This window comes from Lepidochelys olivacea (assembly GCF_965140295.1).
Source record: "Lepidochelys olivacea isolate rLepOli2 genome assembly, chromosome: 3".
Classification (NCBI taxonomy): domain Eukaryota; kingdom Metazoa; phylum Chordata; order Testudines; family Cheloniidae; genus Lepidochelys; species Lepidochelys olivacea.
In genome coordinates, this window is record NC_140413.1 from 114,406,434 (window position 1) to 114,544,636 (window position 138,203).

General features: G+C 42.7%; 2 protein-coding genes and 1 long non-coding RNA gene across 8 annotated transcripts; 1 reads left to right on the forward strand and 2 right to left on the reverse strand.

The window, feature by feature from the left end:
* Positions 1-314: 314 nt before the first annotated feature.
* Positions 315-12,175, reverse strand: LOC311517644. Its single transcript, XR_014710748.1, has 3 exons — positions 11,318-12,175; positions 9,593-9,732; positions 315-905 (listed from the first exon to the last, which is right to left on the reverse strand). It is a non-coding gene; the product is annotated as an uncharacterized lncRNA (long non-coding RNA).
* A 122-nt stretch (positions 12,176-12,297) lies between these two features.
* On the forward strand, positions 12,298-62,532 carry PCMT1 (protein-L-isoaspartate (D-aspartate) O-methyltransferase). 3 transcript variants are annotated; one of them, XR_014710805.1, is made up of 8 exons: positions 12,298-12,541; positions 30,754-30,858; positions 32,107-32,138; positions 41,848-41,952; positions 50,830-50,950; positions 54,245-54,330; positions 56,461-61,432; positions 61,733-62,532. XR_014710805.1 is itself a non-coding variant. In XM_084622989.1 (8 exons), exons 1-7 carry the CDS (start codon positions 12,313-12,315, stop codon positions 56,638-56,640), a joined length of 858 nt encoding a protein of 285 aa, XP_084479115.1. In that variant the 5' UTR covers positions 12,298-12,312; the 3' UTR covers positions 56,641-56,683; positions 61,733-62,532. The 3 variants fall into 3 exon arrangements, 2 of the variants coding, with proteins under 2 accessions (XP_084479115.1, XP_084479114.1); XM_084622989.1 differs by having other exon boundaries at positions 56,461-56,683; XM_084622988.1 differs by having other exon boundaries at positions 12,373-12,541; positions 56,461-56,630.
* A 4,017-nt stretch (positions 62,533-66,549) lies between these two features.
* LRP11 (LDL receptor related protein 11) lies at positions 66,550-102,261 on the reverse strand. 4 transcript variants are annotated; one of them, XM_084624678.1, is made up of 9 exons: positions 101,499-102,257; positions 94,735-94,892; positions 82,117-82,258; positions 79,593-79,718; positions 77,766-77,972; positions 76,492-76,662; positions 74,517-74,573; positions 68,543-68,641; positions 66,550-68,209 (listed from the first exon to the last, which is right to left on the reverse strand). In XM_084624678.1, the coding sequence occupies exons 1-9, from the start codon at positions 102,028-102,030 to the stop codon at positions 68,055-68,057; spliced, it is 1,647 nt and encodes a 548-aa protein (XP_084480804.1). In that variant the 5' UTR covers positions 102,031-102,257; the 3' UTR covers positions 66,550-68,054. The 4 variants fall into 4 exon arrangements, with proteins under 4 accessions (XP_084480804.1, XP_084480806.1, XP_084480805.1 ...); XM_084624680.1 differs by lacking the exon at positions 76,492-76,662 and having other exon boundaries at positions 101,499-102,259; XM_084624679.1 differs by lacking the exon at positions 74,517-74,573 and having other exon boundaries at positions 101,499-102,258.
* Between the last annotated feature and the right edge of the window lie 35,942 nt (positions 102,262-138,203).

Here is a 138,203-nt window from a genome sequence, read left to right on the forward strand (position 1 = left end):
GACCATGAATTATATCTCACTCTCCTGAGGATAACACAGAGAGATAAAGAACGGATTTTGGTTGAATGCCAGCAAACATACACTGCAATGCTTTGTTCTACAGTGATTCCCGAGTACGTGTTACTGGCCTGGAGTGGTAAAGTGTCCTACCATGAAGGACGAAATAAGGCTGCCCTCCCCAGAAACCTTTTGCAAAGGCTTTAGGACTACATCTAGGAGAACCGCAAATGCCAGGGCAAAGTAATCCTTTCACATGCTTGCTTTTAAACCATGTATAGCATTTTAAAAGGTACACTCACCAGAGGTCCCTTCTCCGCCTGCTGGGTCCAGGAGGCAGCCTTGGGTGGGTTCGGGGGGTACTGGCTCCAGGTCTAGGGTGAGAAACAGTTCCTGGCTGTCGGGAAAACCGGTTTCTCCGCTTGCTTGCTGTGAGCTATCTACAACCTCCTCCTCCTCCTCCTCATCTTCTTCGTCCCCAAAACCTGCTTCTGTATTGCCTCCATCTCCATTGAAGGAGTCGAACAACACGGCGGGGTAGTGGTGGCTGAACCCCCTAAAATGGCATGCAGCTCATCATAGAAGCGGCATGTTTGGGGCTCTGACCCAGAGCGGCTGTTCGCCTCTCTGGTTTTCTGGTAGGCTTGCCTCAGCTCCTTCAGTTTCACGCGGCACTGCTTCGGGTCCCTGTTATGGCCTCTGTCCTTCATGCCCTGGGAGATTTTCACAAAGGTTTTGGCATTTCGAAAACTGGAACGGAGTTCTGATAGCACGGATTCCTCTCCCCATACAGCGATCAGATCCCGTACCTCCCGTTCGGTCCATGCTGGAGCTCTTTTGCGATTCTGGGACTCCATCATGGTCACCTGTGCTGATGAGCTCTGCATGGTCACCTGCAGCTTGCCACGCTGGCCAAACAGGAAATGAGATTCAAAAGTTCGCGGTTCTTTTCCTGTCTACCTGGCCAGTGCATCTGAGTTGAGAGTGCTGTCCAGAGCGGTCAGAATGGAGCACTCTGGGATAGCTCCCGGAGGCCAATACCATCGAATTGTGTCCACAGTACCCCAAATTCGAGCCGGGAACATCGATTTAAGCGCTAATCCACTTGTCAGGGGTGGAGTAAGGAAATCGATTTTAAGAGCCCTTTAAGTCAAAATAAAGGGCTTCACTGTGTGGACGGGTGCAGGTTTAAATCGATTTAACGCTGCTAAATTCGACCTAAAGTCCTAGTGTAGACCAGGGCTTAGAAGGAGAAATCTTGTGTTGCCCTAGTTTAGCTCTCAGTAAGCTTCCTCTAAGGTACACCAAGTAAATTCCACATCATAACCTTCACTCACAAAAGCCTCTGACAATGGATGGAGCTTTATACTACACTCTATTATAATGTTTTCTAAATGAAAAATCTTTGATGTTATAATTAATGGAATGAATTGATATGCTGATGGATGCAATCACCCTCATAGCCCCTCATTTCCCTTCTACTATTCACTATTGTCACCCTCCCAGTTTCCAACACATTTTTGGTGTGGTGAATTTTAGGGCACTTCCACACTGGCAGAGTTACAGCACTGGCAGTTACAGTGCCGCTCAGAGAGTGCAGAAGGAAAATCGCTGTTGTGTGTTCACTATGATAGCTGTCTGCACAATCGTGTGTTCACACTTGTGGCACTTGCAGAGCTATTTGAAGTGGTGCACTCTGGGCAGCTATCCCACAGAGTACCTCTTTCTCTAGTGCTGCTAAGACTGTGGGAAGGCGGAGGGGGTAATGGGGCATCCTGGGTCCAGTCCCAATACCCCATGATGCATTGCTTTGCATCCCAGCAAACCCTGTGCTTCCACCCACATTTGGTGCCATCTTTCAACGGTTTGTGTACTGCTCTCCCTGCCTCTTTTAGGCTGCAGGAATGGTTCCCGAACTGCTGACCAGTATGCTGCTCACTCTGACTAACACGTCACAAGGGGCAGTGGTGTTATTCCTTAAACTACAAAGGCAAGAGGAGTGCGATATTGATCTCGCCACGCATAGTAAGACACACGATTTTTTTGTGGCTTTCACGGAGGTGCTGACCACAGTGGAACGCCACTTTTGGGCTTGGGAAACAAGCACTGAGTGGTGGGATCACATCGTGATGGGATGACGAGCAGTGGCTGCAGAACTTTCGCATGAGGAAAGCCACATTCATGGGACTGTGATGAGCTTGTACCAGCCCTGCGGCTCAAGGACACAAGAATGAGAGCTGCCCTGTCATTGGAGAAGCACGTGGTGATTGCACTGTGGAAGCTGGCTACTCCAGACTGCTACTGATCGGTCGCTAACCCGTTTAGAGCGGGAAAGTCAACCGCTGGACTTGTGTTGATGGAGGTGTGCAGGGCCATTAATCGGATCCTGCTTCGAAAGACCATGCCTCTGGGCAATGTGTGTGACATTGTGGATGGCTTTGCACAAACAGGCTTCCCTAACTGCGGAGGGGCGATTGATGGCACGCACATTCCAATTCTGGCACCAGACCACCAAGCCACTGAGTACATTAATTGCAAGGGATATTTCTCAATGGTTCTCCAGGCACTTGTGGATCACTGTGGACGTTTCATGGACATTAACACAGGCTGGTCTGGAAAGGTGCATGACACACACATCTTTCGGAACACTGGCCTGTTCAAGAAACTACAAGCAGAGACTTTCTTCACGGACCAGAAGATCACCGTAGGGGAAGTTGAAATGCCCATTGTGATCCTTGGAGACCCCGCCTACTCCTAAATGCCGTGGCTTATGAAGCCGTACACGGGGCAACTTGACAGCAGCAAGGAGCGGTTCAACAACAGGCTGAGCCAGTGCAGAATGACTGTGGAGTGTGCATTCGGCCATTTAAAAGCTCACTGGCGATGCCTGTATGGGAAGCTGGACTTGGCCGATGACAATATTCCTATGCTTATAGCCGTGTGCTGTATACTCCATAATATTTGTGAAGGGACAGGTGAAAGCTTCACTCAGGGCTAGACCAGGCTCAGTACCTGGAGGCTGAGTTTGAACAGCCAGAGACCAGGGCTATCAGAGGAGCAGGGATGCCTTGAGGCAGCAATTTGAGGCTGAAAGCCACTAAGGTTTGTTGCTATGCTCAGGATTGCAGTGCTTGTAATGCTCGGAGGTGATTGGTGCACATGATACAAGAATGGGCCTTAACATAATTGTATGTTGCCTTGCAGTGCTTTTTGCTTTCACTTAATAGAATAAAGATTGCTTTCAAACAAACACAATTCTTTTATTAAAAGACAACAACCGGAGCAGAGAGTCAAACGAAAAAATTCATCAGCAGGGAGGAGGATGTAGGAATAGAAGGTCTCAAGAGGAGGAGGGGTTCTGGGACAGCTACAGATTTATGTATGTCCAGGGATCATACCCAACCTTCTCCTTTGGAGTACAATGCAGTGGGTGGTGTACTTCAGCAGGGCCAAACTGCAGAGGGATGGGTGTTGAGGGCAGTGGGTATTGGGAGTCCACAGTGCTGGACTGTGAGGTGGCAGGAGTGGAATGCTGCGGGTAGAAAGCGGAGCCAGGAGGTTGATAACAGTGTGTTGGTGGTAGGGGGTGTGGGAAAGAGTTTTATGACAGCGGCTACAGGGGAGGGCGGACGCGGAGCTGCTCACTTTGAAGAGCTAGTATCGCCTGGAGCGTGTCTGCTTGGTGCTCCATAACGTTTAAGAGCCGCTCCGTGGCTTCTTTCTGGTGTGTCACATTCTCCTTTCAGTCCTTTCAGTCTTCTCGCGGTTCTGCCAGTCCTTCAATTTCTGCAGCAGTGGATTGCCCAGTATCTCCATGAGAGTTTCCTGGAGATCTCTGAGGGAGATTCCAGTGAAGTGAGGGAGTCTATCAATAGCCTGTGCCGCAGTTCAAAATAGGCATTTGGTGGGAGACAAGCCTGATTTGTGCAAGCCTCCTGCCTGCAACAAATTGCTTCAGCAATTCCCAAAATCAGATCCACTTACCAAGGATCTCCTCTCCTGTTTGCACTTCGCCAAAATCCGACTTGCTAGGCTCTTCCAGGGTAAAGAGCTCTTGACTGCATGCATCTCTGGCCTCCAAGCCATCCTCTGTCTTTGGGTCCCCCGCCCCACTTCGTCCAAGATTTTCTCCTCCTGACTTGGTCCACTCTTGACTGGCACGTGAGCAGGGCTGTCCTTACCCATACGCAAAGTATGCAGCTGTGTAAGGCATCAGGAAACTTGGGGCACCAAACTGCGTGCTGCTCCAGCCCCTGCACCGCCTCTTCCCCAGACCCCCCCAGCCCTGCCTCTCCCGCCTCTGCTCCACCCCAGTCCCGCCCCCACTCCACCCCTACCCCAAAGCCCCCGCACTGCTCTGCCCCCACCCCTGCCCCGCCTCTTTCCACCCTTGAGGATTGCAGCAAGGCCAGGCCTGCATTCACCGGCAGCAGGAAGTGCAGGGACCTGGCCCCAGCCGTGCTGTTGTTGAGTGCTGGAGGGTGGTTTCCCCGGCCCCGCCGGAGGCCTGGGGCCAGCTCCCCCGAGCCCTGCCATAGGGCCCCAGAATAGCTAGGGACGGCCCTGTGTGTGAGCCAATGAAGTATCCACAGGGGCGTTCGCAGGGAGGTGGGGTCGCCACCAAGTATCGCGTCCAGCTCTTTGTAGAGGCAGCAGCTCGTGGGTGAGGCACTGGAGCGGCAGTTTGCCTCCTGCACCTTGTGGTAGGCATTCCACAGCTCCTTCACTTTTACCCTACACTGCAGTGTGTCTTGGTCATGGCCCCTTTCTATCATGCATCATGAAATCTGTCCATAGGTATCATAATTTCTATGGCTGGAGCGCAGCTGGGACTGCACAGCTTCCTCTCCCCAAATGCCGATGAGGTCCAGCAGCTCGGCATTGCTCCAAGCGGGGGATTGCCTGGTGCGTGGAGCAGGTATGGCTACCTGGAAAGATGCGTGCATCACCTAGCAAGCAGGAAGGGGACTTTCAAATTCGCAAAGGAATTTACGGGGTGGGGATGACAGTTGGTCACCTGAGGGCAGGGCAGTAGAGTTGAAACCGATGACCAGAGAGGCAAGAACAGGCATTGTGTGACACCTCCCGGAGGCCAATCACAGCGCTGTAATCACCATGGTGTCTACACTGGCATGGCAACGCTGTAGCCCCGGTGCAGAAAGCTCTACACCTCTCATTGGGGTGTTTTTTTTTTTGTTAAGAGCGCTACAACTGTGCAGTTTTTGTGCACTAAGTGGCTTGGCAATGTGTACACCTCGGGAGTAACAGCGCAGAAAGCTGCTTTACTGTACAGAAACTTGCCAGTGTAGACGGGGCCTATGATTGTAAACTCCTTGGAACAAGGGGTGTAGACCTTAATCCAGTGCATACCGGTATAAATTCTCAGACAAAAAGTACATTAAGGTGCGGAAGCTACTAGATCGCATGCCCTGGTTCTCATGGGTGACTTTAATTTTCCTGATATCTGCTGGGTGAGCACTACAGCGGTGCATAGACAATCCAGGAAGTTTTTGGAAAGCGTAGGGGACAATTTCCTGGTGCAAGTGCTAGAGGAGCCAACTAGGGGGGGGAGCTTTTCTTGACCTGCTGCTCACAAACCGGGAAGAATAAGTAGGGGAAGCAAAAGTGGATAGGAATCTGGGACGCAGTGACCATGAGTTGGTTGAGTTCAGGATCCTGACACAGGGAAGAAAGGTAAGCAGCAGAATACGGACCCTGGACTTCAGGAAAGCAGACTTCGACTTCCTCAGGGAACGGATGGGTAGGATCCCCTGGGGGACTAACATGAAGGGGAAAGGAGTCCAGGAGAGCTGGCTGTATTTCAAGGAATCCCTGTTGAGGTTACAGGGACAAACCATCCCGATGTGTCGAAAGAATAGTAAGTATGGCAGGTGACCAGCATGGCTTAACGGTGAAATCCTAGCAGATCTTAAGCATAAAAAAGAAGCTTACAAGAAGTGGAAGGTTGGACATATGACCAGGGAAGAGTATAAAAATATTGCTCGGGCATGTAGGAATGAAATTAGGAGGGCCAAATCGCACCTGGAGCTGCAGCTAGCGAGAGATGTTAAGAGTAACAAGAAGGGTTTCTTCAGGTATGTTGGCAACAAGAAGAAAGCCAAGGAAAGTGTGGGCCCCTTAATGAATGAGGGAGGCAACCTAGTGATGGAGGATGTGGAAAAAGCTAATGTACTCAATGCTTTTTTTGCCTCTGTCTTCTCGAACAAGGTCAGCTCCCAGACTGCTGTACTGGGCATCACAACATGGGGAATAGATGGCCAGCCCTCTGTGGAGAAAGAGGTGGTTAGGGACTATTTAGAAAAACTGGACGTGCACAAGTCCATGGGGCCGGACGAGTTGCATCCGAGAGTGCTAAAGGAACTGGCGGCTGTGATTGCAGAGCCATTGGCCATTATCTTTGAAAACTCGTGGCGAACGGGGGAAGTCCTGGATGACTGGAAAAAGGCTAATGTAGTGCCAATCTTTAAAAAAGGGAAGAAGGAGGATCTTGGGAACTACAGGCCAGTAAGCCTCACTTCAGTCCCCAGAAAAATCATGGAGCAGGTCCTCAAAGAATCAATCCTGAAGCACTTACATGAGAGGAAAGTGATCAGGAACAGTCAGCATGGATTCACCAAGGGAAGGTCATGCCTGACTAATCTAATCGCCTTCTATGATGAGATTACTGGTTCTGTGGATGAAGGGAAAGCAGTGGATGTATTGTACCTTGACTTTAGCAAAGCTTTTGACACAGTCTCCCACAGTATTCTTGTCAGCAAGTTAAGGAAGTATGGGCTGGATGAATGCACTATAAGGTGGATAGAAAGTTGGCTAGATTGTCGGGCTCAACGGGTAGTGATCAATGGCTCCATGTCTAGTTGGCAGCCGGTGTCAAGTGGAGTGCCCCAGGGGTCGGTCCTGGGGCCGGTTTTGTTCAATATCTTCATAAATGATCTGGAGGATGGTGTGGATTGCACTCTCAGCAAATTTGCGGATGATACTAAACTGGGAGGAGTGGTAGATACGCTGGAGGGCAGGGATAGGATACAGAGGGACCTAGACAAATTGGAGGATTGGGCCAAAAGAAGTCTGATGAGGTTCAATAAGGATAAGTACAGGGTTCTGCACTTAGGACGGAAGAACCCAATGCACAGCTACAGACTAGGGACCGAATGGCTAGGCAGCAGTTCTGCGGAAAAGGACCTAGGGGTGACAGCGGACGAGAAGCTGGATATGAGCCAGCAGTGTGCCCTTGTTGCCAAGAAGGCCAATGGCATTTTGGGATGTATAAGTAGGGGCATAGCGAGCAGATCGAGGGACGTGATCGTCCCCCTCTATTCGACATTGGTGAGGCCTCATCTGGAGTACTGTGTCCAGTTTTGGGCCCCACACTACAAGAAGGATGTGGATAAATTGGAGAGAGTCCAGCGAAGGGCAACAAAAATGATTAGGGGTCTGGAACACATGACTTGTGAGGAGAGGCTGAGGGAACTGGGATTGTTTAGTCTGCAGAAGAGAAGAATGAGGGGGGATTTGATAGCTGCTTTCAACTACCTGAGAGGTAGTTCCAGAGAGGATGGTTCTAGACTATTCTCAGTGGTGGAAGAGGACAGGACAAGGAGTAATGGTCTCAAGTTGCAGTGGGGGAGGTTTAGGTTGGATATTAGGAAAAACTTTTCCACTAGGAAAGTGGTGAAACACTGGAATGCGTTGCCTAGGGAGGTGGTGGAATCTCCTTCCTTAGAAGTTTTTAAGGTCAGGCTTGACAAAGCCCTGGCTGGGATGATTTAATTGGGTATGGGTCCTACTTTTGAGCAGGGGGTTGGACTAGATGACCTCCTGAGGTCCCTTCCAACCCTGATATTCTATGATTCTAGTTAAGGCTCGGAGTATGTATCAGTAATATAAGAATGAAAAAAAAAATCTTGGATTATTACAATATTCCTGTGAAACAAGCATTATAAACTCTGGAAATTCAGAGTTAAGTTTATAAGAAGAAATCCAAACATGTTAAAGTAAAAAACTGCTGTTAGGCACCCAACCAACCTTAACTTTGCCCTGTACTGACATCATGCAATAATCATATGGTTATGAAGGTATTTGAGGTCCCAGATTAGATGCAACTGAGTTCTGTTGACATATGAGTTTGTTTTCTTTTACATATTTTTCCCCTTGTAGTATCGCCACAAGGCAGCCTTAATGCTATATTCTGAGAATTTCCTTAGTTTTAAAAATATTAAAATTTTCATAAATAAACACTAAACTTTCCACTGATAAGGGATACTGGTTATTCTGACACAATTTGCAATTGAATTATTTGTTTAGAGGACTGTGTTATGTGAAGGAGGAGCAGGGAGAGCCTATTCCCTAAAGCCCATTTTGTGTGTGAGTGGGGTGGGCACACATGCTTTAAGATATCCCCCATGCACCTGCCTCAGTGTGTGATGGGGGCGACGGCAATGCCATAGGGAGCCTTTTAAGTACTGATGTCCAAACTAGCATGCAGCCACAGAACCTTTAAAGGGCAGTGACAGGCAGACCAAATGATCTGTCAATGAGAGAATCTGTCACGTATTTAACCTTCCTCATACCACTCACTCATTACAACCAGTAGAATTGTGGCACGCACATTAGCTATAGAGGATAGATGGTGATTGATTGAATTACCTCTGATGTCATACTGACTGAATTTCTTCAAAAATAGCATATGCAAAATATTTCAGTTAATTTTAACAATATGGAACATTTAAAGTGTCTGTTATTTCATTGTAAAGATCATTTGGGACAAAGAGCAGATGTACAAAGATGTTAAGTTTTTCAAATAACCATTTAAACTTATGGGTTAATTAATAAAATTACTTAAATTCTTTCTATACTCTAAAAGTAAGCACTGTACATTTAGGGAGGATATATTTTTCAGACAACACAAATAAGTTGAATCCTGCTTTAAATGCAAAATGGAACTTAACCTTGACTATGGAGTTGCAAAGAGCATTTCCATAATCATGTCAGTAATAACTCTACTGAAGTCAGTTGAGTTATTTGGGCATAAAACTGGACAGAGGAAAAGAATCAGACCCAGTAGGTATATAAAACAAGTCAGGCTCAGGAAACCGGGTTTCTTCTGCATTTCTGCTAGTGACACACTCTGTGACCTTAGGCAAGTCATGTAATCTCTGTGCCGCAGTTCTTGTGAGGGACAACTTTTTAGGGGTGTTGTGAAGAAATACATGAACAGGAGGTGCTCAGTGTCACAATTTAGTGGCACCTGTATTTCCCCCTCCATGGTCCCTCAAGGGCACCCACTCTAGGCTTCTGGCTCCTCAGCTGTAACCTGTTTTGGGTAGAGACCTGCATCTCTCTCCCTTTTGACTGATGTTTTTTCCAGGCTGCCAGTTCTCTGCCTATGCTGTGATAGCTTAAGCAAGCCAGAATGCCTAAACAGGCCCGTGTCTGCAATTTGTTTCTCTCTCAAGGCTACAAAGAGCTGTAATTGCTAGCTGTTACAAGCTCCCACCTAGGTCTTTCTCAGCAAGCATTACAGAGACAATATTAATAAAAATAAAATAACCTACATGCATGCTAATAAACTTACCAGATATCACCCCTAGCTCCAACATGGGCTCTGGTGTCAGTCCTTCAAACCCCACCAAGGGATATTTCTGTGGTTACATGTTCGTAACAGGCTCAGCTCAGAACTAGCATTCCCATGCATAGGCACTGACTCCGTGGGTGCTCCAGGCCATGGAAAAAAAAAATTAGTTGGTGCTTAGCACCCACCTGCAGTCAGCTCTTCCCCCTCCCCCTCCAGCTGCCATGCTGATCAACTCTTCCTCCTCCCACCCAGCAACTCCTGCCTGCCTCCGAACAGCTGATTGTGGCAGGCAGGAGGTGCTGGGTGGGAGGAGGAGAAGCGGGGATGGGGCGCACATGGGGGAGGGGGAAGAACTGGGCAGGAAGAGGCGGGGGTGAGGGCTTGGGGGAGGGTGTGTAGTGGGGCAGGACCTGGGGCAGAATGGGGGTTGAGTACCCCCTGGGGCAAGGAGGAAGCCGGTGCCTGTGCTCCCATGGATGGGTTGGGCTCTCCTTCTGTGATGCATGGCCAGAAAGGATTAAACATCCTGCAAAATACATAACCCTCAAAAGATATGTGGGAAGGTAATGGTTGTGTTTTTGAGTATTTACATATGTATGAGTAGGGTCCACAATATAATCAACAGTCCCTGTCTATGCTGTATTCCGATAATTCAGAGATCAAAAGAACATCCTCACATTGAAATTAATTGTAAACATGGGATCTCTCTGTATACATCCCTCTTTGAAATGTATAGCAAATAATCTGTGAATGGTGGAGGAACAAGCAAACTGCCTTATGTTAATTCTATAGCTAAGTACGGGTGATGAACCTCCTTCAAAGTCATCCTAATTGCCTTTTGTTCCCGGAGGAAGTCCCAACTTGTCAAAGAGGGCATGAAATTGTACACAAGATCCTTGGTCCTGATTCTGTCATCTCAGATCTGCTTAGGCTTCATCAGGGGAAGTTTGAGTCACAAGACTGAGGTCCAAGTTATGCTAGTATGCCCTGAATATGATATTTGGACATTGGACTATAACCAATGAACTATTTCTAAAAGAACTCTTTGCAACTACAAAGCTCACCATCTCTACTATGAATCTGCATCTAAATGAATTCAACTCATGTCTGTATGTATATTGATCTTTTAACTATTCTCTCTTTTGTTTTTAAATAAAGTTTAGTTTAGGTAATAAGAATTGGCTGAAGCGTGTATTTGGGTAAGATCTGAAACATTCATTAACCTGGGAGGTAATGTGTCCAATCCTGTGGGACAGAATCTTTTGTGTTATATAATGAAATAAGATTTACAGAAAATTTCTTCGTATTTGACATGGGTACCCGGATGGAGGCCTGAGGCTGGATCACTTTAAGGGAACTGTGTTGTTTGGACTTCTGAGGAACCAGTAAGGTAATAAAGAAGCTGTTTTATTCTAGCTTGGTATATCTAAGTATTGGAATATCCACCATCTTTATGGGGATTGTCTGCCTCCTTCTTTGCAGTTCACCCTAATTGAGTGACCATAGCTGGTTCCCTACTAGGACTTTGGTCACACCTTCATACAGCTTAGTTCTCTGACATTAATGCTATGTCTACACTATGTCTACACTACTGCGATAAGTTGACCTACACTATGCAACTCTAGCTACGTGAATAATGTAGCTGGAGTCGACGTACCTTAGGTCGAGTTACCATGGGGTCTACACCGCGGTGGGTCGATGGGAGAAAATCTCCCGTTGACTCACCTTACTCTTCTTGTCGGGGTAGAGTACAGTGGTTGACCGGAGAGTGATCCACTGTCGATCTGGCAGGTCTTTAGTAGACCCGGTAAATCGACTGCCGATGGATCTACCTCAGAGCGTGGATCCCTGCCATAGCGTAGGCCTTCCCTCACAGTCAGGGAACAGGTAATCAGCAGATAATAGTTCTCTCCTTAGGGTGCAGCTTCAAAAGGCTGGAAGTGAAGAATTTGCATTCACCTCCTGCTAGAGATTCCCGGGAAAACCACTTAACATTGTATGTCCCTTAAATCCATTCTTGTTTGGCACATTGTCAGCAGTCCTTTGAAGTTCATAACACTTCCCAGAGTTCACATCTGCCCCCCAGGCATGGTATATACAATACTGACCTACAAACATACATAACTTTTGTATTTAGTACAATGGACTCCAAAGATACTAAAACTTAATTTAACCAGGTTTTTCAAGGACATTGCACGAAATCGCCATATTAGTCACTCAGCTACTGCCACGATGGAAGCCATAGAAAAAGCTCCTGTGAACTCCATCCTTGCTGTTAAAGTGCCCCACGTTTAATAACGAGAGATAGGCGAGAACTGGGACCACAGCACTCTGGGGAAGCCTGGCTTTAGGTTCAAACTTCACATCTGCCCTTTTCTTTAAAACGGACCTGAACCAACCCTCCCACACGCCCCCAAAATCCCAAACACTCCAGCCTTTGCCGAGGTGTGGCTGTGCAGCGGCATGCTGCTTGTGGCTCTCACTGCCTCTGACAGCTCCAACCGACTGCATGTAGCCTCTCCCCACACAGATCCCACATATCCCCTCCTATAGATATAATTTTATATGTGGGCAACAGCTACAGTGACGCAGCTAGAACGTTGCGACTTCTACTGCCCCCGGTCCCCCCCAGCACCCAAACGAAGATATTCGACCCCTCCCAGCTCTTCCCTGCCTTTCTATGGACGCGCGTGCGCAGATCTAGCTGGCGGCCGTTGAGAATGTCGGGCGCGCGGGGCGGCGGGCGCGCGGCCCCTCCCCCCGGCGGGCGCGCGGCTGGGGAGGAGGCGGTGCCTGAGTCGGCGCTAGAGGTTGTGTCGTTCCTTGGCAAGCTTTTCTGCGCAGTCGCGGCGCTGAAGGCGGCTCTCTACCTCCTCCGCAGAGTGTGTCTAGCGATGGCCTGGAAGTCAGGAGGCTCCAGCCACTCCGAGCTCATCCACAACCTGCGCAGTGAGTCCGGGGCCGGCCAGGCGAGGGAGGGGCCCCGGCGCGCACAGCCCCAACCCCATTTCCCGGCCGTTACCGGCCCATCGGCAAGACGCGCGTCACATTCCGTCCTCGGCTGGGGAGAGACCAACTGTCACTGAGCGGGCCGGGGGCGGGGAGCGCCGGGGAGGAACCCGGCTCCGGGGGTGGGTTGTCCGCGGAGGGCGCGGGGCCGTCGCCGCCTCTGGGTATGGGTGTTGCGGGGCACCAGCACCGCCCCGCCCTTGCGGGTGGGTTCCCGCGCAGCCAGCCTGAGGGCGGCGGCGGCTCCTGGGGATGCAGCGGCGGCTCCTCTCCCACTCCAGGCTCGGCCTAGGCTGCAGCCGCCAGGGGTGGGGGCGTGCGGTGCGGCGGCGGCGGCTGTCACCCTGCCTGCCGGTGCTGCCCGCCTCGTGTCTCCTCCGCTCTGCCCCGTGCTGGCAGCCGGGGTGGGCTGTGGCTCCGGACCCAGCCCCGGCGGGGGGCGGGAGGCGCTGCCAGCGCGGGGAGCCGTTGGGTCCGAGTGACAGCGGGGGAGAGGCTGGCTGGGAGCGTTGAACGGCCTGAGGCCATTGCGGGGGGCGGTTACTTCACCGTGTCACGGTCCCTTTGTATCGGTGTCGCTGGACGCTCTCTGGCGCGTGGCTCTTAGTGGCCCTTGGTTAAATCCCGGGGGCACGGGCCGGGTTGGAGAGAAGCGGAGGCGGCGGGGGGGGGGAGTGGTTGTGGCCGCGATGCACAAGTGAAATCTAGGGCAGCGCGTTGGTAGGATTCCAGTCCCCATCTCCTCGGGGAGCGCGGGGCTCAGCTGGTGCCGCTGGGCCGTCCAGGTTATAGGCTCCTCTGGAAAGTGCTATGTGGCTGTTGGTGTCACCCCACCTCCCCGTGCCCATCTGAGGTGCAGTTTCCCTCCCACTTTTCCCAGGACTCGCACTGCTCCTGTGTTGGGTGCGGCAAGGTTGGGACTGATGCCCACAGCTGGGTTCTGTTTTAATGACCTGCAGCCCGAGGGCGGTCTGGTTTGTGTGTGTGATCCAAATTGAGAGGAGGCAGGGAGTTAAGTTCCTGATAGGCTTAAGTTCGATCGTCTTTCATGTTAGCCTTTGATTGATACATTTGTAGTGGCCCTCTCCTAGCACCTGGAAGGGGAAAGGATTTTTTCCCTCCCAGAGTCCCCTAAACATTGGGAGGTGAGGGGTGGCCCCAAGAAAGACAGTTTTTCTGTAAACTGCATTAGTAGTTTGCCTCCATTGTTTTACTTCTGCAATTCTGGTTTCTGCAGGGGTGGTTGTTTTTCAATCACTCTGTTTCATGGGGAGGGAAGAATGTAGTTTTTGGTAATATCTCCTAGCTCCTTTATTTCAGAGCCCCTTTCCTTTCTCTAGTGTTTACCTTTGTCATTGCTCATAGTTAGGCTTGGCAGAATTTGATTTTTATTTATAATTTTGATGGATACATTTATTTTTAAACACTGTTTCAATTTCATCAAGGTAAACGTTCACAGTTGTGGGAAATGATGGGGGTTGTCAGGCAATAATTATTTAATGGTGATAGAAGTTGAGATTCAAAAGTTAAAGCTTCATAACATTAAAACACAAATTTGCAATGTCATGTGTCAAAATATCTAAAGTAAATATCCTTAAATCAAACTCTAATAAGTTGTTAAGCAGCATTTCTCTTCCTTTCCTTCTTTGCAAACTTCAATGATTATTGCTGGAAATATTTTTTTTGTCCATTAGTAAACGTCAGTTTCACCATACACACACTGACATTTACTGATAAAAATCTAATCCTTCCAAACCTACTCATACCTTACCGGTACTGCATTCAGCGCAGTGTAGTGCTGAGATTATTTTCAGTTTCATACTGAGTACTGAGCTCTGGATAAAGCCTGTGAAACTGGCTACATTAGGAAGGCTATGAGAAGTTACAGAGGCACTGGCGCTGTCTCTTCTGCTGATGCAGTAAGCTAACACTAGGTTTGGTTATCATTTGGAAGGTTATCTTTGCAATTCTAAATGCTAAAAATGTTTTTAAATGAGTTTTGGCTCTCCAAGCGCTGATAGTCTCCTCGCTTGTCTGGGAAGCGTTTCAAAGGTAGACATGGATTTTTCAAGCCTTAAAAACAGTTCAAAAACATATCCTCCTGCAGGGTTTACTGCTTTGAGAACCTAAAGGTGAAATGGACTTCATTGCCTTGCTTTGTCTAAGGTGAGAGAAATGCAAAAATGTCAACCAGTGTAAAAAATAAATTGGATTTTGAAACTTAGACTTTGAAGAAGTTGAAATAATAGTAATATAAAAGTACATATGCTGTAAAGAGATTTAAGCTGTACTTCTATTTTCAGTGCTTTTATTAAGATATCTATTTAACACCACATAAATAGTATTTTTGTAGAGAATCTGAATTATAGAGTTGATGATTTATTCAAAGCTATTATGTGCAATGAGACCTGTGCCATTGACTTTATTGTTCTCTGTGCTTGTGCAGAGATCTAAGTGGAGCCAACTTCAGGATTGCGGCCAGACATTCTAAATAGGAAACAGCAATTAAAATAAGTCTTAATATTGTATTGACCTAGCATAGATAAAACAGACTTTAAAAAAAATCTGCAGAGTCACATACAGTTTAATTCCATTATACACATTTTATTAATAGAAATAACTTTGGTGTATTTTCTGATTTGCAGTGAAGGAAAATGCAAGCAGGCTACACAAGAAAGGGTTCTAGACATTGCTTCAAAATTAATATTTGTGAAGGAATTCAGCTGTGTATTGTATTTATTTAAACTTTATTCTTCTATTTTTATAGCTTTGTAATCAATACAATGATGTACCTTTTAAAACACAAATGATCCAATAAACTTGATGTTGAGTTAATTTGTGGGTTTATGCATGTATATAATGCTAGGATAAATAAAAAGAAAAATATTTTTCTATCAGGCTAGTGTGTAGTAGCTGAGCTGGTTCTTAAATCATTTTTTAAAGAGTTAAATGTTAGAACATGCTGTTAGCATGAGAAAACGTGACATGTTAGTATAACTTTATTCAATTATGCGCTTGCTCGCTCAGTTGTGACCTTAACTATAGAACTGTCATTGTCCCATAATGATATTAATCATTTATAGTAGGAGATCAGTCCTTGGGTTTTTGCTTTATGTGCTTGCACACTGAATCTGGCTAGAATTTTTTCTGAGGCCTGTCTTACTGGGTATGTCTTCAGAGTAGCTTGGAGGTGGGATTTCTAGTGAAGGTAGACATTCATGTGCAAGCTCCGCTTGAGCTAGCGCACCAATGCGATATATGCCATCATGTGCCAGCAGTGCCACTCTGCCACGTACATTGGCCAAACCGGACACTCTCCAGGCAAAAGAATAAGTGCACACAAATGTGACATCAGGAATTACAACGTTCAAAAACCAGTAGGAGAACACTTCAGCCTCTGTGGTCACTCAATAACAGACTTACAAGTGGCAGTTCTTCAACAAAAAAACTTCAGAATCAGACTCCAATGTGAAACTGCAGAACGGGAAATAATTTGCAAACTGGACACCATCAAATTAGGCCTGAATAAAGACTGGGAGTGGATGAGTCATTACAAAACCTAATTTAACCATACTAATTTCCCCCTGCTGTTACTCACACCTTCTTGTTAACTGTTTGAAATGGGCCACCCTCAGTACCACTACAAAAATGATTTTTCCTCCCTTGGTATTCTACTGTTAATTGAATTGTCTTGTTAGACTGACCCCCAATTGGTAAGGCAACTCCCATCTTTTCATGTACTATGTGCGTGTATATATATACCTGCTACTGTATTTTCCAATCCATGCATCTGATGAAGTGGGTTCTAGCCCACGAAAGCTTATGCCCAAATAAATGTTGGTCTCTAAGGTGCCACAAGGACTCCTCGTTGTTTTTGCTAAAAACGCAGTGTGGCCATGGTGGCTTGAGCTAGTTGCCCAAGTATATAGACAAGGGATCAGGCAGGATGATACATGAGTGGCTAGCCTGAGCCACTTCAGCCGCACTGTTTTTAGGGCACAAGAGCAGAGCTAGTGTATGTGTTTACCCACACTGGAAATCCTGCTTCCCAGCTGGTTTGTAGACATAACCACTGGTTTCATACCTTTTAGAAGGTGCAGACTAAATGGGGAGGGCCCCAGAACCCTCTTTCATATTCAGTGCTCAACAGTACATCTAAAGATGCTCACCAATTGAACACGAGACTTCGTAGAGACCAGTGCCTTATGCACTGTAAACCTTCTGTAAATTTTTATCCAGCTAACTTATTACGGTGCCATGGATACATGGACAGCTTGCTGTACCTTTTGCTTAAAATGTTATTCATATTTTCTTTAAAAGCAAACAACAGAAATACTGGTTGTGAACAAACTGATTTCAGCTCTACTAAATGAGAATAATTTTTGCTGGAACATTCAAAGGCATTTATCATTGAAAGCTGTTTTTTCCCCATTGTTTGAATCCCAGCTCCAATACTAGAACCAACTTAAGAAATGCATTTTTTAACCATTTAGAATTTTTTTTAATAATTTGTTTTTTCTCACTTGAAAGTAGCTGAAAATTCTTTCCCCAAATTTTCAGAAAGCAATTTCGTCTTTGATCAGAGATCAGTCCTGGACAACTTAAGGCCAGTAAGTGTAATTTACTGAAAAGTTATAGTAAACGGAAAATATTTTTGAAATAGACAGTTAGTTAAAGTTATTTAAGATTGACTGACTAGCATTTCATTTGCTGGTGTATTAAGCGTGTAGTGATCCTAGAAAAAGGGAGAGGAGTTGCATATTAGTTCATAGTTCATTGATCGCTGCTTGGGTGAAGTGCTCCTTGTAGGATTCTGAACTAGTTCTCTTCCACTTTTCTCAGTCTGTTAAGAAGTCCGCTATCCTCTCAATCGCTCAAGCTTACAATGTTGGGGTCATCCTAATTTCCTTCCTGTCTTTCCTACCCAGGATCTTGCCAAATCATATTGCTTCACAATATACAACACTTCCAAAATTTGCCACCTCTTCACCATTTCCACAGCTAAAAATTGGTCCCTGCCCTAGTCATGTCTCACCTAGGTTATTGCAATTTCCTTTTCAACTTTCTTCCTCTTCTGTCCTCTCCAAGCAATACAATATGTTGCTGCAAAAATAATATTCCTTGTTTGCTTCTCTTTGCCACATTATGCCCCTGCCGTGCTTGCTGTTCAGGCCATAACCCACCCCACACATTCTCAGATCCCCACCACTAGCTTCCCATCTGATCTCTCATCAAGCTGCATCATCCCTGCGTTCAGGGTTCTGCCCAATACTGAACTCTATAACTTTGCTTGCTTGCTTCTTGTTACTTTCCCTCCTGGTTCACATTTGGAAGGTTTTCTTCATAACCCTATGAGATATCAACATAATTTAATAAATATACAATTGAAATGAAAGCTCAGATTCTGGAGTAGCTGATGACACTTGAGAGATTTCTGCTTTCCCTGAATGAGTGGATTTTTCAGCCCATGCTTTTACCAGTAACATAGGCAGGCTGTTCACAAATAATTGTCATTCTGCTCTCAGGTAAGCTAAAGATAACTTATCTGAAGATTTTGTTTCTCACTTAAAATCATTTCAGTGTCTTTTGAGAGCAGCAATTTCATCATTGTAGGGATTGTTCAGCAAAGAACCTTCCATCTTCTTAGTTGCTGGCAGATTTCTGAACATATTTCCTGACTTCTATGGTAATCTCTTTTGTCATATTTACACTCATAAGCATATTTATGTAAAGCATTATGGGGTGCAATGTCACACCCTATGTGTAGGAGCTGGAGGGGGGATATGCCACTGCTTCCGTGAGCCGCGTGGAGCCACAGCACACGGGGAGCAGGGCAAACCCCCAACCCTGGTCCCTGGTGGGAGCTTGAGGACTGGATTAAAATGTCTGCAGGGCTGGATGCGGCCGCAGACTGTAGTTTGCCCACCCCTGGGATAGATAAGACAGAAAATATCTTATTGCCTCTAGATAAATCCATGGTACGCCCACATCTTGAATACTGCATGTAGATCTGGTTGCCCCATCTCAAAAAAGATATATTAGAATTGAAAAAGGTACAGAAAAGGGCCACAAAAATGGTGAGGGGTATAAAACAGCTTCCATATGAGGAAAGATTAATAAGACTGGGACTCTTCAGCTGGGAAAAGAGATGACTAAGGGGGGATATGGTAGAGGTCTATAAAATCATGACTGCTGTGGAGAAAGTAAATAATTAAGTATTATTTGCTCCTCATAACACAAGAACAAAGAGTCACCAAATGAAAATAATAGGCAGCAGGTTTAAAACAAACAAAAGGAAGGATTTCTTCACACAATGCATGGTCAACCTGTAGAATTCTTTTGCCAGAGGATGTTTTGAAGGCCAAGACTATAACAGGGTTCAAAAAAGAATTAGATACGTTCATGGAGGATAGTTCCATCAATGACTATTAGCCAGGATGGACAGAGATAGTGTGTAAAACCAAAGAGAATTCTCCCTTCTTTTTTGTGAAAAATCTTTGACTATATTTGTAGATAAATTAAATTAACATAAACCCAGTTTTTTCCCTTTGTTGGTTCCCTCACGTAAAAATTATTAGCTCAGACTATCAGTAAACTAGAATGAAATGAATGTCTGTCTTTGTAGTCAGATCAAGTCAATGAAATAATGCTTATTTTTTGTGTTAGTCTGTAGATCCACTTTAATCCATAATATAATCTGATAAATGGAAATAATTTTGCAAATGCCTCCATGGCAGGTGACTTACCCGTGATAATGGGTATATAAAAACAGTGTGAACCTGGTGTGTTAATCTTAAAACTTGGTGAAAATTCCAAACACCAAATTAATGGTTCTATCAGCCATTGACAGGGTGGATTTGATTTAAATCACTAGTCAGGAAGACTCGATTTAATAATGGATTTCTACATTAAAAGTGCATTCTTGTTGGTTGTTATAACCTTAATACATATTCTTCACAACTCAGAGATAGATGTAGGTTTCATATTTAGAAGGTACACACTATGCATTTTTAAGCGATTTATTTTGAAAACTTTTCAGATTAGTTTTACAGCTATATCAGAAAATGAATGATTGGTTATTTCATTTACCAAAGGTAATTGAAGCAGATATTTATGAAGTCACTGAGAGGTGAACTATCTCCAATTCAACAGGTTAATAATTAATATTTGGAGGATTTTCTTGCCATGCTCTATTAAGAGGAGAAGATCACCAGACAGACATTTAAATTGTTTTATTTAACTAAAACAACAACGTTATGTATTCTGGATTTTTTTCTTCAACAGCAAATGTATAATATTTTAACAAATGAAGCATATGAATTTTTGAATTTAGTTAAACATTCAAGTTTTTTAAAATCAGGTTTGTTTTTGTTAAAATTGTTTTTAACTAAAATAGTTAAATGAAAGTAAAAAAAAAAAAATTAAATAGACTGTCAGCCAGGTCAACATGAGAAACTTAAAATACTGGCTTCTGCAGCTAACTCAGTCTTCACCTTCATTTTCCTGTTTGTTCATAATCTGGAAAAGGAAAGCAAGCTTTCCTGTTTTTTTTCAGGTCCCAAACGATTTCTCAATTTGGAATGAATTAGTCCAAAGGAAGAGAATATTCTTTCTACACCGGCAGAAGAAGCTGCTGCTGTTAAAAGTGAGTGTATCACTTCAGCAGTCTCTGAATCCAAGTGCTTAAGTGACTTCCACCAGTTCACTGGTGTGGCTTTCTTTAAAACATCATCAGCAAAGATATAATTCTTGAATGGTTCACCCTTAGCTCTGAAGTTTATTATAGTTGGCATATGGAGGGATGATTGCTAGATGTCTATGTCATAGCCAACTGCTTTTCTTCAGCAGTTAAGGTTTGACCTTGGTACCAAGTATTGAGAATATTTGCAAGAAAATAAGCTGGAGATAGTGCTTGTCCTATTTGTTTTTTTAATGTTTGTAATTTAATTCTGTCATTGCATGTTTCTCTTTTTAAGATCTCACTCAGTTCCTTCCAAATTTCAACAGCCTGAGTAATAAAACAGCTATTTCCCTGCATTTTGTTCAGGGTTACAGCAATAGGCTTCAGGGTACTCAGCATGTGTTCAACATTTCTCTTAAGCCCAATGTTGAGATCTTTGGCTGTGTGTGCATTTCCTGATGTATCAATTGTTTCTCTAGGGAAGACATTCCCTTCTTGTTGTCACACAAGCACTTACAACAGGATCATTGTGGACATTGCTCCACCCATCAAGACTCAGGTTAACAATGTCATCCTCTAGACCCTTTGCACACTGCTCTATTTCTGTTTCATACACTTTATCCAACAATTTTCCTGCGACATCTGCTCTGTTGGGTGGACTGTATCCTGGTCTTAATGACTGAACCATGTTAATGACGTGTGGGTTCTGAAAGGAAAGGAGAGTTTGTTGCATAAACAAACTGGGCAATTTTTTCATCGATTCTTATCACAAATGTATCTATGGTTGTTTCTGGATGATGGAGATCTTGTATTTATTTATTTATTTTTGCTACAGGTGATATACTGTGGCTATGTGACATACGTGATGTGACTGAAATACTGTCATTGGCAGATAACTCAAACTATAGAAAATGATGGTGATCTTGAAGGTGGATAGTCTTAAGGATAGATTCTCCTAAACAAAACAAGTCAATGCAGTTATTTAATTATTATTACCATACTGCTCATGTAGTATTACTCATTGCATTCACTGACACTCAATACTACTTTAAAGGTAAAATTGTAAAAGGAAGATCTACCTATTTCAGCTATTTATTTTTTATCACAACTGCATCTAAAATGATAGTACCATAGAGTTACAACTATATTTTTTGCTCAAACATGAGAATTCAGGAATAGTCCAGAAGGAAGACAGGCAGAAAGAAGTATGAAATAAAAAAGTTTACCAACCTGAAGCTCCTGCATGTTCAGACATGTTCCTTTCATCATCTTCAATGCAGTTTCTTCCTGAGAAGGAACACTTCTCATGATGTTTCATTCAGGCAGCCAAGCCTTGAATTTTGTTGCACTGTTTGCATTTTGCACGTATGCCTGTCTTACCCACAGGCAGAGGAACTTCATTAAAATATTCCCAAACTGAGTCTATTTTATGGCCTGCTGCCATTATAGGTTTTCCCTTCTAGTGAGAGAAGTGTATGGTTGATCTCAAATCAATGAAGGCTACACTCAGAAAGACGTCAAGACTTCTGGAATATGCTGCTCAAACAGTTTCACTTTTGTTTCTACTGCCTGTCCCTCCCTTCTCACATTTATCTCCAGACTTCTCCTTGTCCAGAACTGCAAAACTAAGCATCTCTGATGGTATCTTCTTGACTGAGCACTGAGTCCCATTGGGTAGATAGACAGATTAACCTAAATAATCTACACAGAAGCCCCTAGAACCTCATAAGATTGGGTCCCTAATCCATGAACTATTGGAACTCATTTACAAAACTTTTCTTAAACATTACATGAGTGTATTGTCTCATACTATAGAATTAGAATTTATAATCCCTATTCCACGATGAGATTTTTTTTTGAGCTATAATGTATCCTAATTAAAACTATCTTTAGGTTTTTTTCCTCAAAAAGCATTTTATCAAAAAAATCCTATTTAAATAAAAAAAATCCATTTTTTTTTTTAAATCCTTGATTTTTATCCACGCTGGCCATTGATGAAAGACAAGTTAAAGTAACATCAGGCCAATTTAAAATGAACATGTTTTTCCCCTTAGTAAGGAGTTCTTCATAATTTTCATTGAAATCCAAAGTAAAATTTTTCTCCAAACAGCTACATCCTCCAAAATATACATCCAGTGATGGCAAATGGATAAATTCACTGTCTTTTTGTGTGGGGAAAAAATAAACAATGTTATGTAAACCATAATACAGGTCTTAAATTTATCAAAGTCCTGTTTGAATTATTGTCAAATATTCTAATACTTTCAAGTGGTCTATACAGGATAATATTGCGGCAAAACACCTTAAATAGATGTTCAGTTCCCTGCTCTCACTGTTGATCATCAGTTCAGATGCTTTGTTTGCTCGTTAAATTGCTTCTCTAGTACAGTTTTCACATATTGGTTTTTCTTAAAATGAAGACCAATTCTTTACCTGACATTTAGCCCAGGGACTAAGCCTGCTAACATGAGTGAAAAATGTTTGTGCTGCCACAAACAGATTACACTCCTCCAATTTAATGGAATGAAAAAGTTGTGCTCTGCATTTCATGTCATCGTCTTACTTACACGTTTTTAAAATGTGTTAACTTACTACTTGGAATGGCCTAATAGGAAGAAAAAAAAGGTTAATATCTTGTTTATCACCTGTGAAATTCATTAAATACATTAATCAAATAAGCTCCTAATGCATCTTGTGCTCTTGTTATATCTTCTTTCCTCTTCTTGGCTTCACTTCACTTTTTTTTCTTTATCTGAGTAATCTGTTTTATTTGTCCAGTTCTTTTGTTGGTTCAATATAATTTAGTGAATATTTGCTAAATACCAGTTAAATTAATAATATATAAAATATTTGATTAATTCATGAATATAGTCAAAATTTTTCTGCTATTCAACCAGCCTTAGTAATTGCACTTTTCAAAGAAAAAATAATAAATGCAATACATAACACTCTAAATACTATACATTTCAGAATTATGGATTTGAGGGTGTGTGGCAGCACAGGCAGTTTTTCACCCAGACTAGCAGGCTTCATTCTTGGGATACTCCATATGAGGAAGCCTGGGGATCAGTTTGGCATACTCTCTTCCCCTGCTCCACTACATATTTTCATCTCCCATTTCTTTCTTCCGCCTCCTCATTTCTCTCTATTGTACTTACATTTTCTAATTAATTCCATCAGTATCTCACTTGCTTTTATTGAGGCATGGGTTGCAACAGTTTTGATACCCATTGCTGGAGGGAAAAAATTACTAATCACAGATCTATATGAAAGCTAGAGAGGGTAGTAGGTAGAAACTGTTTAGGGATCTGGAAGAGATGCCAAACCTTTTCCTTCCCTGTTGTATCAGGCTTTGCTTAGGAGGTGTCTGAAACTGAAGCTCCCCAGCACCCCACTTACAGCTACAAAGCAGCATTTTTCTCCACTTCCTGTCTTTTTTGGCTTTTATGAGGATGCTGTGTGTCTTTGTTACTTTGCCCCTCTGCCAGCCTCCTGGCTGTCATATTTGGGGGATATCTACATTACTCTCCTTTGGTTTTCTGGGTGCTCTGAGGATATTTTTACTACCTTTCTAAACCCCTCTAGCTAGTCTTTCTTTTGGTTGTTCCTCCTCAGTGAGCAATTACAATGTCTTCTGCTTCTGCTTCCAGCTTTCCTAAGTAGGAGTAGAGTGAAACTGACTTGATTCTTGTCAGTTTTGTGGCTGCTCACAGGATTCTGTACATAATTAAAAATGACAATATTCTGATCAATTTTCTGCATCTTGCAGTTTGAAAAAGTTATGAACAACAACAGACACATGGGAGCTGTCTGCACAGACAGAGGAAGACAGCACTGCATTAGCGAATACTTCTGGTTAGAAGTCTTTTTTTCATAACTGTAAGAGCTAGGATACTTTTTTGAAATAAAGCTTAGATTCAGTACAAATTGAAGAGACTTGTCTGGAAAACTTTATTGCTCTCCTTGGGGAAAATTGATTTTAAAAAAAAAGTCTGTATCTGTACGAGTTTTTTCATGAAGTTGATAGTTTTCCACTCCATACGGCTAAATTCAGTGCCTTGCATAATGACAGGTTTCAGAATAGCGGCTGTGTAACTCGTACAAATACAGACAGACATCTTCCTCTCCAAATGCAAACAGATGGACATCATACCAAAGGGACTGAAGGTAAAAAATCCACTACAATCTACGTACCACACAGACTATGCTGACAGCTTGTGCCACACGCTCTCAAAGAAACTGCGGAACCACCTGATCAACATCCTCTACAGCAAATAGGGAACGATTAAGAATGAGTTCTCAAAACTGGATACTCTCAAAAAAAAAACAACACCCTTCCACACAAACTTCCTCGTGGCTGTACTTTACAAAAACTAGACAAGCCATTTACAACACACACTTTGCTTCTCTACAAAAGAAAAAGGACACTAAACTATCTAAACTACTACATGCCACAAGGGGCCACAGCAGTGGTTCCCTTAACCCACTCAGCAATAACCCACTCAGTTAATCTATCCAACCATACTCTTAAGACAGATTCTTCTGCTGGGCTACCTCTCCTTCTGCCCCTCCACCCCCACGAACACGATACAGTTCTGTGGTGACCTAGAATCCTATTTTCATAGTCTCCGACTCAAGGAATATTTCCAACACACCTCTGAACAACATACTAATCCACAGAGACCTTCCTACCAACACTATAAAAAGAAGGATTCTAGGTGGACTCCTCCTGAAGGTCGAAACAACAGACTGGACTTCTACATAGAATGCTTCCGCCAACACGCATGGGCTGAAATTGTGGAAAAGCAGCATCACTTGCCCCATAACCTCAGCCATGCAGAACACAATGCCATCCACAGCCTCAGAAACAACTCTGACATCATAATCAAAAAGGCTGACAAAGGAGGTGCTGTCGTCATCATGAATAGGTTGGAATATGAACAAGAGGCTGCTCAGCAGCTCTCCAGCACCACTTTCTGCAAGCCATTACCCTCTGATCCCACTGAGGGTTACCAAAAGAAACTACAGCAGTTGCTCAACAAACTCCCTGAAAAAGCACAAGAACAAATCCGCACAGACACACCCCTGGAACCCCGACCTGGGGTATTCTATCTGCTACCCAAGATCCATAAACCTGTAAATCCTGCCCCATCGTCTTAGGCATTGACACCCTGACAGCAGGATTGTCTGGCTATGTAGACTCCCCCCTCAGGCCCTATGCTATCAGCACTCCCAGCTATCTTCGAGACACCACTGACTTCCTGAGGAAACTACAGTCCATCGGTGATCTTCCTGAAAACACCACCCTGGCCACTATATGGATGTAGAAGCCCTCTACACCAACATTCCACACAAAAATGGACTACAAGCCGTCAGGAACAGTATCCCCGATAATGTCACGGCAAACCGGGTGGTTGAACTTTGTGACTTTGTCCTCACCCATAACTATTTCACATTTGGGGACAATGTATACCTTCAAATCAGCGGCACTGCTATGGGTACCCGCATGGCTCCACAGTATGCCAACATTTTTATGGCTGACTTAGAACAACGCTTCCTCAGCTCTCGTCCCCTAACGCCCCTACTCTTCTTGCGCTACATTGATGACATCTTCATCATCTGGACTCATGGAAAAGAAGCCCTTGAGGAATTCCACCATGATTTCAACAATTTCCATCCCACCATCAACCTCAGCCTGGACCAGTCCACGCAAGAGATCCACTTCCTGGAACTACGGTGCTAATAAGCGGTGGTCACATAAACACCACCCTATACTGGAAACCTACTGACCCCTATTCCTACCTACATGCCTCCAGCTTTCATCCAGATCACACCACACGATCCATTCTCTACAGCCAAGCTCTACAATACAACCACATTTGTCTCTGTCTGAGGGATTGGAGCAAACACTTACAAGATCTCTATCAAGCATTCTTAGAACGACAGTACCCACTTGCGGAAGTGAAGAAACAGATTGACAGAGCCAGAAGAGTTCCCAGAAGTCACCTACTACAGGACAGGCCCAACAAAGAAAATAACAGAACACCACTAGCCATCACCTTCAGGCCCAACTAAGACCTCTCCAACGCATCATCAAGGTTTTACAACCTATCCTGAAGGACAGCCCATCACTCTCTCAGATCTCAGGAGACAGGCCAGTCCTTGCTTACAGACAGCCCCCCAACCTGAAGCAAATACTCACCAGCAACCACACACCACACAACAGAACCACTAATCCAGGAACCTATCCTTGCAACAAAGCCCGTTGCCAATTGTGTCCACATATCTATTCAGGGGACACCATCATAGGGCCTAATCACATCAGCCACACTATCAGAGGCTCGTTCACCTGCACATCCACCAATGTGATATATGCCATCATGTGCCAGCAATGCCCCTCTGTCATGTACATTGGTCAAACTGGACAGTCTCTACGTAAAAGAATAAATGGACACAAATCAGACGTCAAGAATTATAACATTCAAAAACCAGTCGGAGAACACTTCAGTCTCTCTGGTCACTCAATTAGAGACCTAAAAGTGGCAATTCTTCAACAAAAAAACTTCAAAAACCAGACTCCAACGAGAGACTGCTGAATTGGAATTAATTTGCAAACTGGATACAATTAACTTAGGCTTGAATAGAGACTGGGAGTGGATGGGTCATTACACAAAGTAAAACTTTTCCCCCATGTTTGTTCCCCCCCCCCCACATGTTCTTGTCAAGTGCTGGAAATGGCCCACCTTGATTATCACTACAAAAGGTTTTCTCTCCCCCCGCTCTCCTGCTGGTATTAGCTCATCTTAAGTGATCACTCTCCTTACAGTGTGTATGGTAACACCCATTGTTTCGTGTTCTCTGTGTATATAAATCTCCCCACTGTATTTTCCACTGAATGCATCCAATGAAGTGAGCTGTAGCTCACGAAAGCTTATGCTCAGATAAATTGGTTAGTCTCTAAAGTGCCACAAGTACTCCTTTTCTTTTTGCAAATACAGACTAACACGGCTGCTACTCTGAAATCTGAATTGCTTTGTGCCTGTTTGACTCTCCTGGCATCTCACTAGTTCACCAAAGATCCAAATCTATTTTACATCAGAGTATCTTTTTCTGTCTCTAGTGTTTTCACTACTAGTGTTCTTAACTCTTTTTTAATTCTCATCTCTTAACTCTTCAGGAGCTGAAATCCTGTGTGTGGTATCTTTAAATAGGAGAGTTACTTTGAATATATTTTCATGCAGCATTTATTTCCCTGTCATCTATCTACCAGTTTGCCCTCAAGATTTGGATGTTTTGTTTTGGGTTGATATTTTTGGCCTTAGTGGCCTTGCTTGTTTGTACTTGGGAATAACTTGTCTTGGAAAAAGTGTTCTTATTGTATATGCTTTTACTAATAGATTTTATGGGAGTTCTTTGCTTCCTGAGTGATTCAGGAACTGGCAGGGATTGTTCTAGACAGAACTAAGGTACCGGGAGTTGGTCACCTTGTGGGTGAACGATGGGTGCTTGAGTTGACGTTTCAGTATTTCAGAGATACTGCAACTGGGAGCATGCCTCCTAGCCCGAGTAGACAGACTTGAGGTCTCTTTGCTCAAATTTCTGAGCTAAAAATAGCAGGTGGATGTTGCAGCTCAGGCTAGGCACCTGTGCTCTGACTCAGACGGATGGGCAGGCTTGAAGTCTGATGGCTAGTCCAAGTTGTGGCCAGGATGGCCATGTCTACACTGTTTTTAGCTCACTACGTTGATCAAAGTCAGCACAAGTCTGTCTGCCGGGGCTGGGAGGCATGCTCTATACAGCAGTGTCGGCACACCTTGAAAGGGCCAAAAACGTTAGAGCTTCTGCCTTTCTCTTACTGTGAGCCTAGAGCCTCAAGAAAGGGAAATCTGTGATACCTTCAAAAACTCAAGATTGTTATAAAACCAAAACTTGTTTTTTCTTAATTATTAATACTGTGGTATATTTCTCCCCAAATCTCCTGCTACTATTACCTGGTGATTAATAAAATCTTTTGACATGTTAGCCTGGGCTAATTAATACTGTACAGTGGATACCATTTGAAAAATGGAGTAGCATTCTGTTGAGGAATTGCAGGCCATTATATAAATCAGTGTTCCTTTTTATAATTCAGATAAAAATATTTATCAAGAGGGAGCATTATCTAGTAGTTAAATCAAGCAGTTTGTGTTAAGGAGATCAAATTGCTATTCCTGGTTCTCCTGCATACTGTCTGAATTTGGGCATGTCACTTACGAAAGGTCAGATTTTCCATTTATAAATTGAGAATAAAATAATCAGGCTTCACATAACTAACATTCATAAAGCATTTTTGAGATTCCCCTGAATGGAAGGTGCTGAAGAAATGTAGAATATATTTCTAGTTTGTAGCAGTTAACCCTTTGAGTGCATGTGCATATCCGTGTAGGTGGCTGTAGCAAACTTGCTAACATTCCATCATTTTTTAATTAAAATAGTTTTATTTAACTGGTGATCTTAGCCCTACTTTCTCTAAATTGGAGGCTTCATGCTCAACATTACAATCTCAAACAAGAAATCAATATTTGGGATTTTTCCTGTGCACTCATGTACCTTATATCTCAGAAGCTCCTCAATACCCATGCAGTGATGCTGTAGTCTTGCCATGGAGCCCTCTTGGTTATTTTTCTTCTGTCTTGCCGTTTAAACAATACCTGAGCTGGTGGCAGTCAATAACAAAGGTGTTAATGAGCTTTCAAGACAGGATCTCAGAAGGGACTTGAGTGGTGGCAACCTTTTTGTGGTCTCTAATGGAAAGGTCAAAGTACAAATTTAGGAATATTTTTCCTAGTTGGCCACTCCTAAATATTTACTGGATTTCAGTTGTCTAATTCAATGGGAATATGGATATTTCTCACCCCTTACCTGTCAGTCATACACTAGTGTTTTGTGTTTTAGGTTTAGTTATAACTGATCTGTGGAACTAACAGTTTGTTGTGATAGCAGGATAATGGCAGCTCAGCAAATATATGAACCTCCCTGTCAATATGGATATTTGGCAGTAATATTCCCAGAATAGAAAGTTGTGTGCAGGTTTGGTAGCACTTTGAGTCTTACTTTAATACAGAATCAATGAAGTATACAGTTCATAATGAAGTCCAAGTGCATTATATGTGTAATGTGATGGAGGAAAGAATTTTAGCTAGGAAGCCATCTGAAACATAGAAGTATTCTAAATAAAGAATAAAATTGTATAAGACATTGCTTTTGGGATCTTTGCCACCATGCTTTGATGGTATATTTTCCGTTTGCTGCCTTACTTGTGCTTTCACATCTACAGAAAAACTTTTTTTGTTGGGCAAGTTTTGTTTTGCTGTTTAGGTGGTTCCTTATAAGGACGTTTTGCTCTTGATTTGAAAAACTGAAGTAACTTTAATAAGAACAGTCCCATTATAAGCTTAAGAATTTGGGTTTAGATTACTAGATCTTGGGTATAATTTTCAAAAGCGCCTAAGTCCCATTTTCAAAAATGGCTTAGGTGCTTTTTAAATTTTTACCCCGTGTTTAATGTGAATAGCTTCATAGAGCATTTCATTTTAAAAAACATTTGTTTTTGGTTTAAACTGTATATCTTTTTGTTATGTAAGTGACTGACTGTGAAGTATGCTGTTTATTCCAGTTGTTTGTAAGTTACTTTTATGATTACATGAATACTTTTTCAGAACACTAAACAAAACAAGGCTAAATAATCATTTAGCAATAAAGAACTTGATCACAAGTTAAACAAATTTTTTTGAGTGAACTGGTAATGTACATGAATGTAAAATGGCAAAAGCATTTACAGTTCAGTTGGGAGAGCAACAAAGATATAACTGTTCTGATGTGAATACTCGTGTGGGCTGGCTAAGACCAAATGTCAGAATCCTAATGATGTAGGAGTTTCTTTTAAGGGGAACATTTTTCTGAAGACAAATAGTGAAACAGCACTTGAAAATAAATTACAGTTTGTCAAATAGGCAAATATATTGTAGTTTACCACTTGTAAGTGGTCTTATTCCTTCCTGTGTATGTAGAGGAACCATAAATTGTTTGTTAGCAGAACATTGTACTTTATGTTCAGTATTAGAGAGATTTACAGTATTCTTTCGGGAATGGTAAAAATATGCAACAAGTTCCATTTTTCCAGGGGGATGGTGGGGGGAAGGAGAGGGAGGCAGATCTTTGAAAAATGAATATATAATATTTAACATATTACAAAATTGAAAGCATTTTATTATAATTAGAAAAACTTGTGGTGTAGCTCAAAATTCAAAGTGTTACATACTTTAACCTGTACTATGCTTCATTTTAAGCTTTGACCAGTATGCATAACTTATGATTTCTTGCAATTTATGAATTCATTTATTTTACATTTTGTGTCCTTGCACAGACATATCATTATAAAAAAGAAATCATGCTTTCAGTTTTTTGTAAATAAAACTCTCCTTTTTTTTAGAAAATGGAATAATCAAATCAGATAAAGTATATGAAGTAATGTTGGCTACAGACCGTTGCCACTATGCAAAATGCAACCCTTATATGGACTCTCCTCAATCAATAGGTAAGAGAGCATCTATCTAAAATGTCTATCCTCACTTTTATAACAGAGAGTATGAGTTCAGCATGTGTGATAAGAATATGAAAGTATTTTATTTTAAAGAACTGCCTGAAAAGTTTATATGGGAGCATTTTTAGTTCCTCACAATTAGCTGATCCAGCCTCTTTTAGTTTGAAGATTTGGCTAGTGCAGACTTCAGTAGCTCATTTACTTAGTGACGCCTCTCAGAAAGTTTGCAGTTTAAAGTGTTGACATTACTGTATAAAACTCTAAATAATTTGGATCTGGTTACATTAGAGATGTTCTTTCTCTTTGTATGACACTGCAGTTGAGATCGGCGGATGTGACTCTGACCTAAACTTGACTTAAAAGGGAATTAAAAAAAAAAAAAAGAAGGGACTGCTGGCAGGGCATTTTTCAGTGCAGGATCGTGAATTCTGGAACTTGCTTGTTCCCACCCAGACCCTTTAATTTTTTTTCCTTTTGGTAAATGAATCAAAGTGTATCTATTTTTTCCTCTCTTTTTCAGCTTTTATATTGGTTGATGGTGGGAGTTCTTAGTTGTACTTATTATTGATTAGTCCATATTGAGCTTTCTTTATATTTGTACATAAACCAACTTCATTTTGTGTGAATCTTAAAAATCAAATTAAAAATTGACTTGATGTTCCCTAAGTGTTAATACATGCAATACAATTCTCCCTCATTCATTCCCCTTATATATACGCATGCTGATTTACAGGCAAACAGATACGGTCCCTACGTCAGGGAGTTTGTAATCTGGTGCAAAAACACATACAAAAAATTATGAACCAGGATTGGCACATGGGGAGTAACAGTGGAAAGGGAAAACGCTGCTCTTCGGATGTAAATGTTGCATAGGCCGCTTTCATGCAATATAGCTTTACAAAAGTAAAGGTTTGTACTAAACTAAAAATAAGATGCTAAATGAAATAGAGTTTGGAAAGATAGAAACTTTCATCTTTCTCAGTACCCCTCATTGCTGTATGTATTGACCAGTTGAGGAAAGTAGCAGAACTTTTTTCTTCAGTTTAGAATTGGGCATGTCAGACCTTCTTATATATTAGTACTGTATTCAAAATCACAATACAACTACATAGCTAGAGCAGCTGTAGTGTCTCATTTGAAGGCTTGCATATGCGATGGTTCATACATAAGTCGGATAGGAATGTTCTAACACTGTTAGCTCAACTCTTACATCAGAAGGTTTACCCCTTTCTTGTTTTACAGGTTTCCAAGCAACTATCAGTGCCCCACACATGGTAAGCATTAGATTTATAACACAGAATGGTTAGTGAAGATGATTAGCAATCTAGTCACTCTCCAGAATAAAAGTATACTTATTCTAACAACTTACACTATCTATTGGTAATAATGTTGTAAACTACTGTAATATTGCCTGTACTTCTGCCTGGTTGAATTTACATATAATGATAGACAGAATTGTTGTAATTTATCTTTTCTTTTGTCAAGAGAAGTTGTACTGAGATGTGAGAATTTTGCCTAGTGATTTGAGACCCAGACAGTTCATGGCTGAGTCTTAACAAGTAAACACTAGGAGATACTTCAGTGCAGTGACGTTGTATCACAGATACTAAAGTATTCTCAGATAATTTATTTCATTATTTGAAATTAAGAATTAATGTGGGTATATTTAGCCCTTATAGTATTTTATTTGAGAAATAAAGTTTGTGGGAAAGAACAGTAAACATTTTCATAGCTTATGCTCCATTTGTCTTTCCCTAAAGTTACCTATTAGAATTCAAAGGGTAGGGACTAATTCAAACTATCTATTTTGAAACTTTGGCTTTTTTTATATCTGAAAAAGTTAACATTTTTTTCAGAGGTATACACCAAGAAGTGAAGAAATCACAACAATAGTAGCTATGTTGTTGTTCTTCTTCGAGTGCTTGTTCATGTCAATTCCAATCAGGTGTGCGCGCGCAGCATGCATGGTCATCAGAAAGTTTTCCCTTAGCAGCTCCTGTCAGGTCAGCTGTGGATCCCCCTGAAGTGGCGCCTTCATGGCACTCAGTATACGACTCTGCCTACCCGGCCCCCCTTCAGTTCCTTCTTACCGTCCATGACGGCTGTTGGAACAGTGCTCACTTGCTCAGCAAGTGCTCCCTTAGCGTTCTTCTGTTAGTCATTACAATTTATAGTTAGAGTTAGTTAATAGTAGGTTGGGAGCAGGATCTCTCCCCAGTCCCTAACCCCCCTCGGGCTCTGGGGCATCCCATGAGCCCAAGGCATTAAACGCTGCAGTGCTTGTAATAAACCTATGCCCATCAGTGACTCCCCTGACTCTTGTCTAAAGTGTCTGGAGGGAGTGAACCAAACGGAAAGGTGCAAAATCTGCAGGGCTTTTCAGCCAAGAACCAAAAAGGAGCATGATTTCTGATTAAAATAACTGTTAATGGTATGTTCCAGCATCCGTATGCGACATGGTACTGAGGAAGGACTCACCACAAGAGACACTCAGCACCGGCGCTCCCTAGCACCGCACCCAGGGATAGCAGCCTGGCACTGCTCGACTTCCCTGGTGCCGCACAAGAGACACAAGAAGGCCAAAAGAGGGCGCTTGCCAGCCTCGATGTCTGCGGGATTGTCGGGATGCATGGTGCACCCCAGAAAGGACCTGGCACCAAGTCAGCACGAGTCAGTGCCATTGACTTCAGGGCCCCACAAGGGACCATTGAGTCAGGCACTTAGTGACTCTCTGGCAGGGCAGTGCCAGGTGGAGGTGTTAGAGCCACCCTCCACTCCGGACGCTTTTGAAGCCACCAGAGACCTTATTGTGATGATGGCTGCACAGGCCCCAGCTCTGAGGGACAAGGCTCCGGTGCTGATAAGACTGGTACTGTCTACAGGCAAGCCTGATACGATGCAGCGCTCACAGTCCCCAGCTCGGCAGCGTACCTGGCACCGCTCTCAGTTGCCTTCACTGTGGCACTGCTTCCTGGCACTGAGCCCCACGAGAGAGTCTCTGGTGATGCGGCGCTCCCCCTCCTCGGCACTGAGGCCAGACCGGCACAGATCCCCAGCACCAGCAGAGGACCGGCACAGACCTGCAGTGATGGCAGAGGACCGGCACCGATCTGTGGCACCAGGCCTTCATCCTCAATTGCTGGCACTGGATACCTGCTATCGATTCCCATCACCAGATCCCAGGCACCAGTTCCCCACCTTATCACGGCACTGGTCATCGGTGCATGGGCCCTCAGCATTGCCGTGGCCCTCACAATCGGGATCCGCTTCCTCGGAGTCTGATGCCGATTCGTACTATTTGAGACGTAGTCCCAGAGGCAACGAAAGAGGGTGCCACCGGCCTGGCAGCTGCAGCCCCAGCGCAGTGGCCCTTTTGGACCCCCTGGGCTTACCATCAGGCCCAAGGTACCTTTTCAAGGGGGTCGAGATTGGTAGCATCAGAACACCGGCCACCCCACTCTTCTAGGGACAGACCTACATCTCAGGGATCTGAGGCTACTCTGTCCTAACCACCCTTCAGGCACCAGTCGTGGAAGAGGTGACCCCCAGTACAGGACCAGCTGCAGAGTCAAGCTACAGCATTCCACAAGGGCGTGCACTGATGAAGAGGAGGTCAAGGAGCCAGAGGGGCAGGAGGACCCAGTACCCCCTCTGGCCACCTCGTCCTCTTCCCCTGATGAATCTGTGGCAAGGGTGTCCGCTTTGGGCCCTCCTCTGATTGACCATAGGGCACATCAGGACCTCCTTAGGTGGATTGCCCGCAACATGGGGTTGCAAGCGGTGGAGGTGGTCGAGGCCGAGGACCCCATGGTGGACATTCTCACTCCCAAAGTCCATCACTGGTAGCTCTGCCTTTGATCAAAACCGTTCAAAACAATATAAAGACCTGTGGCCGACCCTAGCCTCAAGTCCGCCGACTGCCAGGGGTGTGGAGCACAAATACTTTGTCCCTTCTAAGAACTATTAATACTTATTCTCACACCCGCAGCCATGCTCTCTGGTCGTGTCTGTGGCTAACGAGAAAGAGTGTCAGGAACAGCAAGGACCAGCCCCCAAATCTAAGGAGGCAAAAAGGATGGACCTATTTGGTAGAAAGGTCTATGACACTGGGAACCTCCAGCTGAAGATAGCTGACCAGCAAGCTATCCTGAGTAGGTATAACTTCAATTCATGGTCCTCCATGTTTAAGTTCAAAGAGCTGATCCCTGTGGACTCTAGGGCTGAATTATCCGCCATCATAGAGGAAGGGAAGGCAGTAGCTCGGACCTCTCTGCAGGCGTCCCTAGTCTTGGCAGATTCTGCTGCCGTACCTTCTCTTCAGGCATAGCCATGAGGAGAACATCATGGCTTTAAGCATCCCAGAAGTGCAGCAAACCCTGGAGGACCTTCCTTTTGAGGGCACGGGGCTCTTTTCAGAGCAGACAGACTCCAAACTGCACAGCTTGAAAGACTCTAGGGTGACCATGAAGTCTTTGGGAATGCATATGCTGGCAACCCAGCAACAACAACGCTCATATCCTCCTCGGCCAAGGCAGGATTTTTATAGACGAGGGGGCAGGAACAGCAGGCAGAAACCTTCCTGATCCCCTTCAGAGCAAGATATTAGCTAGTCTAAGCCTTCATCAGGCTCTAAACAGGCCTTTTGAAGATGGACCCGAGGATGGCACATTTGCCACAACACCTGATCCTTACCCATGTTTTCTGAATCATCTATCCCACTTCTACTGTGTTTGGTCCCAAATAACATCGGACCGCTGGGTTCTTCTGGTAGAAGTGGGATATTCTCTCCAATTTTGCTCTTCCCCTACGTCCCACCCCTCCTTCCCTGTCCCTCTTCAGGGACCCCTCTCACAAGCAATTGCTTATTCAGGAGGTGCAATCGCTCCTCACCATAGGGGGAGTGGAGGAGGTTCCTCAGGAGCAAAAGGGCAAGGGTTTTCTACTCCCATTATTTCCTGATCCACGAGGCAAAGGTGGGGGTCTTGGACCCATTTTAGACCTGCGAGTACTCCACCAGTTTATGCTGAAGTTGAAGTTCTGCATGGTCTCCCTGAGCATGATCAGACCTTCCCTGGATCTTTGAGGTTGGAACACTGCCCTCAACATGAAAGACGTGTACTTTCACATAGCCATTCGACCTGTGCACAGACATTTTCTCTGGTTTGCGCTCAACCACAAACACTATCAGTTCACGGTCCTCCCATTCGGTCTGTCAACAGCCCCCCAAGTATTCACCAAGTGCATGTCAGTTGTAGCAGTCTTCCTCTGGAGGAGGCAGGTGCAGGTATAGCCATACCTGAATGACTAGCTGCTCAGGGGCCGTACCAGGGAGCAGGTAGAGTCTCATGTATGATTGGTCAGGTCCATTTTCCAGAGTTTGGGATTCCTCTTCAACGTGAACAAGTCAACCTTATCACCGATCCAAAGAATAGAATTCATCGGAGCGGTGCTGGACTTGTACAGGCAAGGGTGTTCCTGCCAGAGACTCGTTTCCAGGCCATGACAGACATTATTCAAAGCCTCAGGCGGTACCCAACCACTACCACAAGGGAATGCCTGAGTGTCCTGGAACACATGGCGGCTTGCATGTATGTAGTCAGGCATTCCAGAATGAGGCTCGCCCAGATATACCGACCAGGGAGCTACAGGCTGGACTCTGTAGTGATGGTGCCAGGACACATACTTGAGTCCCTACAGTGGTGGCTTAACCCTCAGATGGTATGTGAAGGTGTCCCCTTCAACAGTGCACTGCCCTCCTTGTCCTTACTAACGGACGTGTCAGATCTGGGTTGGGGGGCACACCTGGGAGATCTCCGAACACAGGGCCTTTGGTCGCGGGATGAGCTCTTCCTTCATATCAATATCGGGGAGCACAGAGCAGTGCAACTGGCATGCCAAACTTTCCAGTCCCAGCTACAAGGCCAAAGCGTGGCCATGATGATGGACAACACCGCTACTATGTTATACATCAACAAACAGGGTGGAACCCGTTCTTCCCCCAATGTCGAGAAGCCCTCCCAACTATGGGAGTTCTGCATATCCCACTCCATTCACCTGGAGGCATCCTGTCTCCCAGGAGCACAGAATGAGCTAGCAGATCACCTCAGCAGATCGTTCTGCAACCACGAATGGTCCATCTGTACAGATGTTCTTCATCCCATCTTCCAAAGATGGGGATTTCCACCTCATGTATGTCCACCCCCTCCACCCCCCGCCCGGTCCCACTCATACACAAGGTGCTGCTCAAGATCTGCAGGGACAAAGCAGAGGTGACTCTTCTGGCCCCAGCATGGCCCTGTCAACATTGGTACACCATGCTTCTGGAGCTGTCAGTGGACACTGATCGTGCCCTGATCTGATCACTCAGGATCATGGTCGCCTCCACTACCCAGACCTCCAGTCCCTCCTCCCTATGGTCTGGAAGCTTCCTGGTTAAACCCCATGGAACTCCTATGTTCGGAGTCGGTAAGGGAGGTTCTACTTGGCAGCAGGAAACCTTCCATTGGGGCTACTTATCTAGCCAAGTTGAAGAGATTCACTTGCTGGTGTGCTCAGCAATACACACCTCAACTCCAGGCATCTATACCATTCATCCTAGAGTACCTTCTGCATCTCAAACAGCAGGGCTTAGCTGCGGCATCCGTCAAGGTCAGCCTTCCACCCAGGAACGTCTGGACGCTCCGTGTTCACTAACCCCATGGTAGGACGTTTCCTCAAGGGCTTGGAACGTCTATAGCCACAGATTAGGCAACCGGTTCCTGCATGGGGACCTTAACCTGGTCCTCACCTTTTGAACCACTGGCTACTTGCTCCCTGCTCTATTTGTTGTGGAAGGTGTCCTTCCTGGTAGCCATCACATCAGCCAGGCAGGTGTCTGAATTAAAGGCTCTGACCTCCGGCCTACCCTACACGGTCTTTCACAAGGACAAGGTGCAGCTCAGGCCTTACCCAGCCTTCTTCTCCAAAGTAGTGTCACAATTCCACGCAGGTCAAAACATTTTTCTACCCATCTTCTATCCTAAGCGTCACATCAGTACCCAAGAACAGAGGCTGCACTCACTGGATGTTCGGAGAGCGCTAGCATTCTACATCGAGCACACAAAACTGTTCAGGAAGTCAAACCAACCGTTCGTGGCAGTAGCAGACTGGATGAAAGGACTCCCGGTCTCATCTCAAAGAATGTCTTCCTGGATCACATCCCACATCCGCATATGTTATGAGTTAGCCAAGATCCCAGTCCTAACTCTCTTACAGCACATTCCACAAGGGCCCAAGCCTCGTCAGCTGTGTTCCTGGGCCAGGTCCTGACACAAGAGATCTGCAGGGCAGCAACTTGGTCATCGGTGTATACGTTTACCTCTCACTATGCCATCACCCAACACACCAGAGACGATGCAGCATTCGGCAGGGCGGTGCTCCAGTCAGCGGTTTCCTTTATCCCGGAGGTGAGGTCGGAGTTGAGCTTGGGAGTCACCTGATTGGAATCAACGTGAACAAGCACTCGAAGAAAATATGGTTGTTCACCATAACACCTTCTTCGAGATGTGTTATTCACGTCCATTTCAATACCCACCCTCTTTCCCCTCTGTCGGAATAGCTGGCAAGAAGGAACTAAAGGGGGGGTCGGGTTGGCAGGGTCATATATTGAGTGCCATGAAGGCGCCACTCCAGGGGGCTCCACAGCTAACCAGATGGGAGCTGCTAAGGGAAAACTTTCCGACGACTGTGCGTGTGGCACGCGCACACCTGATTGGAGTATATGTGAACAACACATCTTGAAAAACAACAGTTATGAGAAGGTGAGTAACTGTTTTTTCCAGAATCTTAATGTAGATTTGTGTTTCTCACACTGTACTAAACTTACCACTGGTGGCACATGTCCCACAAACAGAGGATATGCAAGTTTCTTTAAACAGAAAGGTAAATATAATATCAGAATAAGAATTTATTATAACTACGCTGATTAGAATTATGTAAGTAGTGCACCAAGTATTTCTGAATTCTTAGTGGAACATTAAGCTTTTAAAAGTTTGACAACAGCTAGTCTGCGTAACAGTAAATCAATATCAATAATTGTCCTTAGTGTTCAGCCTAAATTCACTGAGTCCATATTGCCACTCTAGTCTGTCACGTAAGCAAGGTAGAAAGTAAAAATATGCATAAAGTGTTTATGTGCAAACTGTTCCTTTTTTAGCAGTCGTACACCTGAAGACCTCTGATGGATTAAAACACACACACACACACACACACACACACACACACACACACACTATCCATATTTTTAAGAAGTTACACATTCATTGACAACTTACAGTTTATTAAACTGACTTTTTTCCAAACTTACTAACGGCGCTACTCACATATTTGGGTTCTGATTATAAACTTCAGCTGTTTTCAGCATTGCAGTATTGAGTTGTGATTAGAATACACCTCTACCCCTATATAACGCTGTCCTTGGGAGCCAGAAAATCTTACTGCGTTATAGGTGAAACTGCGTTATATCGAACTTGCTTTGATCCACCGGAGTGCTGCTTTACTGTGTTATATCCGAATTCATATTATATCGGGTCGCGTTATATCAGGGTAGAGGTGTACTTTTGTTCTTGCCTAACTCAATAGGCTGATGAGATTTTTGTTCTAAAAAATGAAGTCTCCTTTCAAAGGTGATTGGAAAAAGGAACATGTATATATAGGAAAGCAGGGTAGGTTTTTAACAGCCGATACTCTAAGCTACATTGCTGTTGGTACCTGCTACAAATCAACAGAATCATGAAGCTACTTAGAGCTACAAAATAACAGTAGTTAAAATTTTTTCCTATGTTCCATATCTTCCCATTTTTTGTTCTCCTCCTTTCTAAATAAATGCTACTTCTGTTTTAGGTAATCAGTTTACTATTAAGACTAATTAATTAGTTTTCTTCAATGAAAAGATCAACACTGCTATTGTGACTGAGCTCTAAAACTAGTTTCATAATTTTCCTAGGAGTCTGACAGTCTAGGTGAGACATAGCAATTGCCAAGACTAAATTCAGAGTTGGGTTTTGTGGCCTGAAAAATATATAGGTCTTTATATATTACATTGTTCAGAAATTTACTTGGGGAATGGGAAGGAGTATTCCTTCACTATCAGTATTCCTGTGATGGGGTAGAGAAGTGAAAGGACTAGACAGCAATGGATCCTCCCACCCTGCTCCTAAGCTCCTGTGCTGCACATGGAATCCCTACTATGGGGTGAGGGTGGGGATAAAACTGTGGTCTCCTGAAAATCCTGCCCCTCATGCAGAAGAACCACCCTAGTTCTGCTTCAAGAAGGCTTTTTACACACACGGAGGAAGTGGGAGAGTTTGCCCCTTATTGCACAAAACAGACATTTGACTTGTGAAAAGATTGATTAGTCTTGAAAGAATCTTATACACGAGGGCTGTTCAATTAGATTGCTGATGCATTAGAACCATAACTTAAACGGAGAACATGCTAGTGTAAATATAAAAATTATAGTCATCTGGAGAAATCTGAAGTTCTAAATATTTGACATGTTGTTATTGTGACAATATCTTCAGCAAAAAGATTGTTCACTTTCCATGTTGATGGGTAATCTCAAATTAAATTTATACAGTATTGAAATCTTATTCCATACCAGTTATAGTATAAATACCTAGATGCAGATTTTTATAACAAGAGTATATATGTTGGTCATGTTAATGATTGCTGAAGTAGAGCCTTAATCTCTTCTACTTTCAGAGGCTTTTCAGGTCACCTTTACTTGTGGGCTTAAAATAAAAGAATGGGTAGCCTTCAAATTCTTTCTTGTATTTGATCAAATTGCATGTGGCCAACTTTAAATATGGCTTTGTGGAATTGCATGTGGCCCCAGATTCTTGCATCTGCTTAGTTCAGTGCAAAGTGAACTGAAACTAATTGATTGGAGAAACCCTCTGGAGAATTCCCTTCTGTAGCGGGAATCTCTGGTTACTGTAAAACTATGCTGTCTTCTGTGCCTGCTCTGTCGTCTTCCACAGGGCTGAGCTGCTTAGTATGAGGGGGAAAAAGGGGTAGTAGAGGGGGTGGCAGAACAAGGCTCCACTTTTCCTAATTTGCTGCAGTTAACATTAGGAACATTATGCCAGAAGTATGAATAAAAGCTGCCCCTTTTGCTTTAATTAGGGCTGGTCCAAAGAAAATCAGGGAGCAGCGGTTGGCTTCCTGCCAGCCCCTTCTCTGCTGTACCTGAGCTGTGTACCAATGCAGCAGAGAACTCAGCTCATAAAATATGGCATTATATGGACCTCTTAATTATGGATTTAAAAACCAATGATAGGATAACATTGATCATCCTGTAATAATCCAAAAATGAATGATTTTTTGGTCCCATATGCTTTGCTTTATAAGTTTTTGGTTGATACAAGGTGGCATGTTAGGTGTGTGGCAGCCGTCAGGGGGCTCTTTATGGCTTCTTTATTCTGACTCTGTGTGGGTGATGTATAGGCTAGAGCAACCTATGGGCTGCTTCTCTCGTATTCCAACTGTCAAATAATTTCCAAGAGACTCTGCAAGCTTAGGATAGCTGGAGCATAGCTGACTTCAACCACCACCTGTGCCAGCACACTTCCTTTGTGTGTTGCAGAATTCTCAACTGACTACATCTTTCTGGCCTTTATCATCAGAGTGTTACAAAGGGTCTGGAATGCAGTGCAGAATCTGTACCAATGATTTTATTTAAAAGACCATATGCTACAGACCTAAAAATAGTGAGATGGCATAGTCTGTTTTGTTGTTAGAGGAAACAGTTGGGAACAATATGTGTTAAAGTTAGATGGAAAAGCATCAAAATAATTTTCTTGCTGTCGTGCAGAAGAACACTGATATTAGTTTCCTATAACAACACTAGGTTGTCCTGTATAACCTGAAATCTCTGAAAAAGTGAATATGCAGTGGGTAAAATGAAGTTTTTAAAATACATGCCCTTTTGTTTTTCTTTGTCAGCATGCGTATGCTCTAGAACTGCTATCTGAACAGTTACATGAAGGAGCCAAAGCCCTTGATGTAGGATCTGGAAGTGGAATTCTTACAGCATGTTTTTCGCGGATGGTGAGCAAACTGTTTTAACCACTTGAACCAACAGAAATTTTTCAGTCTGGATAAATATTTCATGTTATTCTGGTTAAATTTTTAAAAGAAAAAACAACAGTATAAATGTACATTCTCTTGATTTCTAGCAGCTGAATCTTTCTTTAGGAAACTGGAACCATTTAGGAACCGTTGAAATTTCCCTACCATATCAGACAACTGAACATGTAGTTTAGTATCCCATTCTGATGATGGTTAATACCAAATATTTCAGAATAAGGCACAGTAAATCTCATAGTGGACAACCAAGGAATAACCTGAAGGGAAGTTTCTTCCTAACCCCAGTCAGTTAGCAGTTGTCTTATTGTCTGAAGTATGAGGGTTTACTCTTGGGGGAATTCTGTGCCACTGTGCATGCACAGAATTTGTGTCCCGCACAGATTTCTTTGCTTCCCTGCAGAAAAATGACTTTCTGATGGGGATGCAAAGGGAAGCCACAAGAGCGGTCACATATCCCTTCTCAGCAGCGTGGGCGCGTCATTTTGGGTGCCTGGAGCACCTGGTGGAGAGGTAAATCACTGCAGGAAGGAGGGGGGACCAGAGGATGCCCCATCCACCCAACCCCCATGCATCCGGGCCCCCCCATACCTGGACCCTCTGTCCTTAACACCCCTGCACCTGGCCCTCCCCAGCCCCACCCTGGCTGATGGCTACTACCCTGCGCCAGTCTCAGCTGCTAGTCCTGGCTGGGCTGGGGCTGAGGGAGGAGCACACTTCCCCTGCATGAAGCGGCCTGGGCCAGCTCAGACTCACCCCCAGAAACCTCCCCTGGCTCTGTACTGCCCCCCCTGACCCCGCTTCCTGCTGCCACTGCTCCTCAGTCACTGGGGGAAGGGTTACGTAAGGGGAGCTGTTCCCCGTTCCGACCAACCCCCATGCATCCAGACTTTCCCCATGCCTGACCCCAAGCTCAGACCCGCCCTCCTGCATTTGGACACCCCCCCCACCCTGATGAGTCCCACCCCCTATGCACCTGGATCACCCCACGAGCCCCCCACATGCAGACTGTCACCCCATGAGCCCCAATCAGCTGCATCAGGATCCTCCTGCTGAGCCACCAAGACCCCCCCCCGCCATGCCCCAGACCCCCACACCCTCCTGCTTCCTCCCGCTGAGGCTCAACCACCCTCACCTGGACCCCCCTTGCAGAGTCCCATAGACCCTGCACCTGGACTCCTTCACTGAGCTGCCCGCATCTATTTTGCCCCACACAGAACCCTATCGCCACACACCTGGATCCTCCACACTAAGCCCCTCCACACTTGGATCGTGCCGGACAGGGCTGGCCCTAGACCAAATGGTGCCCCAGGCGAGGAGCATCTTCAGCCCCCGCCTCCATTTATTAAACTTTAAAATACCTTATTTTTTATTGCATTTGTAGCCCATTTCATGTCTTTGCACGATTTGCATGCATGATTTATCTGTTATATAAGATGATAAATTTGTGCATTAGGATATGTAATTCTGTATTTATTTATGTCATATATAAGCAAATAAAAACTTTGTTTTCTCTAAGCTTATACAAACTTTTAAATTTCAGAATAACTGAAATGTACTAACATGAAGAAATTGAACTGTGTATCAACATTGGGTGTACCAGTATTAGTGTTACAGTAGGTGACAGCCTTAGAATGTTATCCCTAGTTCTTTAGTTCAAAAGGTCGCTTTTCTCACCTTTGCCCTCGTGAAGTGAAGCACAGCATCAGAGAGATCCAAAGACTGGCCAGTGGAATTTTTAAGCGATAAAATAGCAAGCTATGTCAGTCTCTCGTCAGCCATTGTTGATCGAAGATTTGTTTTAAAGAGACTGAGCTTTGTAAAGCTGCGCTCATCACTCACGGCTGTGGCTGGCAGCATGAGCAGAATATCAAAGCTATCTATGCATTTGGAAAAGTGTCCTTCAGCTCTGCATCATGAGTGAATTGGAAAACTTGGAGTGGAGAGTGCTTCCTATGTGGCAAAATGTGATGGATGTTGTCCAGTTTGACCGAGGTCTTTGTCATTGACGTCCAAACATTCCCCATGTGTTAGTGTCCAGTGAAGGTCTATATAATTGTTCGAGTATGTTCCTGTCTGCTGTTGGTAAGCTCCTGTTGGTAGCTTACTAAGGTTATACAAAAAATCCCAGGTCTTTTTGTGGTACTTCATTTGTCCAAATCTTTCTTCAGTAGACATTTGAGTAATGTCAAGCATCGAGCAAAAAAACTTCCTCTTGAATTTTTCTTCTGCGCTTCTCATCAGCTCACCTATGTAACATCCAGTTTACCTTCTTTATACTGTTCATTAATGTACATACTACTCTTGTGTCTCCTCTTATTAATCTCCTCTCTAAACGAGGTAGTGTCTTCATATGGAAGTCTTTCTGTGCTTCTAATAACCTGTTTCAAACCCCTCTATTTCATCTATATCCTTTTTTGAGATAAAGTGACTAGAACTAAACACACTATTACCTGGTGGGGGCATGTCTGTGACTCATGTAATAGTATATTATCAGTTCCACTCCCTCTGTATCCTAACATTTTTGTTTGCTTTTTTGATTGCTGCTGTGTTTAAGTTCTTCACTCACCTCTCTCTGATGACACTTTTGTCTTTGCGAAGTAAGTTAGTTTGGAATCCAGCAGTCTGTAAGAGTACAAGGAATAATTTGCATTAATGCACATAGTCTTTGTTTCCCATCACCAAGTCATCTTTGGTTAATCTGCTATTCTTCTACTTCATAGTTAAACTGGGTGCAAGTGTTATGCTGTGATTGGGTAATAAGTTGTACTAGGTTTTTATCTTTAAGTTAAATTAAAAAAAACCCTTAGCTTCTATTAACAATTTCTATTTCCTGTCGTCCACTAATGGCTAATTAAGTTGTTTACTCCCAGTCAACCAAAACCAGACTTTGTTGGTCTGTACAACTCAGTAGTTAAGAATTTAAAACTACAATGCCCAAGTGATCATTTTTTGTGTTCGGAAGGAACAAGACTTGTGAACCAAATCTTCAAAAGAGATGACATGAAAAAGAAGTCAAATTATGGCTTGTCTTGAAGATGTGTGGAATCTTTATGCCTAACATTGCTTTTTCCTCTCCTGTTACACTGATGTGCTGTTAAGATTTTTTTGTTCTGTACAATGTTAACAGATTAATGTTGTTTTTTTTTGGTTGGTGTTAAATCCTGAAGAGTGTGTAAAAATAGTATCCATTCCATAGCTGTGGCCCTAACTTCTCCTTCAAGTGTTGGCGGCAACAACAACAAAAAAGACTTCCTGAGATGGCCTTCTTGTGAGGGAACTGTATCTGCTAATGATAGGCATATCAAATGTGTCTACTGACTCAGGGAGTCTCTCACCCCTAGAAAATATGATTTGCAAATTTACATCCTGGACCCACAAGGACAGAGAAACAAAGTTGTCAGTCTTTCTGTTAAATAAATCTATGGAGCTGGCATTGGATCCTGGCTTTCTGAATCCCCCTGTACACTCCTCTCCAAAAAGTGCAAATGTGGACTTACTGCATGGAACATTGTTTTCCAGTCAAAGTTGATGAAAATGGAGAAGAGGCACTGCATAGGCAGTGCATGGAGTTCTAGTTGAAGATCACTTTCTAACTCTCTGGTGAAGCAATCTCCTCCCCTCCACCATTCTTCTGAGACTTTGTGCACCATGTGGCTACCACATAAGCTTTGAATGGCCTGCAGCACTGAGGACCCGGTGCTGTCTCAGAACCCTGAGGAGACACTGAGGCTTGCACCATCAAAATCCTCACCAGTGCAGGATACAGCACTGACTGCTTCCCGACCAGTACCAATGAAGTCACATGCAGCACTAGTACACCCTGCATCCCATACTGTGCCACTAGCGCTGATGGTAGAATCAGGAGTCTGACAAGAGTTGGTACTGTGGGGGGGGGCCTGACATGTAGTGGCACTGAGAGACTTCCTGGTTCTATGGGAACTGGAGTTGCTGCTCCTTTCAAATTCATTCTCCCTGGCAGTACCAGGACTCTTCGATGTGGCACTGAGCACCTCATCCTTCGCAGGTACGCTGGTTCCCAGTCCATACCCCTCCATGCCCATATGGCCCTACTGGGTTTGGTTGCCTCATGGGAGGCAATACTTCCTAGAATAGGCCACATGTGCCTGAGGCTCATTCATTCAAGATGAGTGCTACTCAGGTGGTACCTGAACCCCCAACAGCTCAGGTCTGCATCAATAAAAACAGGAGGAAACTCTTCTTCCCCCATTAACACCCATAGGACCAGTCACCTTGTCATTCTCCTTTCTGGATGAAGCAGAAGTTCTCTCTGTCAGGCTGTCTGGAGCAGCTCACAAGTGTGAGTGCCAGCCTCAGGGCAAACTGTCCAGCAACAGAGCACAAACTCCGAACGGGTTGTATGTTCTGTAATTAGATTTCACCAACCAAATAACAATTGTGAACTTCTAAAGCACTATATAAGCCTTAACATGGAGTCACAGACAGTCCCCTTGGGTACTCTGGTCTGTCTTGCCACACAGGCAAGCTTGCCTTTATGATTGGTGGTCCCTTACACCAAAAATCACAACAATATCACGTTACTCTCAGTCCCAAAGGACCAGTTACATAGCTCAAGTCAAGTGCACTCTAGCTCTCTTATCATAGACAGTGCTTGTAGCCTGTCCTACAATAAACTATCTAAAGGTTTATAACTGTGAAAAGAAATAAGTTATTTACACACAAATGAGATCCAGTCTTAGCAGCTATCATCTTTAGGAAGCTATAATATGCAAGCTTTATATGTCCTTTGCGCTAACCCAAGCCAGACAGCTGGGGACCCCTTCTTTATGCTTAGAAATCTTTGCTCTTCAGAGTTCAAGCAGCATAGGGATAACAGTTCCTTCTTAACAGGCATTTTTATTCCCTTTCCCCAGCATTCAAGCTGTGATGGGGTGGGATGAGGGCTTATGTTTGTATCCTCTTCAGGGGCGTAGGGGAAGCAATGACTGAAGTCTTTTGTACACAGTGGCTTGTTTGATGTCTGTAGACCTTTCGTTGGGGAGGAGATAACCTCTTGTGGTGAACTAGTATTTCATACTTGGTAATGCTTTTCCCCTGACTTGGTGGATTTACAGTTTTAGTGAACATTTTTATAGTTAGAGCAAATATTTAAACATTACTTTATAACATGGGATATAGATATCATAAGTAGGATTAATAGATGCAGCATCATACAAGCATTCCATAAAGTCAAAATACTAAGCACATTCTTAACTCTAATATCTAACTCTAATTTTAATAATACTAACACAGGTGATCCAGATTGATATCCAGCTATACATTCGTCAGTGTTCAGTGAAGCCTGGGGCCTTGACTTGAGCTGGCACCAGGTCTGCCAGCATCAATGTGAAGACAGATGAAGCCCTTCATGCTTTAAAGGATTGGAGGGTGATTTGAGGGTGCAATTCCTTGGGATCTGTACTCTGTGGGCTTGTCTACACCGGCATGCTAAATCAGCGCTGCTGCGGTTGATGCAGTGGTGTTGATTTAACGGGTCTGGTAAAGACACAATAAGTCGATGGCAGAGCGCTCTCCCATTGACTTCAGTACTCCATCTTCCCGAGAGGCAGAAGGTAAGACAGCGGGAAAGCGTCTCTTGCCGACATAGCACAGTATAGACACCGCACTAGGTCAATGTAAGCTATGTTGCTTGGGGTGTGTGATTTTTTTCACACCCCCCTAAAGCGACTTGACTTAAGTGGTAGTGTAGACCAGGCCTGTCTCTTAGTAGGAAGCACTTCAGACAGCAGCTCCCCAAAGAACAGTCTCACTGTTCTTCTACTAGAGGTCCTCAGAGCCACTCAGGAAGACACAACTCTTCCACAGGAGGAGAGTGTCTTCCTCAGTGACCCAACTGTTTCACGCTTTCTCAAAACACCAATTTTGATCAGTTGTTTGGGAGATATGGACCCATTTCTCCAGAACCACAGCCAACTCTCCCCTTTGGGAATCACCTTTCTCTTTTTTTTTTTTTTGCTACCTTGGACCAGTGACTGGATACCATTGCCGTAATGTTGGGTTACTGTACACAACTTCTTCTGGTGCCTATCCGCTAAACACCTCTTCCCCATTGCTCTTCAGGGACCACTCTCATGAGGATCTTCTGCAATAAGAGATCCCCTCCTTTCTCCTGGAGCACTAAAGCATTTCCTGCCTTAGTATTGGGGAAAGGGTTTCTCCAGCCTATACATCCTCATCCAAAGAAGACTGATTGTGACCCATCTTGATGTGAGACAGCTGAACAAATTTATTTGCAAGCTAAAGTCCAGGATGGTAACCCTTGCCTTGATTATTCTCACTCTGGATCTCGGAGACTTGTTTGCATCTCTCCAACTACACCTTGCTGCTTGCAGGGATGGCTGAGGTTGGTATACTTCCCAGGCAAATATCACCTGGCTATGATCCTGTCCATGTCCCCCTCCTGGCCCAGTAATCTCTATCATGATAGAAAGACCTAATGTCTGTCTACAGGGCAATTCCCTTCACACCTCCCCTTTCATCCTGAACAGTAGTGACAGAGGTATTCCACTTGGGCTGGAGAGCACATGTTGAAGGACCTGCTTGCACAAGGTCAGTGGACATCCTAAGAGAGACAAATGCACATCAACCTCATAGAGCTTAGGGCAGTCTGAAAGGCTTGTGAATCTTCCCTGATTCTCATTAGAGGTCAAGACATTCAAATATTGATGGACAATACCTACACCATGTGCCAGATCAACAAGTGAGGGAAGGGCCAAGTCTTCCCCATTGTGTCAGGAAGCTGTCCAGTTTTGGAACTGGTGAATCAGAAATCAAATTTCTCGCTTGTCCACTTGCTTGGTCTGCAGAACACAGTAGTGGACGCTTATCAAATTGAAAAGTTGAACACCTCATTCTCCATGACATCTTCTCAGAGGAGCGCCATTCTCAAATAGACCTGTTTGTGAGACAAGATGACAAAGTGCCACAGCTTCTATTTACAAGGAGAACTGAGCCTGGGCTCCCTGCCGGGTGCCTTTCTGATCCTGTAGATAGGGAGGCTTATTGTAGACTTTGCCTGTGTCGCTCTATTTCCAGTTTGCTCTGCAAGATCAAACAGATCTCAGTGAGACTGATTTTAATTTCCCAACCTGGCCCAGACAGTTCTGGTTCCTGGCTGTTCAGAGGCACTACTGCTGGTAACTGTTGTCGCAGGCCTAGGGAAAGATCCTACACCCAGTCCTCTATCCCATGGCCTGGCTACTGGATGGATATTAAGCATAGAACATTGTTACTTCTCTCCTACTGGAGGCATCTTAGTTTAATAGTAGCAAGGTCTCTAGAGGACAGATTTACTGGATGAAGTGGAAATCTCTGAAGCCTTGGTACTGATTGTTTCAATTTTAACAGATAATTCTAGACTGTCTAAACCTATCTCTAAGTTCAATGAAAGTACACTTGGCAGTGATCTCAGTGCATCATGCACCTTTAGAGGGTCAGTCTTCCGTGTGGTACCTGACTGTCATAAAATTTCTGAAGGACTTAGCAAGAGTGTTTCCACCTATCAAGGAACCAGTCTCTCCATGGGATCACAACCTCATTATGACCTTGCCTATGCCTAAACTATTATTTTAAGACATTACATTAGCACATGTAAACAAACATGTTTAAAGGTCTAGTGTAAGCCTTGATCAGTTTAGCACATATTAAAGTCTGTATCCTTTTACACTAACATATGTTAATGTTTTAAGTCCGTGTGCTAATATTATACCTTTTTAAGGACTTGTCTACATGGGGAAATGGGCATATCTATAGAGCTATGCTGGTATAACTTCCACCCTCTACTCTGGAATAAAATAAAATAAAAATAAAATGATTCCAGAATAATTACTCTACTTTAGGAAGACACCTTTATTCAGGAATAGTGTCCACACAGGGAAATTATACTGCCATGGCTATAGCAGAATAATTATTCCACTGTAGCTATGCCGCTCAGTTTCCCCATGTTGACAAGTCCTAATTCCTCAACAGCTACATGTCACTGGATCAATGGAACTCCAAATCTCAAGAGTGAGACTTAACGAGTGCAGGTGACAAAGCTTTAGGCCCATGACTGTCATCCTGGTCTCTTTCAGAAGCAAGCTCAATAAAGAATCTTGGGACTTTAGAGAAAAATGCAAAACCTATTGCTTCAACATGGCTTTTCTGCAATAACCCTACAAAAAAGAGAAACATTCTTTCAACTGGGGGAGTAGAGAAACTAGTATATGTTAAACTTAATAAATTTGTGGGATGATCAGATACCATGGTTACTGTCTCGGTTGGTAAATTTTAGATAATAGTAGAACCACAAAATCAGATTTAACCAACTCTTGTAGCTTTTGGTTTTGAATTAAAATTGTTCTCTAGAAAGTCTTAATCTTCCAGGAAAGATACTGGACATAGCAAAATGAGGTTAGAAATTAAACCTTGTTCTTGAAATTCTTGCTGCCAGTAGTAGATGATATAGTTGTGTATGGTAGGACTTTAGCTGTTTAATAGTGAAGGGAAAAATCTGTATTAATGCTCTAAGATACCAAACTTAAACAAAACCACCTTTAAAAAAATCTTTTTTTAAAAAAAAAAAAAAAAGTAGCTACAACAAAGAAATTAACTGATAAAACTATTGGCACACTTCTTATATTGTGCACTGGTTCTAGAAAACAGAACTTAGTGGTTCTGAGCAGTAGCTTTATTAGGATTGGGGTAATGCTTTACTAACTGAGCAGACTTACTTAAAGAAGTGAACTCAGAAAATGGAAATCATGACATTTAAAATAAAACAAAACTAGCAAACTATTCAACTGTATGATTTTCTTCCAGGTTGGTCTCCAAGGACGAGTTGTAGGAATTGATCATATCAAAGAGTTAGTAGATGACTCAATAAATAATGTCAAAAAGGATGATCCTACATTACTGTCTTCAGGAAGAGTGAAACTGATTGGTGAGCATCAAAGACTATGGTATACTTATTAATTAAATTAATATTCTGACTAAAAGCTGACTGCAAATTACCTGCATTTGGAAACCTGATTGGTTTAATTTCTTTGAGGAAGATTTTCAGACACAAAGGGCGTTAGGTGTCCGACTCCAGTTGAAAATTTGAAGATTTAACTCGCTTTTTAGGCCTTTGAAAATCCTTCCCTTTGTATGATTTTGATTTTTCTAGCATTTTAAAAAACAAAAAACAGTCAGTGCACTAAATGCACTTTTCTGACATAATAGTGTATTCCTATAGTAAAACAAAAACTGAACAAGAATTCACTTAAGTGTAATGCTTTTTAAAACCAGGCCTGTATTTACCACTTCTTTGTATGTGTGAATGAGCTTGCTTACAAAATTAGAGCATTATAGTGCAGCACTCTGTGCTTGTGCAGTCATAGTTGAAAGACTTACTGGCCAAAAATAAAAAAGTACTAGAATAGTAATCAGCTCAACTAGTTCTAAAATGTACTGTCAGTGTCTGTATTTTGTAGGGATTGGTAATATAAATTGATACCAAGGCAGTATAATTAAATCAGTGTAAATGAGGGCCGAATGCCCAATCATAATGTTTACTAGACTACAAATCTGAATTTAACTATTGCGATGGAAATATAGCAAGGAAAAAGCAGTCTCGATTATAAAAAAAATATAGTATTATATGTGTGTTAAATGGTTTGGTGCTGGGTCACTAGGTGCTTCTGTAAGAAAATTGCTAGTAAACTATACACCTTACACTTACTATTTCTACTCAGCCCCTGTAGCTGAAGTACTCTCCAAAAATTCTGACTTTTGTTTCTCTTCTCCAAAAAGTGGAGGCATTCCAGATTTTTTCCAAACTAGAGAAATTATGTGCTAACCACCATGTGGTTGCCCTATGACAGCATGCCTATAGATTCACCTTGCTTCCATATACAAATGCTCCCCGTGGTGCATCACCAATTCATTTAGATGTTCTTCAACCAAGGTTAGCTGTGGTATTAACTTTCACCATGGTAATCTCCATTGATACAGTGCCAGAGTGCACAGATATCACGTTTGTAATAGCCTTAAGAGTGCAAATAGTTTTCCCATTATTGTCATACAGTGCATCAGTTGCTGCTTAGGTGGCCTGTCTGGTCTGTTTTTTGCACTCCACTGCACAGGTGTCGAGTTCCTTGGAATTCACTTAACTATGTGAATATAGTGATGTACCACCCGATGCAGCTCAGCTATATGTTTTCATGGCATCCAACATCTTTTGTTTCTGCACCTCACTGGTTCTGTCACCAAAATATCTCCTAAGAAGACTATCCTACTAATGTGCTGCCAGCTATGCCAAAGCCAGTTTGCAGGCTCTGGGGTCCATTACTGGAGATCTAAGGCCATCTAACTGTCATACGTAACTGCATGACTAGTGGTCAAATGACTGGTAGTGATGAATGGTGCTATGAGATAGTTAAAGGACTGTTGGCTTATAATGATCCCCAGGACAACAATCAATCACTCAGGGTAGAAAATGTGCCCATTGTATGATAATCTGGACCTGCTATTTTGGCTTCTACCAACTACCTAGTCCTTTTTTTTTTTTTTTGTGCTATAGATAGTATAGCAAGTCTTGGCAGTCAAATTATGAGGGACATGGGGAAACAGACTCTATGAAATGGGTGTACTTTAAATAAATTAAATAAAAAACCAAGTCAGCAGATGTTTGATACAATGCTGGGATTTTGGGATCTCTTTGGGAGAGACCCAGGACTCCAAGGCCATGGATACAGTAGAGAAGATGGTGGTTGGTGGTGGTTACATTGTAATGAATTCAGAAAACTGGACAGTTAGTGCTAGTGGAGAGTCAGTCTTCTGGAATATACTCCACTGCTACATCATAGCTGCCTTAAGTATTTCATGACTGCTTATCAAAAGTGCCAAAATAAATGTTTCTTGCCAAGCAAGGAACAAGAGCTAAGTGTTTACGTTGGCCTCAGAATGACTTATAAATGGTGTCAGCATTGCCAGTGGACTTGTAGGATTGTCTCACATTATTTGAATTTGACTTTGACCCACCACGATTTCCACAGGACTTCCAGAAGGCCTTTTCGAAATCTCAAAGGTCTGTGCTGATAATTATGGGATAGGTAGTCAGAGGGCATTGCAACTACAGTGCAAAAAGCATATAGTTTTAGTGTGGAAACAGGGCAGAATTACTACTTTCATGTACCCAAAACAGAATGGCTACTGTGGACATGGTGTAGTTATTTGTAACAGTTCAAGTCTCTAATGTAGACAGGGCCCCAAATAGCTAACCTAAATTGGATATTCGAGTAGGAGCCTGGGCAAGGTAGAGGTTGGTATGAGTTAACTTTTTTGTTTTGTTTTTTTTGTTTTGTAAAATGTGTGTGGTGAAAGGCATGTTTCATCCCTCAGTAACTTTTAATATTCTCCCTTTAGTAGGCTTCACATTGCCAGAGCTCCAGATTGACTGATAGCGAACTGAGCACACTGCGTCTACAGAGCTTTCAGGTGCTCCAGCCCAGAGACTGAGCCCAAACTCAAATGTGAACTCTTGTTTCCCACTGGGCATTGAATTAGGGAGTCAGGCCAGCCCTGGTTAACTTCTGTACTCATATTAAATACACAGTGAGATGCTGACTGCAGAAATCCAAATGTTTCTAAATTTCTTTGGAAATAAAATTTACAGATGCTCTATTGTGTTGCTTAAATAAAAAAAAAAACTGTATTAAAAATACCAGTTGCAGTTCCAAATACCAATATTTGAAATATTAGTTATTCTCAAGGAAAATGTTATAACCTTTGATTAGAAGGTGCAAAAATGATTCATAAAATGATGGTACTCCACTCTTAAATAGTAGAAAATATAAAACCTGTATCTGATGTGGTGGCATCCATATTCTCTGTAGTCTGGATGCGCCTTATTTCTATTTTTGTATTATATCACAACCAGTTAACTTCTTTTAGCAAATGGATTACTTTCTTAATTTATATTAAACATCCTGTGGTTTCTAGTGCTCCAACAGTTCTTCAGATACTGTGGTGTGTGTGTATTCTTCATTGATTGAAGATACTACGTACATAATGCAGTTAAATACGACATTAAAAAGTGACTTGTCACACATTCGTATGACAACTCAGTTTTGTCCAGAACTTCAGTTTAAAATGGAGTTTAGCCCCTTATTTGCAGCTGAATATAACTTGAAAATTTTCAGCTCAGCTGTTGCGCATCCCTGTGAAAGGGTTAAAAGGTTTTGCTTTCTTGCAGTGGGGGATGGAAGAATGGGATATCCAGAAGAAGCTCCCTATGATGCTATTCATGTTGGAGCTGCAGCCCCGGTTGTGCCCCAAGCAGTAAGCCTTTTATGTTTTGTGTGTGATTCATTAATCTCTCTATATTAGCTTCTTAATTAAAATGCTGGTAGATTTATATAGTTGGGATATCCACAGGCATAGTGACTCTTAAAAAAAAAAATCCCTTTCATTAAACTTCCAATCAACATGAAGATGTTGCATGTTGTAATACTTTTTCCCTAAACAAGAATATTTTAAAAATGGGTTTTCCATGTATTGGATTTTTGTTGTTTTTGTTTTGAAATTTTTTGGCTTGATAAACTAATAGAGCCCCTTGGTTTTTATTAGCTATTAGAGTGTAAAGTTTAAATACTTGTCTGGTTCCTTGCTTCCTGGGTTGGAAAGGATTGAGAGTGTTGTGGAGGGTAACGTGCTCTGCCCTTGTTGGGAAAGGGGAGTGACTAAGGAGTGACGTTTATGGCCTTAAAAAGAAGTCCACCATCATTTCTGGCAAGAACTGAATGAGACAATACACAGACTTGAGTGAGTATAAATGGTGGGAATTAGGGTTCTAAAAAGGAAACTTTTTTCTCCCTTTTCTCCAAGAGAGTGGTGAGAAGTGGCAAAGTTAAACACTGATCTAATATGAGCTTCGTAAAGGTAGTGGTATATTAAGTGCTAGTTAAGACTTTCAATTTTAAATTATTATTGAAAATCCCTGTAAACTGCAGTGAATGATGCTGTGGAACTTTGAGTTTTAGGGTGTTGTGGGGAAGTTAGCCATCACGAGATGTTGATTGATACTTTTGCAATGGAATGCTATGTGTTGGCAGTTGGAAATCTTAAATTTTTTAACGTTTATGCAACAATGGAATTGTCCAAAAATGTGTAGTTTACTATTTTAGTAAAATGCTTCCATTCAAACTTTGTAAGAAACTTCTTCGTTCCATAATGTTACAGTGGAAATTAGACACTTCATCCCTGTTGCCATTTCTGCTAGAAACCTGTTGTGCTCAGAAAAATAGCACATTCCCTCAACATTGAAAGAGGTGATATTTTATAGAAGAAAGGCTGTTGTGCAAGAATTGCCAAGTAGTTAAATAGTGAGACTATCCTCCTGTAATTTACCGTTTTATTTAAATATTTTGCTTTCTGGGATAACTTTGTAAGTCGAGATCAAATGGTCATGACGGCTCAGCGAGGTCAGCAGCCCTACAGAGTTAGGCTATTGCTACATTACAGAGCTTACAGCGGTGCAGCTACATTGATGCAGCCCCTGCAAGCGGCAGTGACTATGTTGGCGGGAAAATCTCTCCTGCCGACATAGTGCTGTCCACACTGGCGATTAGGTCAGTGTAACTTGCGTATCTCAAGGGGGAGGCTTACTCACGCCCCTGAGTGACATAACTTATACTGACTTACGCTATAGTATGTACATAGTCTTAGACTGTACCTTGTTCTGACTCAACCGCAAATAATGAGCTGTTAAGTTTAGAAAATTAGGCTATGTCTACACTGGAACTTTTGTCGGTATACTTAAGTCACTCAGGGATGTGGGAAAAAAAGTGACAGAAGCACCAGTGTGGACCAACGCTATGTCAGTGGGAGATGCTGTCCCGCCGACATAGCTACTGCTGCTCATTGGGAGTGGTTTAATTATGTTGATGGGAAAGCTCTGTCCTGTTGGCACAGAGTGGCTACATGGGAGATCTTACAGCGGTGCAGCTGCATCGGTACATCTGTGATGTTGTAAGCTCTCTAGTGTAGACATGGCCTTAGTAATGAGTCTGCTACAGATTACCATTAAACTTAGTTGTTCAAATAAATTTTCTGCTCTTATGAAGAAACCAAAATTACAAAAACACAACAAACTACAAGTGATTATTTTATTTGCAGCCTGGATAACTGATCAGTTAATTACATTTCAGGCAATTATTATAAATGGTCTAAAATATCAGTAGTTGTATCATCCCATTCAAATACAGTTTGATTAAAAAATAGATTTTGGCTGTGTAACTCAGGCCATTATCTATTGCATAACAGTTGAAATAGTTTTTTATGTATGCAGTTTGATTAGCCATGATAAAATATTGTAGAACTGTTTACTTGGAGAAGCCAGACTTTATTCACTGCACAAAGATGGATTGCTATACATATATACTCTAATAATCTTTGTATGTTGTGTTGTAGCTCATAGACCAATTAAAACCTGGTGGAAGATTGATATTACCAGTCGGCCCTGCAGGTGGAAACCAGATGCTGGAACAATATGATAAACTAGAAGATGGCAGTGTCAAAATGAAGCCTCTGATGGGAGTGATATATGTGCCTTTAACAGATAAAGAGAAGCAATGGTCCAGGTGGAAGTGATTTTCTGTTCCACTTTCTTCTTCCACAGATACACGCATACAAGGTGAAAGGGTGTGGATTTTAAGCAGATAGACTGCAAGGGCTGCCTTTGCTGCTGTCACTGCTTTCTGCTCTTCCATACCATGGAAAGTGACCTTCTCTGTATTGTTACATCACTATGAGGAGGTTCTGCTAAGTTTCTGAGTAAAGTTAAAAGCAGAAAAAAATGTTGCATGGGTTGTGCTTTGTTTCATTTGAACTCATGGCTTCTTGAGATTTTTTGTCGGTGCTGAAGAGTGTTATTGACATTGTTTTGAACACAACACTTCCTAAAATTTAAACATCTCATCAGTTATAACTTTTTTTTTGCTAGATTTACAGAGGTAGCTAAGATAAAATATAAAAGGATACTTGAGATGAACTGTGAGTTTGTTTGCACTATGCTTCATAGAGCTACTATGTTTTTATCGAGTAGATCTACTTGTAATAGGTCAGGAAATAACTGAGAAACTTACACTTTTACTGCAAATTTATTCAAGACTCCATAAGTAAGGAAAGTCCTTCAGGATCCTTATTAGGAAGCAGTATAGCTAATCTTCTAAATGAATACCTAATTTCCTGGGCCTAAAAATAATAGAGAGGGAAGAGACTATAACCCCCTTCTTTCTCAAACAATCAAACAACCAAATGGTTGTTTTAACGGTGTTCAAAAGATCCTGTTTTAAACATACCCGACTAAAGTTTGTCATGTCACTTGGGCATATTATATTCTCTAATTCAGCAAGCTGCCAATTTCGCATCAGTTCTAAATAAGTCTTTTTTAGGAGAAGACAAACGAATGTTTGTTGGCTCCCTGATCCAGCAAAGACACAACACAGCTGTCATCTTGAAAAACATACCAGGCATTAGTATGCAAATGAATAAACCAGCAGTCCCCCTTTGCCTCCTGAGTAGAAACACTTGTGACTGTGTTAGCTTCATTAACTGAAGTGCACACATGCACACTGAGCTCTGCAAATAACTTTCAAGCTGTTTGACTTTTTAATTGTGTTCGATAAACAATTTTTTTCGTTACAGTACATGCTGTAGATACTTGAGAGTAAGTGCTTTGACATCTAGCATTTAAGTTTTAGAAATGTCTAAATTAGGATCTCCCTTTTGTTTTATCTTCAGAGGACTTCAGTTACTAGTAGTATGTTTATATGAAGAGATAATTTAGAAGGATTTAGGGGATAATAAGGCCATAAGCACTAAATGGTTCGAGTCTGTATAGCAGGCTTGGCTTTGTTTTGTAGTTAATGTATTTTGATGGAAATAAGCATTCTAGACTTTTAAAGAATTCACATTCAAAACTGAGTAACTTCATAAATGAGAAATAAAACCATGAGACAGTTTAATTTCCTGCTAACTGAGTGACAGCAAAAGTGACTTCAGTGGAGTCAGGATTTCACCCCAATTGTGCAATGTGTTTAATTACCTTTTCTGAAAAGGTTAATAATTTTACATCTGTCTCTGGTTAGGGAAAGATGTTGATGATTGTCAATGCCTCAGTAAGCCTAAGGGAATTAGGTGCCCAATTTCCATTGAAATTCAGTGAGATGTGTGTGTTTGATTCCCATAGGCTCTATACACTTGTGAGTGAGGTTAGGATTTTCAATCGAGAGGAAGGGGAATCTCCACGGTCAAAATACAGATTTTTTCAGTTTAATAAAAAAATCAGTGTCTTAAGCAAGCATACACATACTATATCTTGACAGGTCTAGTAGATGAAAACTGATTTTATAAAATACTGCATTTTTGGGCCAATTCAAATTGGCTTGGATATGAGCACTGTCACATGGATTGAACACTGGTTGAAGAGCTACAGACAAAGGGCAGTGATAAAAGGTAATGTTTTGGCCTGTGCGATGCTTCTAGGATGCTGCAAGTATGTGTGTTGGGTCCAGTATTATTTATCATAAATAATCAAGAAGGGGGAAGTAATGACAATTTAATGAAATTTGCTCAGGATACTAAATTGGAAGGTGTTGTAAACATCAATGAGGACAGAAATGCAAAGGGGTTTGAAAGGTTAGAAATAGGGCAGAAAAGAGTAATATTCAACTAAGAAAAATGCAAGATATCTAGGGGAAAATAGTTAAACGTTCGGTGGTACGAAGAACGGGAAAGCACTAGTATTAAATCATCAAAAGGTCTGAACTGCAGATTTGAAAGAGAAAATGTATACCTTTGAAGCTTAATTTAGTTAAAATTCCTCCTAGCACATGAAGACAGATCATTAAATCCTCTGATTTCTCTTCCCGTAGACATCAAGGCTAGCTGCATCTCAGATTTCAGTTGTTTCAGGTCATTGTTGCCAACTGTCATGATAATTTATGCTTTCCTTAAATCCCCAGCTGGAAGAATCGGGTTATTTCCTGATCATCTCAGTTTTCATTTAAAAAAAAATGTTTTTGGCCCTTATGGATGCAGACAAAAACTTGAAAACATGAACCATAAATACGCCTTTTTAGTGTTGGCAAGCAAGAAGAAACCAACATTTATTTATTTTAAAATTTCAGGATTTTTAGCCAACATCATTGCTACTTTTTGAGGCCCTGATCAGGTCTTTTGAATGCTTGGGGATTGGCAGTACTGGTTTCAGTATGTGCTGATTCTCCAGTCTCCTCAAAAATGCCAACACTGCCAGTACCCAGGGGTTGAAGGAGGAGACTGTTTTAAAGTCTAAAAACTAAATATGTATACCTTTGCTAAGCAGTAACTAGTGGGGGAGATTGGGAGAAGTGTAAATGCCAAAGATGGAGAGGATTTATCAGCACTGTACAAGGCTTTCATAGTCAGTAGTAATGTGTAAGGAAGAGAGAGGTTTCTCTAATTCACTTAAATTTCCCTTTCTAACAGATCTAGAAGACTCTAGAATAGTTTATCAAGGAAAGTTGGGAAAAGTCTCCTTCCTTGCAGGGATAAAAACTAGACCTAAAAAGATTCAAAAAAGCTCTGTTACAGTACCAATCTGGGCACTGTTCAGGGGGGTATACTAAAGAATTAGTTCTTCAATTTCAGAACTTCAGTTGAAACTTGATACTCTGCAAAGTCCTTTTTACACTTGAAGTTTAGACCAACTAATGCTGTTTTGATTATGTGCAGTTAAGTGCACAGCTTTAAGTTTACTTTAAATGGAAAGTTAAAAACTAGTGAATTTTTACCTGGTTAAACAGACCTTAGTTTTATAATTTTTGAAATACTTAATTCAACAGCACATTATATAGCCTACTCATTACCTTCTTGTAATATTGGAAAATAACTAACACAAGTCAAATGCATAAAATATATCATGTCTTACTATGAACTAGCATGGACATTCTTTGATTTCGACATTGAAGATCAAGTAAAACTCTGTAGATACCAGCTGCTTCACTTTATTCAGTTAATGTAGATTTTAATATGCAGAGATATGAATAATAGTACTAATTTTAAAGGGTGTTTTCATGCTAAAATTTACTTGTATTTACAGGTAGTTACATTTACCTTTTTTCAGGATTTGCTTAACATAGCACAAAACAAAAATAAAATGGCAAATTATTTATACTGCAGTATTCCATTTGTCATGAATTTGAGTACTAAGAACACATTAGTATTGTGAAGCAAAATAACTTCAAATTAAATATGCTCAATGCATTAATAATAGTACACAAAATCGTGCCAAATTACATTGATGTGGGCCGGGGGAAATTGTCTGCCACTGTCAGTGTTTCAAGACAGAACTTTTTTTTTTAAATTAAAAAAAAAAATCATCTTGCCACAGTTAATGTCAAATCTTAATATGTTGTAATACTGCCTTTGTGCTTTGATATTGCAGATCTTTCAGTGTTGAAATCCCATCAACTACTAGGCACATGAGGCTTTGCCAGAATAGTAGAATTATCTACTTTTTTTCCGTTGTAAATATTAAACCAAGTAGCAGAGTTTAGCCATTTGATCAACATTGTCTATAATTGTACCACTAAATCCATCTGCATTGCACTTAAAATGTTTCTCTGAGACCCAAAACTAACCAGCCAATTACTGTAAGGATTGAAGCTGCCTGACTGCTTTAGGAATTAGTAACAACTTCAGGAGAAAACTCAAACTTTAAACTCTAGTCTTGCTAGGTAAAAGCCTTTCAGTTGACTTTAAGAAGTTGTGTATGCTGTCATTCCATGCTATGACTCCAAATGCATCCTCTTTGGGATCTGAACACTCTTGCTTGTATGCATGTAGCTATATATTTTGTGGGCTGGCTTGCATTAGTAGATTGATTGAAATACTATTGTATTCTTCCAAGAATCACATTAGTGAAGTTGCTCTTAATAAAACAATGTGTGCCTTTTCTAGTATTAATGAGGTAGACTACTCATAACTGGAGCAAATGTTTTGCCATTATATGAAGCATTTATTCTCTGAAGGCGAAGGCAAAGGCAAACTTACTGCTCTGTTACAGTAATCAAACTTCCTCATGATAATGGAATTGTTCATTTGCTGAAGGCATTCATTAGGTAGCCCTGGCGTGAGTAGTTTCTTCAGGAGCTGATAAAGTTGCTCTGTGACATAGAGACATAGCATATGGATAGTGCCAAGTTCTCTCCACTTCTTCTTCAGAGTGAGATGTGCCCAGTACTGACCAGACATTGCAACTAAAATTTAACTTTGAACTCAGGTTTCACATTTTGCAGCCTTTTGTGCAGGTACCGAGAATAATTGGACCATAATTTCAAACAAGTCTCTCTCCAGTAAATGGCCCAATGTGTAAGACAGTCACTTCTTCAGACAACAGGTAGTCATGTATTTTTTTTTAAGCTGTTGATATTGTAATTGACTTGTTTGTGAAAGCAAATGATATATTTTACAGAGAAGGAACAGGGACCCATGTTGCACAGTAGAGCTGTATTTTACTGAGTAGTATAAGGTGCTATGGATTGCTGTTGATTTTCCTTGTGGCTTAAATGCTTGAAGAGATTTCTGAAGTTTTGCTGCTGTATTTGAGTACTGCTGCACATTCATTGATTTAATATCAAAACTGCAAAGTGAACTCCTTGGGGAAAAGAATATAACTGCATTTATTTTCTTTCTGCAGGGATGAATTGTAAAAGCTACATCATCTTGACCCAAACATAGTGTTACAGTGGACTTCCCATCTCCAGTTCTAAAAGCTTTTTGAAAACCAACAGCATTGCAGCTTGTTTTGGATTTTGTTATACTGTTATCAGCATGGAAAAGTGTGGTGTTTTTATTTCATTTTTTTAGAGGCTTAAGGCAAATCTGGCAAAGAATTGATGGAAAGTTTAAATTTGGGCTGTTTCTTTTAACATGCCTTTTTAAATTTCATCTTGTTAAAGAAATGAATTTCTGCAAAAATGCAAAGACCTACAGTTTGTGAACTCTTTAATTTTGATGGCTGATACTTTTTGAACACTTTATTTCAGCTCCATTGTTCCTTGGTAAAATTGCTTCTGTGCACCTTATAACACTACATACACAATGGCAGGTTCTCTATGTTCAGATGTCTGCTAAATGTTACTAAGAAAATGAGATGAACTTCCTTTTCAAAGCTTGTGACACGGTGTCATAGACTAGCATGTAGTAGATACAGTCAGCTGCGTTATTATCTTAAAAGTGGGCATTTGTATATATTAAACTTCAAGACATCAGAGGTGACAGCTCTTGTTATAAACTCTATGGTTCAGGTTGGACATAACTGACATAGTTTTTTCCTTCCTTGTCAAGAAATTAGAGGAAACTTGTAGCTCAGTATTGTTTTGTAGCTCACTGCTGATATGTATATGAATTTAGCATAACAAATGCTGTGTAAGCTATGTCCTAATCACTGAACAGTTTATGCAGTGCTGCTTTGCCAAATAAAGTTAAAAGCAAAAAGGGTATTGTGTGCTTCTTGTATGGGAGATCAGGATCAGTATGTTAAATGTAACTGCTTGAAATGCAGAACACTACTCCAATAAAATTAACATCCATATTTAAAAATTAGTTGCTTTTGACACCAAATTTCTGCAGTATAATCTACATTCTTCTTCCAGCTACAGGTAGTGATGGAAAAAATTGGATTAATGTTTTAGGGGAACTTACATTTTTATAGAAGAGAAAAAAAGCTGATAAATAGTGAAGAACTGATGGATCGCCAAACCCTGACCAAATAAATATATACTACACTACAAACTCTACAAATATCCATTTTAAAGAGTAATTGAAAGGCTTTTTTTTAACATTCTCAAGACCCAGGTTTTATGTTCTGTGTTTGCTGCAGTTAATGACATCAGGAAAACCCAAAGCACATTAAAAACTGTATAGCTCTTGGATTGCTTTAGGGATGCATATGTTCTTCCTAAAAAGGAGTACTTGTGGCACCTTAGAGACTAACCAGTTTATTTGAGCGTAAGCTTTCGTGAGCATAAGCATCCGATGAAGTGAGCTGTAGCTCACGAAAGCTTATGCTCAAATAAATTGGTTAGTCTCTAAGGTGCCACAAGTACTCCTTTTCTTTTTGCGAATACAGACTAACACGGCTGTTACTCTGAAACCTATGTTCTTCCTGCAACTCCTGATCATTAGCGTTTGAGTGGTAAAATACATTTTAAGCTCTTTGTGTTTTATATTACAAAGAAGCAGAGCTAAATTAATAAGAACCTACATAATTTGGTTCAAAGAGGCCACTGTTTCTTTTTGAAAAATATTCAGCCTGCTTTTGTTCGAACAGACATATTTTCTGTGATAGAATTAATCATTGAAAGTATGAAGGGTATTATTGAAAGGGCTCTGAAATGTGAAAGAACAAGTAAATTACCTTCATGTGAATGTCAGTCCCTCCTATTCCCATGTAAAATATGTCATATAATTTAATATAGATATTTAGAAGTCTAACATACGACCTCCCCCATATCTTTTAATTGAAGCTTGGGAGCACATACACAATATTAATCCTACAAGGGAGACTAATTTCAAATTAAGGAAGTTACTTGATCACTTAGTGCTTGTTCTAGAAAATACAGTGAAGAAAAATGGGTTTGCATCTGATGTCAAAGTTGTGCTAATTGACAATCAACTGTGAATATATTTTTAGTATTGAAGTGAAATATCTGAAATGATGCATGCAGCAGCATAAAATCTCTCAGCAGATAACACCATCTTAATCCTAATTTTTAGCCTTTTGGTCACTGTCATTCTAATTTACTGAATTCTCAACTTTCCCTCTTCTCACTAATTTAATGTTCAGAATAAGAAGTCAAATGTATCCAAATTCTTCTCTCTAGACAAAGTGTAACAAGCTAGCCTACGTTGGGTGAGGTGGTAGACATAATCCAAAATTTTCTGTGTAAAAGACCCACATTGCAGGAGCTATAAGACTTCTGGGACTAAGGCAGTTGGGGGTTAATATGCCTGTTCCACTGGAAGGAGTAATGCTTGCCACATTACTTTCATCTGAATCTAGGGGTAGCATTGAGAGAGTCTGGAAGTTGAGATTCCTCCATGGTGAAGGAAGCAATGGTTCTGGTTTAAAGGCTTGGAGAAGAGAAGTTGAAATGCAGAGGATTTAAAGAGCTTGAATAAATGCAGTATAAACTATCTGAATTGCTACTTTGCCAAATAAAATTAAAAGTGAGAGGAACCCATATGAGTATTTTTTTAAATTTTCTCTTCAAAGAATTTTGCATCAAGTCTCACTGTCACTTTCTGATCATTCTTGTTTCCAAAAGAAATGTAAAGACCACGTACATATTGTATAAGTCTTCATTTAGGACATGACCAGAAATGTGTGAATTTGCCTCTGGCTTCAGCTAATTCCTGACCTGATTTGGTTACCCAGATACTTGAGATATTAAGTCTGATCATTAATTGTGTTAATTCCTTGTACTGATTGGTGGTGTTTGTGATTCACACATGTCAATCAATTCAGAATTGGGGCTTGTAGACTGGGCCCAATTTTGTTGTGGGATTCAGTTGAACATTAGTGCCATTAGGAGAGTTATCTTGAAGATTAAACAGGAAAAAACAGCTAGCAATATTATTTCTGCCAAGAGAAGAAAAAACCTTGGTATTATAACAGAGTACCTACCATCACTTCTCAACTGAAGTGCTCTGATTATACTTGCTGGCATGCTCAAAAGGCTGGTGTTGCTTACACAATAGGTAGGAGAGAGTAATTAAAGAAATAGGATGTGCACGTGCTTCTTAAAACACTGTTTGGATCTGTGGTTGAAAGGATATTTTGGCTCCCTTTTATATATTTAGTGTGTTCTGGAGTGGTCTTCCATATTGAAAAGGAGGACTTGTGGCACCTTAGAGACTAACTAATTTATTTGAGCATAAGCTTTCGTGAGCTACAGCTCACTTTATTGGATGCGTCCGATGAAGTGAGCTGTAGCTCACGAAAGCTTATGCTCAAATAAATTGGTTAGTCTCTATGGTGTCACAAGTACTCCTTTTCTTTTTGCGAATACAGACTAACAGGGCTGCTACTCTGAAACCTGTCTTCCATATTGTTTCTTAGAGTGTTGAAAAATGTGACCTTTACAGAACAAATAAAGGTGACAATCCCAACTTAATTCAGACAGGACAACAGGAGTGAGAGAAAAAAACTGCAAAGTGGGGGAGCCTGGGGTGAGAGAGAGGACCAAAGTTATGGTACTAAGATCTCTTGCTTAGCTTCTCGTATGTATGCACCTTTTATAGTTCCTTTCAATTTATTTTGATCTGAAAAATATCCAACCCATAAGGGACCCATCCAAAGTACTATGTGCCCTTGACATAAGTTTTTAAAAACACTATGCAGGTTAACAGAGCATTTTTCCTCCCCAGCTCTACACAACCTGTCTTCATTGTCAGAAAACTATATATAAAAACACAAAACAAAAACCTTAACTTTTGTGGTTAAGTTCCAAAAAAGGCATAATACCTATTTCTTATAAAGTGCTTTTCATTGGTAGATCTCAAAGCACTTCACAATCTTTAATGGAGTGTGGCTCACAACACCCTTATGAAGTAGGAAGCATTATTATTATTCTGGGGTCTTTATTATTGGAGCTGTTCCACTTCTTATAAATTAAATATTTTTAACGAGTAGGAACTTTAACTTGAGGCTACCACATCTCAGGTGCATGCCCCAACAATTGGTCTATAGAAAGTCTCTTTTCCAATGAGAAATTAGTTATACAAAGTGGAAGCTTCACGAGGAGAGATTAAGACAACAGAGTGTTACTGGAGCCTGCTAGTGCAGTCACTCAGCTGGAATGTAAAAGCCCCAGGTTCAAGCCTTCTGCTCTGCCTAATTCAGAGTAGTGATTTGAAGTTGCGTCTCCCACATAAGTTCTCTAATTATTTGTTGTTCTGTGGTGGCTAATGCTCTGTATTTGTGTGTGTTGGAAAACTTCGAAAGGTCTCCATTCTATCCGAATAGAGTTTGACACAAATCACACACAAAAAATCAATCATCTAGTAAATAAGAAATGCACAATTCATAACACAAATGTAAAAATTAATTAGCATAAATAAAGCTATAACATTTGTTTAAATGTGTATTGATATAGTGCATTCTTCTGGTTAGGAAAAAGAAGTACTAAATTTAATGGAAATACTATATTAGGTTGCAAATCAACATGGATTAATGCTTGCTTACTGATAAATCAACCTTTCTTCAGGAAAATAACTAAAGTATAAATGCAAAATATGATTAAAATCAGTCATTTAAATTGCTTTGATTGAAATTAATCCACTCTGGGAAATATAGACTTCAGCCCCTGTTAATGGTGTTTGGGGAGGGGGAAAGAGACTACTGCCATGATGCTTTGATCTCTCCTTCCCTCCAGAGGATGCAAGGTGTCTGGTGAGGACAATGCTAACACGAGAATTTAAACTTTAATGCTAATAAACACAATGCAAAAATTTTAAGAATAAAGTAGGTTTATTATCGCTATTTTTCATAAAGGTAATCAAGACTTGAACATCATGGGCTTTTTGATTAGTGATTTGTATACCACAGCAATATTCAAATTGACTAATTCCTTGAAGTACAAAGGACCGACATACAAAAAGATGCATATTCTTCTGTCTTGATTTTTTTACTGGGACTCTTGATGGATGTGACATCCTTGCACATTCAGACAAACGGTATAAGCAGCACAGTATATATTTAACACATTTTAGAGTTAGCACATTTTAAATTCATTCACACATCAATTACTTGCTCTAATTCTAGGAGATTTGTATTGGGATAGCCACTGAAGCTTTAAAGCTTTGCTGGAGCTAAGGGTTCAATTGACAAGATTCTTAAATTTCTCCAGAAGCAGGAACGTCTCATCTGTAGTTATATGGGAAGTTTAGTCCTGAGTATCAAGCCCACTGAAGTAGAAGCAGCAATAGCACTGATGGCTTAAGTCTGGCTGGAACAAACTACTGACAACGCTGACTAGAACAAATCCTGTCCTTTCTAACAAAGGCAGGGCCAGGCTCAAGCACAAACCACAGTCACCGCATGTATCTCTTTAAAAATTCTGAGTGTTGGGCTAGGGATGGAAAAGGCTGAACAAGCTAGGAGCTTTGTGGAAGGGGACAGTCCCATGATCTCACATGTGCTGTTGGCACTGAGTAGGTCCAAACATGTGCTGATATTTTTCATTGGAATGTTACGTGTTTGCAATTTTGAATCCTAGCTGTAAAGGGATTTAAGCTATGCAGGCTGGGGAATACTTTTTAAAAATCAAAACTGCAATTCAAATGGTGGCACTTTGCTTAGATACAGATTGCTATTAATTAACAAAGACAAAAACCCCTGACAAGAATATTTCCAGTGCATAAGCTGCATTTGTAACAGATGCGCAAATCCTCCTCAGATCGTAAATGAACATGCTGAACAACAGTGTGTATATTTTAGAATGCAACTCTTCTGACACCTCTGAGAGGAACAAGGCAAGGAGTTGACTGACCTTGTACCTGCTTTCCTACACGGTTCTGATTTGCTGTATCCCAGTTACTCTAATCCTGGGCTACTATCCGATATGAAACACAACTATATCCAGCTGTGTTCCTGGATGGGAGTAAATGAGGTGTAAGACTAAGATACTCTGCCATCCAGTGGTGGGCCTTCAAACCTGCAGCATTTTCTGCATATGCTAAAAACATGGTTATTTTCAGGCACAGCCTGCATTAATTTTTATTTTTTTTAACCAGGATTTATCCAAATTACTAATTGGATTTGGTAATTAATAGAAAAATCCTACTATATAACTAAAGGGGCAAACATGTTTCTCACCTTGCAGACTTTAAAGTGAGATTTCTAGAAGGATTTTTTTTTAAAGCTTGAAGTCTTACCAAAGAGATACTCATTTGCTGGAGGCAGAGGCTTACGGAAAACTGCAAAGTGGAGAAAACAGGCAACCTAAATCCCATCTTTATAGATACATCCCATTTATGAGGTAGTCAGACTCCTCAGATGTAATGGGCCGAGCTTTTTTAAGTTTCTGTCTCACCAAACGCAGCCGACAAGCAACCATAAGCAGCAGCAAAGCAGTGATGGCCAAGCCTAAAGCCAGGGGTAGCACAGCACCTAAAGAGAGGTTAAGAAAGTTTACACTTTAACATACCAAAAATGGGACAGGGAAAAATTATAGTTCTCTTGCATTTTTTAAGCAATAGCACCCCAGCTTGGTTGAAGTAATGCTGAACTATCTTGTGCACCTTACATTGGGAAACTGACATACAAATTACATATATTAGCGGTAATGTCGCTAGGGTAGCGTATTACTCCTTTCCTTATTATTTTTATCTGGGTCTGTCACACCTATCTGAAAAATACTAGCTGAGCTGATGATGATCTGATTTTAAAGATCATAGAAATAAAAAGAGAAAATCTGTAGATTAAAATATATATTGGTTTTACCTGCTTCTGGGACTGGATGCCCCCCTGCAGCCTGATCACTTCTTGACACAACAATGCCATTTTCGTTCTTATCTGTCCTTTTCCCTGACGAACTATTGGCTGCATAAAATCAGGCAAAAGAGAGAGCAATATTACAATTCAGTGATTGAGGAAATGGATTTGCCTCTGAGTCATGTGACAATCTACTCAAGGTGCAGGTGGATAAATTTACCATACTCCAGGTTAAGAGCTGCTGATCTGTATACATTCTGAAATAATTTTTTTTAAACTTTAAGTTACAAAGAAAAATCCCCCTACATCATGCACCAACCACAACACACTTCAGTCATGAACAGGTGATTTCACAATGTACTGGCTAGGAGATAGATTATAAGTGCCAAACAAAAAATTTCACTAAGATGTGGTTAGGGATGTAACCAAATATCAGTTAAAACACTACTAGATGAGAGCTATAAATACTTGAAAAGCAGGACATTTCTAATTCTGGTTAAAGTTTTGTAAGTCAGGAAATTCAGTTAGGTCCCACAAACAACCTTAACTCTGACCCATCTCCCTATCCAACATCCAAATCTTATAGTACTGTATCTAAATACTTTCAGGAGATTATAAATATGTGAGAAAGGTATTCTTAAAATCTTACGTCATCTGTGATGCAATAACGGTGACTTAATGAAAGTGACAGGCTGCGGTTTGGCCTACACTTACAACTTATACTGGCGTAACTATGTCAGTCGGGTATGAAAAAACCCACAAGCTATGCTGACGAAACCGTCAGTGTAGATGCAGCTATGTCAACAAAAAAGTGCTTCAGTTGGCATAGAGAATGTCATTTGGGGAGGTAGTGTTCCTACAGCAGCAGAAAAACTCCTTTTGCCAGTGTAGGCTGTGTCTACACTAGAGGGCTATGTTGCCATAGCTAGGCTGATATAGGCTCCATAGTGTAGACGTAGCCTAGATCCATCAGCATCCTCACAAAAATCAGAACTGCGTTCAACGACTGAAGTTTCTAAGTAGGTTTTTTTTCTATGTTAGTTTTTTATGGTCATATAAATTGTATGGAGCACTTTGGCTGCAAAATGACATACTCCCTAATGACTCTGGGAATTTTTATTACAATGTCAATGTCAAAACACTGTCATTGAAATAATAATGAGGGGTGACAAAATGAAGTATGTAAATAATATAATTAATTTGGAAACTACATTATATGCAGCTATCCCACTGATAATAGCTGTCAAAGCACCATAAAAAGTCAGTTGTGTAATGGAAATGGCAAGTATATGAGTCCTGTCAGCTGAGGTCAGACTTGTTGTATCAGAATTAGCATGATGTCAGTGTTAACGATTGTCCTGACTAGATTCTTCTTTGAATGTACTCTATATTCCCACTCATGGGATGTGCTGTAAGTGAAGTTGAAATGGTGGAACCTTCTCATAACAGTGCCTGTTACAGTGCTTACGTGCCCCTCGTACCCTTCCACATTTCTAATCCTCCTGAGGATGAGACTATTAAAGGGGGCATAGAATCAGTGCTACCTTCAGTTCCTTCCAACTGCAGCAGCAGACAGATGTGAACCTCTCTGGACCCCCCAGATCCAAATCCTTCTCTCAAGAAACTAGTAATGCCATTGACAGTGTTATTTATTGTTAGTAGTTTAGTGTTAGTTAGGATAAGCTTAGTTTAAGGAAAGTTCTGTTCTTTGTACAATTAATAGTTATTAAGTCTCAGTTGCAACTTCTGGTTTCACGGTGGATTTGAAGGTGAAGAGACCGGACTAAAAGGTGTGCCTCTTGTCCAGAGATCTCCCTGGCATAGGACGCCCATGCCAGATGCTTAGCATGCTTTGGCGAGGGTCACTCTCCTTTGAGGACCTCTATCTGCAGCACATTTACTTTGAGAGCATACAAGAAGCACCAAAACAGACTCAAGCCCTCTTGTTCCATGCTCTTTGGTTGCAAAGCTACTGTGATCTGATATCTCAAAGGGATCTGAACACAGGATTAAAAGACCAGTGTTGGGTCCAGACACTTCTAGGTCTAAGAAAAAGGGTGCTGTGCAGAAGGCTCTGGTCTCAGCTCCAGGATCAGGTTCCAACATTGCTGTATAGCTGGTTAGTAAGTAATCTGATCTGACCTTGAAGCATTAGTAGACACCATCGGTGCTGGCCTCTGAGATAAGAGCCAAACCACAAGTAAAAACATCAGATCAGTCTTCTTCAGTTCCAGAAAACATGGTGTGAGACAACAAGGCTCCTATTAGCAGAATCATGTTACAGTTAGGAGAGTCCACAGATCTGTCAGATCCTGGGCTGAGAACACTGCATCCTAAACCAAAGACGAAGTTCAGATCAGGGTAAAACACTGCCTAAAGCTCATCTAAAGATCACAGATCCAAAAAGAGTTCCAGAGCCAGTGGTAGTTTCTTTGTTGCCAATTCACAAAGCTCCAACTGTTACTATGGTATTGCAAGTATATTGCACAGATCTGCAGTCAGATCATTTACGAGATCTGCAAGAGACACTGTCTGAGAGTGAGAAAAGAAAAGCTCTTGTGAGTTACCAGTCTCAGATCTCCACACCTAGGAAATGAGGTTGGATGAGTTGTCAGTTTTCCCCAGACACTTCTCTACCATCCTAAAAAACAGCTTTGGGCTCCCAAAATAAAGTTATTTTGCCTTTTGCCATTTTACACATGCTAGCTCTGATAGTGTCTGGGTCGGATTTGAGGTCAGATCCACAGTCCAAGGAGGAATCTGATTGTGAACAGCTGCCAGCTATTCCTCTGAGGCTTCATTCTCAGAGGAAAGAAAATAACTCTAGATACAGTGCCTACAGATAATCTTATCCTTCAAGTACTGGAGTTTGCTTATTGTTACAACTAGCATGTTCCACCATGCGCTGGAAGAACGACAGAGATGTCCAACAGCCTCACATTTGATGAAGTGAGCTGTAGCTCACGAAAGCTCATGCTCAAATAAATTGGTTAGTCTCTAAGGTGCCACAAGTACTCCTTTTCTTTTTGTAGTAGGAACGTATCTCCCCTTAAAAGATCAAGAAAAGGCTTTCACATCAGATCTAGCATTCTTGGATCTGGCCACTCCTGCTTTCAGAGAGCATTCTCCGACCATAGTAACTGATGCTACTGGAGGAAGAAGAGGAGCCTGTAACTCAGATGGAATGCCAGTTAGAGCCAGAAATGGAAGCTGAATCTTCCCCTGGTGAGAATGTTTAGATTGCTTCAGCTTCTTCTCCTTCTGAGAATGGTTTACAGTTACCTGAGCTTGTGAACAGGCTGATGACAACTTTGATTAGTTTCCATCAATCACACTGGAAGAAACTGCAATCTTTTTGACATCTGGGTGCCTTATCCAAAAATAAACTCATTCTCCCAATTTTAGATGGACTAATGCAACCAGCAAAAGCAATTCGGTGTACCCTTTCATCTCCTCAAGCTATATCAAAAAAGACCGACAAATTGTATCATTTGCCATACAAAGGGGTTTTGTTCTTTCATGTGCATCCTACACCTAACTCTCTGGTAGTGGCGGCAATAGGCCATAGATCTAGAGGAGAACAATATCATTCCACACCCTCTGATAGGGAGGATAAAAAGATGAACACAGGTGGCAGAAAAATGTTTTCTTTTGCTTTGCTTGGAATAAGAGTGGTGAATTACTAGGGAGTGATGTCATGGTATCACTATCACTTATGGAAAGAAGATTTCCACGTTTGCAAAAGTGCTTCCTGAAGATCAGTGTAAGTTGGATAACACCTTAAGAACTGAAAGTCAGGTTGTGGCAAGGCACAGGGCTTCTACTCCAGATATTTCCTGATACCAGAGAAAGACTGACAGCTTTGTTCCATTCTAAATCTAAGAAGATTTAATGCCTTTCTCAGAAAATTCTGCTGCTGCATGTTGACTCTAGCATTCATCATACCCACCCTAGATTAGTTTGCAACTTTCTACCTAAAGGATGAATATTTTCAAATCTCTACCATGCCAAGACAATGCAACTTTTAGGACCAACAGCTTATCGAGGTTCATCTAGCAAACATGGCTGAATGTGTATGGACAAAAATTTAGTGGGAGAATTTGGGGGAACAACACAGACCCATCACAAGACATGCAGTAGGATCATTAAGAAAAGGCCTATTAATATAGGACGGGCAAGGCCAATCAAAGCTAACACTGCTAGTGTCCATATCTGTTGTGGGCTGGAAAAAAAAGATGAGGCAACTCCAAACAGGTTTTTGAACAAGATACAATGGGCAACTGTAGTGCTTTCATACAAAGTGTGCGCATAGATTTTTGAAGAACAAAGGAATCTGGTTTTCCTTTGAAACAAATCATTCACCCGAGCACAGTCTCTTCCTGGGTCTTGAAATCCATTCCCGAGTCCTGCATGGACATACGACCCTGAGCTAACAACCTGGGTGACAGTTTTGCTGAGATAACTTAGGAGCACTGAGTCAGAGCAATGATTTTTTTTCCTGATGTGACATAATGTATAATTCAGCTTGTGCCCAATACAGTGTGCTTTTATATAAGATAACAAATTGGTTATAGATTTAAGTTGTGGCTCCTGCTGTTGTGTGCCTCAGAAGCATAAGTAAAGTAATGGCTTGGGGATTCAATCAAGGGTTGTAATTCCCTAACCAAACAGCGCCGCAAGGCAGTTGGCATAGGCCAGTCAGGACACAGTGAGAGACATTAAACCCAAGGAATGCAAAGTTGTTACAGAGAAGTGTACATCCAGAATCCTGGAAAGTGAAAGTCCTGGGGGCATTCAGGCCTCCTACATAGTCTGTGATTGCTCGAGCTGCTATTGTTGGTGCTCACAGCCAGCCTGCCATTCCAGTTTGCTTAGCTGCAAGCAAACTTTCATGACACTACCTCACAAATGTAATAGCACCATAATAGGCAGCCAATTGTGAGCACCACACTGGAAAGCAGCTTTAGGACAGCAACTTAGCTGCAATGCAGAAGTGATGTGTTTGGGCTCTTGGAGAGGAGGTGTGTGAATTACACAACGTAGAGGGTGTGTCTACAGAGGGAAAGTTATCTCCTTTTGACCAGTCCCCCAGAATCTGATCTCAATGACAGTTGAAAATGTTTTGGGCACTTGTGTAGACAGAGCCAAGCCATGACCCTCTTACAGAAAGTGTGCTCTTTGCACAAGGTGTCTAAAATCTTTTCTACCACAAGCTTTGTCTACTTTGTGGTCTAACTATTTCCAACACCAACTGGGGAGGGAATGTAGGGACAATGGGTTAGCCCATGGTTATCAACAGGTAATTCATCTAGTGTAGACAGGGTCCTAAAGAATCCACACCATGGTTAGTCCAGTCAGACACATTAATGATCAGTTTAATGATAGAGTTTTATATTGTTATCCATCACTATAGTATCTGAGCACCTGTAGCAAAGACATTCATTTATCCAATGAATATCTTAGAACCCAGAGGCAAGTTCACTGATGGGGAGCTCACTAGTGGAGGGGAGAAGGGAAGTGTGACATGTCCCCACTAGTGTTATTAATGATCATTGTAACTTAAAGGAAGAGTAAGAAACTGCTTCCTACAACCTCTTATCACAAAGAAAATCTCTTCTCTTCACAGATTAAGATCACCAGGGGCCATTATGATTTCCACTGCTGATCTTCTGCATAACACAGTCCACAGAATTTACCCCAATAATTTCTGTATGAAGTCCATAACTTATGGTTGAACTAGAGCATACCACTGAAGGACTGCTAGTCTTGATGTAAAGATTGAAAGTGATGGAGAATGTACCACATCCACACATAAGCTGTTCCAATAGTTAATTACCCTTGCTATTAAAATTTGCACTTATTTCTAGTTTGATTTTTGCCTGTCAACTTCCAACCATTGCATCTATTAAACCACTTCATTTACCTTCTCTCACCTATAATTTTGTGACAATATACAAAATAATTATTTAAACACAAGTCAAACCTGGCTCTGAATTGGACGGAGATGACGGATCCGTTGCAGTCTGTTGTGAAATTGCACCTGTTAATTAATACATTTAAAAAATCATATTTTGCAAAGGAAGTCCCATTGGTTGAGATTAAGACTTCATTTTAATATATTTTTGAGGCACAGTGGTTTACAACACTACCTTTGCAACACCTGGGAGACATACTGCCAATTTGATTGAGCTCACAAGTAAAATTAGCTTGGTGGGTCTCATCTAGTTATTCACAGGTGTAAACATGACGTACATGTGGTCCGGCTCAGAGAACCACTAGAGAATTTGGCATGCCAACTCAGGAGAGGACCTATACTAAAATGGGAGTGTTGTTTATTACACAGCAGTGCATTTGTAGAACTGTGTGAGGAAGCCTGAATGGCTTCTACTCATGCTATCCTTAGCTATTACCACTTTTTTATCCTGACTGAAATCCTTGATGGGATTTATTCCTTTGACCCTGCCTATGTCAACACTGAAGCTACAATCTTTCAAGCGGAGGACTGAAGACGTTTTCTTGAAAGCTTAACAGTGCCACTCATCAACTAACTGGAGGGACCCTATTGTGCAATCAAAGCCCTCTCTGCAGCCAGAAAGGACAGCAAGCCCAGAAACAAAATTTACCATCATTCCCCTATATGATATCACCACCAGGCTGGTCACTATTGGGAGACTATCATGTAGTTGATTCTTCTCCCTAAACCAGTAGAAACATATCAGTACTAGCAAACAAAAGGTACATCAGACTATAAGCTTCAGTGCTTTGAGTTTGCTACCTAGGACTTTAGGCCCAAATTATTTGAGGCTGAGGTGCTCACACCACACAGCTTCATGTAAATATTTTGTGTCAGAGTATTACTGGATTTATTTAGAATTCTTCAGAAAAAAGCAACACCGTGTCTTAAAGAAACATCTCATCCCAAAAATGTGTACTTGTCTGCCAAGTCTGTATTTCTTACAAGTGCAGTAATTGATCATTTTTATAATTGACGTTTTTAAGCCCAAAACCCCAATGTGCTGAGATTTAGATTTTTATCAGCACAGACTTCCCAACATGGGACATGAAGAGATACCGCAGAACCTTGCTAACTGTACATGAATGCCATGCAGACCCATTGCTATTACTAATCCTTCCATAGTACGTTTATTTGCTTAACCCCTGATCATTCAAGACTACTTTATCACAAAACACACTTGTTTTCAATTATTTTGAAAAGTATCGTTTAGTTATGTTACTCTTATATTAGCATACTAGTGAATGTGCTGTATCATATGCTGTAAGAATCATGAAGTCTTAGAAAGGTAAACTATAATAACATTGCTGAGATATGGGCAGAGATTACCATGCGTTTTAGTTAAAAGTACTGAGTTAGTGGATCAGTGAGATTCTATTCTACAAGGAAATTTTTAATTTTAACTGAAATGAGTTTAAATTCTAACTGAAACTTATAAAAAAGTAACAGTAAAAGCACAAGAATTAGAGAAAGACATAGTCAGCTGGAAATCTTGCCCCCTTGAAAAAAGTGAGTTAAAAGTAGTTTTGGGTGCTATTCCTGCCCCTGACTCCCCATACCAATTTCTGTGGTTTTATAATCAGTTTCCCGTTTTTAGAAATGTTTTTCCGTTTCCTCTTTGTGGGTGTGAAAGGCATATGCCAACACGGGAAGCTGACCAAGAAACTGACTGGGCAGAGGTAAACAGACATTGTCAATACAGAAGTGTGGACAATAGCACAAAGGAAACAAACTGAATAAAAGCTACCATTCCATTTTCCTCTAACTTTCAGTTATAATCTTCGGTGTTAGTAATAAATGTAAGAGGTAAAAGGACTTCAGGCAGAATAGAGAATTTTAAAGAGCCTCTGTTGCAGAGTTCATATTACACTGCTGGAGCAAATATAAATACATAAAATGCTTTATAAAGATATATTCCCTTCTTCCCAACAGAGGGAATTTTTACCATGAATTTCTACACATTCACTGAGGCAGTCAGATTCTTGAAGGAAGTTGTTTTCATTCCCTTTGCAGCCACCATAGATGAAATGTAGGCAAGTGCCTGAAGAAACATCAAAGTGCCAGCGAGGGAAGTGCCCTTTACAAGGGCCAACAGCGGGGAGCACTAAGCACTGTTCTGTTGCAACAAGAAAAGAAAACCATATTTCTAATCAGCTGTATCTCTAGAAGCTAAGCTCACATCTAAACATTAAAAATCCATTAAAATGTAAGAGGCTTGTACTCTCTGTGTACTTGTAACTTATTCTTTAATAAAAGGCTCTAGTTAATTTCATTTGTTAAACATATTGGATTGTTTCAGCTTCCTGGCAAGGGAACTACCTATGCTTTGACTGCACTAAAAGGTCTGATTTCACTGCAGCTTCTGAAGCTTTTGCTAAGATAGTGTTTTATAACTTCCAACAGTGATATTGTTCTTCACAAAAACCTCTTTGCCTACTAATGCAACAGTATGTGGGGTTTTGGGGTTATTATTATTTTTTTTTTTTGGTCTCCACTGGTAGAAATACAAAGGTATCACAAAAGACTGTGCTACATCAGACACATAGATTCATAGATATTAAGGTCAGAAGGGACCATTATGATCATCTAGTCTGACCTCCTGCACAACACAGGCCACAGAATCTCACCCACCCACTCCTGCGAAAAACCTCTCACCTATGTCTGAGCTATTGAAGTCCTCAAATCGTGGACTTCTCTACATTTACATCAGCTAGTTGTACTCGGAAAAGTGCAGTTCTAAAAAGGGAAGAGACCATAACATAAAGAATTTCCTTCTCTCAGTTCACATTGGGTCAGATACTGTCACCCTTACTCACACTAAGTAGTACCTTCCTATGTATGAAGTCCCATTGAAGCTATTTTCCTACATATCTGTAACTGCCTAGTATGCTACTAGGTAAATAATTAATAACAGCAGAGCGCACAGCAGTTTTCCATATTTGCTCTCTTTGAGTGTTTTGTACTGTTTGCCTCTAAACTGGTTAGACTGTATTTCTAGCATTTTGGAATTTTTCTTTTCTTTTTACCAACTGCTAGAAATGATGCCTGGCAAACTTTAAAGGTAAATTTTTAGGTATAATTATTAACCTCCTACAATTTCCCCCACATTACCTATATTTGCAAGATTTTGCTTTTGACTAGGTGCCATCTATAATAAAAGGTACTTTTTTTGGTTAATAAAGACTGACTAACTGAAACTATTTCTTTTTTTATTCTTACCTGGGATAAACCCACTGATTTGTTTCTTTGGTCCCTGAGAGAGTGATTGATTAGACTTGTCTGCATCAAGTGAAAGTAGTGGCTGATTTCTTATAGTGTTTTTCTGGGTGTTTTCCACAGAGTTGTCTGCATCTTTAGTCAGGCCTATGATCCTTTGTTGGGCAGTGCTGACAGCTGCATGAGTTGCTGTCTTTCGGCCAGGACTGACTGAATTAATGGAAATAAAAACAATTATTATTTTTGTATGGAAGTAAATGGGAGTTTTGTGATAGTAAAGATGATAGAATTTGGCATGAGGGAGTTTTAACATGTTTATCAGACTCTGATACCACTCAGCATTCAGACCCCTATTATATGACAGTTTTTCTTTGCCTTCTGAGATGCTGACTCTAAATTTTCAGAGAGTTACAGAGGATTTAGATGCATAGCTCCCACTAGGTAATCCCTTGAAAAGGGTTATGTTCTTAAAAGTGACAACTCAGAGTGAACAATGTATGGCTACAGCAATGAATCAAATGAGGCTTTCCTTAATCTCAGCATTGTCATTACTGCAGCAAATCTGCTACCAACAATAACCAATTCTTTGGATTTAGGATTCTCTGCTCTCCTATGTTTTTTGCTAAACTCTCCTTAAACTGAAAAAACATCCCACGGGTTGCCCTGTGATGTGATATAATTACAAAATTAACTTTTAATCTCTGTTTTTGCAGAGCTAGTATATAAAACTAAAATACAATGAGCTATGTAATGATCATGCTTTTCACTTTATTGTAAAGTGTAGATTAAGACTATAGCAGTTTAAAGCTACCAGCATCCCACAGTCAACCTCTAATTATTTCACAAAATGGGTAGCACATCTCTGAAGAAGTGTCTACGCATTTCAGCCACAAAAACCACAATCAATCAATCAATCTTAGGTACTTATATGATCCCAATTACCGCAGTATCTGAGCACCACACTAGTACTATCCCCATTTTACAGATGGGGAACTGAGGCACTGGGAAATTAAGTGACTTGGCCTGTGGCAGAGCAGTGACTTGAATCATGTCTCCAGGATCCCAGGCTAGCATCTAACTACTGGACCATCCTTCCTTCAGATACCATATGTTGGGGAGGTGCAATCATTCCAATTCAATTCATAAAAACACTCTCCAGCACCACTACATAAAACTGAGAGTGGATAAAACTGACAATTTAATGTACCCTGGAACTATATTCCTTTCTAAATCTTAATTAAGCTCCTAATAAACAATGTACCAGATCAAGAAGGGAGAGCATCTTACAGCATATTCCCACTGCAGAAGAAAAGAAGGGCATAAAGTCAAAGTTGTAAGAGTGGTGTAAACTGGGTTGGGGGATGCAAGATAACAAGGCAGTGGGATTGGCTGGATCCCATAACAGATCCTTTTTAAACATCCCAACATTTTGAATTTTTGAAAGGTGTACAACTTTTTTGTGATGTGTACTCTGCATTAGATGTTTCAACCTCTCAGCTATTCCTTCAGATGAAAATAAGAACCCTGGCCTTAGAATGAAAGTGAAGAAAGAACTGATCTTTCAGATGTTTTGTTGAGAACTATTTAATATCTGTTACTCTGGGATCTCCAACAGTTCTAAAGTGATTTAAAAAAAACAATTCAATTCATTTTTGAACACCTAATAAGAAGACGGCTACCCTATACACCTGCTGTTTTCAATGAAAGGCTCTAAATAACTATTTTGATTAGAGAGATCTAACTGTGCACTGAGGGAGCACATTACCACGTTTCTTATCAGAACCCCCAGCCATTGCTTCCAGGACAAAAAACAGTGTACTATGCACTCACAGTTCTGACAGAACGCTTCATCAGATCCATCCGGGCATTGCTCCACTCCATCGCAAGCAAAGGTGATGTCAATGCAGCAGCCATCATCACAGATAAACTGGTAGCGAGAACAAACTCCAGCACAGCCTGTTGTAGAATAATTCTCAGATTACAAGAAGGGAAGCCCAAATACAGGATACTAAATCTAAAGAGGTATTAATATTTCAATGTTATAGCAAAACCCAAGAAAGACAACATGTAAAATAAAATGCTGCAGAAAGACTAGAACGAAGCTGCTGTTTCACACTATGTATGGTGACACAGGAACTATAAAGAAGAGCTGGACCCTGCACCCTCTTCACTATTTTGGTAGCTTTTCTACAGCAGGAGTTTGTGAGCTGGGGGTTTTAGCTGCCAAGAGGTCTGCAACACCTCAAACTCTGTGTAAACATAGCCCCTGCACTGAGGGAGATCAAAATAGCCCCCCTTTCCTGACTTTCTTTACCCAGCTCTGCACTTCTGCTCCTTTCAGTGAGTGAGTTTGGGAAGCTCTCTAATTAAGAAATAGAGAGCCGGGTTGGGGGCTAGATAGTACTGCTGCTATTCAAGGAAAAGTTTTACCCTGCACTCGAACAGCAGGGAGAAGCCAGCAGTTGGCTTCCTTCCTGTGGGCTCTGCACAGCAGCTCTTAATGGTGGGAAGCAGTTTGTTTTCTACAAAAATCCAGAGCAGCAAATACCACGCTTCCTGGAGCACTTGCCCAGACTATCAGTAGGGAGTCTGGCTTGGGTTAAAAAACCCAGGACAGTTCCTAAGTCAAATACACAGGAACATTTTGAATGATGGGGCTTTAATTCCATTTGCTGCACACACCATTTCATAGTTGGATATTTATTTCCTGTCTGTGAGTGTATGTTATTTTACATATGCACACACATGCATATTAATTTTGTTTTTAGAGCTGTGTGCATTCCTTCTTTGTGTTGTATTTTGTCAAAATTCATCAAAGGACAAATGAAGGACATGATCCTGCATCCTTTATTCATATGAGTAGCCCCCGTAATTTCAAATGTAGCATGTACATGAGTAGCATTGAGCCAACATTCTTGCAAATGATCTTAACTGGAAAGAAATGGATTGCTGCGTGCCCTAATATTTAGATTTCTCTGGTAATGAGAATGTCTATCTCTGGACACTTCCGCATTGCTGTTAAATATTAAAGGCTTTCCTGCAACACATTTTGACCTTGTAATTATCAGATGTTTACAAATCACTTTTGCAGCAGTCCTCCCAATGCCAGCATGTTTCTTTGGTTTGTAAAATGCTATCAACTCCAGCATTTGGACACTGTAACAGCAAACCAGTCTGCGGGAACAACTCAAATGATCAATTATTACACTGCTGTACTCCATAACAACAACTACACTTAAAGCATGGTATGAATGTACACTGTCAGCTAAAAACCATACTTGGAAAAACACATTTTATAATCTTTAGTGCTAAAAACACCACAGGCCCTGTCTGCATTAAGGAAATCTGTACCAGTGTAACCACATCAATATCATTTGGGTTGCAAACATTTCTGGGGAACATTTAAAAGGAAACCTCATCCCTTCTGAAAAAACACCGTCTAAAGAAAATTCCTGAATACTGTACATTTATATTATTAATTTGTGGAGGGTACAAGTTATTAATTGGTTCTTTTCCACTCTTCTGCTCATCCATTTAGTTACACTAGTGCAAATGCCTAAAGGAGAAGTGCTGAACTGGTGCAGTTTAATCTGGTAATATTCCAAAGTATGCTCTACCAGTGTAAGTTAATCATAGTTACACAGATGCGAATTTCCTTAATGTAGAAAGACCCTATTACTAAAACTGAGAACCTCAAGAATCGAAGTTCCTCTCATCATTCATGCTGTTTGCCTTCGCCCCCACCCCCTTGCAGTCTCAGTTTCAGAACTTGAAAATACATAGTCACTTTCTAGCCAATTTCAGTTTCCATTCATGCACTAGCACAATGTTGCAATACCTGGGTTGTAAACATTTCAGAAGAAAGTTTAAAAGCATAAAAAAAAAAGAAACAATCCAAACCTGCTTTAGTTTAAATACAAATTCACGAAGAAATTTTAATCATCGTTAGTCTGTGGATCTTACACTTATTAATTGCTTCTTCCGTGGTCTTTCACAACAGCATATGCCCTGCCATGTTCTATTGATCCTGCATTGAATGTACAATATACCATCATAACATGCCTGATACATATGGCAATACCAAAGCTATGTTTTGCTTGCCCTACCCTGCATGTTCATCTGCAATGAAGTGATTAATCATACAAACACATAAAAAGACGGTTTTCCTTCCCTCGTCCAAAAGTGTTTTTAACCCCTTCCCCATTTGAAATAGGAATACAGAAGGAAGGAAGCTATTATTAAATAAAAAAATGACATTATGATAGGGATCTGCATTCCCATCTACCCCAAGAGACTTTTTAGGTATGCCACACTGCAGCAGTCACACAAACTGTGATTTCAACCATTTTCTCACCTAATGCAGAGTGAAGCATTGGAAGAACGGTCACAGAGATATTATCTGAGCTCTTTTGACCAGCAGTGTCTGTCACCGTCAGCTGGAAAATGTATACACCTTCTTGCAAGTGAGAGAGCTTCAATGTTCCTGGCTGTGGTACCTGATCAAAAGAGAAGAGCCAGAAAGTTCATTTTTGAAATTCTAGTCCTGGCTACTGTACATTAACTGACATAGACACCTTAACAAAATTGGACCAGTCATACATTTCTACAAATAGTTGAAACACTTCTGTACGCTGCTTCTCAAGGAGATAAAATATTTCTCTTTCAAGTCAGACCAGATCAATCAAACGTAGATATAATTTCATAACATTTAGATCTTTTGATGCCTTCTACTTGCAAATATCAAATGTTTAGCTTTTATGCACTGGTCTCAGTAATAATTCTCTGTTCTCAGTTATCCCGTGTTGCAGCTGTAGTTATTAAGAGAACAAATAGGATATGTGAACGTCTACAGTATCTACTGAGATGATGGGTGAAATACAATTTGGAAGCTTATTTTACCTCATTCTTCAACTGCAAAAAAATATGTAGCAACAATTTGGCTAGAAAACTGGGTTTTCATGTAAGTGATGGACAAAGTATTTAAAGAGCTTGGTAATATTCCACAATGCTGCTAGTGTGTGCTTTAGAAAGAGGTTCTCCACATTTCATCTGTAGCCTAGGTATGTCTCACAATATGCAGTCACATCAGGCCAACTACACCTAAAAGAAAGTTTTTCTGAGTCTAGAGAGGCTATCCAAACTTCCAAGGGAAGTAAGCTCATATCTCAATGTATATCGAGCAGGTGTTACACATGATGGCAGGTGATGCTGGACTGTATATCCAGCAGGTGATATAGGCAGGTGAACACCTGGTAAGCCTGAAGACTGATTTTATGAATCAAAATTTGCTTTATTCTTTTCATCTTTATTCCATAAAGATTCAGTCTGAGGCAGCATCTGGCATGAAAACTGTCAGCCCAAACTGTTAAAGTTTGGCGAAGGTATGAGCAACTGAAAACAGCATTTAATAATGGAAAGTGTGAGGCAACTTGAATAGTAGGGAGTGCTACCTACCCCACCTATAGTAAGTCAATATATTAAATATTAAAGTAATCTCTCTCTCTATATTTCTACAAGCCCAATAATTTTGATGGTAAAAAGACAAAATATTCAAATAGCTTTCCTCCTCACACTGTGAAACTACTTTTCTAATAACTGAAACATTGAATTATGTTGGAATGAAATACCATTTGATTCACAAATTTGTGTTGTATTGAGAGAACATATTATTTAAAAATTTATAAGAGACTTTCCTGGGTTTCTAAATATTCTTACATTTTGTTTTACAGACAATTTAAAAAAAAATTCAGAACCACTACATTTTCTTCAAATGTATTTAGCACCATTCACCAAAGTAAAAAACCTATTATTTCTTCTTGTGTACAAATGCAGTGTGAGTGTGATAATCTGACTATTCTCTGAGGAACAATATGTGCAGGAACACAGCAATTTAAACTGTTCATTTTGGCTTCAAAGAGTAGCTGTTAGTAAACTGCAATTTGGCAAGAGGCAGCAGATTAAAGAATGAACAGCGGTTTTCACTAGGCTATGAAATTACTTTCATAACTCCCTTGCAATTTCCTTCAGGTAATGCACTCGTGCTACTCATAAATGTTTTATCCCATTCAAACTCAGTTTTCTGCCTTTGTAAAATTAGCCTATATTTGTGTGATTCTAGAATTCTACTAGATTTTCTCTTTAGGCGCATTTTTTCTAACAATGCTAAGTAATGAACTAGTGGGCTTGTTTTGAAGAAGGAAGGCAAAAGTAGTACTAAAAGCACAGGCCCAATTCTGCCGGACTTACATGCATGACCAGTCTCACTTATAACCTTGGAGATCTTTTTATTTCTTTCTGAACATGTTCAGCTAGATCAGAAGCAGGACAAGTTTCCCTCCCCTCTTCACAAACCTCATGAATAGAGGAGGAAACTCTGAGGATAGTTTTATTTTCGTGCTGGTTCAGCCCTTACATTCTCTTAAGACTACCAACAAAGACACCCGTTACTGCCAACTCAGACAGTGCACTTTGTGATGCGGATACCTACCACCCCGGGGAGCTACACTGAAGCTAGCAACTCATTCACAAAGACAGGTTTCAGAGTAACAGCCGTGTTAGTCTGTATTCGCAAAAAGAAAAGGAGGACTTGTGGCACCTTAGAGACTAACCAATTTATTTGAGCATAAGCTTTCGTGAGCTACAGCTCACTTCATCGGATGCATACTGTGGAAAGTATAGAAGATCTTTTTATACACACAAAGCACGAAAAAATGGGTGTTTACCATTACAAAAGGTTTTCTCTCCCCCCACCCCACTCTCCTGCTGGTAATAGCTTATCTAAAGTGATCACTCTCCTTACAATGTGTATGATAATCAAGTTGGGCCATTTCTAGCACAAATCCAGGTTTTCTCTCCCCTCCCCCACCGCCCCCAAACCCACTCTCCTGTTGGTAATAGCTTACATTGTAAGGAGGGTGATCACTTGAGATAAGCTATTACCAACAGGAGAGTGGGTCTGTGTGTTGGGGGGGGAGGGGTGGACCTGGATTTGTGCTGGATATGGCCCAGCTTGAGCCAGAAGAGTTCCCAGAAGTCACCTACTACAGGACAGGCCTAACAAAGAAAATAACAGAACGCCACTAGCCGTCACCTTCAGCCCCAACTAAAACCCCTCCAACGCATTATTAAGGATCTACAACCTATCCTGAAGGATGACCCAACACTCTCACAAATCTTGGGAGACAGGCCAGTCCTTGCCTACAGACAGCCCCCCAACCTGAAGCAAATACTCACCAGCAACCACATACCACACAACAGAACCACTAACCCAGGAACCTATCCTTGCAACAAAGCCCGTTGCCAACTGTGCCCACATATCTATTCAGGGGACACCATCAGAGGGCCTAATAACATCAGCCACACTATCAGAGGCTCGTTCACCTGCACATCCACCAATGTGATATATGCCATCATGTGCCAGCAATGCCCCTCTGCCATGTACATTGGTCAAACTGGACAGTCTCTACGTAAAAGAATAAATGGACACAAATCAGATGTCAAGAATTATAACATTCATAAACCAGTCAGAGAACACTTCAATCTCTCTGGTCACACAATTACAGACATGAAAGTTGCGATATTACAACAAAAAAACTTCAAATCCAGACTCCAGCGAGAGACTGTTGAATTGGAATTCATTTGCAAATTGGATACAATTAACTCAGGCTTGAATAGAGACTGGGAGTGGCTAAGTCATTATGCAAGGTAACCTATTTCCCCTTGTTTTTTCCTACCTCCCACCCCCAGACGTTCTTGTTAAACCCTGGATTTGTGCTGGAAATGGCCCACCTTGATTATCATACACACTGTAAGGAGAGCGGTCACTTTAGATAAGCTATTACCAACAGGAGAGTGGGTTTGTGTGTGTGTGTGTGTGGGGAAACCTGGATTTGTGCTGGAAATGGCCCAACTTGATTATCATACACAGTGTAAGGAGAGTGATCACTTTAGATAAGCTATTACCAGCAGGAGAGTGGGGTGGGGGGAGAGAAAACCTTTCGTAGTGGTAAACACCCATTTTTTCATGCTTTGTGTGTATAAAAAGAACTTCTATACTTTCCACAGTATGCATCCAATGAAGTGAGCTGTAGCTCACGAAAGCTTACATTCACAAAGAGACTCATCAGATGAGTGACTTTTGTTCATTACTGTCCTGGGCTAAATTCACACTGGTGACCAACAGGTGAAAGGCTCTAGGCTGCTATTACAAATTCTTTGAGCCAGCAACTCCCTAAAGAATCTTTTAAATTTCAGGAGCCTGCTTGTTTCACTCACAAGAAGAGAACAGCAAAATGATGCAATAAGGACATACTAGTACCCTGCATTGTTTGTTGGTGCGTCTCCTGCTGGGTTGAGATTTTTGAAATATTGAAACTGTCATTTTGGAAGTGCTCTCTTTTTTCTCAAGAGCACATTAACAAAGAGAATTCATTTTTGTGGAGAGGAAGAGATTAAATTATAGCCCTTTCCATCCTACTTTACAAACTAATTTGGGATTGAAGAGTTTATAAAATCAAAAAGCTCAAAAAAATCGAACACCTCAAAATGACAGCAGGTATGGTGCATAAGTTGCAGTATGGTTCATTGCATCACTTTCTTCTCATGCTTCCAATCACTGCAAAGTGATTTCCAATACACTGAAGGCATCAGAATGTGAAAGGGTGTCAACTTGTTCTTCACCAACATCACTTTTGTAATGTGATTTATTTTTTCCCCATGGGGAAAAAATGGTTTGTACTACTGGTCATTAGTTAGACTGGGTTTCATAAAATCCAGATTCCACTGTATTTAACAAATAGTTTCCCCTTATTTGATTCATTTGTTTGACCAGTAAGTGTCTGCAGCCTAGGAACCATAATCTCAGAATGATTAAACACTTGCCAAGCCTTCTCCAAAGCCCACAGTCTGTCAGTCTGCCTCAGGAAAACACCACAGTTATTATACAGAAGATTATATTCACATCTAGTTATAAATGACAGTAAAGTTACTCAATACAAGGGGCATCCTCCAGTGGTACAAATATGATATAGATGCTCCCCTTCCCTAGAGAGGAAAAGAGGGTGTGATCAGAGATAAAGAGGGGTTGCTGGGACATCTCTGCATCATATTGATCACTGGCTATGCATTAGCCTCCTGGGGCCATTTGCAGCTGGTGTATCTCTGCACAGAGGGTCTTGCCCTGAACATAGCCAGCACTAGCGGACTGCAAACGTGAGCTTTACGCCACCTTTGTACGTACATCCCCTGACCTGAAATCTCTGCAGATCCATTACCCCTGAGTCTGATCCTTTGCACTTCAATTATTATTAATGCTCCAAAGTGTACATTAATGTAAAATATGATAAATAATGTATTTTAAAAAATAATCTCTAAGGCTTCAATCCAAATGAGGATCCAGCAGTGGAATCTCATTGCAATTTGTAGGTAGAAGGGATGTTTACCTATGTTCTGTAACCAGACTAAGCCTTGAACATGTCTCCTAATATATTTATAAAACAAGTACAATTTGTAGTGGAAACGGAACCTTAATCTTAACCCCAAGGCTTTAACGGAGTTAGGGAACATGTTTAAAATCCTGTCCACACTACATATTGCAACTGTGTGATACTTAAGACTTCTGAATTGGCAGTATTTGAAACATGGATGGATCCAAAGAAAATTGAGACAGAGGATATTGGAGAGCCAGTGGAAGCTGAGAGAGCACTCTGGAGCTGCTTCAGGAAACTAAGGGTATGTCTACACTTTGAGCTGGAGGTGTGATTTCCAGATCAGTTAGACATTCCCATGCCAGCTCTGATCTAGCTAGTGCGCTAAACATAGAAGTATAGTTGTGGTGGCACAAGGTAGCCTCCCCAAGTTCCTACGGTCCCAGGCAGGGTTGCACTCAGAGTGGCTAGCACATCCTTCGGAACGGTCTTGCTGCAGCTACACTTCTATGTTTAGCATGCTAGCTCAATCAGAGCTAGCGTGGGTATGTCTACCTGAGCTGGAAATTACACCTCCACCTCTGAGTGTAGATGTAGCCAGAGGCAAAGCACTGGAGTTATCAGGTGGGAAAAAGGAAGGAGAGCCTGAGTTTTAGAGTGGCCAAGACACAGATGACAGAGTGCCAGAAAGGGCCATTAGGGCAGAGGGATTATGGCACACAACACTAAAAGACAGGGCAAAAAAATGTGCCAGAAAGTACTTGTGGTGGGATGGGAACTGAGACAGACCAGCAAAGGGACCAGGGCAAGACATAAATGGAGTGGTCCACGGAAACTTTGATGGCACGATAGGGTATCTGGGAACAAGGTAAAGATCAGAGAGGCTCAGCAAGCATGCAGAATGGGCTGCCGGGTATAGTGTCTAGACAAAATAGTACATGTAGATTTGCTGTCTCCAGTCACTGCTTGTTTTGCTCTTGCACTTATAGCTGAAGCTACTTATTTTGTTTAAACGCTGTAATACAGGGCATCATCCAAAATCCATATGATAACCAATTTGTTGCATTTTCATTAGGTATTGTCAACAGGAGAAAACCAATGGGGATAGAAAACTATTCTTGATCAAAAGTCACTTGTACTCCCTAATAACTACTGGGCTTCCAAAACAGAGTCATTATTCTGGAATAAAATTCCTTCTATTCTAGAACAGAGTGTGCACATGGAAAGCTATTCTGGAATAGCTATTGCAGAACAGCCTATTCCACAATAGCAATTCCAGTCAATTTCCCCAAGTAGGCCAGCCCTTAAGGGTATGTCTACACAGCAGCTAGGAGTGAGCTTCCTAGCCCAGGTAGACAGACTCACAAAAGCTCTGCTCAAGCTAGTGTGCTGAAAATAGCGGGTGGCAGCTTGGGTTAGCCTCCCTAGCTCAGACTCAGAGGGCCAGGTGGTCTTGGACTCAAGCAACTGGCCCATGCCGGCTGCTGTCCATGCCATAACATCCACACTGCTATTTTTCGTGAGCTCGCACAAGTCTCTCTTCCTGGGCTGCGAGGCACACTCTCAGCTGGAGAGTAGACATACCCTAAAAGAACCTGGATTGAAAATGCTCAACAATATGTACAGCAATGCTGTACTGAAAATGATTAGAATAATGTCAAGAAGGAAAGAGATGTTAGTTCAAAACACCTTAAATTGTTCTTTATATAGCATTAACTGTTAAAAAACTAACCAAAACCAACTAATATTACACAGTTCTGGGGAAAAAACATATTTAGATGAGCAAGACAAATATTTGAGGAATGAATTAAAACGTTTTTGGAATAGCTGTGGCTGAATTGTAATCTTGGCAAGTGCTTATGCACACAAATCAAGTTAACAATTAGTGTAGTGTGCCTAACTCCCCACATACGGTCACTGAAATTCAATTATTCATGCCTGCCATGTTTAAAAGGACTCAAAAACCATTAAAATGTAAAGGACTTTCAATTGTAAAAACAGTAAATAAAGAAAAATGGCGAATTTTAAAAATCACTTCACTACAGAACAGGAATGTAGGTCTACGTAACGCACCAGAGAGGTGTAAAGTGACACTGGTGTAACTAAGAATCAGGCCTCTTGTCTACAGTATATTTACTCACCTAAATTTTTTGGCTCAATGCCTCTTTAGTAATTTAAATAATAATTTTTTTTAGCATGTTATGTATAAGATAATTCACTAATAGTCACTGAAAAAATGGGCTTTCCTTAATGTGAGTGTGTTAAATTTTTAAACTGAACTTTTTTTATGCTTTTATAAATTGTATAAGGTGCCCAACGTTTCATCAAGGCACTTCTGATAATATGAAATAAATAAATATTAATAAATATTTATAAATGGCATTGGAACATAAATGTTTTTAAAAGGATGTCTTATAGTTAATATTAATTTAAACTGCATACAGAAATGACTGTTACCCTATAAACTAATGTAACAATAATTTAAAAAAACCAGTATAAAATGACAGTTTCCATAAAATGTTGAGTGGCTTTTTTAATTTGACACCAACTATCTAGTCACCAATTCCACATACCAGCCATGGACACAGTAACATGTTCTCCAGTATTTAGAAAACAGTAAGCTAAAAACCAATGGTGAATTTATACAAATGAAGAACGCATGGCTATTTAAAGATAACCACAAGTCCCAGGTGCATCCCGAAGCACAAACTGAAGACAAGCATCTATCATACCAGAGAAATGCAGTTATCGTATTGTAACCATATTCCCTATCCTCCTAGAGTGTGATATTCCATTTTAAAAATGGTGTAATCGAAAAAATAGTAAGGTTAAGTAATTTCGGGACATGAAAAGGTTCTTCCATAATTGGACTAGTTGAAAACTTAGGCCTCAGTGAGCAAGTAGCTCTGCACGGGTACACCCTTTCACCCATGTGGATCTTCTACAGTCTACACTGAAATCAGTGGGACACTACACAGATCTGTTCATTGTCAAAGTAGAACTTTTACATATAAATCTTCCAAAACCATGTATGGGTCATGACTTAACCTTTCATGCATGTGCCTATTTCAAAGTGTTACTTAGCATTTGCTACTGTATGATGATGCTTAATTGTTACCGCCATGAACGTTCTAGAACTTTTATTCTCAACAGACTTGTGGTGCTGAGCACCTTCTGCAAAGTGTGACATACTCAACATGGGAGTTGAGGGTATACATGGTATATAATGGGGGGCACTGAGCACTTTACAGTACTGAGCCCAATGTAAGGAATGCTGAGCACTTTACAGTACTGAGCCCAATGTAAGGAATGCTGAACACTAATAAAAATGAAGAGAAATTCTGTGGAATTCTTTCATTTTATCCATTTACAATTATTTTTTAAAACCTGAAAGACCTCAGGAGTTTTTCAGCACATACGACAATAGCACTCTAGAATTAATGCTTGCTTTATAACATGGATTATTGATAAATTCACTTTTCTCTTCTCATGCAATTAATCTCCCTGATGTTACTTATTCTTATTTTGGAGCAGGGTAGTTTGCTCCATAGGCTGGATAGCCCAGGGCTAACCAAATCCTGATTACAGGATGAGCCTCACCCGAGTAGGATCAAGTAATTCCCTATAAAGGGCAGCAGGGGGGCACAGGGGGAAGAGATCAGAGACTGCTAGGAGTGGGCAAGAGTCCTGGGAGTTGAGACTCTAGCTAAAAAGAGTCCTGGGAGTTAAGATTCTAGCAGAAGGAGTGGGAGTAGCCTGCTAATACAAGATGGACCCTGAGCAGGTAATGGAAATTGCAAAAGCTCCCCAGGCAGGGAAGTCTGGGAGTTGGAAGAGAAATGTTTGTTTGTGGGACTTTAATTTAGCACTTAGAGTCTTATTTTGAGTTATTTTCTGTGAATAAACCAAGATACCAAGGAGAGGTTTCTTGACCTCAGAAAAAAGCATGTGGAGTCTGTATAAGAAGGCCTTTGAGGGAGACATTATTAGCAGGATGCTGCAGAAGCACTCGTGGTGATAAGGGGGTGCATAGAAGGTGACCAGCCCTGTTACAAGCCTAATGACCCTTTTTTTTCCACCTTCCACTGGGATAGGGTCCTGGATCTATCTTGTTCTAATCCTTGACTGAAACTAAGCAGCAAATTCCCAGAAAATTATAATAAGCCACCTGTCACATACTTCAATGACTACATTCTGTAGGCAGCAATTTGACAAGCAAATTATTCTTTAGCTAAATTATCATGAAAGAAAAGTTTCTTTCTACTGATTGCCTGCTGCAATATGACAGGATCTGTTTATAATCACCCCTATCTCCCTCTGTGCCATCTACTTGCTCTTTTGTACATAAGTGCAATGTAACAGCTGTCTTTTATCTTGTTTAAACACACAACCCCAGTCTCCTTGGTGCTTTTGGATTTATGTACCATTTTAAAAATGGACAATAAAAAAAAGTCAAATACCAAAATAAAAGTCAAGGTAAAAAACCAGGGAATATTTGTATGAATAATTATGAATATTACCTAAACTCTAATAAATTAATGTGATCTCTGCTAATTATCCATTAATCCTGAATTCATCAACGACAATGGAAAAACTCCCACTGACTTCAGTGCAGCCAGGATTTCACCTATTAAGCATAAATTTGTGAAAAGTGTTTATTTTTGTTGAGCAGATCTACTCTTTCACAGGTATTTACTTTGGCGCCAGTACTGTGGTCCTTTCACACACCAAACTACCATTGACTTTAATGTGACTTTTGCAAGCTTATATAATTCCAAGATTGACCTCTCCATTTTATTGACTATACTTAAGTTTGAATCAAAGATAAAAATATTAATGCATATTGTTTTAACATACATACTTTAGATTTAGATTTTTTTGGTGTTCTGGAAGCATACTCCCATAGTGCATATTAATTAAAAGGAACTTTTTAAAAACACATTTTTGGTTTTTGTATAACAACTAATTCTTTTCAATACTATTCTATAAAAATTATTTAAATGTAGTGATCCTGAAAGGGGCCTGAATAATGAGCGATTCAGTTTATCCACAAAATAGGTAAAAGGTATTCTTTGAATTTCATTCAACTCCCCTATGGAGAATGCATACCTAATTAATGCCTTCCAGACCTTCTAAATTCCACATCAACAAAACATTAAGTTAAGATAAACAGACTAGCAATGATACATTGACATGTGACAGACTCAAGTTTTGAAATCCCCTCTAGTCATTTAGCACTGGGATGATTGGAAATTGGCTCAGTTATGTTTGCAGTTTTTGTGATGTGGGTCTGGTGATAGCAGGTGAGATTTTCAGAACTGCTCAGGACTGGTTTAACTAATGCTGAGCGTTTTTGAAAATGCCATTCTGTATGTTCTGCAAGTAGTGTGGCAATAGATATATTCCAATACATAAATTCAATGACTAACCATCAGAGAAATCCACATGCTTTCTTATCAGTTTATAAAGCACTTTTTTAACTGTGATATGGGGACCTTTAATAAGAATCCATATGCAAATACAGTAAAACCTTAAATTATCCCCCAAGGGACTAAAAATCTGAGGCCTTGTCTATACTACAAAGTTTTGTTGGCAAAAGTTATGCCACTTTAATTAAAGCGCTTTAATTAAAACCACTGTTGCATGTCCACACTAGCTCCTTGTGTCGGCAGAATGCATCCACACTAACAGCTCTTGCATCGACACAGAGAGCAGTGCAGTGTGGCAGCTATCCCACTGTGCAACTGGGGCAGGGTGCTGTGGGGAGTGTTTGCAATGCCTCATGGGGCACGTACAGTGTCACATGATGCAGGTTTCTCAATCCCATTGTTCCAGGGGCATACTAGTAGATTGTCAGCTACTTTTTCAACTGAAGCATGTGGGGGCAGGGAGAGAAGAGTGGTGTGTCCGAGCAGGGGAGACAGTAGGCTGACTGATCTATCCTGGGGGAGGGGGACAACCCCCACCTCACACAGGTCAGGCCTGGCTCTGTTCCGCACAGCAGTCTCTCCGCAGCCTGCTCTGCCTGCCTATGGTTCTGTCTGTGATTCCTTCCAAGTTCTCCCACAGCCTCCTCAGCGGCCAGGAGAGGCATCCTGAGCAGCTCTGTGAGCTCTCCATGCTGAGGAATGGCTTGAAGTAGTTTCCATTATATACAGGGTTTACAATTTGGTTCAATGGCTCTCAGCACCCCCTCTATAAAAAGTGTTCCAGAACCCCTGCCCAGAGCTTTGAAAGGGGAGGGGTGCATGCCTGTAGAGATCAAAAAAGTAAGCAGAATGTCACGGCAGGCATTGTGGGATACTGGCGGAAGCCAATTCTGTCAACAAAACAAACAGCAGTATTTACAGTGATGCTTTGTCACTTTAACTGTGCAGCAAAAGACTTTACGCCTCTCACTGAGGTGGTTTTATTTTGTTGGCAAAACAGCAGAGTTTTGCTGCCAAAAGTAGCTTTGTAGTGTGTACACCTCCACTGTTTTGTTGCCAAACAGGCAGCTTTTGCTGATGAAACTTTGTAGTGTAGACACGGCCTCATTGTCTGACAGCTGTTGGGCTAAATACTGCTCTCTGTTACACCATTTCAAATACAGAGTGACTTCACTGAAGTCAACAGAGTTAGATCAGATTTGCTCAAGTGTAAATGAGGAGAATTTGACTGTGCGGCACCTCTTGGAGGCACAGCACACACAGGTGCAACCCAGGAAAGGGTTGGCTGAGGGGGTTTTAAATGGCATTTGTGCTCTCCTGATTCTGGGCTGTTCCAGGGACCACTGTGGCCTGTATATGGGCAGCAGCATTACCCAGAATCTTGGTAGCATTATGTGCTGTGGCCCATTCCCTCCTATCCCTGACATCCCCCTCTTCCCCTTGGCTGAGTCCCAGACATGCCCTCAATGCTCATACTTGTGAAGAGTCCTGGGTAAGCCACTATCACAACCTTATGCAATGTCTGTCCCATAGGAAGTCTCCCCAGCCAGCTAAGGGTCTCTTCTGGTCCCTTTGTGCAGCCATGGCAGCATTCAGGTGCTGGGCCAGGATGTGGTATCCCTACCTTGGTGTTAAATTTCAAGACTAAACAAAATTGTACTGGAAACCTTAGTAATAAATTAAAACAGTCTCTTAGGATTGGTGTGGCCTACTGGAGATAGTCCTTAGTGTGACTTTTCCTTCGAGCTTCTCTATAAGCTCTTCCAACAAGTTGTTGGTGAAAATACCTTGTTTTAATAACTAAGTTACTGAGGTACCCCTACCCTGGATCCTAGAAGCTGAACAACTGCCATGAAAAAGAAGCTGTCTGGAGAAGAGAGAGTAAATATATTAAGAGAATTTTTGAATCTACTTATTTGACCATAATTTCTCATACATTAATTATACAATTTCATCACTACTGGCAAGTCAGAAAAATGAGGCTCTAATCTTTTTATACTAACTTGATCACGAACCACATCTCTGTGAATAGACTAACATTAAACATCTACATTTACAACTGAACTGAACACAATTATCAGCCAAATAACTGATTTTTGCATGCAATACTATATGTACCTTTATATCAATTGATGAGTCACCTTGCAGCAAAGTCCACTCATATTGTATGATTCCATGGTCATCTAAGCTTTCTCGGCCATCCAAAATCACCCAGTCCACTGGTGACTGCAGCACAATATCTTGTCCTGCCTTGCTGTGTGGAGGTTTGTCGTTTTCTTTTAAAAAAATAGAATAGTTATTCATCAGAGGAAACAGAATTGTTCATATTTAACTAAAGAATAAACATTCTACGTAAGACACTGATTTATTATTCTGCCTTTCTCTGATTTGAAAGGTAGAGAAAACAGCTTTCAGCGCTCAGTTAGTTTCCTGTCCCTCAAAATCTGAGTTCCTATGTTTTTGCCTGTTCAGCATTAAATAAGTTCAGTGTGTTTGTGTCTGTTAGTTGAACATGCTCTGTCAGAAGTTTGACTATAAGCAACCTAAATTCACAACACAGGCTGAAGGGAAAAAAAATCCATGGAAGTTCTCCAAAAGCTAAGATTTAATTAATTAAAACACACACAGAGGCTTTTAAAACAGTATTACAATGTAAACTAATCCCATGCCCTTTTGAATCTTGAGAGACAGAAGCATGTCCTTAACTTTTAAATGCAAGGTTTAATTATGTCTAAGTGGCAATACTGGTAAACTGCTGCATGATGTGCCAGCTTCATCCAGGGAGAAAACTGGTATATCTTCATGCTATGAAACCTCATCTACAAACAGGGATGCTTCAGTTGCAACAATTATACAGCAAGTAGGATGGCTGGAAGTGTTTTTTATTTAATTTAGGAGGACCAAAGCCAACATAAATCGTATATAAAATATACAAGCACAACATTCAATGTGTGGTCCCAGGGCTTTACATCTTCCAGATCCAACAATGAACACAGGATTATTAATTTCCTTGTGGCCTCTTTATGGTACTCATCACTCTAGGAACTGAGGACTCTACAAACATTAATTCACTTATTTTCAAACAATACAGTGAAGTGGTATTATCACTAATTTACAGATGGGGGAACTAAAGCACAGAGGAAGTAAGGCCAGAAAAATAACACTAATTTTGAAGGACTAACTTGAGATATCTAGAAATATTTAGAATTTTATAGCACTCTGTGTTCAAAGCACAGTTCCCCCTGACTTCAGTTGTGAGAACACAGCACTTCTACAAATCAGGCCACCAGTCTCTCAAGACGGGCATCCAGAAAATCAGGTAAACAGCGGGCATCTTGGAAAACACTGGTTTTGGCAACTTGCCCAGAAACACACAGGAATTCTGTGGCAGAGGCACGCCCTGATTCTAATCCCCAGGGCAACATTCAAGTGCCCCAACCATGGGACTGTACTTTCACTTCTTGCAGTTCCTTGCCTCAATCACTGCCTACTCTAGCTGGCCAGAAACTGGGGAATTCCCATTCTGTGGGAAAGCCCAAATATATTTATTCTGTTCCAAAAGAGAGATGAAATGACACTGTCTTGACATTTTCAAAATGTTTCCAAGGCTCCCTGAGTGGTGTGGAACCCTCTCAGCCCACCCACTATGGAGCCAGGCAATTTGGGGGTCGTCTGGGTTCCTGAGACCCTGGAAGCCGAGACCCTGGAAGCCCTGGCTTCAGAGCAGTCCACCTGGTGGTCTGCCAAGGAGTTGAGAAGCCCTGGGAGCCACAGCTCTGGAACATTTTGCCTGGAGGGCTGCCTTGGAGTTGAGGAGCCTGAATCCCCAGGTCTGAGGCAGCCTACCAGGCAGGCTGTTGCAGAGTCAGGCTTCCCAGCAGCCCACCTGGTGGGCTATTTAGAAGCAGGGGAGCTGTGGAGGTGGGAATGATTTTCTGATGGAAAAATCAAAACTTTCCAGCAAAACTCAATTTTCCAAAAGAAAATTTGAGGTGTGTGTGTGTTTTTTTTGTTTTTTTTTTTTTGTGGGAAGTCATTCCAATGGGAAACTCCCAACCAGCTCCACTACAAATCTTCCAACTTCCGCAACAACTGATGCAGGTCTTACAGAAACCAGCTTCATTCACTCTGCATTCCTTTCCTGATTCATTCCCTCAGCACAGTCCAGTCTATGCTCGACTGAGACAAAGTTCCATTCTCCTTCTGTTTCTGTCCCTGTCTCCCACTGTGCCTGTCCCTGCCTCCTCTCCTGCTCCTCACCCACACTTGAATCATACTGCTTCCTCCTTCTCCACAATGCCTGGGAGGAGCACGGAGGGGTAGCATTGAAAAAAGAGGAGAAACAATCTCTCTGCCCTCAGTTCCAGTGCTCGGCCCCATAGCAGTTGCAGAAGTCCTGTTCACCCAGGATGGAACATGCTCTGTGGACATAGAATATTTGGAGAATTTTGCTACCAACCTCTAACCAACCTGTACTGAGCATGTGGAAACAATTTTCACAGGCTTATAACTTTGAAAATCCACCCAAATTAGTCCAAGGAAAAGCACATCCCTGACACCAGAGCAACCTCCTGCCAAATTTCAAATCCATGCTCTAAAGAACAAATGCAAAAGAAACAGTTGTAGGAATTTAACATTAACAAAATAGTTGAACCATATTTTTCCTTAATCTCATTCTCAACAACAGTTGAACCACTTTTGCTGAATCTTTCAAAATAAACTCAGCCTGAGTCAGACAGGCAACATGAAAAACTTCAGCCCAAGGGCCTTAAGCTTGGCAATTTAATAAGCAACTGAAAACAGGGAAGGGTCAGGCAACCTTAATAACTTAGACCTATAGAAAGTGAATACAAAATGCCATGATTCTCATTTGGTACCAGTTTACACTCACACAGCACAGGTGTAAATGATGACAAAGCACAAGGAAGGGAGATCAAGTTCATAGTGTGCATTTCAACTTCTATTTTTTAGCTTTATTAAGCTTTAATATGGATACTAATATGCTGATTTTACAACTTAACATTCTCAGATTGTATAGCTGTCTGTCTGCAGGAAAAGGAGCTATAGCTTTGGAACCCTTCCCCCCTTTTTATGCAGACAACAGCAGATTTAATCAGATCTCCTTTCCCCTATTTCTTTCACAGACTTGGAGTGTCACCAATAAATGTTAGGTGGTACTGGTATGGCATCTGAATGGAGGCTTTGTTGTAAAAAGATCGCTTTATTAAAAGCTCTTACATTCCTGCTGACATCAGTTTACCTGAATATTAATTCCCCTACTTTTTATCAGTAACAAGAACCCTGGGATATTGTACCAGGCAAAAACAGAGGACCTACTGTAACATCTGTGACTTCAGTGAAATTACACAAGGGATGCAATTGTACTGAAAAGTTTAAATCTGCCAATAGGTGCTTTCAGAATTACAAATACAATTTAGGTTGAGATTACTGAAAATTACTCAAAGAATTTAACAGTGAAACATTAGAGACACCATATTTTAGGATTATAAAGATGCTGTTTTTTAAAAGACATCTTTTAAATATATCTCAAGAAAATGAAAAGATAGGTAAAAGAAGATTCAATGTGCTCTGAACCCAGGATTCATCAAAGAACAGGAATAGGTAAAGTGTGATTCTAGTATGAGGAAAAATCTTGAAATGTAAAGCTTATTGTAAAGCATGTAAAGTGACAGCATGACATGTGAGGAGACATGTCTTCATTTTCATATTAACTTTTAGATGAACTTTTCAGTTTAATTCAAAAATGAAAGGACAGCACCATATTAGACCTCAATTTAACAATCTTCAGTTTTTCTTTCCTGTCATGGCTGACAGAAATCTAAATAAATGGCCTTTCTGCCTCACAGCTCTGCTTCAGCTCCTACCTAATTGTATTAAGCAGTTATAATCCCATTTGTGATATCACAGCCAACCCACATAGAATCAGATGGAGGATAGGTAATACCAAGACACTGAGCACCTCACAAGTTTGGGCCAGAAGGCAAATTTCTATCCTAATTCTAAAGTAATGAGCAAAAAAATAGGTTGTGAGGAAGTGTAGTCTAGATCAGGTATTATAGGCCTAATTTTGTTCCCACTGATTCCAACAGAAGTTTTGCAAATTATGTCTATGAGAGCAAGGGCAGGCCTGACACTACTGGTACAAATTTTTACTTCAATGAGTTAAAGATCATGCCCTTCTTAATTAGACATCCTGAGGTGAAGAACATATAAAAACATAACTGGGGAAGAGCATAAATTGGAGGTCAACTTACCTAAGTTTTCATATTGCTATTAAAATTGCATTAAGCATGAAAGTTACCTTTTAAGAAAGATTTTAGACAGATTTTTAATAGAAAAACAATTTTAAACAAATTAGTTACATGATGAAACTACATTATAGTTTTGAACTAATATTCACTATTCAATATTCATTGGCTTCAATCAAGTTGTAGTGGCATAACACTGGTGCAACAGGGGAAAATCAGGTCCAAAGTCTCCAACCCAAGTGGCTGTCCTATTGGGCAAATAGTATTAGGCTTTGTCTACACTAGCATGTTTGTCGGCAAAACTTTTGTTGGTCAGGGGTGTGGAAAAAAACCACACCCCGACCAACACAAGTTTCACCAACAAAAGAGCCGGTGTGGACAAAGCTATGTTGGTGGGAGAGAGTCTCCCGCTGACATAGCTACCTCCACTCTTCGGGGGTGGCTTAATTATACCAGCATGAGAGCTCTCTCCCACCGGCATAGAGAGGCTACACAGGAGACCTTACAGTGGCGCAGCTGCAGCGATACAGCTGTGCCACTGTAAAGTCCATACTGTAGACATAGCCTTAGATGAGTGTTTCTGAGTGTTCTTCATTCACACCTATTACTAAGTGTTTTCATGTTACTGAAATGTCATGCTACTCAATAATGCACATACACTAAGTGTTTACTTGGGTAGACATACTGAATTCCTTGAGAGGATGTATAGGAAATATTTGTACTCCATGAAAAGGTACTGAAACCATAACTAAGCTTAATAGATTGTCCTTTAAGATATTATTTTCTAATAACAGGTCACATTTGTAGGAGGTGAAGCAGTGAGTCCAAGAGCTTTGCTTCAGATGTCAGGAATCCTGAAGAGAACAGTCTTGAATGCTGGATCCTCAGACATGTTTTCTTCTAGATCTCATTTCTTTGGATTACTTGCACTGAGTTGCTTTGGAAGCTGCTTCTCTTTATCTGGTTGATTCAAGATTAACAGTACCATCAATTCTGCTTATATATCTCTAGGCTGTCTGTGGAGCCTCTTTCTCTTTTTTTCCTCTTATAAGATCTGATACTGAAATTCTTAAGCAGGCAAAACTCTAACAGAAGAAAATAGCATTTGGTTCCCTGTCATCTTCCTCCCGGGGTTTGCTTTGCAGAAGTCTTTTCTAACAGTTTTGTTTTTGCGTGAAGTCTATCTTGCTCAGCCACAGTACCAATCCTTAAACTCTACTTTGCTAGATTCTACCATTATGGGGCTGAATTTTCAAATGTGCTAAGAACTCTCAATTCCACATGAGACCCTATATAAATATGATAATCTCTTTTATCCTTGCATGAATGCTGAGCTCATGAATGTTTTAACTCAATTTGTTAGCTCTTCACTGAACTGCCATCTTGAATATTGGGTACTAAGTTTCATATTGAAGCAAAGCTACAAAGTTTATTTTCCTCATACTCATAATTACTGCAGAATGAGCCACATCATGCAAACACCTACACACATGAGTAAAGCTACTCAGGAGTTGTCCCACTGACTTCAGCAGAACTATTCATCTGAGTAATTTTAGTCATGTGAATAAGTAAGTGCAGGATTTTACCCAGAGTTTATATATAATCAGGATCTTTTTCTCCCATAAACTCTCTTCCCCTACCTTGGTATCTATTTATGATATGGGAGAAGTAACAAGAGCCATGGAACTAAGTGTGATCTCATTAACAAGGCTGGGTCAGTGAAACTAATCAAGACTTGAAGGAAGCCACATGCTCAAGTACCTTGCTGAATTGGGGCACCTGTGCCCAAGCTTACTGAGTGATTTAAATAAGAGGTGAGATGCTTAGCACCTCGAACCTTGAAGGACTGACCCCTCAATCAGATTGTTCTACATATGGGATAAAACTGTTATGATTAGCTGCCTTATCTGTAGATGCACAGCCAACATCTCCTGTAAAATTCTCAGAAAAAGAGGGGTGCAATTAGTACCATAACCAGCAACTATCCTACAGCTCTTTGCAATCTGTTTGTTGGTGTATTAACCACATTATATATAAAACGAGCCCCCTGTTTATTTAAAACTCTTTTAAACAGTGACAAAATTGTGCTATTTAAAAAGCTGCCCTGGGAGCTTTTATACCGCACTCATCCCCTTAACAGATTGCCCAACCCTCTGCTTATCAGACATCAGCAATTCTCCGGAAAGGCTCTGGCCTTGTTGTCCCTGAGAACAGCCGGCTCAGGTGAGCTGCCAATGTAAACTCTTTGGGACAGAGCCATTGTCTCGTTGCAGGTCTAGCACAACGGGAGCGGGGGTGGGCTGAGAGCTGCTGTGAGCTGTAGCTCACGAAAGCTTATGCTCTAATAAATTGGTTAGTCTCTAAGGTGCCACAAGTCCTCCTTTTCTTTTTGCTGTAATGGAGGAAATGCAGGGAGCTCAAGAGCCCATCTCGTCCCCAGGACCGAGCCAACCCTGCCAGGTGCTTGTCCAGCCAATTCCCCAAGCCCTCCCGCTCGCTGAGGGGCCCCAGCGCAGTGTCCCACACACACCAGGCCCCCTTGCTGGGGGGCGGGCCCAATGTAAAGCAGCGATACCCCCGGGGCTCTGGCGCCAGCGCAGCCTCCTCCCTTACCTGCTGCCGGGCTGAGGGCGGGGAGCGGGCTCCCGCGCGGGCCGAGGGCGGGCAGGTGCGTGCGGTTGGCGGGCTCCAGGCTGTAGCTGCTGTAGCCGCGGTGCGGCGCGAAGCGGCAGACGGCGCGGCCGCGGTAGGTGCAGTTGAAGAGGTAGCAGCTCAGCGCCCCCGGCTCGCCCTGGGGCCCGGCCCGCTGCACCACGGCCAGCGAGCAGCGCGGCTCGGCGCAGCAGGCCTGCAGGCACTGCTTCCAGCCCGCCACGGCGGCCGGCGCCCGCAGGAAGGTGGCGCCCGCCGCCAGCGAGTCCTTGGTGCGGATGATGGCGTCGGGCCGGGCGGAGAAGGCGGCGCCCCGGCAGCGGCCCCCGCCTGCCTCGTCCGGCTGCAGCTGGCGGCGGAACTCCTCCAGCAGCGACTCTACGCCCGAGATCTGCGAGCGCAGCTCGGCCAGCGGCGCCGCCGCCTCCCCGCCCGGGGCCCGGCTGCACAGCGCCGCCAGCAGCAGCGGCAGCCGCAGCAGCAAGCAGGCCATGGCGGGGCGAAGCGAAGCGGGCCCGCCTGCCGCAGTCACCCGCCGCTGCAGTCCGGCGGGCAGGCGCGGGGCCGGGCCCGAGCGGCAGCCGGCGGCCTAGCGGGCTGGGGCGCGCTCCCCGGCGGCAGGAGGCGGCGGCATGGCCCGGCCGGGCCCGCGCGGGGAGGAGCCGGACGCAGCAGAATCAAGCGGCGGGCAGCGCCGGAACCGGCTCAGCACCAGAGTCCCTGGACAGCTCCGGGGGCCCCGCCCACCCGCCGCTCCTCTGGCCCCGCCCACGAGCTGGGCCCTTCCCGCCCCTTTCCTCGTCCTGTCTACTACGGCTCCTCTGCCCCGCCTCTAGTCTTCCTGCCCCGCTGTTTCCAGCATTGCCCTTAGCCGGCCCCTATGAGAGCCTCAGGGGTTTTCCCAGTGGCACAGGGGCGGCTGCGTGTGATCCTTTCCCTCTGTGTCACAGCAAGGCGTGGTATAGGCAGGCAGAGCACCACCCTGGGGTCCCAGCCGCCTGGGCTCTGGTCCTCTGTGGCCACAGACCAGTCACTTCATCCCTCTGTGCCTTGTTTTCTCCATCTGTCAAACAGGGATAAAGGTACTTGCTTTGTGATGCGCTTAGAGAGCTAGGCAGGAAAAGCACAATACATAAGAACGGCCATACTGGGTCAGACCAAAGGTCCATCTAGCCCAGTATCCTGTCTTCTGACAGTGGCCAATGCCGGGTGCCCCAGAGGGAATGAACAGAACAGATAATCATCAAGTGATCCATCCCATCGCCCATTCCCAGCTTCTGGCAACCAGAGGCTAGAGACACCATCCCTGCCCATCCTGGCTAATAGCCATTGATGGACCTATCCTCCATGAACTTATCTAGTCCTTTTTGGAATCCTGTTATAGTCTTGGCCTTCACAACATCCTCTGGCAAGGAGTCCACAGGTTGACTGTGTGTTTTGTGAAAAAATACTTCCTTTTTTTGTTTTAAACCTGCTGCCTATTAATATCATTTGTTGACCCCTAGTTCTTGTGATATGAAAAGGAGTAAATAACAATTCCTTATTTACTTTCTCCACACCAGTCATGATTTTATAGACTTCTATCATATCCCCCCTTATTCATCTCTTTTCCAAGCTGAAAAGTCCCAGATTTATTAATCTTTCCTCATATGACAGCCGTTCCATACCCCTAATACTTTTTTGTTGCCTTTTTCTGAACCTTTTCCAATTCCAATATATCTTTTTTGAGATGGGGCGACCACATCTGCACGCAGTATTCAAGATGTGGGTGCACCAGAGATTTATATAGAGACAATATGGTATTTTCTCTGTGTAATATGAGCCTGAAGATCAGAAAAGAGCTTTGAGAGCCTTTGCCGAAATTTGCTATAGAAATGGAGGAAATGTAGCCCCAACTGTACCTTCCTCATCTAAGTGACTAAAAAAAGTGGAGTCCTTTTTATTGGACGTGGGATTCTACTTCACTTCCTGTTCTAAACTTCCCTCTAATGTCATGTGCTCTTAAATTTGTCACATTTAATCTCAGGTGGGTGCACTCCCATGGTAGATAAAGCACCACTGACTCTTTTGATTCTTTTGCCTCAATCTCCCATTGCAAGATCTGCCTGGAGAAACCAAACCCTTACTCACCTCCATCTCATGCTATGGAGTGTCTTTGACAAAAATTCTGTCACCAGGCTGGCTTCCTCCACTACAAATTCATACTCTTCTCCTCCAGTTCTGCCATCTTCCTTACTAAACAGTTCTACCTCTCCAGTTTAATTGAAACCCACATGCATAATTCCAGCCACTATTTTGCCACCTTTGACTCACAACTCAAACCCTCCCCTACTCCTGCCTCCACTTTGCTCTCTGCATAAGATCTTTTTGATTTCTTCCATGAGAAAATTGACAAAATAGGATATGACTTTCCCCATCCCATCATGCCTTCCCTTCTCTTCCCCCCTCCAAACTCTCTCATTGTTCTCCCATCACAGACACACAAGTTTCTCATCTGCTCTCCTCCTCTAACTCTATTTGTCCCAGGGATCCCATTCCAATCCATCTCTTGAGCTCCCTCATGCTCACTCTCATCTCCATCCCTTAGACTTCTCTTTAACCTCTCATTTCCCTTTGGCTCTTTCCCCTTACAATACAAGCATGCTTCAGTTTCTCCCATCCTAAAAATATCCAACCTTGACCAGAAGTGTAGTCTTAAATCTGAAGGTACAGGAATGCCTGCTCCCTGCCTGCTGCTTAACATGCCTCACCAGGAGGTGGGGTGTTGCTGCTATCTGCCTAGGCTGGTGGTTCTCAAACTTATTTGATCTATCCCCCTTCTTTGTGTCTGTAGTTGTTTATGTCCCTCCCCCACCCCCCACAAATACATTTACTGCCATCCAACTCTGAAGGCAGAGCGGAGAGCAGCGGCTGCTGGCTGGGTGCCCGGCTCTGAAGGCAGTGCCATGCCAGCAGCAACACAGAAATAAGGGAGGCAATATGAAAAGTGATATTTGTCCATATCACTTTTCACAGCAGACTTAGCACCCCATTGCCACCCTTACTTCTACACTGCTGCTGCTGCCACGCCGGGGCAGACAGCCGGAGCCCTACCACCTCCAGGTGAAGATGGGGTGGGGAAAGGAAAGTCTGAGCCCAGGTTGCCTCCTGGTGTGGGACTGGGGGAGTGTGGGAGAAGGAGAGCCCAAGCCTGGGCTGCCTCCCAGTGAGGGATGGCGGGGAGGGAGAGCCCAAGCAGCGGGGTTTCCGGCTGTCCCCTTTATCACTGTCTCCCAGGTGTCACAGCCCTTCTGCATGAGCCCCAGACTCCCAGGGATGATGGAGCTCTTTTTTTTTTTTTAAAAAGGCACACAGCTTGCTCCTCCCTTGACACATTCCTGCGCCTCCCTTGGGAGGCCCGCCCTATAGTTTGAGAACCGCTGGCCTAGGCCCATCACAGGGCTCCCCGACCATCTAGGGGGAGGCGTTTATCCCAGTATGGTACTCTGCTGCTGTGATTGGTCTGCTCGGTCAGGCTAGTCAGGATGTGATTCACGTTTGGGGTATGGGCAATAATTGGCTGTCAGATGTGAATACCGTGATTGGCTGCAGTTGGGGATGGCTAACACTAATTGGCTATTGGATTTTGCTCTAGGGATTTATTGGCTGTTCTATTTGAAGAGTGATTGTTGGCTATGTAACCTTATCTAATATTGGGAGATGGTGATTGGCTCCTTGGGAATGCTTAAGTCACGTGATCAGTGTCCACACTGTTACCCCACTTTGCGGCCACTTTGTGCATGGTGATTGATGTGTGAGAACAAGACTGGGTTCATCACTTTCCATTTACGCTGAGAGCCAGGAACAGGACTCTGCCTGTAGAATGTCTTGGTCCTTCTTGCTTGCTGAGCCGGGCTGTGACTGGGTGAATTCGGCCAGTCTCTCCTTGTAACCGCCCATCCCTCAGCATCACTGGGAGCTCCCAACTCCCTGCCCCATCCCAGAAATAGACACATCACCATCTCCTCTCTCCCCAAGAACCCCCTCAGCTTCCTCCCACGCCACTCCATCTCTGTGATTTTAGCTTGCTTATTATGCACATTTTGGCTCAACTACAACATAGTACCGCAACAGCATTCCAGCTTGATTACATCACTGCCCTTGACCCTACTTGCCTCTCCACTTACTGCCCCATCTCCTTTCTCACTTTCATCTCTAAGCTCACTGAATTCACTGTCTGCAATGGCTGTCTGGAGTTCCTCCCCTCCAGTTTCATTTTAGACTGTCTCCAGGCCATCTATTGCACTCCACTGAAACTGCTATCACCAAAGTCTCTAAAGACTTCTTCCTAGCCAAAGTAAAGAACCAGTACTCCTCTTTGACTTGTCAGCTGCCTTCAACAAAGTTGATCATACTCTTCTTCCTGAAATCTTGTCCTCCCATGGCTTCTGTGATTCCACTGGCTTCTATGGGGCTTTGTCCTTGGTCCTCTTCTCTTCTTCTTCTACATCCTCTCACTGGGTAATTTAATCCATGAGCACAAATTCAACTCTCATTTCTGTGCTGATGACTCACACATCTATCTTGTTATTCCAGACCTGTTTCCTTCTGTCCAAATTAAAATCTCAGCCTGTATCTCTTATAAGTCTTCATGGATATGAACATGGCTCCCGCTCAACATGGCTAAAACAGAGCTCTTAATCTTTCCCCTTAAGACTTCCTTCCACATCCTTTCTCAATCACTGTGAACATCCCCACCATCCTGCCTGTCACTCAGACCTGTAACTTGGAAGTTTTTTTCAACTCAGACCTCTCTTTAGGTCCTCACATCCAGGTTACGTCTAAATCTGGCAGATTCTTTTTGCATAATATTTCTAAGATACGGCCTTTCCTATCCGCCACACAGATAGGACTCTCATCCAAGCTCTCATCACCATCTCACATCTTGATTACTGCAACATTCTTCTCTCTGGCCTAGATAAATGCGGTTTTGTCCCAGCAACAAAATGCTGCTGCTAACATCATTTTCCTAGCCCATCTTTTGACCATGTCACCCACTCTTTGCATCCGTCCGCTGGCTCCTCCTTCCACATCACAGCAAATGTAAGCTGCTTGTCTTCACTTTCAAGGCCCTTCACAGCCTATCCCCACCCTATTTGTCATTTCTCATTCATTGCTGAGATGTCGACTCCCGTTTCCAATCAACCTATGATGCCCATCACCTAGTTGTTAAATTTTCAAACAAACCTTCATGCTTTTCTCCTGGCTGCCCCTCTTCCTTGGGAGATGCTCCCAGTAAACATCTGCAAAGCTGACTCCATTCCTGAAAACACTTCTTTGCTGTGCTGCCTACAAAAAAACTTTACAATGATTAGATTGATGATGTGCTCAGATTACAGCTTATCATGCTCAGCAAAATTGTCTCGTTGTTTCCTCATACTCACCTGTGGGCCTATCTGTAACCCTCTGTTGTCTCCAGTCTTAAACTTAGATTGTAAGCTCCTTGGGCAGGGACCATCTTTTTATTCCATGTGTGTACAGCGCCTAGCACAATGGGGTCCTGGTCCATGACTAGTGCTCGTAGATGCTACGGTAATATAAATAAATCGTAAGCATAATCGTATTGTGTTGGTAGAGCCTCCATAATTAACAATCATGAGTTTCCTTATGGGTAATGTCAAACTCAGAAAGAAGGCATGGAGTGAATAGGCCACTAATCCCCATAAGTGGGTCCCTCCAGGTCAGGGTTGATGGCTTGTCAGCAAGGCAACGTAGGGAAGCTTCTAATTGCCTCTGCCCACGCTGTATTAGTTCTGTGAATAGGTTATCTCAGTCTCCAGGGCTTTCATCAATAATAAACCAAGCACGTTTTCTTTATAAAGAGTCACCAAACTAACAGCCCCACATTATTTAGGGGAGGAAATAGGAGCATTTGGAATCTAAACCCAGAACTGCATCTGAATTTTGTGGCTAGCCCCTAAAGGCCCACTGCAGTGGAGTGTTAGCTAGAGCAGCTCTGCCTTTGTGCTATGAGGCTACTCGGATCCAGGCAGTGCCCAGAGACCCGCTGCCCCCTCTCCCCAAGGGGTGCGCACAGACGTGCCCGCAGCGGCACAGCAGGGCTAAGGCAGCTCCCTGCCCATGCTGCCTCTGTCCCTCTGCGCCGCTCCCGGAAGCAGCCGGCACGTCCCTGCGGCCCCTGGGGGCGTATGTCTCCGCGCGTTGGCCCCATACCGACTCCGAGCTGCGGCCAATGGGAGCTGTGGTGGTGGTGCCTGTGTGCAGTGGCATGCAGAGACCCCCCCCCCCGGTGTCCCCTGCCTAGGAGCCGCTGCCAGAGGGGTGTGCCGATTGCTTTGGGAGCCACACTGCCTCCTGACTCCTCCAGCACCCCAACCCCCTGTCCCAGCCCAGAGCCTGCACCCCACACCCAAACCTTCTCCCAGAGCCCGCACCCCTCCCCGCTCCCACACCCAAACTCCATCTCAGAGCCTAACCCCTGCACCCCCTGCTGCACCCCAACCCTCTGCCCCAATCAAGGTACCTCACTTTATTTTCATTTACTTCCTATTACTTATAATATAGGAGGAGGATGAAGAAAAAAAATAATGAAAAATGGGGGGAGGAGATAAGAGAGAATGTTTTCTTGGCTGGGTCCCCAGGGGGGCCCCCCCAAAAATGAAGCTGCGTACAGGGCCCCACTAACTCTAAATCCGCCACTGGTGTGACTGCTTAATAGTCTATTTGGGAACTCATGAATGTTCATATTTTAGGAAATTTGTCAATTTATTCCCCTCTGGTCATGTTCCAACTTCACAGGACAACATAAATATAGGAGCCCTGAGTAGGATATGAACACCTCTCTTTAAGACTAGCGCTTCTATTTTTGTTTGAAAATGTATTCTAAAAATAAATACGCTTTCCTTTTCATGCTGTGTCTTCAAAATGCTCTGTGAACAGTAAATATACTGCATAAATCTTATGTACATAAAATCTGTCATCTGCATGATTCTGTGCTTAAAACAATTTTTCTCTTCTCTAACTTGTTTGTGAGTATCTGTCAGCTAACCGCCCACATGAAAAATGTGAATCTTCCTACTTGCTGGAAGAGGATTGGTGGTTGATGGCTGGGTTTGAACAATTTGCCCAAGTATAAATTGCAGTGATAACATTCTCTTTGTAATGTGGAGCTTCACTCCTGGTCTACACTACAAAGTTAGGTTGACATAAACCACCTTGCATCCTCCTAGTTGTGCATGTGTCTGCACTAAAATTTGTCTCCCACTGATGTAAGTGCCCTGTTACGCCAACATATGAACACCACCTCCTGAGCGGCATTGAGCCATGGTCGATGTATGTAGGTTGACACAGTGTGAGTGTAGACGCTGCTTTACCTATATCACCCCTAGCAGTCTTCCAGCAGCTGTCCCCTAATGTCCCACACTGACCACTCTGTTCAGAATTGCAAACTGCACTGCCCAGGGGGCCACATAGATCAGAAGCCCTCACTCCTTTAAAACCCCTGAATATTTTTGAAATGCCTTTTCCTGGTTGCCCCACCTGGCAAGCACACCTCTATCTGCTCTCCATTGTTGTGTGCAACTGCCCAGCTGACCATGCTGGCTCCAGGCTCCAGTTGCGCTCCAGCCTGGAGTAGACAGGAGATAGTGGATTTCCTGGGCCTATGGAGAGAAGAGGCTGTGCCTGAACCAGCCATAGAAACATTGACATTTATGAGAAGATTGCTTGGGGGATGCAGGAGAGGGGTACAACCGGATCAGCAGCAGTGCCATGTGAAAGCCCAGGAGCTGCAGCAGGCATGCCAGAAGGCCAGGGGGACCAACAGTCAATCTGGTGCTGAGCTGCAGACGTGCCGCTTTTATAATGAGCTACTTGAAATACTTGGTGCAGACTCCACCCACCCTCAACCCCGCACACCACCGTGGATACTTCTGAGGATCCTGAGTCACAGGCCCCTGCTGTGAACAGCGAGGAGGAGGTGGATGAGGAAGAGGAGGAGGAGGATGGGGGACAGGTGACTGGGGGTATCTGGCTATGCCACGAGCCAGGACCTGTTTTTGACTCTACTGCAGTCCAGTCAGTCGCTGCGGCTGAACATGGGTGAGCCTGATGCAGGGAAAGGAACTTGAGGTAAATGTGGAATAAATTTTCCATTACAGTGTTGGTGCCTCCAAATTAACAGGCCACAGCTATTGACGTTTCATTAATTTACTCATAGTAGAAGAGGTAATGGTACAACAAAGAGACGTAAAGATACTATCTGCTTTTCATTCCCCTCCAGAGTTAGACGGGGGGGGGGGGGCATGTGGAGCAGTTTATTTATGTGCCCAGGAATGTCCCTTGAATCCTCCCGAGAGATCCCAACAAAACTTCCATGGAGGTACTCTACAATCCTCTGCTAAAGGTTTCTCGGGATGGCAGCCTTATTTCCTCCTCTGCGGTAGAACGCTTTCCCACGCAAGTCAGCAATAACTTTGTCAGGCACCATTGCAGTAAACAGGCTAGTAGTGTACAGGCCTGGGCAGCTTCAGGATGCCAGCATCTCTGCTTTCTGTGCCCTTGTTACCTTCAGGAGTGAGATATCACCTAAAACCACAGCCTGTGGAAAACTGTGCCAGTATCCAGTGCCGTTGCCCTATACTCATAGTTTCCTGCAACTAAGCATTTCCCTCCTTGTTTCTCTAACCCGGTGGATCATACCCACCATGGGTTGAGCTGAGTGTGGCACTGGAAAGCAGGACCTCCAAAGCAGGAGGGTCAATTAGCTCATCTTGTTTAACCCTTTAGGGGAGCAAGGGAATGGAGGGTGTCTGAGTGTTAAGTTTCGTTTTCCATTCCTACTATACTATACAGCAGTACCTTTGTTAGTTTTATTTGTAGCTGTGGCCGCTGCGGCCTTCAGGGTACCCCGTCCACACCAGTGAAACGATTGTCCCAGATACAGAGGAGAAAAAAGAGGATGCGGGAGGACCTGTTCTGTGAGATTCTGTAACCCAGTGCTACAGCAGACTTTGAACAGAGGGCAAATATTTTTCCTTGGAGCTGTCAAGGTGGCTGGTGTATGGCTTCATGAGCCAGGGGAATAAGGGGCAGGCTGGATCCCTCAGGATCATAATTGTTATTTCAACATTGCCAGTGGTGATCCATGGATCTGGAAAGGAGGTCCCTGTTTGTAGCTTTTTGAACAGGCCTGTGTTCTTAAAGATGTGAGCATCATGCACCTTCCCTGACCTGCCAACACGGATGTCAGTGAAGCATCCCCAGTGATCCACCAGTGCTTGCAATACCATAGAAAACTAGCCCTTTCTGTTGATGTATTCTGTGGCAAGGTGCTCTGGGGCCAAAACAGGCATGTGTGTGCCATCTATTGGTCCACTGCAGTTTCAAAACCCCATAGCTGCAAAGCCATCCAATGTACATCCTGCACATTGTTAAGAGTCACAGTCCTCCATAGCAGGAGATAATTAATGGCCCTGGACACTTGCATGACAATGGCTCCCACAGCGGATTTTCCTGACTCCAAAACAGTTTCCCACTGACTGGTAGCAACCTGGTGTTGTAATCCACAGTGTGATTGCCACTTGCTTCTTCGCTGTCAGGGCAGCTCTCAGTTTGGTGTCTCTGCATTGGATGGCTGGGCTGAGGTTGGCACACAGATCCAGGACTGTGGCCTTGTACATCCGAAAGTTCTGCAGCCACTGCTCTTCATCCCAATCCTGTATCACGATGTAATCCCACCAGTCAGTGCTCATTTCTCAGATCCAGAAGCAGTGCTCTGTGAACGCCAACAAAAATCTTGAACTGGTTCTTGCTATGTCCCACAGTAAACTGACCACCAGGAAATCATCATGTTCTTCTTGTGGGTCTGCAAATACTGGAGGATCGTGCGTCCTATACTTGAAACTCTCACGACAACAGTGTGGAGCTGTGCAGACACCATGCTTCTGTTGGAGATGGCAGGAAGTGACAAGTCCTGTGTGGATTCATGAGCAATCAGAAATAGGCTCAAAAATTATGAGACAGAGATGATATTATTAAATGGAAGACATTGCATTATGGGAAGTTGACCCCTTGCTCCCCGTCACCCCTGCATGAGCTGTTTCTGACCTAACATGCATTGCAAAAATGACCCAAAAGACAATGTCCTGAATGGTGCAAGGTTGCACACTGGGATACCTACCCATGGTGCACCACTCTGTGCATTGACACAAGCACTCTTGCTGAGTACACACCGTGCCAATGCAAAGAGCCAAGTGTGCATGTGCACAAGAGATATGCTAACTGCAGCAGCTGTATCTGATGTAACTTGAGGTGGCAAAACTTTGTAATGTGGACATGGCCTTAGTCTGATGGTAATGAGATCCAGACTCAAGATATGCAGCAACAGTGAGTGAGTTTAGACTGGAATTAAGGGGTTAGAGCAGTGTTAACAGAGGAGTGAGAGTTAGATACCTTTGTTTCTGTGTTTTGTCATTTTCTACTAAATTTTTACTTTCTGACTCTCACTAGCATAATGCTGTAAGGTTTGTGCTTTAGAAACAGCAGGGGGATGTTTAGTTTGGGGTTTTTTTTGTTTTGTTTTGTTTTAAAACATCTTAATTGAAAATTTAAAATAATTGTATCATTTGGACTAAATTCATCCCTCGTGCAAATCCACATAAAGGAATGAAATTAGAGCCAGCTGTAGCCCTTCGGGTTTTGTAAACATCTTCCCACACCCTGAAAAACAAAGCAACCCTAGACAAGTGTATTTTTAAATTCCATTGGGCTTTTTTTATTGGTAAATATCAATTTAAATAAAAATGTGAGCGTTACTAATGATCACTGTAGGTTATTTATAGAAAATATTCTTTCTCTGCCTTTGTCTGTACAAATTATGTCCTCACACACAACATTAGTATGTCCTTTTTTATATGTTATATATGCTACTAAACCAGGGACAAGTCTGAAGTGAGGAAGAGAGTGAGGTTTGAGGTTTTGTTTTTTAAAGATCTCCCTCAGCAGCAGCGGTAAGGACCAGGCAAAGAAAATCATATCATGTGATTATTTTAACATACATTTATATGTGCTATGATTGTTTCTCTGCCGAGATACTGCATAACTGACTGAACGGCATTAGGCAGGCACCATGTGGTACAATACCAGACATTGAGAAAGACACTGAGACTTTGGTGTAGAGAAATATTTTCAAATCTCCTTTTAAGAAACAAAAACAAACAAAAAAGGGACAGTGGAGGAAGAGGAAACATTTTTTTTTCAGAGGTTCATTTATTTTTTCTTATTTATTAGTTGATTTAGGGTGAAATTCCCACATGACAGTAGTGGTCCCATAAGCCCCCCTTCCTCCCAAACTACTGGAGTTCTTCCGCCTGTGGCATGGGCATTTATGGACAGAGCAAAGAGGTTGACCCCACAAAATGGAGACTAGCATGGAGCGGAATTGGGGTGGGGGAAAACACAATAACTGAATCCACATAATTGCTGATTTAATGGTACAATCTGTCACCCAAATACTAGACTAGATCCAGGAATCAGCCATCTGGGACACATGCTGGAAAAATGCAGGTTTTATGTCCAACACAGGATCCAGTGATTCCTTCAACAACTTTCTTATTATCGGTGCATGAGTTCTGGAAACACCTGCATTTGGAAAGGAGTGTGAAAAAATGTGAAATTGTGTTTTTTGAGAGGTGGAGGAGTGAGGAGAGCAGGAAACAGCTGAGCCATTGATATATAATGACCCCCAGATACAAGGTATTAAAGAAGTAGGCTCCAGAAGAATAGGTGAGTTTCAGTTTGAGAGGAATTATAAAAATATGATGAAGGAAAGATGAATTCAGCACCACCTGCGTGGGTCCCCCTTCCCTCACATCAGAATCTTCTCCCACACAGAAATGCCCCACAGGAACACTTGGGGCTGTATTCTGATCTCATTTACACTGGAGTGACTATGATGCACCTTCACTGAAGTTAGCTGAATTACTCTGGATTCATAATGGTATAAGTGAGATCAGAATCTGGTCCATGAAGTCCCGTACTAGCATCAGGCTATTTTCTGTGGAAAGGTCAAGAATTTCAGAGGCTCAACACCGTGTGTTTCCTTTTCCCTATGCAGTTATCATGGACCAAATACCTGATAGTCTTCATCAAGAGTAAATGACTTCCATCCTTCAACCAGAGCATGTAGATGCAAACAAATATGAAATTTGGAAACATTTTCTTGGTTGTCTGAAAGGTGATAACATTCCTGGCCAAGGGTCTTAAATTAGGCCCCGGTTCCTGAATCTGGCCAAACTGTCCTTAGTGCATGACCTGATGGGGTCAGGGTGACTATATGTTACTTTTCCACTCCCAAATCCTTGTAGTTGCTGGGAGCTAGTTTTGTTCCCAGGAGAAGTAGGAGAAGCCTCAAGCTACATCTACACAGGGATAAAAGAGCCATGGGATGGCTGCGGCTGGCCTGGCTCAGCTGACTCATGCTTGGGGGGTTCGGACTGTGGGGCTAAAAATCACTGTGTAAACGTTCAGGCTCAGGCTGGACCCAAGCTATGGGATCCTCCAACCTCACAGGGTCCTGGATCTCAGGCTCTAGCCTAAGCCCAAATGTCTTCACAGTGATTTTTCAGTCCTGGAGCCTGAGCTCCACCAGCCCGAGTCAGCGGATCTGGGCCAGCCACAGGGTTTTTTTAATTCCTCTGAAGACATGCCCTCAGAGTGCTTGGTCTCAGTGTCATTATTCTGTCTGGGGAATCACAAGCAGGCAGTGTGCTCCAGCCAAGCTGCCTTCTCACTGTGGCAGAGGAAGAGAGAGAGGGTGAGAATGACTCTATAGTCCAGTGGTTAAACCTCCATTGGATCCAGTGACTCTCTTTCTCCTGTTGAAACTGTTCTGGTTTTGTATAAAGTGAAGGAGCCCCAGATCAGAATGTCCCATAGCTCAGTGTCAGAGCGCTTTCTCCTGAGAGGTGAGAGACTCCTGTTCAAATCCCTCTTCTGGCAGAGAGGGTAATTGAACTGGGTGGCCAACATCCTGGCTCAGTGCTCTAGCCAGTGGGCTAAAAGTTATAAGGTGGGCACCACCCCTCAATGCCTCCTCCAGGTAGATTGTGAATGGGACTGGATCTGGCAGACAGCCTCTGAATATGCCTACCGGATTGGGCCCCACAGGTGGGGATCAGACTGCCAACTTTCTAATCACACAAAATCAAATGTAGGAGCAGGATTTTATAATTGTACTATAAGAATAGAGGTACTAATGTATGTCTTGATTTCATTTTACCAGCCACCCCATTTGAATAGCAGAAAGGAATGACCCTCTGGGACACTGGTAGAAATGCATCTGACAAACTGCCAGCATCTGTACTGATGTTAAAGCAGGGACAGACCAGAACAATCCTTATGACTGATTATGGTCACCCTTTTGTTTTAGAATAAGTTATAATGTCTACTATGGTTTCCTATATGTATTACAAATTAGGCACTCTAGTTAAATATACATTTCTTTGTTTTAAGGTTTAGTAAGTAAAAGACAGGATCTTGTATTGCGTCTATGTTAAGGAGATTCAAAATAAACTGACATTGTTTGTATTCTCTAAGGTCTCTGTAAAAATACGGTTTGTGTGAATGCGGAATGTATGCATCAGGAAAAGATAAGGTGTGAAGGCCATTGTTCTAGCCGGATGGTCAAGGAAGAAGGAGTAAAGAGACTTAACGACACCAGAGAATCATCAACGTGCATCCATAATGAAGGAAGGGCAAATTGATGACCCTGAAGTGAAGGCTGGCACCCCTAAAGACAGGACAATTGATTAAATCGGAACCAGGACAGGATGACCCTCTCAGAGGTGTATTGGAATGTTTACATCAAAAGATACACCAATGAAGAAGTAACCAGTCACAAACGGACACAGCAAAATCCACAGACTTCAAAGGAGAAAAAAGACTATAAGAACAGAGTGCTTGGTCATTGGACTTTGGGTTCATCTTGTCACACTCCAGGAGCATCGGATCGTGACCAACAGAGCCCTGCTCCCCGCTGCGACCAATCTGCCTGGCCACTAGATTGATCCAAACTTTGGACTGGTAACTATAAACATCAACTGGCAGGACTCTCTCTCTCTCTCTCTTTCACACACACAGAGAGAGAGCGAGAGAGAGATTGAAAAGCATATGCTAACTGTTGTATTCTCAATAAATGCAGTGTGCTGCCTTCTTCCCTATAAAGATCCTGTGTGCTTCTTATAAGTATAACACAAACACCCCTGCCCCTTCCCCAAGGTCCTGCTCAATCCATACCCTCTTCCTCCATCGCTTGCTCTTCCCCACCCTCACTCAGTTACTCATTTTCACCAGGTTGGGGTGCAGGAGGAGGTGAGCGCTCTGGCTGGGGGTGCAGACTCTGGGGTGGAGCCAGAAATGAAGGGTTCAGGGTGTGTGAGGGGGCTCCAGGCTGGGGCAGGGGGGTTGGGTGCAGGGGGGCAGTGAGGGCTCCAGCTGTTGGTGAGGGCTCTGGGGTAGGGCCAGGGATGAGGTGCAGGAGGGGGCTCTGGGCTGGGGGTGGGGCCAAGGGGTTTGGAGTGTGGGAGGGGTTCAGGGGTGGTGCAGAGGGTTGGGGTCCAGGAGGGGGTGAGGGGTGCAGGCTCCGGCCAGGTGGCGCTTTCCTCAGGTGGCTCCCAAGAAGTGGCAAGCATGTCCAGCTCCCCAGCAGAGGCATGGCCAGGGGGCTCTGTGCACTGTCCCTGCCCACAGGCACTGCCCCCACAGTTCCAGCAGATGGGAGAAGTGGAGCCAGCACTCAGGGAGCCCTCAGGGCTGTCCCTGCTGGAGGGACATACCGACCACTTCCCCAGAGCCATGCAGAGCAGGGTAGGGAGCCTGCCAGCCCTGCGCCCGCCGGACTTTTAATGGCCCAGTCAGCAATGCTTTTCAAATCCCTTTTTGAGTAAGTGTTCCGGTCAAAAACTGTACACCTGACAACCCTAGTGATGTGTGTTCTCCACCTATCTTCCCTCACTTCATGGATCACACTGGGGTATAGGCATCTGGACACCTAGAGGGAGGCAGCAGTGTGCATGCTCAGAAGCATAGACACCTATGGAACTTTCACAGTGAAAATGTAGGTGCCCACAGGGGTAGGTGGCAGCTGAGTGGGAGTTTTGCGGATTGCAGTGGTTCCTAAAACTAGGATTTAGATACTTAAATACCTTTGTGGGCCTGATTTATTAGCACAGCCCCAGAAGGAGGGCTGTGAACTCTTGAATACAAGGAGGATAAACCTATGGGCTCAAAGTCCTGGTCCGCAGGCTATCTGCAGCCCAAGAACCTCCCCACTGCGGCCTGCAGAGAAGAGATGCATGTAGACACGCTGCCAGCAAAGTCTGCTGCAGGCGCTGCACCCACAGCTCTCATTGGCTGGGGGAGAGGGACAGAGATACCATCGCTAGTCGCCAGGCAGAGTCAGCCATATAGGCAGCATCATTAGTTTCCGGGCAGCGTCAGCCATGGAGGCAGTGTCACTTTTTTCCACAATGAATATAAACAAGTCAAAATACCGAACACAACTATCTGATGCCCACCTTGCTGCAATCCTAAAGGTTTCAGCTACTCAGTCTCTGAGGCCAAACATCAACAAACTGACAGAACTGAAGCACTGCCAGGTGTCTGGCAAACACTAAAAACTCTCTGGCAGGCGAAGAATTGTATAAAGTTGTATGACAATCATATTATTTCTAAGAAATTAGAAATAAAAAATACAATATAAACGTTTTCTTTTCTGAACACCATCTTCAGTGACATTATTGGCCCACTGGGAGGATTTGAGGACTGGTACTGGCCCTAAGGCAAATTGAGTTTGAGACCCCTGCCCTAGATATTGAACTTGGCCTTTGTTGCTGCCAGCTCCACCCGGCAGAAGGGTTACATAGCCCTAGCTGGAAGGCTGCATCTTGTCTTTGGCGCTCAATACCATAGGAAGATGCAATTAAATCTTGAGTTTGAAACCTGGGCTTCACACTGGCCAAAAGGAGTGGAAGAAGATTCTGCCTATTAGATGTTGGCAAAATTTTAAAATTTAGTATTCTTACTGCAAATCTGGGCTTAGAGGGTTAAAATATGCGGTGGGAAAAATGACCTGCCAATTCTATTTTCCCTTACTTGACCAATGTAAAACTACTTGATGCAGGGAATTCTTCTCTGGAGGGATCTAACTCAAAGCTTGAAGGGTTTAATTCTGAGAGGACTCCAATGCTTGTTTTTCAGTTCCCTTAGTTCACTTCACTGCCATTTCACAGGGGAGTTCAATGACAGTCAGAAAGACTGAGTCACCGCAGGAGCACTGCAGTATATGCATGAAAGCAGAGTGATCTCAACCCTTGGACTTGTAAGTGTTCTTTTGAATTCACTGCTGTTGCCAAACTACAGCCAATTTTTCATCTGACACAGCTAGATATCTAACTCTTTGGTGACAAGTGAGTTTATCATGGATCTTGCTAAAGCAGATTACACCCTCTCTGTATTTCACTCTCTCAAAGATCAAGAATCCTCCCTTCTTTCATCCTGGCTGGATGTATCCTTTCATCTACGTTCAAATGGTTAGATTTTTTTTCCTACCCAGTGTAGAGATTTTGACTGCCTTCATGCTACATCTTGTTCTGGTTACTAGCTGGATGACTTCAGGCAAGAGTAAGTTATATGATAAATTGGTTTGGTTATTGGCTGTCAGACTATCTGAATTTTCAGCCTGTCCTCAAAACAACCCTTTCAATTGCCCCAATAGCTAAACAATGATCTGAGGTACTTTGTGGCTCAAGATTACTCTAAAAGAGTGTGCACAGGAATTATCCTACTGCTCTGTGAAATCTGTACTTATTGTGTAAAATAATGCACACATAACAAATAAATTTGTTAGTCTCTAAGGTGCCACAAGTACTCCTTTTCTTTTTGTGAATACAGACTAACACGGCTGCTATTCTGAAACCTGTCAGACTGTACAGTGGTCATGAAATGTAATATGCAATAATATAATTGCTAAAAGTGTCTACAGTATGGCTAACGGTGTGAGTACAAATGCCATTTTGTTTCCCCCAGATATAAAAACTGACAGACTGTAGGTTGTATGATTATTAGCACAGCAGAGCACCACCATGATGCTTCAGGCAAAATAATAATAAGGTTGTAGATAAAGCAAGAACCAGCACAAGTCAGCAGCACTAGTTAATGTGTTCTGTTGCATTATTAGTAATAACTACTTTCAGATTTTAGCAATAATCTTCAGGCTGTAATTTTTTCTGAATTCTTGCCATCTCGAGGTCTTACTCCTTTATTGATGCTAATGTTTCAAAGCAGTATCTAGGGACTATAAATTCCATTTCCTTTGAACAAGCGTAAGGCTAAAGGAAATACTTGGTTATGAATTAAGCCAGGCGGCTAGTTTTCTTGAGACTGCAGACTTATGGTTCCTCATAGTTGTTGAATTTTTTGAGTAATTTATATATGTTACACTTCATCAGATCTATAAAATATAGATCCTATGTCCTGGGTGCCTATCCCATAAGGCGAAACACACAACACAACACAAAAGGACTGCCTTATCACCAACGCAGTTCTTAGCCCTTTTCCTCTTTAATTGCTGTAACATATCAGGGTCCAGTCCAGACCAGTGGGAGCTGTGTCACCCTTGACCTGCAACCTTGGGTGCCTTACAATGCCATGATGAAGTCGCTCACACCTAGGCTACTCACAAACAGCCTTCCAGCATGCAAGCCATACCCTGAGTGTTTGTGGGTAACTGCAGCCTGCCAGCTATACCCTGGCTCCTACCAGCCTAAGTTATACTTCAGGGTGACCCCAACGCACCCCCAGTCCCGGATTTTCCCCCAGCAAAGTATGTCCTGTACTGCCCAGCCCCCTCCTGGACAGTACGATATTTAAAATCCTTTATTCGTTTAAGGGACTAATATGCAAGCTGATTATCTCAAATAGTTATTCAGAAACTTCAATTTAAATGCACTGGATTAGAAAAAACAGTAAAACAAGTTTATTACCTACAAAGAGCAAGATTTTAAGGAAAAACAGGTAATGAGGCATAAAAATCAGACATGGTTACAAGACAAATAAAGATAAGGCATTTATGAATGCCTATTATAACAAACTATATTATATTCAAGCAAAATTTCTCACCACATGTTCCAGCAGATTATTGACCAAAATCTCAGGTCAGGACCCCTCTCCCTGAGTCCAACACCTGCTTCTTTTGTCGCTTCAAGTGCAGTGAATACGATGGACAGGGAGAGAGAGAGGGGTGTCCCTTGGGGTTTTTGTCCCTCCTTTTTATAGTTTCAGTTCCCTTCTTGAAAAATCATTTCCAGCTGAGAACCAGGAGACAAAGAGTCTGTGTGGAAGGATGTTCCCAGCTGGATTTTTTGGCGAACAGAGTAGCACCACCTTACGGTATGCACCCTACAGGGCTTTCTGCATGCCCAGGCAGAGTCTCCCATATCTACACTGCTATTTTTAGCACTGTAGTGCCCTGCTGCCTTCCTACTGCCTTCCTCAGAAAGGTTCTGGCAATGGAGAAAGGCTCTGATGGGGGAGGCCTCAGGGAAAAGCTCTGGCAGCTCCATCCTTTCCCTGCTGCCTCCCTCCTACAAGAGGCTTTCACTGCTTCATGTAGCTACACACCACACTGTGGATGCAGACTGCTTTGCACTGCAGTGAGTAGCTACATTTGTGTGTACATGCTACTGCAAGTGTAGGAACAAAGTACGTTAACATCTATGTAAGCAGTGTCAGGATGAGCTCCACCCTGACACCCGGTGGTGAGGTGTGGCAAGTTGTGGAAAAGAACTTCAGGGGCCGATCTCATTTGCATAGGCACACCCACCACGCCTAGAATGAGACCATAGCTGCCCAAATGGTCACTTTGGCTGCTGTGGGATCCCCAGTGTCTCTGTTATTGGGGCAGGAAGAATAAATTGTTATTACCCTGATTATGGGAACTGTGCTTGGAACTGTACGTGGCCTTTTGTTACGATGGAGGGATTCACCATCATCTAAGTAGCACTCGCTAGGCAAGGGTCATGGGTTCCAAAACTGTGTGAAGGGAGAGAGGCTGGGGACAAGTATTAATACTTGGTGGCATGGGCCCCTTGGTGAGGGCCTTACATGCTGATTGCACTTCCTCCTCTCTCCACTGTGGAATATCAGAGCTAATTTTGATTTCATTAGAAGTCTAGTTATAGGCTACTGAGCTCACTTTGGGCTGACAGTGCACCAGCACTGGGGCTCCCCTACTATAAGCTGAATTCACCTAAGAGCTGAAATCACTGAGTGTTGTGTTAAGTAGTGGGGGAGCCTGAAGATATATTGTGGAGCAGTTTGCGGGACGGCTGGTGAAGCAGTTCGACACGGAGCAGTGTGTGGATGGCAGGAGCTGCTTGTGGGCCGTGGAGCTGAGTGAAGGAGTTCGTGGGGTGGCTGGCGGAGCGGAGCGCAGCTGAGCGAAGGAGTTCGTGGGGCGGCTGGCGGAGCGGAGCACAGCTGAGCGAAGGAGTTCGTGGGGCGGCTGGCGGAGCGGAGCGCAGCTGAGCGAAGGAGTTCGTGGGGCGGCTGGTGGAGCGGAGTGCAGCTGCGCGAAGGAGTTTTGTGGGGCGGCTGGCGGAGCGGAGCGCCGCTATGGAGCTATGGGGCGGTCAGCTTCAGATCACGTAAGGTGCCTCTTACCCCCGTCCCATTTCCACCCAGGTTGGGAGGTAAAGCTCCGCCGATAAACTTTCGAACTCTGGGGCTGCCCTGACCAGGGACAGAGACTTTTGGGGCATTGGACTTTTGGGGTTGCTGGACTCAAGAACCAAAGGGAAAAGGGCATGCCCCAATTTGCCTGGGGTGGGGTTGTTTTTGCTCATGGGTTGTGTTATGAATCCGGTTGGTGGTGTTTCCCCAACATAATGCCACATTGTTTCTCTCTGTTATTAAAAGACTTTTGCTACACTCAGACTATGTGCTTGCGAGAGGGGAAGTATTGCCTCTTGGAGGCGCCCAGCGGGGGTGGTATATATTTGTCCCAGGTCACTGGGTGGGGGCTCGAGCCGGTTTGCATTGTGTTATTGGAATGGAACCCCTAGATATTGAACCCGGCCCTTGTTGCTGCCAACTCTGACGGGCAGAAGGGTTACATCTACTGCACTATATGGACATGTGTGTGGAGCTGCAAAGTTGTATTTCATAAATGGCACTTTCAACAATGACCCAAAACATGCATAGTTGGTCTTCAAGAGGGTCACTTACATTACTAGTTACTAGAAGGATCTAGGATGTAATTCCATTTCAAATTCAGTTCCAAACTGAAACTGGCTGCGTGCCTAGACCATTTTAATTTCCTCACACACCTGATGGTTTCCAGCTACTTATCTCTTTTCAGCAAAGTGGTTAAGCACATATTTAAGTGATTTGTTGCATTGGGATGGACTTGAGCATGTGCTTAAATACTCTGCTGAATTGGGGTAAACTGGAAAACAGTTCATTGTCATGTAACAGCAACTGTTATCAGGCCTGGCAAACTCACTACACCTAACACACTGCTGTCATAGAATTTATTTATAAAAAAAGTTGTGTGAGATATCAAATGAAAGCTTATATCATACTGTTCATGATAAGTATTGTGAGCTGTACGTACGGGCATCATTCAAAAAATTGTATGTATGTACTAAAAATGTGTTTAAATATGTAGCCAGCCAGGGTTGATAAACAAGTTTTTCCCAGATAAAGGAATGTTATTTGACCTGTCTGCCTAGATCTTTGATGTAAATTAAGTAGGATAAGCCAAATACAAGTTCAATGGAGTTCATTTGCATCTGAGGTAAACAGGAAGAACAAGTTAACAGGAGGCTGAGAAAGCAACACACTGTCAGCACACCTGAGCACAAAGCAGCAGGGAAGAAGGCTCTTATCTGGGAGTACACTTCAAAAGGATACATTTCTGAGGTTTGCTGGACTACAAGAAGAAGGGAAAAGAACCGTTTTGTTATCCCTCACTGTGGGAGTAAAAAGGACAGTGCTTTCTGCATCCATGAAAGTTGGTTCCTGGCCTTGGGGGCTGGTGACACTGATAGGTTGCTTCAGTGGTGCCAGAACAGGTGGGGTGAGGGGGCCACGGCCCTCCCACTTTTTGAAAGCCCACCTCCTTCCCCTCCTCTTCCCCCCTTGTCCCTGCTCCCCGGGCTCCCGGCCCAGGGCAGAAGGAGGTGGAGGGTCCACGCCAGCTCCCCACAGCTACCCGCATGGTTCTTACCCCAACCCAGCTCCAGCTGGAGGACAGGACCTCGGAGTTGCAGCCCAGCCATAGTGAGAACCGCGCAGGCAACTGTGGGGAGCCGCAGTGGACCCTCCCCACCTGTCCACGGTGTGGGGGGCCTGAGCAACCCCCGGCCCATGTCCCCACCCCCTGGACTTCCCTGCCCAGGGCAGGTGGAGGGTCTGTGCTGCTGCTCCCCACAGCTACCAGTGGGGCTCTGACCACAGTTGGGTTGCGGCTCCAAGGCCCTGCCCCTCAGCTGAAGTCAGGTCGGGGTAAGAACCGTGCTGTGCAAGCAGCTTTGGGGAGCTTGGGTCCCTCCACTGCCCTGGGCAGGACTCTGGGGAGTGGGGACACAGGTGGGGGTTGCTTCGGCTTGGCTGGGGGTGGAGTCCCTGGGGGAAAGAGGAGGGGTGGAGGCGGGGCCTTGGGGGGAAGTGGAGGGGCCTCGGGGAAAGGGGTGACATAGGGGAGGGGCCTCCGGGGAAGGGTGGGGCCTCAGGGAAGGGGCGTGGCCTCAGAGGCTTGGTCCCTGCTCCCCCTACTTTTGGGAAGGCTCTGGCACCCTTGAGTTGCTTTATGCGAGAAACTTATCTTAGATAAAGGTTGAAGCCTGTTAAAAGTTATGATTAGTCTCTTCAAAGCATGTTATACTTTTGTTTTATTTGTAGTCATCACTGTTTCCATTCTTCTTAATACCTGAACCTGTGAATCTGTGTTCTTTGTTAATAAACTTATTCTCCTTTTATGATAAAGTCATCTCAGTGCTGTGAAGTAGAGTGTGCCTCCTCAGCTGAATCAAGCAAGCTGGTCTGTACACTGTCTCTTTGGAGGCAGCAGACTTGGTAATTACTGCGAGTGCCCAGTGACAGGGCTGGACACTATAGGAGGATGCTTCTGGGAGGTTCAGGAACTGGGGTACACCAAGTATTAACCAGTAAAACAAAGTCAGGGCTGGCAGAATCCTGAGAAGTTGTCTGGCATGGCTAACAGACTGGAGGCAGGGAGTTGTCACTCAGTTAGCAATAGCAAGTCTCTGCCACTGAGGCATCAAGGCAGGGAGAACAGAGTGACCCATGATTCTGGATGCCCAGAGAGAGTGTCACACCTAGGAACTGCAGAAATGTTATGTTACATAACCTTACAAATTTTGCCTACTTGACTTTTGTAGGTACATGTAAAAGTGTCTTTATTTTTTTGCTGTGACTTCAGGCCTGAATCTAATTTAAAGGGGCCTCATCACACAACAGATGCCATATTTCTAGACTTGTCTAATTTAAATGAGATATTTTAAAAAATTCTGTTGTCTCTCTTCTGCTTATGGGGTATTTACAAGCAGTTAGCAGTTTTTCTCACATGTATTTTTTTGAAAGTACTCAACACATTTTTATGACTTTCTAAAAGTCTGTGTGGATTGATAGCAAGCCATTTGTCAGCAGTCTGAGCTATGTTGGATAGCTGTGATTGTGCAGGTAAGTCATGTGGTACTACTTCTCTTCCCTGATGAGGGTCCCAGTTCGTGAAACCATCCTTGTTCAAGACAGCACTTAAGTATTTGCATAATTTAAGGAAGTCACTGGGATTTAAGCAAACGCTTAATGGCTTTCCTGAAGCAGGGCCTAGGTAACTGCACAAGCATTTCTGGCAAATGCAAATCTTAAATTCAGTTATCACGAATACTTCCACATGCAGCTTTGCATCTTATTTTTTGTGAACAATATTGCCAGTAAAAAAAAATTATTGCACAAAAGTTCATTGAAAGCTAATGCAAAATGGTGTGAACGTGCTGAAGCAAATTCACTGCAAAATATCAGTACATAATTGTGAAACTTTTCCAGTATTTACCTAGCTCTGATATTTGATTTAAAAAATGGAGTTGTATCATTACTATAAATGCTTTTTCTATCATTGGCCCCTTAATAATAGAAACACTGATTGATGACTGAGCTTCCCACTGAGCTAGAAGAGTGCTATTTTAGTCTCCTGGGATAAAAATAAGTGACTGGTAGTACATAATGAGCTCTGATTCAGCAAGAGGTAGCATAGGAACTCCTTTTTTATGATCAAACTGAAAGAAGACATTGGAGAAGAGCTTTGCTTAAATGAATGGTCAGACACCTTGGAAGCCGTTTGGAGAAGCTCACTCTGTCAAGCAATTTTAACCTCAATGGAAGATTAACCCAAAATAATCCAGCACTAGTCAAGCTACAAACCATGGGCCAAATCTTCAGCTGGAGAAAATTAGCATAATTTCACTGAAGTCAGTGGAGTTATAATGATTTATCGAAGCTGAGGATTTGGCCCCATAACTCAGTCATAGGAACTAATTATAATTATGATGAAACTATGTTTCAGATACTCTGTTCTTGCTAAATATTGGGAAATTGGGTTGGTGAATATGTAATATAATGTATACTATATACACATATACCATTTTCCAATATGGTGAATGATGAACGTGATGTTCAGATGCCTGTTGATGTTGCCAAAGTGGCCACAGGTTTCCCCTCTTATATGCTTGCAGATATATGCTCTTATATGCTTGCAGGAAATATGTTAAACCGACTGGAACTCTATTGTCTGTGAGTAGATTGACTATCTCTCAACAATCGAAAAACTTCCTTCCACCTACTCCATTTGATTGGCTCCAACAAATTTGTAAAGTAGTGGAGCTGAGCAAGATTGGCCTTGCAGGGGGCTGAGGATAAAATGATTAAGAAAACCTCTTTACCATGGTGGGATAACTTCCTAGGAGACCACTGACAACTGTAGCTCTGCATGAGTGTGGCAATGGAACCTCATCTGAGTTTCACACTGTGCACAGCTTCCCAAATCGTTCCCTTCAAGTGGAGGGGATGAGGGCATGGCACATGAAGCTTTAGGAACAGTGGTTAAGGTGGTCATTGCACTTTTAAGTCTGGAACATATTGGGCTGGCTGAATTTAAAATGATTTTTCAGTAGCAGCTGGACATAGCTGGAGATTGTACCCTAGAATGATGTGGGGCTGGATGTCACTCATCAGCAAGGACATACTCGCTATACTAACTCAATTATTTTTCCTATGATTTAATTTTCTTGTTATCCTGGTAACATTACATCAAATTTAGTTCATTAGAAAGGCAAACTTGGCATACTGGATTTTGGGAGACAGTGGTGCTTTGGGGAGATAGAAAGGGGTCTGATTTCCCAAATCCATGATCTGCCAGATTTTGTCCCCTCTGCCCAGGGAGATGGAGGGAATGATCTGACACAACAGTTCTCTTATTTACATATGATGAATCTAGTGACCGTACCCACTGTGAGGTCAGGGGAATAGGGTTTGCCCTGTTTTGCATGTTAGAAGGAAAGTGTCCTTCACATAAGGCGCACAATGTTCTGTTTGGCCTGTATTTATGAACACTAAATTGTGCTGTGAATTGTTAATTACAAGCTGAAGGACTCATCTTGCAACCCTCTCACATGAGCAGGCTTCACTGCAGTCAGTTTAAAAGAAAAGTGTGGTTTTTTTTAGAGGCACAGTTCTGGTTTGGGCTCACTTGTAGCTCGGAAAGGAACCCTGGAACCCCTAGGAGAATTGTGCCTCATTCTGTGAAATTCCTTGCAGAATGCCTCATGTGCTGTGAAAATGCAGCTCCCCCCTTTCCTGTCTGTCTTGCTCCTCTGCTGCTCAGTCCTATTCATCCCTTTTCCAATTCGTCACCCCGACTTCCCTAGCCTTTCCCTGGTTCCTGAGAAGTGCTAGAACACCCTTTCCTCCTCCTCTGCCTGCTCCCCAGAACAGATGGAGAGCCTTAGGCCCTCCTTCAGCGGCCTCTCTGTGGCTCCGACATCAGTGATGTTGCTGGCTGTATGCTTGTTCCTTCCTGATTCCTGACTTTAGCAGCACTTGTGTGCTACCTATTCCTTGATGATTCATGACAGGGAGAGGCGTCTTGGAAGCAGGGAGGAGGAACTTTCTAGCATTCAGACCTTCTGGGGGAGAAGAGTAACTTGAGAAGGGATGTTGAAAACTGGCTAGACCGACCTATCTCCAATCCCGGCGCACATCTATGTAGGGCGTGTCAGGTGGCAGCTCCTTTTCCAGTTCCTTCAGGACCTTTTACTGAGGTTCTGGCTGCACTTCTTCCCCCACCTCCTCACTTAGGCACACGCCATCTGTGGCCCCATGAAGTTTGCAAGATCTCCTTGTTAACTTCCTCCTGGTGCTAGTCAAGATAGCCATCCATCACTCCTGTGGAGGAAGCTGGATGGGTTGTGCTCTGTGACTGTAATGTAGGGCCTATTTCCAGTCCCTTGTGCAGTCATGTCTCTGGGCAGAGTTCCACTGGGTAGTGTCCAATGACTTTCTGGACACCTTTGAGGAGCAGTGGGTACTACCGGGGTTCTCTGCTTGGTGTCCCCCTCTGGATCCCCAATTTTTTGTCTTTGACCTCACTCCCACTCCTGTTTTTTCATTTGTTGTCCCCAGAAATCAATTGTTGCCTGGGCTTTGAGGTTCCTGCTCCTTAAATGAGGGAGGTGGGCCTTTATTTAGAGGTGGGCCTAGACCTGCTTGGACCAGTATATCAAATAGTTAGGCCCCAACTTCAATTCTCTTCTCAGACCCTCACTCACTCTCCACTTCCAACACATAGCACCTTCAGACAGCCCAGGTGCAATTAAGGAAACCATCCAATCCTTAAAGGAGAAAACACTTTGACTACCAAGTTTCTTAAGAGTTAAGGGCCAAATTATGCCTGTGAGGGTTTGCAGGGGAAAGGGCATAAACCACCTCTGTTGTGACCATGCAGGGCCAACCACAATCTAAATCCTTGCACTTAGGATATGGAAGCACTGCTTTAAGCTAGACCCTTCAGGAGCAGTAGTCTTCACAAAGTAGACATGGAAGGTGTATGGGTGAGGCCTACCCCTCTGAAAAAGCTACAGTCACCCTAGCTACTCAGAGGGGAGCACATGCTGCTTTCTTTCAAATGGTGTTCTTTCCATCTTTCCTGCTCTCTCCTGAAGGCATTGTAGCTACCTCAGGAACTATTCCTCCAGGAGTTCTTGCTAGGGCAGTACACATCCACACTGTCTCCTTCTCAAGGCTGTGGCTCTAAGCTGCAGTTTACTCCTAAATATTTTACATTTCATTGTACATGGTGCCCTTAAATAGGCCTTAAGTAAAGTAACTTTGTTTTCATTGTGGTTTCTATCTTTTGATCTCACTGAGTTTGTAGTTCTGGATTACGTTTTGAGTAACTGCATGATGTGTTTTTAAATGATGAACATTAGTCACATTTTGAAAGAAATTTAGAAATAAAGAGGCAAAAAGCATGATTGTTAAATGAGAAAGAGCAAAATCAGTAGGGAAAGCCATTTCTTTCTGAGCTTCTACAAATCTTGCAAAAGAAACAAGCAAACACTTTTAAAAAACAAACAAACACACTGCCAAAGTATAAAAAAAGCCTTTTAAAATAATACAAAAAAGCCCTGTGTTCCTTTAATAAAACTATGTGTAATGACCAAACTATATACTTAACTGGTTTATAATGTATTTATCTGAGCACAGTAACCCTCCCACTGACAGAAACATTGTGAGCCAAACAAGAATGTACAAACTAAAATATTATTCCTGAGTCTTGATGTCAATATGTCAGTCAACTCACTGCATTTCAAACTGATAGAGAATTGATTAATTAAAAATGAAGCAGCCACACAAAAAACACTGAAGAGACACCACTGTGCTTAACTCTAATATTTTAAATTGGTTAAACCTAACTAAATAAGAATAGACAAGGATAGGCCTTGATACTGCACTGGATGCAAAGACCTGCCCTTGTGGAGCATAATACTGGATTGGGACCATAGATACTGTGGCGTGTGTGCTATACAGATGACTACTATTAAATAAATATACAGAAAACAGTGTAGTACCCTTTAAAAAGAAATACCTGCCATTGTTTTAATATCTTGCTAATTGTCAGAGGTTCTGGTGTGCTTCATTCACAGCTGCCATTGTCCTAGATTTCCCAGCAGGAAGTCTAGATTGCTGACAATGCTTCTCTCTTCTTTCTCGATCAAAAAGATGAAGAAAGGAGCTATAAAGAGCTGTCACTTCTGCTCTCTTGATGTCCCACCAAATCATGCCATACTGGAAGTAGGAGGCCTGGCAGGCAGTCCTTGAGACGGGCAGGCAGATCTTAGTCCATTTTTCTTTTTGCTCTTGGGCCATCTGTACTCCTTCCAGGCACATGCAGCAGCAGCAGCATAGTTACTGTCCCTACTGTCATAAATGTAAAGGGAAGGGTAAACCCCTTTAAAATCCCTCCTGGCCAGAGGAAAAATCCTCTCACCTGTAAAGGGTTAAGAAGCTAAAGGTAACCTCGCTGGCACCTGACCAAAATGACAGACGAGGAGACAAGATACTTTCAAAAGCTGGGAGGAGGGAGAGAAACAAAGGGTCTGTGTCTGTCTGTGTGCTGCTTTGCCGGGGATAGAACAGGAATGGAGTCTTAGAACTTTTAGTAAGTAATCTAGCTAGGTATGTGTTAGATTATGATTTCTTTAAATGGCTGAGAAAAGAATTGTGCTGAATAGAATGACTATTTCTGTCTGTGTATCTTTTTTGTAACTTAAGGTTTTGCCTAGAGGGATTCTCTATGTTTTGAATCTAATTACCCTGTAAGGTACCTACCATCCTGATTTTACAGGGGTGATTCCTTTACTCCTATTTACTTCTATTTCTATTAAAAGTCTTCTTGTAAGAAAACTGAATCCTTTTTCATTGTTCTCAGATCCAAGGGTTTGGGTCTGTGGTCACCTACGTAAATTGGTGAGGATTTTTACCAAACCTTTCCCAGGAAGTGGGGTGCAAGGGTTGGGAGGATTTTGGGGGGAAAGACACGTCCAAACTAGGTTTCCCAGTAAACCCAGTTAGAGTTTGTTGGTGGCCGTGGTTATTCCAAGGACAAAGAATAAAATTAATTTGTACCTTGGGGAAGTTTTAACCTAAGCTGGTAAAAGTAAGCTTAGGAGGTTTTCATGCAGGTCCCCACATCTGTACCCTAGAGTTCAGCGTGGGGGAGGAACCTTGAAACCTACTGAGTTGCCATTGGCTGGCTGCCCACCAGCTGGGTGCTTGTGCCCCGGTGCAGTGTGTAAAAGCTGAATTTCAGCTTGAGCTGCCTGGAGCTTTAGTAACATACTCTGCTTGCAGCATAAGGAGCTGGAGATGAGAATAGCCTGTGCAAAGCCAGGGGCTTTCCTCGGTAGTCAGGCTATGACCCTTTTTTGCCACATACTCAATCACATTAGTGGATAAAGGCTGTGTGGCAGCTACATGGTGGGAGCTAACAGAGTATTTGGGATAGTGGAGAAAAATGTAATGGCTATTCAAGGCTTCACTAGATAGTCAACTCAAACCTGTATTTCTGAATATTCACTGATTTCCTTCTGCTCCCTGCCCCCCCCCTTAAGTACGATTGGATTCATAGTCAGTGGAGTTGAAATATTGATGCACGTTCAAGATTTCAGCTTCCTGAAATCCAGCTGATTTCAGCACCCAGCAACTATAAGAGAAGATATTACACATAATTCATTATAAAAAAGGAAAAGCCCCATTTCAGCAAAACACTTAACCACTCGCTTAAGGGCTTTTCTGAACTGGGGCGTGAAGTCTGCGGCTCAATCCTTGTAATTATTGGGGACTCTCCGCACGGCTTGCTCATTGCTCCACCTGCTGGATGCTTGAGCACCTCTGTGCACATGACTACTTCCAAATATCTCACCACTAGAACAAGGGGAATAATTTATAACAAGTTTTAGAGTTTCAGAGGAGCAGCCGCGTGAGTCTGTATCCGCAAAAAGAACAGGAGGACGTGTGGCCCCTTAGAGACTAACCCATTTATTTGAGCATGAGCTTTCGGGAGCGACAGCTCACTTCATCGGATGCATACCGTGAAAAATGTAGAAGATCTTTTACACTTTTTTTCTGTTTGCAAACAGATCACACCTTTTTCAAATGTATTAGTTCTTTAAAATTATTTTGTAGTTTCTTCAAACTATTTTTTTTTTTGCTTAGATGAATATCTTTGGAAGAATTTCTTGTGAATATTTGATAGTCAAGCTTTGAAATTCACATTGTGTTGGTTTGTTATATAAGATGCATGGTTTTGTTTAATTTCCCTGATGGGTTGACTTATATAACAAACCAACACAGTATGCATCTAGAATAGATTATTGCAATCAAATATACAATGTGAAATTCACTGTCAGTGAATATTTGAGCATCTAAGCTTAAAGGGACAGCCTCTTTTGTGTGCTGGCCCCCTGCACCATCTCCTATGCAGGGTTGGTGGAGCAGGCAGGCAGGTGGAAGTGGGGCATGGTGGGCGAACAGTCAGAAGGAGCTGTGCAGTGTTTATCCCAGATGGCACATGGCTCCTTGGAGACCACTGACAGCTGGCATAGATCTGCTCCAACCTATGCAATGGTGTAGATACGAGCTGAGGAATGGCTCCCTGATGTGTTCTCCATTCTACTGTGCTGAACACAAACATGGCACAGCAGAGACTAGGGGCTGAAATGTGTGTTTTGAGAGTGTTTGTGCTCGTAAAGCCTGACCACTCAAATATATGCAGAAAGAAATCACGACGGGGTGTGAACACAGCCACTTTTGAATTATTTTTCAAATTTGGATAAGTATTCATGGATTTTTTCATCCTGGTTAGCTCAGCTTCCCCCATTCCTCCCCACCTCTGGTTATACTCACTACGAGCATAAATTCCTTCATGAGATTTTAACATTCTATAACACAAGATCAGAACGTGTTAGCAATCCCAAGGACAATGCTTGCGGCAGCATCTTCTTTTGTTGTGACACATTCCCTTACTTTATGACCAGAAAATAACTTCCCAGGGCTTGAAGCAAAGGAGGGGTGACAAACTCACACTTGAATCAACAATCTATCATTTTAGCTACAGAAATTGTCAACACCGAAATTGCCAGACCTATAGTCATAGAAAACATTCAGCGTAAAAGTCATACAGCCTAGTATAGTTACCTAATTAAAACCCTGCTGCTGAATAAAACAATGACATGTATCCTTCTCCAGAGCAGCTCACCAGGGCCGGATTAACTCTCCTGTGGGCCCGAGGCTATTAAATTTTGTGGGGCCCCTGTATACAAGTCTTTTTCCTGGGAGGGAGTTTGGTGCAGGAGGGGGATTCTGACTTGTGGTAGGGGGTTGGGGTGGAGTAGGGGGTGCAAGGTGCTTACCACAGGCGGCTCCAGACCGGTGGCCCCAGAGGGCTCAGGCAGGCTGCCTGCCTGCCTGTCATAGTCCCATGCTGCTCCCGGAAGCGGCTGACTGCTAGCACATCTCTGTGGTCCCTGGGGGAAAGGGGAACAGCGTGTCTCCGTGTGCTGCCCATGCCTGCAAGTGCCGCCCCCATAGCTCCCATTGGCCAATTTCCAGCCAATGGGAGCTGTGAGAATGGTGCTGGGGGTGGGGGCAGCACACGGAGTCGCCTTCCCCCCCTCCAGGGGCTGCAGAGACGTGCCAGCAGCCAGCTGCTTCCGGGAGCGGCGTGGAGTCACAGCATGCAGGCAGTCTGCCTGAGTGCACCTTTTAGTGGCCCAGAGATCGCTCACTGCCTGTGATTTATTTTTGCTGGGGTCCCCTTGAGCTGGAACCCTGGGCTGCAGGCCCTAAAGCTCCTGCCTTAATCCAGCCCTGTAGCTCACCACTACAAGAAAATCTCCTGGGAATAATGGGGAAAAACTTTGGAATCATTGCTTTTCCCATTCAGAAGATAAAATGAAAGAGGAACAATGCTGTTTATTTATTTATTTATTTATTGCAGTAGCACCAAAGTTTTCAGGCAGAGCTCACACCCCAGTTTGCTAAACCCTGTACAAACACACAGAAAGATATGGGCCTTGAGCACTGAGTAGCTCAAGAGATTCAGAGAAGGTGTGGGAAGGTAGGCTAAATCTCCTGGCATGGGCAGAATCGGTGTGACATAGAGACAGCATATGTCCATCTTTGCTTCCCCCGAGACTGTGTCTTCTGGGAAATGCAGCACAGAATCTAGCCCAGTACCTTTAACAATTTAGTTCAAAATTTAGTTCAAAATTATTTCAAAATATATATCTTTAATTTGTACCTTCTTTTGTTAGCAATCCTTCAGGATTCTTCTTAAATTGCTCTAAATTTGGGGTGTAAGTTGCATAACATGCCACTTAACTAATTCCCTATTTAATACAATGTACATTTCTCTCTATATTTTAAGCAGCTCCTTAAGTACTAAGGGAAAAAAAAGATTGATCAGTTATAACATTAGATCTTTATAGCCTGTGTTTATCATTGTTCAGATTAAAACGTCAAAGCGTAATAATAAGAAAGTAATGTAGCATTTGCAATTTAAGACCCAGATACTGCAAGCTGTCCCTCATGGACACAGGCCCATTGAAGTCTTCCATGAAAAGCAGTTTGTAGGATTGGGACCAAGGAAAGCAAGCATAAAAGAAAGCACAAATCTCGTGGGCCATATTGTATTGTACTGCTGCTCCTTAGTTACGGTAGGGTATTTTTAAATGATTTTTTAAAATATTTTAAAAATATTTTCAAAGTGATGTCAAGGGCAGCTAGAGCGTAAGAGTAGGGGCCATTTTTTTAGCATTTGTGAAATAAAAGAAAGTAATAGTTAAATAGGAAGGCCAGAGAACTACAACAAAACAATCAGGAATAAGAAGGATACTTTCAGAAATCATCTCAAAACCACTGACCATGCAGCAGTCAAGAATGGCTTCAACAACATCACATAACAGAGGTTCTAACCTTGATGCAGTATAACCATTATGAACAAGGTTAAAAGTAGGTATGGCAGAATTTAATTTTTTAAATAATTTTGATGGATAATATCAATATTCATTTTAAAGAATTTTTTATTTTTATCTATTTACATTTTCACAGTTGTGCAAAATTATGGGTTAAACATTTTTTCCCATTTGTAAATTTTCATAGTGGCAAGAAATTATTGGAGGGAGTGATGGGGTGGACTAGGTCTGGAGGCCTCCTGCTGGAGGCCTTGTGGCCCTGCCTCACCCCACCCCAGAAAAGAGCAGAGAAGAAGATCTCCAGGTAGCCTAGAGTGGCTGCAGGGGAGCAGCCAATCAGAAGGGCTGCTGGAGTGACCAATCAGAGGCCAGAAGGGCCATATAAAAGGAAGCAGCAGAGCCAGAGCAGTCAGTTGCTGCCTGGAGTTCAAAGAGGGAGACCTGGGTGCCTGGAAGAGCAGCAGAACTGCAGACAACTCACTGCAGGCAGGACTGAGCCCAGAACCTAGCCAGATCAGGTGAGGGTACCAAGATGGGCCCTGCTGATCTGGTTGAAGACTGAGCCCTGGTGAGGGCTGCTGAAAGGACACCAACTGAGTGTACTGAGAAGGGCCCCAGTTGGGCTGTTAAAGAAGGCAGTGCCTCTGGGGAGAAAGCCTTGATGTTACAGCCCCAGAGGAGAGCCATGAGCAAGAACTAGAGACTGTATACGCCGAAGGGGGGGGACAGTGTATATGACTCATCTGGAAGGCTGAGTCATGGAAGACCTGCCAAAAGAACTATCAGCTAGGGGGGCGCTTTTGAGAGGTGGGTGTCACCCCATTGTAAAAACAGAGAGAAAAGCAGGCTCCCACCCAACCAGAAAGGGGGTGCTTGTAAGAGGTGGGTGCCGCCCTGTTCAAAACTGAGTGATTGCAGGCATGTATCAGCCAGAGACGGGGTACTTGTGAGAGGTGGGTGCTGATGGTGTTACAGGGGGTCAGATGATTATTTAATGACAATAGACATTGAGATTCAAAAAGTTAAAGCTTTATAACCATCAAAACACAAATTGCCAACAGCAGATGCCAAAATATACAGAGTAAATAGCCTTAAATCAAACTCAAGTCTTAAGCAGCATTTTTTAGTTTTCCTACCTGTACATTTCAGTTATCAATGGAAATATTTTTTCATCACTTTGTGTATACAGTGAAAGATGTTTACCAATAAAATTCTAATCCTTCCAAGCTTAGTTAAAAGTGTGACTGAGCAATCATTTAATAAACATTTGTGTATTTTTAAAAGCACATTAATCCAATAATAAAACATCCTTTCCCACCCCCCACTTCAATGTGATGTATTTTTTTGTTTCTAAATTAAGTCAAGACAAGATGGATCACCTCAGAGCAGGTCATCATCACAACAGTGCATCATAGACCTAAACTGGGAGGTGTTAAGATGCCAGAGCAGATGCATCACTGTCAAAGGCAATGGAAATTCCCATAGAGAGGTGGAAGGAGAAAAAACACAGCAAAGACAGAGCCCCTACTTCTAGTCAATCACGCTGTGGTGGTGAAATTGCTAGGTATTCAGAGCATGCGACAGCAGGGAGAAAGAGATGTGTCATTGTTAATAGAGACACTAATGGAAAAACATTTAGACTGACATTGCAGATAATGCAGAGGACTCTGCTATCAGGAATGATGTTTAATAATGAAGGTACTGGTAAGAAAACTGGAAACAAACAGCTTAGAGGGAGTATTAGGAGACAGGCTTATTTAAGACCTCCTGTTATTTTTTATTTTCTTCAACATAAAAAAAAGTGAAGTCATGTCATGTTAATCTATGAACCTAGAAAACTCAAAGTCCATGACAGATTTACAAGGGTTAGAAAAGGATCTGTTGAATAAATACACTGCTAAATAATCAGCTGATTACTGCTAAATGACTACTTAGTGGTGTAATTGATGATGCCGTTAATATCCTGTCTGATATAATAGGTATTTTACAAACAGTCTGATGCACTGAAACAGATGGAGCAAAATGTGGCACAATACTAATTCAGAACTAATATCTCCATTTCTGATGAGTCACTGCTGAGGATGCTTTGCTTATTTTATTTTAAAATGAAGCTTCCAAATGTAATCCACCTAGATGTTTTTGCTGATTTCCTCTGCACTGATCCAGGAATGTGCTTCTCTTAGCAGACATGTCAGGCTAGAGGTGAAGCCATCAGCCAGGCATGTCTTATTGATTTTTAAAGCATTATTTTCACTTCTAAAACACTGTGGGCCCAATTCCAGCAAGCCTAATGGACACCCCCCCCACCTCCCGCTCCTTAGAAAAATTGCACCCAGCCGTGAGAGTCGGGAAGAGGAGTTGAATGCACCTATTCTGACTGCTCTTAAAATCTGGAGAGAGGCTGCATTGTAGTTTTTCCAAGAATGAAGCTACACTGAATTTTTCCTAGAGTGTGACAAGATGGACTAGCTGTTGAGGGGACATGGTCTTTGTATTTATGTGTGTATGCTTCAGTGCATAGCTTTGCAAGGCAGATTATTCCAGGTATAATCTACATGAGCGAAACTATACATAGCCTACTGATAGTCAAATTCAAAGCAGTCTGCAAAGAGCTACAAAGGGATTTCACAAAACTGGGTGACTGGGCAACAAAATGGCAGATAAAATTCAATGTTGATAAATACAAATTGTATTGGAAAACATAATCCCAGCTATACATATAAAATGATGGGGTCTAAATTAGCTGTTACCACTCAAGAGAGAGATCTTGGAGTCATTGTGGATAGTTCTCTGAAAACATTCACTCAATGTGCAGTGGCAGTCAAAAAAGCGGACAGAATGTTGGGAATCATTAAGAAAGGGATAGATAATAAGGCAGAAAATATCGTATTGCCTCTATTTAAATCCATGATATGCCCACATCTTGAGTATTGTGTGCAGATGTGATCACCCTACACAAAAAAGATATATTGGAATTGGTAAAGGTTCAGAAAAGGGCAACACAAATGATTAGGGGTATGAAACAGCTTCCATATGAGAAAAGATTAATAAAATTGGGACTTTTCAGCTTGGAAAAGAGATGACAAAGGGGGAATATGATTGAGGTCTTTAAAATCATGACTGGTGAGGAGAAAGTAAATAAGGAAGTGTTATTTACTCCTCCTAATAACACACGAAAAAGGAGTCACCTAATGAAATGAATAGGCAGCAGGTTTAAAAGAAACAAAAGGAAGTACTTGTTCACACAACACGCAATCAACCTGTGGAACTCGGAGGATGTTGTGAAAGCATATACCTTATAACAGGGTTCAAAAAAGAATTAGATCACTTCATGAAGGATAGGTCCATCAATGGCTATTTGCAGGAATGGTGTCCCTAGCCTCTGTTTGCCAGAAGCTGGGAATGGGCAACAGGGGATGAATCATTTGATGATTACCTGCTCTGTTCATTCCCTCTGGTGCACCTGGCTTTGGCCACTGTCGGAAGACAGGATATTAGGCTAGATGGACCTTTGGTCGGAGACAGTATGGAGGTTTTTATGTGATGCTGGTGACAGTGTAAGCCCTGGTCTACACTAGGACTTTAGGTCGAATTTAGCAACGTTAAATCGATTTAAACCTGCACCCGTCCACACAGTGAAGCCCTTTATTTCGACTTAAAGGGCTCTTAAAATCGATTTCCTTACTCCACCCCTGACAAGTGGATTAGCGCTTAAATCGACGTTCCCAGCTCGAATTTGGGGTACTGTGGACACAATTCGATGGTATTGGCCTCCGGGAGCTATCCCAGAGTGCTCCATTCTGACCGCTCTGGACAGCACTCTCAACTCAGATGCACTGGCCAGGTAGACAGGAAAAGAACCGCAAACTTTTGAATCTCATTTCCTGTTTGGCCAGCGTGGCAAGCTGCAGGTGACCATGCAGAGCTCATCAGCACAGGTGACCATGATGGAGTCCCAGAATCGCAAAAGAGCTCCAGCATGGACCGAACGGGAGGTACGGGATCTGATCACTGTTTGGGGAGAGGAATCCGTGCTATCAGAACTCCGTTCCAGTTTTCGAAATGCCAAAACCTTTGTGAAAATCTCCCAGGGCATGAAGGACAGAGGCCATAACAGGGACCCGAAGCAGTGCCGCGTGAAACTGAAGGAGCTGAGGCAAGCCTACCAGAAAACCAGAGAGGCGAACAGCCGCTCTGGGTCAGAGCCCCAAACATGCCGCTTCTATGATGAGCTGCATGCCATTTTAGGGGGTTCAGCCACCACTACCCCAGCCGTGTTGTTTGACTCCTTCAATGGAGATGGAGGCAATACGGAAGCAGGTTTTGGGGACGAAGAAGATGATGATGAGGAGGAGGTTGTAGATAGCTCACAGCAAGCAAGCGGAGAAACCGGTTTTCCCGACAGCCAGGAACTGTTTCTCACCCTAGACCTGGAGCCAGTACCCCCCGAACCCACCCAAGGCTGCCTCCTGGACCCAGCAGGCGGAGAAGGGACCTCTGGTGAGTGTACCTTTTAAAATGCTATACATGGTTTAAAAGCAAGCATGTGAAAGGA

Bases quoted from the DNA above. Each gene is read 5' to 3' on its own strand.
- PCMT1 (XM_084622989.1), top strand. From the start codon at position 12,313: ATGTCGGGCGCGCGGGGCGGCGGGCGCGCGGCCCCTCCCCCCGGCGGG. The intron at 12,542-30,753 runs GTGAGTCCGGGG...CCTTTTTTTTAG, and splicing joins GCTCATCCACAACCTGCGCA to AAAATGGAATAATCAAATCA. The intron at 41,953-50,829 runs GTGAGCAAACTG...ATTTTCTTCCAG, and splicing joins CAGCATGTTTTTCGCGGATG to GTTGGTCTCCAAGGACGAGT.
- LRP11 (XM_084624678.1), bottom strand. From the start codon at position 102,030: ATGGCCTGCTTGCTGCTGCGGCTGCCGCTGCTGCTGGCGGCGCTGTGC. The intron at 79,719-82,116 runs GTGAGAAAATGG...ATTCTACAACAG, and splicing joins AATGCTTCACTCTGCATTAG to GCTGTGCTGGAGTTTGTTCT. The intron at 77,973-79,592 runs GTGAGTGCATAG...CCATTAATTCAG, and splicing joins TGAAGCGTTCTGTCAGAACT to TCAGTCCTGGCCGAAAGACA.